The following is a 141935-nucleotide window of genomic DNA, read 5'->3' as shown; positions in this document are numbered from 1 at the left end:
GTGGGATCAGGTCAGTGGACAGGAAACTGGTTAATGCTAGAGCATATGGATGAGATTTGAGTTTCTATTCCTTTCTCTACCACAGAATTGCTTGCTTGGTACTTCCTGCTAAGTTTGTCCACTCCTCACTTTGTTGCTGTTTTTCAAACTGTTATCCTACCTCTGATGTGTGTTCCATTCTGGAAATGGGGTTACTCAGAACTTAACATTGGTGCAGATGCACCAAAGCCCTATAATGCTTGTAAAAAATCTTGAGATTCTTGCATGGCAGGCCCTATAGAAAGGAGAAATAAGCGACGAACAGTGCACTGAAGAGACTGTAAAGTGGGGGTTATGATCAGTGATGAAGCTGGTGTTAAGTTTCTCTGTGGTTTGCTTGTATTCTATATCTGAATTGTAACTCCACTCTCTGAATAAGGTATATGTAAAGAATACCAAGCTTTGGACAATGTCTCGAATGGTGGTGAACAAACTGGGAGCATTGAGAAAGAAGGGCTTAAGTAAACTACATCCCCTCTGGTAGCAGGGGGTAGCAGGCTCCTGCCTTATTTGACAATTTAGTAAGCCAAAGTCCTATTGTCCATGCAGTACCTGGAAATGTGCAAGGCACTTCATACAGATGTTTTTATCCCAGAGACATCGCATTTTAAATAGAGAAGTGGCTTGAAAAGGGGTAGCAGAGCAAGAGGGAGGAGGATGACTAACAGTAGCTCGAGTTGCTTTGGAGGTGCTGTAGTGCAATATTGGTTAGATCATAACTCTTAAGAAGAAGCTTTAGCTCTGCAATGATGGTCTTAACTGTGCCCATACATGTGGTAAAATGGCTGGGTTTTGCCCCAGGTTCTTGGAGAGCAGTTCTAAAGCAAAGCAAGGTTGGTTGAAGTAGAGATGTGAGCCCTGCTCTTGGAGTCACACTAGATCGGTCATGATGTACGAGAGATGATCTAACAAGAGGTCAAATAGCAGATGCCTGCAAGTACCCTGCTGGGAACTCAGAAACTGACTTCCCTTTACACAGCTGTAGAAGGGCTGTGGCATGCAGTGATCCTGCTTGATTTGAGTGAGCACTGAATGCTGGGGTAACTGACTGAAACATGGCCCAGCTTTGGCAAACTGGAAACATGCCAGGAGGCAAATACTAAACCTAGAGTGATCCTTAGTTGAACAAAATCTGCTCCTATAAGGGTAGCCAGTTGTGCAGCCCCAGTCAATGTAGTAGGTGGTAAGACTACATTCTTCTTGACTAGCTTCAACTCAGTTACTTGAAGCTTGTTGCTTCCCATGTGCTAGCTATAGCCTTCAAGAAGGGGTCTGTAGCACTTTCTGTTCTGTTTTAAGCTGGCTTAACAGGAACTGAAATTTAGTTAAGACAGTTCTGATGTAGGACCTGGGCTTGCTCTATCTCTTAACTTGGGGTGGGGGGGGAGTGATAGGTATGTTGTGTACTTGCCTATTTCAACAGGTGACTGCATGCAGTGGTGTAGTTGTGTTGGACCCAGGATACAAGTCAAGGTTGGTGAAGTAATCTTTTATTGGACCAACTTATGTTGGTGAGAGAGATGAAGAGCTCTTTGTAAGCTCAAAATCTCATCCAATCAACAGAAGAATGCAGGCTCTTCAAGAAGCTAGTCTATTGTAAATATGTCTATTATGGCAATGAGTCTAATGCAGTGAGAAGAGAAATAGTTAATTCAGGTACAGAATAAGGAGGAGATGGCAAGCTTAACAATCCTGTTCTCATGCAAATGATCTTAGTAACAAAAAGAGAGGAGAAATGCTGCAAATATATGGCATATTTAGATTTGGAAGGCCTTCTAAAGATCATTTATCAAAGACTTGTACAAGGTGTAGGAAGGAGCCAGCCTAGGGATCCGCAGCTCTTCACACCAGTGATTTTAGTGCAGAGAGGAGTTTATAAATAGTTTCTCTTGGCTACTACGCCCACTTAATATCTTGCATATGAATATTCATATCATTTGTTACAGGTATAATTAAAAGAAACAAAGCAGCATAGGGCAATTGGTACCAGGGGAGTGACTCTGGGGGTTTTTGGTAGGTGGGAGAGGATAGGGTGAGTTGAATAGTGCTAATGGAAAAACCTTCCCTGTGAAATGTACCAGTGAGATTAGTCCCATTTGGGTTGTGTCCTAGTAGAGCCTTGGTATTTGGATGAAAAAGCTAGTCACAGCATAGACTCCTGCATCATGGTGCCAGACAGGCAGATATATACACCCACAAAGGGGTAAATGGTTGCTAGATGAGGTCGCATGTGATTTTTCTGGGTGTCTTTGCTGTTTTGTTGTGGTTGAGGGAGTGGAAGGGAGAGCAGGTCTGTAGCTGCCTTTCTTCAGCACAGCAAACTTCCTGGGGAAGGCACTCTGAGTTGGCTAGACTAGAACTCAGGTTTATAAAGCACTCGGTGTTGCTTCCTGCTGCTCAAGGCATTTAACAAAATAATGTTTCTGGAAATGCAGTGGCTGGGAGGTAAATGGACTAGCCATTATGCACTCCGCTGTCACTCATGTTACTGGCTGTCTGGCTGAGAGTGAACATCTAGCCAGACAGTGGAGCTTTAACTCCTGTTCCCATAGAATCTCCATCCCCCTACTAGAATGTGGGAAACAAACTTATTAACACTCCACTGTAAGGGTGGCTACCCCTTGGCTGTGTCCATAATGTGAAAACAATTCCTATCTGAAACTGCATCAAATACAACCACCCGATGCCCCCTTCAACTTGTGTATCGAGTCTTGTGGAAAGTCTGGCCTCATGACATAGACAAAATCAGCTGAGCTCAACCAGGGTTGTGACAAACTTCCACTTAACTCTCATAGTCTGCTACAGCAGGTCCCTGAACTCCATTGACCCCTGCGCATAGACGAAGTTGTTTGCCTTATGCTCTTAAGCAAGGAGGGCTTGTCAATTTCCCAGTGCCCGTGCAGTAGCTGGGGCCCATGGCTTCAGGTTCAAGCAGAGGTGGCTACAGCAGTGCTGAGGTTGTGCAGCATCTTGGCAGAAAAGGTAAATTTTACATGACAATTAGTCCCCTCTTTGGCATCTTGTTTTCCATCACATCTTGGGTGAGTCTCTTCCTTCCTCATCTTCCCTGTAAGGCAATGTTCAGTGGCCCTCATTTGACTGTTATACTATTGCCCTTTAGAAAGACCGAGCAGGAGGCAGCGAATAGAACTGAGTTTCAGCATAGCAGCTAGGGAGAGTGACCTGCCCCGGAGTGGGAGGCTGAAGATGACTAGTGGAAGGCTTGCAGGTGAAGGCAGCTGCTAGCAATGGGGTTCCTTTCTTGAATGGCTCAGGAGCTCTCTGTGGCAGCTGCCTTCCCTTGCTGTGAGGGAGTCCCTTATGTCACTGCCTGCCCCCCTCTCCCCCGCCCCACTTCATTAGCTTGACTATATAGTCCAGAAAAAAGAACAGGAGTACTTGTGGCACCTTAGAGACTAACAAATTTATTAGAGCATAAGCTTTCGTGGGCTACAGCCCACAGGTGTGATCTTACTCTGTTGGAGTGCAGACCAGTAAGCTGTATTGGTTATGTAATAGGTAAAAGACTGCACTTTGAGAAACAATAAACCAACTAACACTGCAGCAGAGGGGTAGCCCTTTTAGTCTGAATCTGTAAAAAGCAACAGAAGGTCCTATGGCACCTTTAAGACTAACAGAAGTATTGGGAGCATAAGCTTTCGTGGGTAAGAACTTCACTTCTGAAGAGCTTATGCTCCCGATACTTCTGTTAGTCTTAAAGGTGCCACAGGACCCTCTGTTGCTTAACACTGCAGCGTAATCAAGTGTTGCTCTGCTCCATAAATTGCGGGGGGGGAGGGGGGGTAGACTTCCTGGGAAAGGACTTGTCACATAATGGGTCCAATGCACCATGTGATCCAAAGGGTTTTGCCTATAACACATCTGTCTTCCTACCCCCCGCCCTTAAAATAAAATTCCTGAGCATGCCAGTCCCATAACCTTGCTAGGGGTACTTATGGCTAAACTCTAGTGCTAACAGTTCTGCTGCAGATTTTGGAGGGCCTTAACAGTGCGACACCTCCCAGTACTGCACTGGCCTCACTGTGCGTGGAGTTGGAGCACCGCATGGACTGTGGTACAGCGCCACAATTGCCAACACCTGAGCTTCATGGACTAGCCTGATCTTTTTCTGGTCCAGAGACTGGATGCAGTGCTTTGGGATTCTGGAGGACGCTTTGGATGTGGGAGATAGGCAGCCTTGCAGCAGGTCATGCTCTCTGGAACAGCTTGCTGACAACAGTCTTCAAACAGTTCATTCTGTTAATTTTCCTTTGATCAGAATAATAGACATGCTGGTTCTCAGGGATGGTGAGGCCCTGGACTGATCTGTAAGTGGGCTCTGTTGCCATAGAAATGGGAATCTAAAATATTATTAAAAAGGGACTGCTCTGAACATCAAAGCAGACAAGTGGCTGGTGTTAGTCTCTCTGCCAGGGTAGCAAATGTGGCTGTTTCTCTATTCTGCACAAATAGAACACACTTTGGAGTCTTCTGTGGTTTCTAGAAATAATTACTTGGGCAGATGTGCCTGGTTTTACTTTTTTATATTTATGGAAACTGGTTATCTGTTAAAGTTCAAATAATGCATAATGTGCATCATTAACCCATAAACTCAGACACTAACCCTCAGTAATACAACTAATACTAGCAGCCAGATATGTGAGGCTCAATTCTTTTTTCATTTTCCTTTTGAAAAGGACATCCCCATTCCCAATATCAATGACATGGAGAAATAAAGTATAGAAAGTTCTTTCAATGGACAGTCTTTTAAGCAGGATCAAGTAGATCTTATGTATGGCTACTGTTTTTTGCAATTTGGTCAGCCTCTTAATCTGTCTATTTTGTTCAAACACAAATGGTCCTTCTGAAGGTAACAAATATAGGTAATGTATGCCCAATTAGATTTAAAAAATTAAAGGGGCATTTTAAAATGGCTTTAACACTGTACCAGCATCTGCAAGACTATCCTAGTGTTAATGGCTTTCATATCACTTCAACACAAGCACTTCATTTGGATCCCATTTTTCTGCTCTGACTCCTGGTTGCCCTGAATTACCATGGTGGGCGGAGAAGGCTATGTATGGAGCCTGATGCAAACTGGGTTTAGGTCTCAGTTTGAGGGCATATTGTGAGCCGCAATAGCTTTTTTCAAAGTGGTGCTCCAGAGAGGGAGAGCAGTGTTAAGCTTCCTTTCTAGAACTGCCTAGGTTGGATGAAGCTTGCCTAGATTAGTTTCTTTAGGTGTCAAACTTTATTAATCCTCTGTGGGTGGTCTCTGAAATAGCAGAGGTCACAGCAGCCAAGGGCAGTTAGCTTCCGCAATGCCACAGGCACTGTAAAACCTACTGGCAGGATCTCCAAGATAGTCTTCACATGTTCTACTTGCCGCTAGCTTGTAGAAGACACAATTTTCCGTTTCAAAGGCCTCTAATCTGCTGCTTTTTTAAGATTTAAGGTGGGGGAATATCACTTAAACAGGGCATTTTAGTAAAAGAATTCAACACTACAAGTAAAGAAATCTAAATTTAAGATTCCTACATGGACCTTAACTCTGCCTTGCATCTCAGTCCATCTTCCCTATTCTCACATGGGCCTGCCCTCCTTGAGTGTTGTACAACAGGATGTTGTCTCATGAGCACCATGTTAAGGAGGAAAAGGCAGAAATCATCTACAGACACTTGGCAATGTGGCTTTCCAAGGGATTGTAACTTCCTCAGCTGAAGCTGTAAATGTTGAGGCCTCACGTAAACCAGTGTATGACTGCCTGAGCTATATCTGCACCACATTGGTATGTGCCACTGACCCACCTTGGGAGGCTTTTAGACACTAAATTACTTGACCAAAGAAAATGGTACATCCCACTTAAAACCCACCCTTGACCACAGGTGATTGTCTTGCTACCTGAGCCATGAGGGCTGTGGACGGAATCGGTCTCTAGGACATGGTCTAATACATTACTCCTGAGCACTGAAAGGACTTCCTCCCATGCTGCAAGTATAGCATCTCCTTTCTCTCCACAAGCATTGATGGGGATTCTAGCAAGCTGCAATTTCTGTCCCCAGAGGTTTGATTGCTGTTCTAGCTGCTGTGCAGAGCCTGCTAGCCCCCTCTTCCTAACCCACATTGTTCATTCAGGCTTTCCCCAATTGAGGGGTCCCATCAGCTGTCTCACGGTCCTGTCAGAATAAGCACTAACAATGCACAGACTTTCTGCTGATCACCCAAGCCTCCAAGAGGAAACCCAACCCCTCAATGAATTATTGAGGCCCTGGAATGCAGCATGACTCTTCTCCTCCCTGGTCGAGTGAGAGTAGCACTCAGTGAAAGACTGCACTGCATTATTCATTACCATGTTGTCTGCCCTGCACAAAAACAAGCCCAGATATTTAACTGGGTCAGAGGTGCATGAGCATCCTCCTGGGGGACAGGAAAAGGAAAAATCTGGAATCGGCTGATCCTTACGTACCAATTGGCAGTGTGTGGTGCACACTGACTCCCAGGAGGTAAAGTTGAATTATTTTAGGGCTGGGACCAATTTCTCTGACAAGCAGGTTCCAGTAAATGGATATAGAGGGACCTAGCAGCTGGACTTTAGGAGTTGTGGGTTATCCCTAGACCTCACATCCTTAGATTAGGGAGCAGTGCCAGGGCAGGGGGAAAAAGGCCTTCTGCTCCATTGTAGATAATGATGTCTGTGCTGTTTTCTTCCCCACTGATTTTGTGCAGCAGTCATAGGATACTGGCATCTAGAAGCAGCTGTGCTGTTTATTTTGGGTCTTCTAGAAGTAGTCTCACATAGGAGATGCTTTGGGTAGAAACAAGCTTTAAAGCAAGGTTCAGATTTCTGGGGAAAGTGCAGTTCTAAGGTGTTCAGAATCAAGTAAGTGTAACTTGCACCTTCCTCCATTCTCCCAGGTGATACGCTACACTAGTATACATGCCAGCTCTGAATCTGGCCCCGTCAGTGTAATGGAGTCTCAGCTGGTGTAACTTACATCTTGAGGGGCCTGAAGAGAAGTGTGAGGTTTGGGTGGGGAGAGGGGGAAATGGGACACAACTAGCAGAGCCAAGAATAGGCAACTTAAAGTAGCCACTACTGCTGTATGTGAACTATAGCCTCTTGGATGCCTTTTCATCCACTTAGTGACGAATTGTGCATTGCCTCTGAACTTGCTACTGTGCGTTGCAACACTCAGGGAAGTCTGAAAGTTCACTTTTTTTACATACCCTTGAGTCACAGGCTCTTGTCAGATTCCCCGGCTGCCCTTCTCCCTCCTTCTGTAGCCTGGGTTTGCAACAGTCATCCAGGACGTGAGATACAAGCCACAGCAATAGGTGGTTCAACTTTCTCTGCATGCATGAATTGAAGGACTTGGTGTTAAGACTCAGTAGCTATTGTGTGGTATGGGGCCATGAGCAGTCCAGCTACCAAACTGTCAAATGGAGCAGACTGGGGGACAGAGATATTTACTTAAGGAAGTAGCACCTGAGCTAGGGTGACCAGATGTCCCCATTTTATAGGGACAGTCCTGATCTTTGGGACTTTTTCTTATATAGGCTCCTATTACCCCCCCATCCTGATTTGTCACATTTGCTGTCTGGTCACCATAGCTGTAAATGTGCAATGACCCTTGGAGATGATTCCTTCCCTGTGGAAGTAATGGGTGAAATCCCAAAGCTGTGGGAAGTCTAGAAGAGGCAGTGCTAAAGGGAGAGCAACAGTCATTTATCTGCAGGCTGTCTGAAGCCAGCTGTCCCTGGAAGAGGTCTGACTTTCCAGCAGGTGTGTAATCAACCTAAAAACTATAAATGGCTCCTGAGAGATCTCAATCAAACACAACAGCCATCTTGGTGCAGATGCTTGGCAGGAGTTTCTAGATTGGGGAATAAGCAGAGACTGTTTTGGAAATAGAAGGTATCTGGAGCCCTTCTGGGAATGAGAGGGGGATTGATGAGACTCTTCACATTCAGGTTCTTAAATTTGGGATAAGAAATTCTCCTGTTGGAAGGGTAGAGTGCCTCAGCAGGGGAGTGCCAAAGATTCCCCAGTGTTCTGCTCTCTAAAAGCTCTAGTAAGTAAGGAGTGCGGATATCCTAGAGCCAAATATCTGGGGAGCCCTAGTTTGCTGTTACAGTGGGTATGTCTACACTACCCACCGGATCGGTGGGTAATGATCGATTGGGGATTGATTTTTATCGTGTCTAGTGTAGACGTGATAAAATCCATTCCCCGATCGCTCTGCTGTCGACTCCAGAACTCCACCGTGGCGAGAGGCGGAAGCGGAGTCGATGGGGAGCAGCAGCGGTCGACTCGCCGCTGTCCTCAGGGCCAGGTAAATTGACCTAAGATATGCTGGAAGTTGCGTATCTTAGGTTGACACCCCCACCCCCCCAGTGTAGACCTAGCTGGTGACTCTGGCTAAGATAATGTAGCCAAGACCATCTAAATGCAGATGATATGGATTCTGCTGCCACCAGCAGGAAAAATTAGCTTAACATGTGGAAGGGTGAACTCCTTTGTGCTTGAGGCTGGACATGGTGTGGCAGCTCTCCTGTCTAGCACCCCCTACCAACAGTCGCTCTGGCCCTGGGGTGGTCTGCCTTGTATGACTTGGCTCTCCTGCCGGTCACATTTTGTTCCCACCCCTTCCAGGGTACTTCAGTTCCAAGTCCACATCAATACCCAAAGTTCCAGTCCCTTCAGCCTCTTCCTGGGGTTTACTGAGATTCCCAAGTCTTCACCCAGGATATTCAACAGGTACCACTCAAAGAAATCCCACCTCCAGTACTTCTAGTCCCAGTCAACTCCCAGCCTTTGATCAAACCTTGTCTTGGGCTCACTATGGTGAGAACCCCATGCCTCCCACTGTCTTGGAATCTTCTGTCTTATCTCCCGATTAAACTCTCTTTCAGGCCTACTACAGTGAGAATCACCATCTCCTGTAGCCTTTATCTCTTAGTTGCCCACGTTCCCTGCTTCTATCAGGTCCCAGGCACCTCTGCTTCCCAGGCTTCCTTTCCAGGTTCCATACACTCCTTCCTCAGGGCTTCTTGCTGAGGCTCAAGCTAATGCCTGCAAAATTCTTGCTTGCTTTTACTGCAGAGCACTGCCTTCTGGCTCAGGCCCCTCTAGTCTGACTCCCAGTTTCAGGCCCTCAGGCTTCTCTCTCTTTAGCCTAAGAGAGGAAGCACCTAGACACCTCACCTGAGTCTCCTCCCTGGCCTTCCTTCCCATGGCCCTATTATGAAGACCCAGCTCGGCTTGATCACCAGTTATTCTTGACATCCTTCCAGGTGCCACCCAGTGCTCACTGTAATTGGGATCAGGCTCCTGTTAACCTATGGATCACTGGTGTGGGGTTTATATTCCCCATCACACAAAGCTTTGCCAGAGAAATAATGCAAAGTTTTTGCTTCTGTTTGACTGCTTTCATTTTTTAAAATAAGACCTGATTTAATGCAAAAATCCTCTGGCTCTCAAATACTATTTCCCATCTTCCTGTTGGCCTCTCAAAGGGGAGACAGCATGACTCAGTGGTTATGGGACTAGAATACAGTCCACCCAGCTCTGCCACTGATTCCCTATGTGGCTCTGAGCAAGTCACTTAATCTTTCTGTATCTAGCTCTCCCCCTCTGTTGTAGTGCTTGCCCACTTTCATAAAGTGCTTTGAGATCTGTGGATGTAAAGAGCTGTGGAAGTGCTAGGTACTTCATTCTCAAACTCAGATAATATGAAAATCCCTGAGAAAATAGAACTGCTGTTGTGGGTGCTTAAAAGGCCAGCCACCTTGGATCACAATTCTGTCTTAAAACCTTGTAACTATGATTGCTACAATTGACCTCCAAGATTTCTAGAACTGAAAGACTTAACCCTAGTCTAAACAGTACTAGCCTGCCTTGGTAGGAGGCAATGCAAGTGATAGAGATGTGCTGAAACTGTCCCCATCCCTCAGATTTTTTTTCCCCACCCCAAACTGTTCCTGTTGCTCTTCTGCCCATGCTGATTTGGAGGGGGTAGCTTAATTGTTCCAGTGATTCAACAGATCTTGCAACACATGACAACTTCAGCAAATAGTTCTTTAAATCTAGCATGATCCAGACATAACAGGTCATTGTGTAAACAGCCCTGCTGTGGGTTTTACGTATCTCTGGCATCTAACATTTGCACATGGCTGGTAACAGGACACCAAAAAGGCTTTTCTGCCTGCGTTCCCACATCACGTGCCCATTCTGCTTTGCTATTTATCACTTTATTCCAGGCAGTGTACTGAAATGGCTCTACCTGTGTCCACATTCAGTACTTCTCTGCTGCAGTAGGGAGTGGGGCTTGCGCCAAAGACTTTCAGAAGTAACCCTGGCATCCCCTGTATATACCGGCATTCCCCTCTAGAAGGGCTGTATGGCCCCATGTAGTAGTATCCATGAAGGGGTGGGGGAATAGGGAGGATCAGGCAGGACTGTCATTGTACTCAAAAGATTCAGTGTCCTTAATCTCGTCATGTGATTGTACCAGGTATTTGCAATGTTTCAATAACACTAACGGGTTCTGATAGCATAGAAAGTGAATTAGAGGGCCAGCAACAGGGGTTCATAGTTCTCAATACTCTGAAGTGGATACGTATGTAAAGCATTACAAGCTTATAAAAGGATTAAAGGTCTCAAGGGAATGCAGCATACCTTCTGTAAACAGAGGATGGTCTCTTGAGCCATTCTTTACCATCACCCAGCTGTTCTATAGGCCTTTCTAGAGCCAATAAAAACCAGTTTCCATCAGTGCATGTTAAAATCCAGCAGACCAGCCTTTTGGGGGCTTGTTTGATCAAGCTGTGATGCAACTTTGTATCCGAATAAATACAGGAAGAAAGAGCTGGGATTATTTGAGCAGTGCATTAAACCAATAGAACACTAAGCAAAATGTTTGTGCTAGACCTGTTGACAGCGAGTGTTACCTGGCTTCCTCTTTGTCCTATAACACTTCTATAGGATCTTAAAGCACTTCATGAAGGTATTACCTATTTTATATAGGTAGCAAGAAGTGGGTAAAAAGGAAAACTGAAGCAAAGAGCTAGGACTGGAATAGTGAGTAAGAAGTTATCAGAACTTGCTTACCTCTAGACCAGGGGTGGCCAGCCTGAGCCTGAGAAGGAGCCAGACCTTACCAATGTACATTGCCAAAAAGCCACAGTAATATGACAGCAGCCCCCCATCAGTCTCTTCCTCCCCCTCCCCCCCAGAGCACCTCCCTCTCCCTCCCCACACCTCCCAATCAACTGTTTTGTGGTGGGGAGGAGTGAGGGCATGGCGGGGGGGGGAAGGGGTGGAGTGGGGGCAGGGCCTGTGGCAGGGGGCAGGGATTGAGCAGTGAGCACCCCCCGGCACATTGGAAAGTTGGTGCCTGTAGCTCCAGCCCCAGAGTCTGCGCCTATACAAGGAGCCGCATATTCACTTCTGAAGAGCCGCTTGTGGCTCTGGAACCACAGGTTGGCCACCCCGTTCTAGACTTTTATATTAAACTGGGGCTCGTGTGTCCTGTGGGTGAGGATGGGGAGAGAATAGCTCCTCAACTGTGCACACTTGATCTTTGATGGTGTTTCTGATTTGGGTGGGGAACCCTAAAGACTTGAGGAATTTAAGGGTTCAGTAGTGGCAACTTAGTCCATTGGTGCCTCTTCACTGTTTTTAATCTAGCCCTATAAAGAGATGATGGGTTAAATTTCTTTACCTCCAGCAAATATAGGGTTTAATTTACTCCCCCCCCCCCCCCCCCAAAGAGTGCTTGGCTCTTCAGACCCTTGTCTGAGTGGCACTGAGGGGCCCTACAAGCTCTGTATCCAGCTTGGGGAGGATTCCCTCTGTGCAGGCTCTGTGGTAGACAATTGTTAGTCTGCCTTCTGAGAGCCCTATTGCAAAGAGGCCTAAGTTACACCAGGGGCCTTTCCAGCTCTCCTTCCCCCTCTTTCTCCCCCCCCCCCCCCCCAAGCAGTTCTGGGTCAGGAGGGTGAAAAGATGCCTTGGCTGTGATAACTTCAGCCCCGCCCTCGCTCTAGGCTGAGAGTTCTCCCCAGGACCCTGGCCTGAAGAGTTTATTAGCTGTTCAGGATTATGTACAGGCAAAGGAGCTGGGGTGGGAGGCTGCACTGAAGCAGCATGTGGAATATGGCAAGTGAGTTCCTTGGTCATAAAATTAGACATTAAACAACTATTCCTTGCAGTAGAACCTCAGTAAGAATGTTCCCACGTCTGGGAAGGTTGGCTGGTAAGCTCTGGGAATGACTCTCTCAACTTTCTCCCCATGCTGAAAACTAAGTGCTTAATTCTGCTAGGTACTCAGTATTGTCAGTGAGAGTTGGGGGAAAGCCTGCAGAAGTGGGCCCTAAATTTGGAGGGTATTAATAATTCTACATAAAGGAATGTGACATCTGTGGCACAAACTATCTAGAGCTTGAAATGTGAACTGTGAAACAGTCTGATTAGACTCTAGCCTCCAATTAATTTGGATTTTAATAACTAACTCCCTAAAGGGAGGTAGGCTAGCCCTGAGTGCAGGTCAGACCGGGTTCTATTTTTAGCTCTTCCACCAGTCACTCGGCAATGGTAATGCTCTCTATCTTGCTGCCCATGCTGAAGGTACACAATACTTGCCCTCACCTGTAAGGTTCTTGGAGATCTACAGACAAAAAAGCATTAGAATTTGTAATGAGGATTTTACTGGACTCATTCGCTGAACATTCCTTTGAGAGGAATGTCTAACCTGCTAGACATCGCAGATTTCACAAAACCTCTTCAAATGGCTTAGTAACCTGGTTTCAGTGGAGCAGATCTTCTAATGTCTTTCCTACCCCCTCTCCCCTGCTTCTGCAGTTCACCGAGGAGAAGCTGGGTCAGGCTGAGAAGACTGAACTAGATGCCCATTTTGAAAACCTTCTGGCCAAGGCAGACTGCACCAAGAACTGGACTGAGAAGATCTTGCATCAGACTGAGGTCTTGCTGCAGCCAAACCCTAGTAAGCACTGATTCTGTGGCAAGCGTTTGCAGTGCTGGTGCTCTAACTGTGGCATAGCAGCAATGGAGTTAATAGAAATGCCCCACAGCCAGTGAACTCTGCTGAATCAGATCTACAGGGGGAAATCTGAGGGTGGTGCTTGCAAAGACACAACCATCATACCCAGGGACGGGCAGAAAGATGGAATGTGTCCGTATCTGGCTGGCATTCAGTAGCCTTGACCTGCCCTGTGGATTCTGAAGGCAGGAAATGAGAACTGACCCCCTCTTTTTCTCCCTGCACTGACACCTCTGTCTAAAGCACGGTGGCCTCCTATACTGGCTATTGTCACGTGAGGGCTCTGTGGGTGGGAGCATCTCCCTCTCTGCTCTCCCTACTTGCGTTTGTAACAGCCTGGGGCACTCTCGTTCCAGGTGTCAGAGTGGAAGAATTCCTCTATGAGAAGCTAGACCGGAAGGTGCCATCTCGTGTCACCAATGGGGAGCTGCTGGCCCAGTACATGGTGGAGGCAGCCAACGACTTTGGGCCAGGGACTCCATATGGTGAGTCATGGGGCACTGGCAAGTGGGCAACAGCTTATGTGCTTGGTTCAGTCCTTACAAATCTACTGGAGTTCCTAAAATTATTCTCTCCTCCCCCAGCCAGCCCCAAAATGAGACCTGATGCCTCCTAGTTTCCAATGCCAGTTAACACTGGCAGGCTTCTGGGGAAAGCTTATGGTGTTCACTGTGTACCATCTAATACACTTGTGCAAGCAAGACCCAAACTGGAATGTTGTCCTGCTGATAGATTCTCTGTGATAAACTCTCAAATGGAAAAATTTTGGATGCTACTAAGTTAGAACATATGCACTGTGGATAAGCTGGGTTTGCTGTAGCACTTCAGATGGTGATACAGTTGTGTGCAGCTGCTTTTATTTCTAGATTGGGAGGGGGAAGCTCTTATCCACAGAAGCTCTTGCTTCGGCTTCAGTCTTTCTATCCTCCACCTAAACACAGCTGGGTTCAAGTTTCTACATCCTAGGTGCCACAGCAGCAGTATTGGGTGAGATCAGCTGCTAATGTGCTAGTGCCTTTATAGGCAATAAGAAATGAGTGGCACAACCTCAGGAAAAGCCCAATGGTTCTAGAAATTGGAGACCTTTCCAGAGTGAATACCTTGTAACTAAAAGCATGTTCCAGCAGTTTTGCCATGCTTATTACACAGGGCCAAAGGTATCTGAAGGGCTGTGATATGCAAGTGAATCTGTTTGCAACATTCCCTTCCCTAATATTGGTCATGTGACCTAAAGGGTTGATTCCCTTATCCATAGTATTAACAACTTCATCGCCAATCTGACTCTGTTGGGCAATTACCAGACTTCTGAATTGAAGAGAGGACCAGTAACTGGTTCAAGCCATGTCTCAGTTCTCCTTGGCTCCACTGAACTGTAACTATCCTTCAGCCTTTGCTCTTCTCTTCACCTCCATATAGTTATCTGGTTATCAGTTGCTTTCTTGTTGCTCAGGGGCTTGGGAGCCAATTAACAGATGGGGCAAACACAGACAAATTGGCACAAGTTCCCCTCCATAAGGCTTAATGCTGGGAGCAAAGTCTAAGTAAATCTGCTCTCCTCTCTGGAGCAGAGATCTCCATATACTGGAAATGAGCTGCAGCTCCCTGGAGCAGCAGGAGATTACAGGTGGTGTCTAAAGACCATCTTTAAGGATGACATTTAAAACTGCAGTGAGTCCTACTCGCAATCTATTCTGATAGCTCAAATTTTATTATAGTTTCTCTCCCTCCAACCTACACCCCCGCCCCTTCACCTTCTAACTTGTGCTTTCAGTAATGTCGTCTCCTTAGTGCTGGGTTTAGACACTCCCAACATCCCCCATATTTTTAGTAAAAAAAGAGCCAAGCAGGCAACTGTGGGGCACTGCCTTCCACCTAATTGGAATAGCTCAACTGAGTATCATGGACCTTCTATTGCTAATGGAGTCTCCTTTAGTGTAAGCCTGTCCTTTTGGAGCAGGAAGATCTAATTTCAAGCTCTGCCTCAAACTTCTTTCAGAGAGGAGAATGGCTGGGAACCAGTGAGTTTTCCCTGTATTACTTTTTTTTTTTTTTAGCTGAATGGTTACCTGATAGGGTGGAGAGGGAGTGTGGAGACTTACCAGGGTAGCTACTGGAGCTGGCAGCTCTAGCAAGGCATGACCTGACCGGATGCAGTAAATGTGGGGCAGTAGTTGCAGACCGCACTACTGTGTTTGAGCAGTGAGTAGTTGGGAGGTGAAATGTCTAAGGATATGACAAAATGGCTGCGGATATCATTACTTGACTTCTGGCTTTAGAGCTGTCCCAATCAACTTGGCACAGTCTGAGTGTGGCCACCTCACATGATTCCAGGAGCAGAGGCTTTACAGAATGTTCATTTTCACATTTACCATTGAAAACCTCTTCACAACCATGAGGGCCAGAAAGCTTGAAACTGTAAACCCTAAAGGCTCAAACCCTGAAGGGAACCATGCACTATTCTTTTAATTTTTTTTTGGGGGGGGGTGCTGACTCAAACTCAGCATGTTTGTCATTTGCTGTCCTGTAGCCTTAGTCAGAAGTTCTGACAGGTTAATGTCAAAACACACAATAACATATCTTTCTGCCTCTCCAAGCCAACAGAGAACCCTAAGCCTGCTGGAGGGACCCAACTGCTTCTTAGGCGGCAGACTCTGAAATCAAACACTGACTTTCCCTTCTAACTTTCAGCTTTGTCACAGCTCTCAGTGAGCTCTGGGTTTTATTGCCCTCTAAATCAATAGCTTGCTCCATAGCACATCCTGTTGCAGCCAGAGCCATTGTAATTGTACCCATAGCTAGCTGGCATTGCCCTGATCAGACCCCAATCAGCTTGTTTTATCTGCTCTGGTGCCTCTTAATTTGATGCTCTGTTTTTGTGCATCCATGAAATATGCCCAGGGCTGTAATAATCTGTCCCATAACACCCTTACTAAAGATTGTGGGCTGCATCACATGCTCCTGGGCAGGCCTGATACTAAAGACTGCAGTGGAGTAAGTGCATCAGCAGGCAGATAACATCAAAGCTGCAGCAAGAGCCAGTGGGTAGAGAGGCTTCAAACAAAGGGTGGACTGTTAGCATAGCACTGACTGAACGTCCTGCCCCCTCCTTGGCTAGGATTGGCTTGGCTGTCAGCAAGCAGTGAGCCATAACCACCTGGTCTAAGTAAGTGCCTGCTAGCACAGCTGATCCACAATGCACACACCTGAACAATGTACTGTGTGAGAGCATCCTAACCTAAATGTGCTGGGTGACTAGGATAAGGCCAAGGCATAGTGTTAACCCGATGCCTGCTGAAGCTAATGCCTCTCCCATCTGGGCTCTGGCAACTTGCAGGGAAGACCCTACTCAAAGTTGGAGAGACCCAAAAGCGCCTGGGGGGAGCCGAACGTGATTTCATGCACTCTGCCTCCATCAACTTCCTGAATCCTCTGCGCAACTTCCTGGAAGGGGACTGGCGAACTATTACTGTGAGTAGGAGAGGAAGGGGTGAGCTGACTAATGAGATCCGCGGGGGGGGGGGGGAGGAGAGAACCAGTGTCCGCCCACCTGTGACTTGCTACCTTTGTTCTTCTTGCCTTTCAGGAAAGTGGGGAGAGGTGAAAACAAGGCTAGAGGAATCCCAACAACCCTGTCAGGGCAGGGGAATAAGCTACAAACTCTGGAGTTCTAATCCCAGTTCTCCCATTGGCTTCCCTCATTCGTGTGGGGAGGGAGGAATGGGGCTACTTGTCTCTCCCTCGCAGGGGTGATAGGACAATAAATTAATCCTTTATAGCCAGGTTGGCCAGACCAGAAGCTTCTTCTCACTCTCTAGAAGGTTGGCCCTTTATCCTTATCCAGCGCTCCTGCCAATGGTGCCAGTGCATCTTCTGTTACCCCCTTCCCTGCCACCAAACAAATCAGCTTGATTCCCAGGTGGCTTCTCTCTCACATTGGCAGGAAAGATTTCTAAGCACCTGGTTCTTATTTGTCCCCCTTCTCCTTTTCTAGAAAGAGAGGAGGATCCTGGAGAACCGCCGTCTGGATCTGGATGCCTGCAAGGCCAGATTGAAGAAAGCCAGGGCTGCTGAGGCAAAAGCATCGGTAATTTCTCCCATAATTCCTTTCCTCCTTTCTGCACACCAGGGCTTGGCTCGCATGTGAGGGAGTGCCAAGTGCTCTTGTGACCCAGAGTCGGTCTATACTGCCTGCGTTGCTGTTGGTGCTGCATCTGGTAGGGGTATGGGTGACTTCTCCACAAGGGAACAACTCAGCACGGTGTGAGAGGCACTGGCTTACAATGCCTGTTGTCTGCAGGGGAGACATGCTTGTTCATGGGCACAGCCTTGCTGGGGAGCTTTGGAAGTGGTGAGAGTCTAACCTGGTCCTTGAGAAACCCTGCTTTCTGATTAGCTGACACAGGTTCCCAGCTGTTCTGAGGGGTAGCAGCTAAGCACCCTGGTCTAATCTTGGTGAAGCTTGTGCTAGACACCAGAGACGCTGTCCTGTCAGAAGGCTTGTAAAACTCCAGTCAGAAAATAGGGACTCCAAGCTGAATCTGGGGCTTCTCCCCTAGAAAATCAACTGAAAGGACTAGGGAGGTGGGGTTAACTGTACATTTCACTGGGAGCCTGCAGGACTCCTGGAATCTCAAATGAGGGCTCAAAACTAAGAGCAGTGTTTCACCTGCAAGTTCCAGCCTGCCCTGGGCTCTGCCAATAAGGAGCATGCAGTCAAAGTCAGAAAAGTGACTCTACTTGAGCCTCTTGATAGCTGCTCCCTTGGCTTCCCAAGTCATGTCTGCTTAGCTTGCTGATGAGACTGCTGGCAGTCTGTCTTGGCGCTGCCAGTCTAGCTGCAAAAAAATGCAAGCTGGCTGCTCCATTCTGGTTTGGGAATTAGCTGGTAAATTTTCTCAGTTCAAGAATTTCTAGTTACAGAAACAGGGCAGGGGTTGACAAATGCCACTCAAACTCCAGGTCCAGTCACTGGAGCGGAGGGAGCCTTGTTCTGACTCTCGGACTCAGGAGACAGAATTATGGAAGCAGTTGGAGAGAATCTCCAACAATTGTTCTTCTGACCAGATGCCTGTGCCTGCACCTGAGTCACACGATGGCTAAAACACCAGGGTGCTGGCTACACCGATGCTGCTCACTACTGCTTGGGCTGCTCTAGCGCCGTTGGGGAAATAGGAAGGAAAAGCTAGTGCAGATGCAGCTGTGAAGGTGGGCTCCTCAGGGTATCCTGCTCAACAGGTCTGCAGTAGAGCCAAAGTAAAAGTGGACACATGGATATGCCCCACACACCACTTCAAGCCTTCAGTCTTGCAGTGAGGCTACAAGCTCTACCCAGTGAACTAGTGGCCACAGTCAGAACAAGCTGGAATCCTTGTCACCGAGTCGGGCTCTTTCCTGCTACAAAATACCAGGACCGGTGTCCTGGCCTGACCCGTCCTGCCAGCCATCATGCGGCTAGGTTTCGTTTGGCTTCTCCATGTGTCCCAGATGACTTATGTCCCAGGGACTCTTCCTTCCTTCCCCCTTTCCACATTGGTTCCTGTTGTGTGGCTGCCTCTGAGGAGCGTAGGTAGCTATGGTAACATCAAAGGCCTTCAGTCAACTGGTCTGTCCCAGTTCTAACCCCTGCAAACACACATGCTCTGTATCCCCTGGGTAAGCTGGTTTTGAACACAACCTCAGGAGAAGCCAGCTCCCCCCTTGCTCTGCTGATTGTCTAGTGGAGCCTGTGGTTCCACCCAACATGGAATAGCTGAGGTTGCACGAAAACTTGCCCTCCATATCCCCACTTCCATTTAAGGTGACTCTTGTTCTCCCCAGATATACAGCTTTCAGAAACACCAATTTCCCCATGTGTAGACATGCAGGGGGTGGGGTGGGGGCGTGATCTTGGTTTCAAGGCAGTAAATGGTGAATACTGGTCTGGGTCCAAATTCAGATAGGAGTGTGGTGGAAAGTCTGTGCCACTTCCCCATCCTCCTACCCACACCCCATCCAGCTCATGATGCCCCTTGCTATTCTGGAAATGGTACATGATTACTACAGTCAGAAAATGCTAACCCCTTCTCTTTTCCTGCCTCACTCTCTTGGAGCAGAGTTAGACCTTCCTTCCTCTCCTCTTCAGTTGCATAGGCAGCACAAGTTCTGGACAATGACTCGGTAGCTCAGTGCCCTAAAAGGCTTTGTCCAGGGCTCTGCTGGTGTGTAGCAGTAATCCAACCTCTGATAGGGGTACTTTTGGTTAGGCATCTGGCCCTTAAGTGCTACAGCTACAACAAACCATGTGACAGGAGATCATAAACCTTGTTGCTGGGGTATTGAGCTTGATTCCCAAGTACCCTCAATAACCCTAGAAATGCAGATGCCCATGCATAACCCTGCTTCCTGGAAACATAACTAGTCCTCTAATGTAGATGAGCAATCCTGACCCAAATGGCCACCTTGGATACCAGCATAGTTAAGAATCCTCTTATCCAGCCCAGTTTATGGAGACTGATTACCTGGACTCAGCTATGGGGAGGTTTCTGTGCTTTCTTATTGTGGCTTTCTTATTGTGTGCAAGGCCCTTGTAGCAGGTGGGCAGAAAGTGCCAACATGGGACATGTGGGCTCTGGATTCTAGTCAGGTTTTAAATGTATATTAACTAGCAATTGGTTCTAGTACAATCCATGTTGGTTAACTTGTTTAACACCTGACCTGAAGACGGCTGTTGGAAATGACCCCCTCCATTAGTGTCCTACCTTTCCTGGGTAACTCCTCTCCCTCCAAACTTTGTGCTCATGTCCCCCTCCGGATAGCGCAGATCTTGTGCCTTTCCACTCCTTATTCCCTTTAGCTTTTGTTTCTCTTGGGGCTGAACCTCGGAAGCTGGTATCCCCAAAATCAGTGACTTGCTGTTCTGTCTCGTGGGTTGGCTTGTGTCCCCTCTAACCTTCGTGGGGTTCTTGCTTTGTCTTTGACGTTGATGGTGTTTTTGTTCACTAACCTTTTTTGTTTTGTTTTTTTCTGTAACTTTCCTCAGTGTGAGGGAGATGTGAGTATTGACTGTGTTAATAGTGCTGTGACTTCTTTCCTTAGTGCCTCTCATTGTCCCTCTCCCATTTAAAAAATGTCAGGCAGCAACCCCAGAGCACATTCCACATGCAGTCTGGGCTTGTGGCTGCCTGACACAAGGGTGTCCAAAAACACAATGGAAACCTCCTGGTTGCCTGCAGCCCCTCTCCAGGAGTGTACAATCAGTTTCCATTAAAGCCTCTTGCAAGCAGTGCTCAAAGGAGGCTGGATCCCATGTACAAACATGACTGATTCTCTTACCTCTGGCTCGATGTTGGGTGTGGGGTTGGAGAACAAGTCTCCCTCCTTGGGGAAAGAAGGATGTGAAAGTTAGACAATGATGGGCAGTGGTTGAACTTGGTCTGCAGTGCTGTACTGTCCCTTCTTAAGCTCCAGGGCTCTGCCCTCTTTTTCCCCACTACATTGGGACTTGGGTGGGGAGTGGGGGGGAGAGGAGGTGTATTCATCCAGTCTTCATGTTCTCTTTTGATCACTGCTTGCAAATGAAACATGTTAGTGTGCAGAGGCGTGATAGCTGCTTGCCTCCTCCATACCATGTGCTACAAGACCAATTCTGGGAGTCCAAGGAAGCCATCCTGGAGACAAAGAGATGGCCATGGATGGGGAGAGATCTTTTCAACTTAGCTTCTTTACCCAGAAAACTGAGGCATAAGAATCTTGGTCTTCTGGAGTGCTCCTCCTACCTTCCACATCTGGCCAGTGGGAGTGTGGATTTGGTCAGCTGGGCCCTACTCAGGATCATCTCATCAGCTAATGCATTTCTTGGTTTTTTTTTTTTTTTTTTTTTCCCCCCTTCTTCCCCCCCCCCCCCTCCCCCTTCAGTTTAGGTTATTCTCCTCTCACGCTCATAAAACCCATGAGGTAAAGTCTCTTACTGATGAGAGGCTGGCTGCATCCTCTTGTGTATGGAATTGGGCCTGTGCATCTGCTCAGTGGTGCTGCTAATTGGAGCAAATTGGGCCAATTCGTTTTAAGTCGAGCTGGGTGTGCTGTAAAAAGATTAGCATGGGTGAGATGTACTCAGCCTAGAGGATTATAGCCATCTGGCTGGGGTTAGAAATGCTGGATCATATGACTGTCGCACACCAGCTCGCTGCATGATCAAAACTTGCCTGGCCATATTCTGATCTGTTATGCTTGTGCAAATCAGAAATTGAGGGGCTTACATTAGAGTAATTGACCTCAAACTCAATCCATTTGAGCCAACTGCCCTTGTTAAACTGAAGGCCATAGCATAGTCTTGGATACATTGTGCCTTCCACCCCAATCCAAACTACAGCTTCTCTCTCTATATGATGCTGAAGTGGCTAATGAGAACATGGTATCTATGGCATGGGAGGGGATGAATCTCACTTCACCCCATCATAAAATGGTCTTCTCTTGGCCATGTTCCACATTCCCATAAGGGAAGAATCTGCAGTTTACCCTTCCTGTCCTACTGCCTCAGTAGCAGGGGTCCAGCTATGGCCAAAGATGGCTTGGTTATTCTCCTCCCCCACTTCCATGAAGTACAGGTAGAGAGTCTGCGAATGCTACTGAATAGAGTCCTCTGCCGGCAAGGCGATGGGTTAGATATGCTCCTGTGCACAATGAAGGTGGGATTCTTAAGAGGTTTTGATGTGGTGGTGGGGGTGACTTGTATCGCCCTCCTTTTCACTAAAAGCATGGGTCTCAAGGTGCCAATACCTGAGATATGAGACTGTGAAGAGAAGTTTGGTGCCTCTGGCAGAAATAGACCCTGGAGGGAGTGGAGCTGGTAGATGAGGCCATGTCTCCACATGGTGCGTGCTAACAGCATCTTGGGTAGAGTAAGTGCACTTCCTCATGAACCTAATGCAGGATGCTAGAGCAAACTCTGCCCAGTTATGAGTTTCCTCAGCCCATTCTGTGGCTGAATTAGCTGCATATTCATCCTTACCTTGCAGGTAAGAAGGAACCTCGGAGTCAGTACGAGAGATGCTAAGGCCCTGTCTGCACTGGGCTTGGAAATGTGTTTTGAGTCTTCGCTCTGGGTCCAGCTAAGACCATTTAAAATCCTTCCACATAAGTCAGCCAGACCAGGAACAAATGGCCTTTGTGTCTAGGGCTAGGCTCAAACCACTTCAGAATGTTTCACTCAGACTCTGGTTTGACTTGCTGGTGTAAATGGATCTGCAACTGCTCACCTAGTTGACAGATGAGCCTAGTGTATGCAAGGCCCTCGGTTCAGCTGGAAGTTTTCATGATCTCTTCCTTGCAGCACACCATACTTGTCAGGCTACCTCGCCCCCCAGCCCTCTAGGAGACCAAGTGTGTCTGCCACTATTCTAGGAGCTAATGTTGGGGGCACTGCCAGCCCTTTTCTCCATTCATTGGGAGGACTGATTTCCATTGACTCTTCTGCATGACTTGTACATGAAACTCTATTCCCCCCTCCCTAGGCTGTGCCTGACTTTCAGGAGACTAGACCTCGTAATTACATTCTCTCCGCCAGTGCATCAGCGGTAAGATCACCTCATCTTCTAGACATCTACGTTCTAACCTCTGTGTCTCAACCTGATTTCAACTCAGACCCAGCATTATGCTGTTTTCAACATTTTAATGTGAAATGGGCTGCCCAGGATTCCTTCCTTCCCTCATACCTGACTGTTGCCCTTAGGTGGGAGCAGAGATGTGCTGCAGATAAACCTTGATGGCTAAGGCAGAGTGTTGTGGGTGGAGATGGTGTCAGTGATTGGCAGCTGAGTATTTACTGGCCCTCTTTGTCCTTTCCCAACCCAAACCAGGAATCCCCTGCCAGTGTTTTGGTGGTTCTTGCAGGAACTGGAGAGAGGGAGGAATATAGTCCTTTGTGAGCTGGCTTCCTCCCTCCCCCCACGGACTATTCTATCCATGTGGGGCTAATGCAGGGTTGCTGCCCTGGTGGAGTACAGTGTATGTGGCTCCCTGATCAGAGCAGGACTGCCACCAGCATACTGAAGTTCAGGAGGCTTCTAGTTTAAATTGATTAAGCAAGGGGTAATCCTACAATCCCACTCCTATTGCTTGTTTGCTACCTGTGGCATAAGTGATGTCAGGCCAACAGTACAAGGCCTTTGTCTTTGTTAGAAGTGGAAGAGAGATGGCCTCAAAACTCTCCTACTGATTTGGTTTCCCCCACATCAGGAGACCCTGGCTGGTGGGAGATCTTAGTGGCTAGATGACAACGTTGAGTTGTGCTGGGGGTGGATGAGTTGCCCACTGCCTCTCTAGCATGTTGCGTCAAGTGTGGCTGAACCGTCAGTGTCCAGCGCTTTGCTCGAGGCTCCCCATTGCACGATATCCAATCTCTTGTTAAAATGTTGAAAACTTGGTGACTGTCTCGCTTTCTGAACTACTTGTGAAACAACACTGATGCCCCTGCCAGGCTGTGTGACCTGGGACTGGGAGACTGGAAGATGGGTTGTGTAGGCACCAAATGGGGAAGCCCAATGCCACATGGGAGTGACTTTTTTAGCTGCAGTTAATTCAGCATATCTAATATGCAACACCCAAACTGGGGAGAAGTACCTGGGCTGGAACATCAGTGTTGGTTCCACAGGGAATCTGCCCTGACCCTTTTAGATCATGATGCTGGTGCAACATTGTTTTCAATAGGCCAAATTATTCAGTAACTGTCCTACTAAAAACCTGGAGGAGACTGAGCGAGCAATTGCTGCAGATCTCTCCTTTCTCCTCTAGAGTGGCACTTCCAATCCATTCACAGCTCTGGTTCCCTTGGTGAAGGGTGTGAGACTTTTAATGGCAATGGAGGTATTGCGATAACTAGTTTGGGTACTGGAGAGCAGAGGGGGAAAACAGGACTAGCTCCTTATCAGATGCCTAAAATGCTAGTAAGTCCAAAATACTGGAGCGTGCCCTGCATTTCTGCAGATCAGAGACTTGAGAAGCCAAGACTCTGGATAGGTTGTGACTTCCAGCGTCTTATGGATTTCCATGTCTTGCAGCCGCAGACTAGAAGACTGTAACTAACTGCAGATTGGGCTTGCAATACCTAATCATGGCATTGGCCCATAGAATTCTTCCCCACCTCAAAGCTCAGGTCAAACTCCTCCCTGGTGTAACTCCATTGACTTACCCACAACATGCTCAGCACTGCACAGAACTAGCTCTGCAATGAGCAGCTCAATCCCTTTAAAAGGCCAACTCTGAGACTATAGGGTGCCTGGGGAATTGAGGAAGTAATAGGCGGCTTGGTTGTAAATTCTGTACTATGTCAAATCCAAACTCCTCCTCCTACAGGATTTTTCTTTAGGATTTACCCATTAATAGTGGAATTGCACATGGGCCTTGCCCATAACCACTCCTAGCCCAGTGAGTGAGTTGGTTGGCATGTCTCTATTCCATGAAGTGCTTGTAGCAGCGATAGGGCTCTGACTGCTTGTTCTCTGTGTGTTCGCAAGTGCTTGTGGCATTTTCTTCTGCAACTAGTAGCCTCAGTTGGCAGCAACAAGAAGGTGGATGGAGAGGAAGTGCCACCTTGGCCTCTCTCTGCACTGAGCAGGGATACTGGTGGTACCTCTAGGAAGGCTTAGTCCACCCTGGCTAGCTGGAGAGATGCTAATTGAGCTTCCCTGCCCAGTGCAGACAGGGCCACCTTAGTAACTGTGGAGGTTTCTCTTGCCAGCTTGGAATCCCAGCATCCATCGCAAAGGGCCTGGCATCCCAGTGGGGAAGGAACTCTTCACGCTGTTGCTCTGCTTCTCTTCTAGGCCGAACTCCCATGTGCCTCTGCTGTTTGTGACCTGATGTTAACCCTTTCACTCCTGCAGTTGTAGCTGCTAATCTTGCTTTTGTTTCTCCCTCCTCCTCTCTGGAGGGAGGGATTGTTGTCTCCAGAAGGTAACAGGCTTGGTTTTTGTGCATGAGCGAGTGAGCAAATGAGTCAGCATGTTCCCAGCTTCTCATGACTCTAAACTGCAGACACTCTGGGCAAGCCAGATGCAACTTGGACAGAGCTGGACTCGCACTTCAAAAGTCTGTCTCTCTCCTTGTGGGAGAGAAGAGGTGTACAATGGTCCTGGATGACCTCATCCTATCTGATCCTCCGGAAAAAAGGAATGTGCCTAGGGAAAATTCTTGTTAACTCTTAGGCCACCCTGCCCCTAGTCTCTCAGCTGTGACCTGAGTGGAAGTGTGGGAGCTAAGGAGCAGCCCCCCTCCCTTGCTCTCTTGTCAGACTGCAGAATAATCTGCACTCAGATGGATCAGGTCTCCCTTCTTGGACGATGCTGGTTTGGCCACTCTCACCATGCTCTGTACTCGTAGGACAGGCTCTAAGGAAAACCTATTGCATAGCCCTAAAGAGGGTTCCTCAGGCTCCAGCTAGGCTTCTGAGAACGTCAGTTGGTGTTTTCTGCTGAAACAGCTGAGCTGTCTCTCTTGGTGTGGGAGGGAGTAGGGAGGTAAGGTAGCACTGCATTCAGCCTTTCCCAGTCTCATCAGCCCTGTGCCACTCATTGCCCATGATGGTGTTGGGGGGGATCTGGTGCCTTGCTGAAGTGTTTTAATGCATGACTGCCTACAGCCACATGGCCAGCTAGCCAGCCACACACCTGCTTGGAACTCTTACGCTCTAGAGAAGTGCAGGGTACTAATTGGATAACTTCACAAGTGCAGCCAGTTGGGCTCCCGAAAACCTTGAGCAAATGGCAGATTCTGTCTGGTAAAGGGCAGTGGTACGCTTTGATAGCATATGGGGGATGGGAAGGTCTGACCTCTTCTACTAATAAGAGCAGCATGAATCTGAGAGGTCTATCACTGCCTCTGCTGAGCAAGTAGCTGTTTCTAGCTGGACAGACCTCAGAGAATGAGCCTATTAACCCATGAATACCTGCTTAGAATAACACTTCCACAGGGTTAAAGAGATGGAGATCCCACTACGTAATGGGAAGGGAGGGTTGGTGCTTGTGGAAACATCATGAGGCAGAAGATGTGCATGTTGCTCCACAAGGCTAAACAGAGGTCATAGGCCCTGTACTGATGTATATGTGCTAGAGTGGGATTTCCATCTACTGCCTTTTGATAGAAGCCTTTTGAAGAGCATTTACTCATCTTCCCTGTGTTGCTTTAACTGCCTGTAGGAAGTCCATGCATGGACTCTTGCCCTGCTCCCACTGTCTTCTGTGGCTGCTGGGGTTGGGATGAGAGCATATGGCTTATATTGGAATTGGGCTTGATTTATTTTTTTCCAAGTGTGGGGTGTTAAGGTCTTTGTGGGCCCAGCTTAGTAGCTGAGTGTACAAAGGTTTCAAAGACAATATTAGACAAGTAGCAAGAGTCTCCAGTGCAGTCCTGGGGAAGCTCTCCAGGGCTGGTTTAGGCAGCACAAAGCTGGATTAAAGATGAACACTGGTGACTAGTGCACTAAATACATAGCTAGACAGGGTTAGACGGGAGGGAGAGCCCAATACTTAAAGCAATGGACAAACCTGTGTGCTGAGACTGGAGCCCTAGAACAGGGCACTGGAGCCCCATGGAGCTGTCAGCTTTCTGGAGTGTCTCTCCGTCACTGTCCACAAACAGCTCTGGCTTTCAATGCAGGGTATTGTGGTGAGATGGCTAGTTTGTGTGTACCACTGCCTTCTGCTGGATAGATTCAAAACTATCTTTTTATCATAGAGCCTCTACTGCTGGAGATGCCACTCTAGCCCAAGCCCTTTTGTAAAAGGGTCTTCACTCCTGCATCAGGAGGATATGGGCCTTTCTGGCCAGGAAATTCTAAGCAGTGACATCATGCAGTGTAGCTACAAAAGTAACTTACAAATTCCTCTACATCAAGGTAACACTATGGGTGGTCAAGCTTAAGCCAGTGCCAGGAGGAGTGTGCTGCATCCTAACAGGGCCAGAGGTCACTCTGCAGTGCCTGGCTACCAATTTCTCCCCTCATTAGGGCCCCTGAACTCAGTCCATGGGTAACTGCAACATTTCCCTCCTGTGGGTCCCATTTTTTGAGTCCTTTCACACTGGTCTTCCATGCCCCAGTTCAGTCGCTCTCCTGGGTCGGGAGTCCCCAGAGATGGGTCCCAGTTCAGTATCTCAGGCTTTACCAGGTTGGAGCTCAGCCCTCTGGCTTCTAGGCCACTAAACCCTTCTCCCAGTTTGCTGCAGTTCTTGTCTCGGCTCCTTTGGTATCCTCCCCTCCCCCCCCCCTTGCCCCCGTTAGTCAATAGTAATTATGTGTGTGTGGCTGTGCTGGAGGGGAAACTCCTGACCATGGGAAAGACAAGGCCAAGGACCCTCTGGGGTGGATCAATATGTTTTTCTGCCTGTTCTCCTCCCTCTCCTGTTGCTGTGTTTTTTGTTTTTGTTTTGTGTTGACTGTTATGTTTCAGACCTCCAAGCCAGATCCCAGAGAGCAGCTGACTGTGCCGCCCTACCCCGGGAGTTAGTGGGGAAGATGGGAGATGACTCCTTCTAGGAGCAGACGAGCCTCTTCCTCTGACGGAGGCCAAGCTCCAGCAGGCCTGGGAAGGGGAGCTGGGGTTCAGTGCTGCCTTCCTCCTATGAAGGACAAACTTGGCTACGAACACCCATATCTGCCCCCCACCCCATGGGATGCTTTGAACTAGCCAGAGCCTCAGAGCAGCCTGGATTCCATGTAGCTTTTCCTGTTCTCCCTGAGCTATAGATCAGTGGGTGAGGGACTCCTTTAAACTGTCACAACCACTCACTTGGCTGCACATGCCCCCCGCCAGGCCATGGTGAACTGTCCGCACTAGCCCTGTCTCTCTGCAGACCTTGCTCGGTTTTACACCCGTGCCCCCCACCAGCATTCTGGAAGAGGCTGTCCTTCAACTCCTGCCCCAACTCAGCTTGAGGGGTGCAGATCATTGCATTGTTGAGCTATTCTGATCTTGCTGTTTAGAGATCTTTACTCTATCCATCCCTCCACCTCTGCCCATCCCAGCTCTTGCATTCTGTTCTGGCCAGGGCTTATTTCATACTTGTATTGTAGAAGCCCACTCCCTGCCTAGGAGCCTTATCGTGCTAGGTGCTGTACCCTGACAACTAAGAGGATTCCTCTCTCAGGGTCACACTGAGGACTTGGCTACATGAGGAGTCACCCTGGAATAGCTATTCTTGTTAAACTGCTCTGGTTTAATGTTCTCCGTGAGATTCTCAGCAATAAGAGCATCCACACAGGAAATTAATCCAGAATAAGGCGGGGTATGAATTCAAAACACGTTGAGTCCTGACGATCCTCCATGTGTAGACATCTCCTGAGTTTGAGGATATGGGTGCAGGGAGGTAGGGAGGAGTGCAAAATGGGCTCCTTGAGGAAGGTGTCCTTTCTGGGGCAGAAGGCTGCCTGCTGCTGCTGCTGGGTGAAGGGCTGGCTTGTTCCTGGAGTTAGCCTGCTGCATCTGTGGAGTATCCCCACCAATTGCTGTTATTGCCGAGTGCTTCTTGAAGTCTCCAACACTGATCTCCTTTCCTGTTGCTCTGTGGCCCCACCAGCTCTGGAGCGACGAGGTGGAAAAAGTAAGTACACAGGTGGAAAAAGTGCTGGAAATGTTAATGAGCGGGATGGGAGGCAGAACACCCATACTGCAGACTTCTTCCTCCAAATGTGGAGCGGGTGCTTGTTAGCTCTGTCCCCTGGGAGCTTCCCACAGGTTAAGTGATGAGCAAGAGAACTGTAACTAGCTAACTCTAATGCTAGTAGGACTGGCAAGGAAGCAATTTGACCATATCTGCATATCTCCAGGACCTGCCCATTTGTCTTGCCTAATAAGGCCTCAGCATCTGAAAAAATTAGGCTCCCTGTGAATAATACAAGGCAGTCTTAGGAGCTCCCTGTGCTGCCATGCTAGCAGCAGAGCCAATGCACTGTAATGGTACATTCAGCTCCTTTCCTGCAGCACAAACTCCTCCCACCTCAATATACATGCACCATTAAGAGCCATCTCTTCTATTTGTTCTGGAGGAATTGGGCCTGACTAGGAGCTGATCTAGACCGAAGTAACAGAGGAAGGGATTCCCACTAACACCCTAGATGGTCCTTACGAGAAGTTGTGTAGCGCAGAAAAGTGAGAGGGGAAATGCTCTCTGGCTCAGAGTAAAGGTGGTTCTGTGTAGGAGACATGTCTCCATGTTGCCTGTCTTGGCTTGAGAGGGATGGGCAATAAACCAAAGTTGCTCCTTTGGAGTATTCAGCAGCATAAATTCACACTATAAAAAGGCAGAGATGTGGCCGGTATGTGACCGCACATAATTGGGTATTGACCTTCTGTATAGTAGGGTGCTGAACAGAGATTAGATACCTGCCTAGCACATCAGAAGGGCTATGACCATGCTCAAAAGTGGTGATACTTCATCTCTTGGCAAGCCAGGGTGCTCTCATATATCTCTGCATCTTTAACTTGATCCCTAGTGAATGTGTCCAGATCCCCCAAATTTCCATGGAGCCTGGCCTGCCATGATCATGTCCTCTAGAGAGCAGACTGAACGAGCTGGTTAGGGCTGAAATGCATTGGTGGAATTGTACAGGAGGAAGTGTTAATTCCTTTACACCACACTTGGTACCAATCAGGGCCACTGGCCTCTTCCATTAGATGCATGTAACTCCTCATGTTTAGCACCAAAACATGAACTAGCTACTATCCCCCTGACTTTCCCTATATTATAGAACTCTCTTAATGCTCCTCAGATCTCTAGGCAAACATGCTAGATGCCAGGTCAGGATGTCCCCAAGACATCCCCAGATCTTGGATGGGACAAGACATGCCGTTCTCTCCTTTTCTCTCTTTCCCCCCCCCCCCCCCCCCCCCCCTTCAAGCCCCAGTTGCTGGCAGCGATTGCTGGGTGTGTGAGAGCAAACTGTGGCTTGTGTGGCTGCCTGCCAATGAAATCCTTGGCTCTGCCCAATGGAATGGAGCCAGGGTTGCCCACCAGAACACTCAGCTCTGTCTGTAGCCAACTGTTTCCCAAAGGTCTCACTGCAGGTGCACAATACACCACTGCTGATGCTCCCTGAAATCTATTTTTTTTTCCCCCCTAAACAATCTCCTTTCACAGAGGATGCAAGAAACTGTTCAGTCGGGTTGGCTTAAAATAGAGGCCAATCTTCCAAGAGAGTTTGTTGGAGTACTCTTATCCACATTGTGCTAGAGTAACATTGGATCCAAGGCAGTGGGCCACAGCAATCTCTCTGCTTTAAAGCAAAGCTTGATTTGCATGTATAACCACTGGACTTCTTTTGGAGGTGATGACGCATCCTAGGAAATATACTGAGTTCCAGCCTCAAGCTATTAAAAAAACCTAAGGGCTTGACTGTGTAGGGAAACTGACCAGAATAACTGTTCTGCAATATCTCCCTGTGTGGACACTTACTCCAGGCACCCCAAAAAAGTGTCAGCACAGAGCTATTCTGGTCAACTTCCCCATGTCAACCAGCCCTAAGAGGAAACTGGCCATGGCCCAGGTAGCACTGTTGAGGTTCTCACACAAGTTCTTGGCTAGCGTGCTCCACTTATCTCCTATCAGGGTATGTCCTCCCCTCCCCACCCTGGCCCCAAAACAAATCCTCCGACTGCTCTAATTGCACTGAATGTTACTTTTGAAATATCTATTTGGGCATCGTTCCCGCATTGCAAACCACCCATTAATTTGTAAGCGTGCTGTCTGCAAGGCCAGTTATGGCTCTGATTTTGCATATTAATTACTCTGTCTGGCAGGGCTTTGGCCTTTACATTCAAAGCCCTCATCTAATTCTACAATCTCTCCTCCCACATGGGCAGCAGCGCTGGCAAGTGGGGTGTTTCCTCCCAGGGCCTCTGCTGCAGAGTTGTCTTGTGCTAACATGAGCTCAGAGCAGCTCCCTGGAAGCCTCTGGAATCTGACTAATGTTAAATTCTTAGTTACCCATTGAGAAACCCCCTACAATTGCCCAAGAACTGCTGGGGAAAAAGTAAGACACTCCTCCGAGCTGGGCTGCAGAAACCCCTCCAGCTCTGTGGTTCTCTAGGCTTAGGTGGGGGGCAGAAGGAGCAGAGCTATGTGAGAGTCTCTCAGCAGCAGCATCTGCTGCAACTCCCATGGGAATGATGAACTGCCAGGTGCCCTTCCACACAGTGACCCTCTCCATGGAGAGGCACTGGCTGTCCAATTCCAGGTGGCGCCCTCCTACCCATAGACAATGGGTTGGGGGGGGGGGTTAGTGAAGGACTGGCCCTATGAATGCTTAAAGATCCATAAGGCCTGCCCATGCTCTGACTTCAGTGGGATGGGAGAGTTACACCACCCGCTCGCTCTCCCATCATGGATTAGTCTCCATGGCCTCCAGGTTGCTGCTGTCCTGGGGAAGGCCTGATCTAGGAGGCGATGGGCTATAAATAGGCATTGCAGACATGGAGGCTTGGGACCTAGCTTTCAAGAGTGGCCACTGACTCTTGGCAGCCCAGTCCCACCACTGCCATAAGCCAGGCGCTCAGAGTTCTGAGCGCGCACGGCTCCCGGGGAGTCCAGGGGCGCTCTGCACCTCTGCATGCCAGGATCCATGCATCTGATGTTGGGCTTCACAAATGGAGGCATTCGATCAGTAGCCACCTCTGTAAATGTGTCCCTACTTCTCTCCTTCTGGTGGCGGGAGGGGTCTATAGCTGGTCTCCAGCTTGTTCCAGGAGAGAGAGGAAGCTGGACCCAGCCTTCCCCTCTGCAGCCCAGGAAACACATCATGCTCCCTTTGTCTTGCAGGCAGAACACGAGCTCCGGGTGGCCCAGACTGAGTTTGATCGGCAGGCAGAATTGACACGCCTCCTGCTGGAAGGGATAAGCAGCACACATGTGAGTTCCCATGGGGCAAGTGGTCTGAGATTAAGGACCTATAGTGTCCTTCTAGATCAGGGGTGGGCAAACTTTTTGGCCCGAGGGCCACATCTGGGTATGGAAATTGTATGGCGGGCCATAAATCCACACCTCAACCCCCAATTTCGTGAGCAAGGCGGTGAGGGCTCTAGCTGGGGGTGCAGTCTCTGGGCTGGGGCCAGAAATGAGTTCAGGGTGGAGGAGGGGGCTCTGGGCTGGGGCCGAGGGTTTTGGAGGGCGGGAGGGGAATCAGGGATGGGGCAGGGGGTTGGGGCACAGGAAGTGGTTGGGGGTGCAGGCTCTGGGTGGCACTTACTTCAAGCAGCTCCCAGAAGCAGTGGCATGTCCCCCATGCGGCTCCTGTGCAGCCAGGCAGCTCTGCGTGCTGCCCTGTCTGCAGACGCCGCCCCCATAGCTCCCATTGGTCACAGTTCCTGGCCAGTGGGAGCTGTGGTGCTTGGGGTGGGGGCAGCATGCTTAACCCCCTGGCTGCCCCTACGCATAGGAGCTGGAGGGGGGACATGCCGCTGCTTCCGGGAGCTGTGTGGATCGTGGCAAGCCCCGACCCTGCTCCCTGGCAGGAGCTCGAGGGTTGGATTAAAAAGTTTGGAGGGCTGGATGCGGCCCCCAGGCCATAGTTTGCCCACTCCTTTTCTAGAAGGATACTGGGATGATGTTGAGCCTGTCTGTAGAGGGATGGGAGGAGGAGACACACAATGTAATGCCCAAATTCATGGAGTAAACTGAGGCCTTAGTGCAAACCTCGAGTGCTCAAGGCAGGGGCATAATGAGCCATGTACATTGTGCTATAGAAATAACACAATCCTACCAAGCGCATACAGCTCTGCAGGCGTCCGTGCACTTCGCCAAGTTGGAGAAGCCTGGCTCTTCCTAGTATCTAGAGTGAGTAATGTGAGCTGTGGGGACTAACCAGCTGAGCTCCTAACCCTGTGCTCAGTCATCTAGAAAACCAGGCACAAGCTCCAGTCGAAGAGACCCCATCCACTTGTTCCTACAGAGTCCCCAAACTCCTAGATGGAAGCCTCTGGTACAAAAACACCTCTTGATCAAATCTTAAATACCATCCTGCACCTCTCTGCCCATGCACATCTCAGCTGCCACTTCCCTATACTAGAAGTGTGTCTCTGTAGGGAGGGGTTCCTCTGGGCCGCTGCACCTTAGCTCTAGGTCACAAACAGACCAGCTGACAATCTGTCTTCTCCCTTCAGGTGAATCACCTTCGCTGTCTCCATGAGTTTGTAGAAGCTCAGGCTACCTACTATGCTCAGGGCTACCAGTACATGCTGGACCTGCAGAAGCAGCTGGGCAGGTATGGGATGGGGCCTCCTTGCCTTTGAGGCATCATTTCCTGGTGTCTCGGCATTCTCCACCTCTGCAACCCCACACAAACTCGGTTAGGTTTAAAAATCAGGCCCTTAAAGCTTTATTTCTGGCAGCGCTCCTCTGAGCAACCTTTGTAATGGGGAATCATGATCATGCTGCCTAGGCCCAAAGGGATTGGGGTGGTTTTATTAAGTGTTTAATTGCAGGGTTCACCTTTCTAAATGGATCTGTAAGAGACTTGGAACCAGGCTGGATTAACAGCTCTTTGGGTCTAACGTCTGTACCCGTGCAATGAGCTTCCATGTCCTGCATGCACTGTCAGAGCAACTGCTGGAGAGCTGGCTGTGGGGGTGAGGGGTATTCCTTGGCTAATTGCCAGTGCAGTCTGACTTGACTAGGTGGGTCAGCTGCAGAATGACTGCTATTTGCTTTCCTTTCCATGCCTGCAGCTCCAAAGGAGAAATGTAAGTAAGATGCCCTAGATCAGGGGTAGGCAACCTATGGTACATGTGCCAAAGGCAACACGCGAGCTGATTTTCAGTGGCACTCACACTGCCTGGGTCCTGGCCACCAGTCTGGGGGTCTCTGCATTTTAATTTAATTTTAAATGAAGCTTCTTAAACATTTTAAAAACCTTATTTACTTTACATACAACAATAGTTTAGTTATAAATTATAGACTTATAGAAAGAGACCTTCTAAAAGCATGAATGTATTACGGGCATGCGCAACCTTAAACTAGAGTGAATAAATGAAGACTCGGCACACCACTTCTGAAAGGTGGCTGACCCCTGCCCTAGTTGAGACGATCAGGAAAGCTCTTCATCTTCTCTGGTCACATTAATCATGTATTAACTGGGGGCGGGGAGGAAGGGGGCTGGAATAGCTGTTAGTCCACACAGGCCCCAAGGAGCGTCTGACTGAAATGGTGCTGAACATGACTTGGTCTGGCACTGAGCATGAATGGAAGAGCTGCTGTACTAGGTCATACCATAGTCCGTCTTGCCGAGTATCCTGTCTGGTGGCCAATCCCAGAGCTTCAGAAGGCGCGTACAGAACAGGGCAATTATGAAATGACCTTTTCCTGACTTCTGGTAGTCGGAGGGTTAGGGCTGCCCCAAGCATGTGGCTGCATCAGTGACCCTCTTGGCTAATAGCCATTGATGGACCTAGCCTCCATGAACTTATCCATCTTATTTTTTGAACCCAGTTCTAGTCTTGACCATCACAACATCCCATGGCAATGCATTCAACAGGTTAGTTGTGCATTGTGTAGGAAAAAGTACTTTCTCTTGGTTGCATTAAATTAATTAGGTGACCCCTGGTTTTTGTATTGTGGGAAGGGGTAAATAACACTTCTCTTCTGTACCATTCATGGTTTTATCTCCATCATAATCTTCCCCCAGAGAGTTAGCCCTCTAAGATGAACAGCCCTAATATTTTTGTCTCCTCATACAGAAGCCATTCCATACCCTTGAATCACCTCTGTTGCCCTTCTCTGAACCTTTTCCAGTTCCACTACATCCTTTTTGAGATGTGGCAACCAGGACTAAACATAATAGTCAGGTGTGGGTGCACCATGAATTTTATATAGTGGTATGATATTTTCTGTCTTGTTTCCTGTTCCTTTCCTAGTAGTTCCTAACATACTTTTTAGCCTTTCTGACACATCTATATATACAGAATAATGGAATTTGCTTTCCAGTGTGCCTTTTTAAATTGTTTGCCATTTTGTTGCCTATCCATCCAGTTTTGTGAGACCCTTGCCCTCTGCTTTGGACTTGACTATCTTGAATAATTTTGTATTGTTGGCGCACACTGCCATTTCACTGTTCACACCCTTTTCCAGATCACTTAGGAATATGTTGAACAGCACAGGTCCCAGTACAGATCCTTGGGTCGGGGGAACCCCACTGTTCATCTCGCTCCATTGTGAAAACTGACCATTTATTCCTACTGTTTCCTATTGTTCAACCAGTTACTGATCCTTGAGGGGACCTTCTCTTATCCCATGGCTACTTAGGCTGTGGCTATGCTAGGGAGCTTACAGTGGCATTGATGTAGCTGCACCAGTGTAAGCTCTCTAGTGTAGCCACTCTACACTGATGGGAGAGCTCTCTCCTGTCAGTTTAATTACTCCAGCCCCCGCGAGCAGCAGTAGCTATATTGGCGGGAGAAGCTCTCCTGCTGACCAAGCGTTGTCCACACTAGCACTTATGTCAGCATAAATTGTCACTTGCGGGGTGGCTAATGCACATCACTGAGACATAATTTGTTGATTTTAAGCTGTAGTGTAGCCTTAGTTTCCTTACGAGCCTTTGAGGGACCTTGTCAAAGGCTTTCTGGAGGTCCAAGTACGCTGTATTGATTGGATCACCCATATCCCTGTGCTTGTTGACTCCCTCAAAGAATTCTAATGGATTTGTAAAGGGAAGTCATGCCTCCCCCAAGCTGTGACTCTCTTCCCTGACTAATCATGTTTCTGTGTCTGATAATTCTGCCAATTTGCTTGGTACTGAAGTTAGGCTCACCAGCCTGCAATTGCCAGGATCTCCTCTGGAGAGAGGGGGTGTGTGTGTTGCATTAGTTACCTTCCAATCATGTTGGTACAGAGGCTGATTTCAGTGATAGGTTGCTTTCTACAGTTAGTAGTTCTGCAATTTCATGTTTGAGTTCCTTGAGAACTTCTGAGTGAATACCAACCATCTGGTCCTGGTGACTTATTACTGTTTTCAATTAATCAGTTCTAAAACCTCTTCTGTTGACACATCAATTTGGGACAGTACTTCTGATTTGTTATTTATATCAGAGCTCTTCTTTTTGGGCATCTCTCCCACCCCCTCTGCAATGAGGATCAATGCAGAGAATTCATTTAGCTTCTCTGCAATGTCCTTCTTTTCCTTGAGTGCTACTTTAATGGCACGTTACACAGGACCAGCCATGGGTGCAGTTTAACTTTAATTACCGTAAGCCACTGGTGGAGCCCAGAACTCCTCTGAGTGCTGGTCCAGTGCTCTAGCTGCTTGGCCACACTGCCTCGCTTTACCCTTTCGCCACAAGAAATCAAGACTCAAATCTGTCTCGAGTTCAAACGATTGTGGCATTCTCTGTCAGTCCATCTCCAATCTACAGCACAGCTGGGGGTGGCTTCTGCTGAGCCTCCGAAGGGAGGACGGGCCATGCTGCTGCTGAGGGTTCAGGTGCATTGGCAGCGCTGTAGAGCAGCACTGCAGTGGGGACTGGAGAACCATCTGTTATGCTCTTGTAAACATTAACACTGCGCTCCAAAGTGTGACTCAGTGACAAGACCGTCCCCATAAGCTACAAACAAGCACATTTTGTGTAACGTGAACATTAGGAGAGAAACAGAGCGGCTTGATTGGACGCTCAGCAATGTTCTGCATATCCTTTCTGCATCTCTAGTTACACTAGCTGCTGGCTCAGAGCCCCCTTTGGGAGCAGTTCTCTAGTCAGAATCATGAACCGACAGGCTACTTCTCTTGTGCAATGCTGGAGCCTCGCTAACTTGCCTTTTCCTCTTTTTCCCCCTTACTAAGATTTCCAGGTACATTTGTGGGCAATGCAGAGTCCACATCGCCTCCCCCAGCTACCACCTCTCCAACCACTGTTTCTGCCACCATTCCTGTTGTGCCCGCTGTAGGCAGGGCACCTAACCCTGCCACAGCTGTTGAGGGGGCACTGAACCTGAGTGATGTCAAGCCTCCAGCCAGCGGGACCCGGAAGGCCAGAGTTCTCTATGATTATGAAGCGGCTGACAGCAGTGAGCTGGCGCTATTAGCGGATGAGGTTGGTATCTGTTCCTTGAACTCTCAGCTGCTCCCACTCCGTTTGGCACTGCTGCACAATAGTGCTGGATCAGGGCTTGGCAAGGCCCTTGGGACTAGCAACTCCTCAACCTTTTCACTAGTGGGGCTAGTAAGTGAGAGCCTGACTCTCTTCTCATTTACACCAGTGTAAATTGGGACTAACTCCTACTGCAGTTAGTAGAATGACAGCAGTGGAGAGGAGAATGGGTCCAAGTTCTGCAATGCCATAGGTCAACCCAATGGCTACACCCCTGTTGCGTCCTTCTGCTCCCACTGAAGTCTCTCTATTGCCATTAATGCACTAAGGCCTGGATACATTATCCAAAGAATTCCTTCAGCTGCCTTGTCTCACCTAACCAATCCCGGGGGTTAGATAAAAAGGCCGATCACTTGTTCTTTAACTCTCTGGTGCTGAAGGCTGAATGGTCCAGTCCTCAACCACTGGACAGGTAGAAAAGTCTTGGGATAGTTCAGAGCAGGCTGAAGTTTTAAGCAACTTCATGGCAATGCCTCTGAAATCCCTTCTGCCATCAGTGAGGGGGAATGTCTGAGCGCAGAGCTGCAGCCTGACACAAGTCTGCTTGGCAGAGACAATATGGGGTGGCTTGAAGTCCTGCCATGACTAAACAACATACAAACTTGGAAGCCTCTGAAAGGTCCTTGGGGAATTCCCAGGCAAGTCTGTCTACTAGTAGGACTAACTCAAAGGAGGCTTTGGGGAAAGAACTAGAGAGATGCTGGGAAACACTAGGGGGAACTAGGTGGGTATTGCAGGAAATAAATCACAAACCTATTTCTATTCTTGGCTCCAAATGAGGAATGAGACACTTCATCTAATTCTCTTCTCTCCCAGATGATCACAGTGTACAGCCTACCAGGGATGGATCCAGACTGGCTCATAGGCGAGCGGGGTAACCAGAAGGGCAAAGTTCCTGTCACCTACTTAGAACTGCTCAGTTAAATGCTGCCGGGAAGGAGAATCTACAAGCAAAATGCAACCCTCCATGTCCTGGCATTCTTCATGATACCATTGCTCTCTTCAGGGTCAACTCACTCACGACTAACATGGGAATTGGGAGGAAAAGACTAGGCTGATGGTGGGTGGGGGAGGAAGGGTCACTTCACCTTTCAAGGCCCCTAGAGCTGAATTCATTAACTGTCCACACAGCCTGCTTTGAGGGTTAGTTGTAAGGGTCATGTGGTGTGTTGGGGTTCCCTCTACTGATCCCTTTCCTCCTGCCTTGCTTGTGTTAACTGTGGTGGCTTTCCAGGAACCAGCCCTGTCTCTTCTTTCTCAACAGCTGCTCATGGCATTTGAGACCAAATGTATTTTCTTTTGTGTTCAGCATCTTAGCGCCTTTCTCTTGAGGCTCTTTACCAGGGTACTCTTGCTTGGGCCACATCATTGTATGCATTCCAGTGGGGGCAAAGGCGCTGGGTCTCTTTCCAAAATGCTAACACTGGCATGTTCTAACAAAAATAGAGGCCAAGGCCATGAGGAGCTGTATGGAATATAGCTGTATTTGGATAGTATGTGTCTGTAAAAACACAATTCCCCATCCACAGCACTCCTTTACCCACCGAGGGAACAATAAAGCAGGGCTACTATAATGGTGCTTGGTGGCTGCTGTCTGGCACAGAATGACTCGTTGTTAAACTTTCTTCCAGTTTCACTAATCTAATGACCCAAGGCCAGTACTGCACGAATGAAACCACCTTTCAGTGCAAAGGAACATGCATCTTGCTTGCATTTCCTCCAAGCAATGGACTGAGTTTACAAGCCTTTAAAAAAGCTTTTGCTCCCTGTTGTTGTCCAGGCTCACTACTCTTCTTGGTGTTTTTTTGTGGGGGGTGAGGTTTAGCCTGCTAGTCTGTCTTAACAAGCAGATTAACTTAAATGCTCTCTTGTCCCATCCAGCTGGTAGTGAACAGACCTGGTGCATCCTAGCACAGCATGTGGGATGGGTCCTCTTACACTTTGTATATTCACAATGAGCCTCTTACTACTTCATATGCCAAGCGGCTGTTATTTGGTTCTGCTTTCTCATCCCTCCCATTTTGCTGTCCAGGGTACCCTTGTAACTTGAACCATCACAAATACTGAGGTGAATGGATGAAGTAGTAAAGACACCTTGGTCTGAAAGCTCTCCTTATGAGGTGATGTGCTCAACAGCTAAGGGATTTAGATGGCAAAATGAAATTGCTTTGGCAGCTCGAAGCATTCAACTGCACTAAGATCTTTGTTCACTACCCCTCCCCTGGTGGGTCTAGACAGACACTGACTTGCTTGTTTATCCACTGATCTTTTGCACTCTTCTTTGACTGCTTTATGACCATCCTAATGTAATAGGGCACAGAGCACCTGTGTATATAGGGCTCTTGGTTTTCAGCATTTATTTGCCAATAAATAACCAGTCTGCCCTCCTGTCTCAGTATCTTGTGTGGGTTCCATACCGCTTCACTTTCCAGCTAGCAGTGAACAGTACAAAGTGGGGTAATGTAACTTAAGAGCCATGCAATACTGTTACAGTACTGAGATGTGTCACAAGTCTGAGATTAAAGACTCTGAATCCTCTGGCACTTCTCCTTTTTATCTCTCACCCTATTAGCTTAAACTAAAGTTCAGTGTGAAGCTTTCCACATGTGCTAGTGCTGTTTTAATGTCTGCTTGTGGGAGTAAGCTATGACCTTACTAGCAGTCAGTTCTGCATGCTGCTCTTGGAATGTGGGGTTTGGAGAAGGCAGTCTGCCCCTCCCCTTGTAGTAGAATCTGGTATAGAAGTGAACTAGGCTGGCAACTTGAATTAACAAGGAACAGCTGCTATCTCTAAGCTGTTTCCCTAGCCCAGACCACAGGTGTGGTTTATAAAGAATATAGCAGCCACACTCTGGTCTGGTAACATTTCCAATCTCACTGTTTTGGGCTTGACTATTCCTTTGCCAGTATAAGCTCTGTAGTTGTTGCTGACTTGTCCCTGATCCACATTGGGGAAGTTCCAAGAATACCCAGCTACTTGTTCACTTAGTTTCCTTACTCAAGTGTTTGGTCTGTCTTGCATTTAACAAATACAAACCCAAGCTCTTAGGCTTTAATGATCCCTGTGACCACCATGGGCTATTCCTCAGCAGTAAGCCAGGCTGTGGCCTGTAAGCTGTACTCCCTTAGAATATCTCCTAATGGTGGCAAGAGCCTCCCGCAACAGGTACTGGCCCCTGGCACAGGTAAGTCAAAAGTAGCAGCTTTATTGAAAGCACTCAATGAATGCTAAGAAAAATATTTGATCTTTTTCCTCTGAACAGCTTCAAGCACTCTTCTGCCTTGCCAATGGAGCCTTAGTTCTTTGATTGGATGTGAAAGTGACCAAGCAAACCTCAATCCAGTCAACAACCCTGCCACTGTTTAGAAAAGTACTGCCCCTAACAGGCAAACACAGGGCAAATCTGTGTGTGCCTTAAAGTTAAAGGCTGCTTTAGGAGAGGCTGAACCAATTACTGCTCAAAGCTTTCTGTGCTACATGCTGTTTGTTTAGAGAGTGATACCCCAGATAACTCCTGAGGGGGCTTCAGGGCTGTAATTCAGGATCAGATTGAGCCTGCTGCTGCTCAGGGGCCATGAAACCATCACATTTCAGGTAGCTTCACAGGAACCTACCTCTCTACATGCAGTTCAATGGAGCAAGCTGCTTTGTCTAGGACTAGCCCTAATTACAGCTAGACTAAAATTAATCATGTTAAACTTTATTTGCCTATGACTGCTGCAGGGGCTGGTTTGGCTGGCTGTGGGGCTGCAGCCAGCCGTGGGGGTCCCAGGCTGCAGCTACCCACCCCCCTTCCTCCCCAGCACCCAAGGGGATCTTGGGCCACACACTGCCCCCCAACCTAAGACTTAGTCAGGTATATAGTACAAGCCATGGGCTGTGAATTTTTGTTTACTGCCAGTGACCTGTCCATGACTTTTATTAAAAGTACCCATGACACTTATGTAGCCTTAGCTATAAGCTACACCATTCATGGCTGCAAATATTGTTAAGCACAGAATCAATCCTCAACTAAGATTTAATAATGGGACAACATTTAACCATTTTTATTGGGTTTCCCACTTAATGTTGACCAGAACATTTGTCAACACTGCAAGTAGAAGCTGTAATTGCAGGACTGTCTAGACAGACCTGAGTTAGCCAGCATTCTGGACTGACAGGACTAGTCCATGCTGTAGCTTCACTGCTGTTACTCAAGCAACTGAAGTATGTCTACACATGCTGTAATCACATTTCCTGACAGCAGTGTACACATAGCTGAAGGAGCAGCTTCCTGTCACTGCTCCCCCAATGCAGTTGTAGGGAGAAGTTGTCTTTTAAAAGGTGCTAATGAAACTAGATTCCTGCTCAGTTGTATTAAACATCCCCCACCTTTCTGCAGCAGCCTGGGGTTAAATTAAGGGGTGATAAAACAAAAAACATACAGTACACAGCAGTAGCTTCACACACCAGGCTTTTTCTCTACTTCCTAACTTAACTAGCACTTATGCTACAGCTATCTGAACTGCCTTGTGAAAGTGTAGGTGGGTGAGGTAATCTTTTATGTGACCAGCCTGGGGGTGAGGCAAGCTTACACAGCCGCTCTTCACGGCTCTGTTGGTGAAAGAGGCAAGCTTGGACATTGTCCAGTAATGATATTACCTCAGCCACTGAGTGACTCTGCTATCCTGACACACCCACACCTACGCTGCATACACCCTTGTGAGAGTCTTAAGTCAACAGACAGCACTAGTCTTCTGCAGGGAAGCCCCACAAGTCCAACTGCTGTTTATAAATGTTTTAATATCAGTATAAATAGGGCACAGTTACAAAAAATGCAAGATCCGAGCAATGGAATTTTGACTTAAAAACCTTTTGGAGGAGGCTGTCTTCTAGTCTTCAGAAATGTACATATCACACAAATCAACAGCAGGAGGGACATGGGTGCGCACCTACACCATTTTACCTTGCTCTGCCAACCCAGCAGCAGTGACTGGCACCCCTTGGATACAAAAATAGCAATAGAAAGCTGGTCTCTGAATTGCTGGCTGCTCCCTCGCCTGTGCCTCACCAGACTCTTACTGATGGGGAGAGGAAGATTGCACCTTGTACTAAGAGCTGAGTTAATGCCCAAAGGAAAATAGTTAAAAACCTGCCTCCTCTCCCCACCCAACTGCTGTGTACAAGCTATAAAAATAAAGGTTTTGACTGGTCGCTCTAGCAGGTGGAGCAGCAGGCATGGAGCATGCATGGACTGAGCAGTTCTTTGGACAGGGCGGCATTCTTGGACCTTCTTACGTTCACTCCTACTCAGGTACAAGCATTCAACAGGATCTATCTCCCCAGCAGATGTTACAACTCAGTTATGAGCCCAGCCGAGCATGATGCCTTCTGTTGTGGAAATGAATAGTTCTGGTGCAATCCTGAAATAGCAGCAATAGCACACAACCTATCTCTGCACATGTCTGACAAAGGCTTGTACCAGCTGGATCAAAGGCTCCTGCCCCTCAGGGCCAATCTTGGAGGCAGACTTTCCCTGGGGGGAGGGAAGAATCCCACTGGCTGGAGAAGAGGGGCCGCCCCGGCGAAAGTAACGAGACAGGCTTGAGAGCAGTGTACTCTGAAATGAGAAGCACACAATGAGTTAGCTTCCCCAGCACACGCGCTCTCCCTCCCCTCCCCAGGGCAGGAATCCTGGGAGACTGTGCCACCTGACTTTGTGACCCAAAGGGGGAGGTCTTGAGGCAGTCTACTCTAGACAGCAACTGGCTGCCATTTACCAGTCAAGAACTAATGGTCCTCTGCCTATACTGCATTTTCACTGGATCATTCACAGCCAAAGGGGCAAACCAAGATGGAAGTAGGCACTGCAGAAGCACATAAATCCCTGTCCCATTCTCACTGCACCTCCAATTTGAGGCCCGCAATGTGCTTTATGCACCATGATTTAAGCCTCTTGATACTTGTGAGGCAGGTCAATATTACCCCTTTATGCCTGGGGAAACCAGCATATTTAACCAGCTTGCCCCTGCTCAAAGAGAGTTCTATTATGTGGCAAATCCAGGAATAGAGTTTGTTATCCAGTTCTGGGTTTTAGTCACATCTGTTCTGCAGATTCTAGGCAGCTCTGTGTATTCAGCCTCCAAAGTATCACATGGCCTTGACAGCCACGGTAGAAAGGTCTGAATACTTTAATTGCACTAAATCTAATGGGATTGTGTGCACAGCTGTTTCCATTAGACTGGCCAGGCTATCGCTGAGAAGGGATGGCCTTTGGGCACCACAACAGACAAGTCTACATGAGCTAAAAGGAGAAAGAGGAATGTAGCACAAGGCAGGAAACCAGCTCCACAATGCTCACCAGCTCAGAGCTGAGTTCCTGCTTCATCCGCTGCTTGTCTCGTGGATGCACCGCTGGGTCCCTCAAATACCGAACAGCCTGGGAGATGAGCAGGTAGAAACAGTTTTCCATTGTAAACATGAGCAAAGACCTGTGCAAGGAAACACCACAAATTAGCAGGAGCAAGACATGCCACTGCACTACAGCAAGGATATTGTACTCCAGCGCAGACATACCCATGAGCTACTGTCTGCTAACTGGTTACATGCTGGGGCAATAGAAAAGTCACCCTAAAGCACAGGTAAGTTAGGCTAGAGTGGACTGGGTACCGAGTAACCACCACCTCTTCTCCTGTTCCCACCAACAGCTGAATCAGTATGGAATGATCTTGGACATCAGCCTTCCAAGAGCCCTGGCCTGCTTTCCGCGTTGTGTGTTTGGGGGGGAGCAGGGGGAAAGCTGAACTGCTTGACATGAAATTGGAAGGTGGGTAGAAGCTACACTTATACCTACAGCTCACGCTCTGGGTCAGGCGAAGAGCACTAGGCCTCTGCTCCTCAGCCACGGGGAAGGAAAGGAACCCAGAGACTTACTTAAGAGTTTTAGTCTCCTCTTGTGTATTCAGCCCTGCAGCTTGAGCAAAGGGCTCTTTCTTCTTATCCAGCTGGAGAGGGAAGAGGAAAGTTGTATTAGAGCCTGGAGATGCGGAAGGGGAGGAGAGCTACCTGGGTCAGCCCCCACTCCTCCTTAAAACAGCTGAACAGAGCTCAGAACAGAGCTCAAAACACAGCACAACTGCTATGCCTCTTCTCAGCCCCTTCGGCTTTCACAGACTGAATTAGGAGAACGTGGACTCCTACCTCTCCCAGCATGTTAAGGGCTACGTTGACAGTGGCCAGGAGGGTCCCAAAGGAGGGAGCGACATCTGAATCGAAGGCAGGTGTTGTAAAACTCAGAACAAAGAGAAGGTTGTACTCAGCCAGGTCCAGTGACTGGAGGGAAGAGGAGACAGGAGTGAATCCAAACAGCAGGAATGCGTTGTACCCACCACCTAGCTCCTGTACAGCACTTTTCATCTATAGATCTCAAAGCACTTTACAAAGCAGGGTCAGTCTCATCATCTCCTCCAGTTCACAGCTTGAAAAAGAGGCCTTGTCTACACTACCGTGGTAAGTCGACCTAAGTTACATGAATAACGTAGCTGGACTCGACGTAACTTAGGTTGACTTACTATGGTGTCTACACCATGCTGCGTCAATGGGAGACGCTCTCCCGTCAATTTACCTTAATCTTCTCGTTCCGCTGGAGTACTGAAGTCGACAGGAGAGCGCTCTGCGGTCGATTTAGCAGGTCTTCACTAGACCCACTAAATCGACCCCCGTTGCATCGTAGACATGGCCAGAGGCACAAAGAAGGAAGTAATTTGCCCAAGGTCACAATAAACCGGAGGCAGAATCAGGAACAGAACCCAGATCTCCTGGGTCCCAGTCCAGTGCTCTGCCCTCTAGGCTATGCTGTGTTAGTATGGAGCCCCACTCTGCTAGCAAAGTGGATGTTGGGAGGATGCCTTTTCATAAAGTAAAAAGCAACAGAAGTGTGAGGCATGTGTAACTGCAAGAGTAGGATGTAAGACTAGTTGGAGCATTAGTCTGCTCTGGTAAATTGGGTGGGATGTGTGTGGGTGTCTCTCTCTCACACACATGGTTGTGCTAAACAATCCCAGTGAAAGCTCTGAAAATATCTGCACCTCCACCTCTCAATCCCCTGATAGGAGAGTGCAGACAGGACTTCCTTTCCAACTGATCCGTGTCTGATTCCTTAGGGTTCGTGGACCTTGACCTCCTGCTTTGGGCTCCACCTTTCAAAGAACAGCTGGCAGATACAGACGTTGACAGCCAGGGACAGCATTTTGTTTGCATTAATGTGAGTGCTAAAGGTTTGGGTGTGGCCACCACCCCTGCTTAAGGTATTAGGGATGAAAAGGGTGTTAAAGGGGCAATAAGAAAAGAGTCTCAACCTCCAGTTTATCCTGCACACTGAGACAAGACAAGTGTCTGAGGAGGGGACATCATCATATCATCTGCATAGCACAGTAGTTTTTCTCCATGCCAAAGAGCTATCTGGCTACTAGGCTCTTCAGAATCAAAAGACTAATGTGGTAAATAGAGGTGCAAACGTCCTGTGTCACTGCCTAAGATGGAATCAACACACAAACATTGATGAATAGCAATAAAATGCTCATTCTGGTTGCCTAAAATCTAGGATGTACCTTGCAATTCAGTTTAGGTGGTCTGGGGTGCAGGTATGGACTCCTGTGTGTTTTAGGGGGAGGGATTAGTCTCCTGTATGAATGGGACAGGCTGTGGCTCCCTTGAGACCCACAATATCAGTTAGGGTGCTTCAAACTCCCTCCCCCGCAGACATCACTCTCCTGTTCCTGTACCTGATCGAGGAGGATCTGGCAGACGTCGGGGGTGAAGTGGCGTAGGGCAGCTAGAGATTTGCTGAGGATTTTCAAGAGACCATACTGCACTGTACGCAGCGCCTTCTGCTCGGCTGCCTCTGACTCAGGGCTTGGATGCTTGGAGGAGGTCTGGGGGGTGCGTTGCACTCGAGGTGTCACAGCTGATGGGAGGGAGTCACCATTTTTTGTCTGTGGAGAAGGAAGTCAAATGAAGACACACACACACATACAATCCCTTGCAGTTTAAGGCCAAGCTTTGCAGAAAAACAAGTTACCAGTAACAGGAATCCCTAAAGCAAGATACTCACGCTTTGCCAAACTAAGGGCCACACTGGCAACCTACTAGAAGCCTGAGGTCTATGCTTAGCTTGCATCATAAGGAGCAGCCTTGTCTTTATTGCAAGGGTACAGTGTGCATATGTGTTGTGACCACGCTCTGGAAAGGGCTTTTCTAATCAAAATGTTGACAGAAAGAACCTTAGCCCCAACACAAGTGGTGCCTGAAGTGCATCACCTTCCCACCCAAAATCCATCTAGAGATACTACAAGAGCCATATTTCACCCCCACTTTAAATCAAGCCAAGGACACGAAGTCCTTGCTGTCTCCCCATTCTTAGGAGGCAGGGTTGTACAATAACCACTGGGGGACAGTTTCCACCTTGCACAGCTGGTAGTTCGGAAGTAGCTAATAAAAGAGTTCAGGCAGTGGCTACGGTTTCCATGTCAGATACATTCTGCTTAATATGACTGGCCCACAAAACATCCCCTATTTCAGAGTGTCACAGAGTGTGGGGGAGTCAGGGCCCTGCACCCCCCACTTCCTGCGATTCACCATGACTCTCAGCCAGCCAGTAAAACAGAAGGTTTATTAGACGACAGGAACATAGTCCAAAACAGAGCTTGTAGGTACAGACAACAGGACCCCTCAGTCAGGTCCCTCTTGTGGGGCAGGGAGCTTAGACCCCAGCCCTGGGGCTTCCTCCGTTTCCCCAGCCAGCTCCAAACTGAAACTCTCCAGCCCCTCCTCTGGCCTTTGTCTCTTTCCCGGGCCAGGAGGCCACCTGATCTCTTTGTTTTCCAACACCTTCAGTTGGCAGCTTTGCAGGGGAGGGGCCCAGGCCATTGGTTGCCAGAAGACAGGGTGTCCATCATTCTCATTCATCACATTGGCCCTCTAGGGCTCTGCACCAATCACACCCCCTTATCCCACCACCTAGATACTTAAGAAATGCATAGGGGAAACTGAGGCACCCACACAGTATTCAGAGAAAACATTAAGAACATTCCCACTTCGTCACACAGAGCTGTTCTTCCTAGGTTTTGGTTGTGGAGGGGTATAATTAACTAAACCTTGGCTCCTGGGCTGGTCTTGGTCAGCAGTTGTCACTGGAAACAGTGACTAGATATTGATCGATCTTTTGCTTAGTTATGGGTGAGAGACCCAGGGCCAGAACTCCCCCCTTCAGTTTTCCCGGGACCCCCATCCTCACCTGCAGGTAGTGCTGAAGCATTTTGCGGCTATGCAGGAGGGAGGTACAAGCCTGGCAGAGGTAACACAAGTTCACCTGAAACAAGAGGGGGGGGGGGAAAATGATCCATCCATAGCTAACACTCTCCATAGCTGCAACCTAAACAAGCATCCAAATTCTCCATTACTGAGTCCCCTCACAAGACTAAATTATACTATTATACCCTAACAATTTAAAAATCCAGTCTGAACAGAACCTTTCACCCCAGAGAATGGGCAACAACGGCGTTTTCAGATTTTACCAATGTTTTCCTTAAGATCTTGACCCTGAGGTTCCAACCCACATGCACTAAGACAGTCAATCCTCCAAAAGTTGTCACCTCCAAGTCCCAGTCAATTTCTCCCCCTCAACTAAATATACCTCGCTGTGTGACTGTAAGGTCCAGAAACCCTTAATGATAAACAGCTGCCTTCCTTTAATGGCCTGTTATGATCCCCATTAAAACAGCTTCAATGAAAGAGCTATTTACAAGCTCTCTCCCTTAGCCACATTCTCTGTCCTGCTGTGCTGGGCAATGTGTGGGAAAACGTAGTACGCAAGGGAATGCTTCGGTTCCTACCTGTATGTCCCTCAAGAGCTGCGGAAGGTGGAAATGCCACTCTTTCATAAAGTTGGAGAGCTGAAGAATGAAGCCAACAGTGTGGTCAGCTTCTTCCAGACAGGCCAGGCTCTGCACTGTCCGTACTGCATTCAGGCACTGGAGAGAGAGAAATGATGCAGACCATGATGGACAGAGCACAAAAATATTTATCTCCTACTTAGAAGGAAGAGCTGAATACACATAAGGAGAAAGCAGTGGGAGAATTACCAGCTCCAATACAGACTGGAGACACCAGTGACATTCTGAACTCATTGAGGTTTACAAGTTAGCCAGTTCCAGTCAGCAGGTGCTCCTGCTCCAAAACAAGAGAGCTATTTATCAAAGAAGTCTGCTAACACAGAGACAATTCAGCACCTACCTAGGAACAGGGCTATTCAGCAAATTTGCCCTGACAAAGTTCAGCTGTAACAGGGATTTAAATATTAGATCAGGGGTAGGCAACCTATGACATGTGTGCCGAAGGCGGCACGCGAGCTGATTTTCAGTGGCACTCACACTGCCCGGGTCCTGGCCACCGGTCCGGGGGGCTCTGCGTTTTATTTAATTTTAAATGAAGCTTCTTAAACATTTTAAAAACCTTATTTACTTTACATACAACAATAGTTTAATTCTAAATTATAGACTTAAAGAAAGAGACCTTCTAAAAACGTTAAAATGTATTACGCGAAACCTTAAATTAGAGTGATTAAATGAAGACTCGGCGCACCACTTCTGAAAGGTTGCCGACCCCTGTATTAGATATTCGACCTGCCCACCTAAGTGGACACTGGGTCTTGACTGCAGCATTTTCATTACCTGATGGAGTCCGAGCGAGGTCACCTCTAAGAACAGTTTTCAGTTTCTCCTTTTCCAACCAGATGGTTACAGTCTTTAGGCTCTCACCCAGCACCCACAACTGTTATTGCGTTGAGTGAGTGCATGAAACAGCTGTAGCAGAATTAGGACCCCCAAGAGTAAGAGTGATGGATGAGTGCTAACAACTCAGGATCTAATAGCTACCAAGACATGTATCCATCACTTGTCTGACCCCTTTGCTTGTGAATCCCTTTCCCCGACTCTTCACCTATTTTTTGAAGAATGTAAGCTATTTGAGGGAGGGACTGTGTCTTCTGTGTCTAGCTGCGCACATTCTGGCTGCTACTGTTACATACATGACAACTGAGCTATTACAGGGGAAGGGGTGGACATACCTGAAGAATCCTCTCCTGATGGACACCCACAAAGTCCAGTGCCTCTGTCAGGAAGTTGTACCTTAGTGTCTTAAGAAGGCGCTCCATCAATGATATGGAGAGACGATAGACCCCAGGCCAGGATGGGGCATCCAGAGACTTCCGAGATGAAGCAGGTGTCTGAACAGACCAGCCACAACAACAAGACACATGGTTTATTTGTTTTTCTGCTCCCTCAAATACACCCCACACTTCTCACAATGGCATCTGAGTTCTCCAGGGCACATGTGACAGTGCTCATCTCTTCTATTCCCATGACTGCTCCAGTACAGAGCCAGCAGAGGGTGAGCAGGACAGTTTTCCCAATGAGTTTCAAATCCACATCAAGAGGAAGCAGCACTCACCTGAATTGTTCCATTAGTGCTGAGCTGGTATACGCTCAAGAGGGACAAACAGATGCTCTGTGTGACACCAGCACTAGCCACAGCTGCTGCACCCTGCACAACACAGAAAAGTCACTGTCAGAGGTACCACCATTGTCTCTGAGCTGGGGGAGATGCCCCTAGCACTTCTGTTTTCTACACATCCACCCTTCTCTTTCAGACACTTCTTCCCTGCACCCCAGAAACCTGAATTCCATCACCCCAGACAGTGCTACTTTTCTTTCATTAAAATGAAAAACAACATCTCCCTCCCCCGACATGGCTGTGTGATGAACACACCTCCTCATCTGCTGGTACCCTGTGTGTCCCCTCTGTCTTTGACTGAAAGTTCCTGTAAGAAAGGAACCTTACATACTCCTCCCCCTGTACAGTGCTGAGGTCTCAATAAAAAAGTATTGCTTTATATTATGGCTACAGGGAGAGCAGATTCTTGCATTTCAGAGCGGTCTTAGCTGTACTGGCTACATTTGGATGGGGCGGGGGGTGTTTGCAGGGAAAGCACTTGCTTTGAATTATAGGTTTACACTAGGGCAGGATTGGTTCTGTTCTTCCAGCACAGACATTCCATTATCCAGAAAAGCAAGGAAAGGAAATACTAAGCAGTTCTTTGTACAAGACCTACAACTAACTCCTCCCCCTTGGCAGGGCTTTAATGGTGCCACTGCTCAGCTGTACAGTTTGATGCTGCCAACACACAGTGCAGTGAGATGAACTGCATTTTAAATATAGAGCCAACAATCCAGCAAGAAGCTCTCATTTGTGTGTCTCTCTCACCTGTTGCGTCCTGGCTAAGGTCAGCAGTAGATGCAATGAGGCTTCTGTGAAGTGAAGGTTTTGTTTAACTCTCAGGCTGATCTCTAGGGCAGTGAAGATAGTAGGCAGCATAGGGACCTTCCTAGTAACCTGCAGCCAGTAATCTCCATCTTCATCTACTTCACAGAGTTCCTTTGCCAGATGCAGCCCTAGAACACACACCTGCGGCACCAGGGAAGGAGGGAGAAAGGGACATGAGAGATCCCAGAGTGCGGGATAGGGAGGAAAGACAGACATTAAAAGGCTGTCCAAAAACAAATGGGTAGATGGGATCTAAATTGTAACTGTTCTCACATACATGAATTATGGCATCAGTAAACACTATGTACACTTACTGGGCTGCATAGTAGCAAAATTCCTTAAAACAGATTTCGGAGAGAAGCAGTAACAATCCATTTCCTGCAGTAAGGTACTCAGAGGAGACCTGACACCACTAGACTCACAGCTACAATAGTCCTTCACAGTCAGGACCAACTCACAGTCTCTTTAGAGGTAATGGGTCAAAAAGGAGTGAAGTGTGAAACATACACAGAGGCCACTGAAGACTTTCGCACATTTGAGCCCACAATTTCAAGGGTTCACTCTTCCCCCTTTGAGGTGGGAGTATCCTAACTGCTCGTATGACAACCACCACATTGCTCTTATAAAACCTTTCATGATCATTTCCAAGCAAATTTTAAGTATTAATAGTTTCAGTGCCCTGGGAGGTAGTAAACATAATACTAATTTTACAGAGAGGTTAAATAACTCAGGCAAGGTTACAGAGCTTGTCAATAGCAGAGACGGTACCCAGGCGTCCTGACCCCAAGTCCCCAGCTCCAACAAAGAGACCACAATCCTCCTTGGTATCCCACTTACTGTAGTCTATAGGGCAGTTCAGACCTATCTGCTACTTGGCAAATGTACATTCAGCATACAGGACGGACACAATCAGACTTCCAGACTTGCTCTCCTGGGGTTGTTATCTCAAGAGGTATATATATTGCCACTAGTAACTGACCTGCTTGATGTATAGGAGACGCAAGGTGCTGGAGGCAAAGTCTTTGACTTACATCATAGAGAAACAAGCCAGCCATGTACACTGTCAGCAGACACATGGTAGGGAATATTTTTAGACACCTCTGTAGATACCAGAGAAATCAGAGGGTGTTAACTAAATATTTTGGAAGAGACGCCTGCTAAGAACAGGCTCCGTGTGTTTTCAGGAACCTCGTATTAAAGTTCAAACAGCCTTGCACACAAGAAGGAGCAGATTTCTGAAGAGCACCTTCCCAGAACTTTTAGTATAGCAAGAGAAGCATGTCTCAATAACCTATCCCCTATGTCTGGGCATAAGCACAGGGGCTCTGCCACCAGGAAGCGAATAACCCTGCAAATCCTATCTGGCAAAATAAAGCATCAAGACACTCCATTTTCTACCTAGTGATATGATGCAGATGGGGCATTTTATGGTGCAGCGGACACAGCAAGTAACTTTGTTTACAGAAAGAGAACATGGCTGCAGAGCAGGCGAATGATTCCTTTACCCCATCTCGCTGGTCCTTGTGTTTACCCCGGCAGGCATCATCTGTTTCCATGCTGTCCTTGTCATCTGCAAAGTCTCCAGACGTGAGGCTGTGTCGTGTCTGATCAAAGAGCACAATTACTTCATCTTGGAGGGTCTCGCACACGCTCATCACCAGCTGGGAGTACTGAGGGATCTCGCTCACTATGGGACACACACACAGAGCACACAATGGATTAACTCAGCATCCTCGCTCTTCTGTTTTCAGTTTAACTACTGCACTGCTGGGGCCTCCACCTCTCAGAGACAGGACTTATTCGCTTTGCATTTCATTATTCTACAGATATCTATTTATAACCTACACGCGACTGTGAGGAACTCTAAAGGGACCTAACAAAGCCAGCCGAATGAGCCAAGAGCTTAGGAGGACTCAAAAAGGGATTAGACATTCATCTGGATAATGACAATATGTACAATCATAATAAACAGGATCTGGGGGGGGGGGGGAATGGCTACAAACCTCTTATGCTTCAGAGCATAAACCAGCCATTAGCAGGGGCAGTTATTCTATACTTATCCATTACAGGGTTTTTTGCACTTTTCTCTGAAGCAGCTGGTACTGGCCATTGTCAGAGACAGGATATTGGACTTGAAGGACCATGGAACCATGGATGTGGTCTAGTCCAGCAATTCCTACATTTCTCTCATTCAACAAACACCCAGCTCATGTTTGAGACCCCTTAAAATATTCAATTCCCATCATATACATAGTCCAACTTTATGAACTGCACCACCCTTCCCTATCATTATAGCTGACAATAACCCATCGGCGGGCACAAGTGCTAATACAACTAAAATTAAGCCCTCTCGTGCTCAACCTAAATTCTTCTCAAAAAGTGCATGGAGACAGGCCTTGCAGCATTCAGATCGTGGGGACGAGGGCCATATAAAAAGATTAAGCGATAAAACTGTAAGCTCTTTGGAGCAGGGAGTGCCTTTGACTCTGTGCTGTACAGCGCCAAGCAAAACAGGACTTGGATGCTGACTGGGGCCTCTGGGAGCTACCATAATACAAATAATAAACAAGATAAATTAAACAGAAAAATCCCACTGGCTACCAACTATAGTCACTGTCCTGCACTGGCAGCCAACAATGTGGGCATTCCTGACTCGAAAATGTTTGAATGGGACACAAGTGTTTCCAGTGGTGGCAGCTCTGATCTTCATAACCTCTGCCAGGCCCTCTCACCTTTCATCTCCTTCATCTGCAGAACAGTGATGAGAGCAGAGAACACCTTGGCCTTGGTCTTCTCCATCATCTGCTGATCTGCCTGCAGCACTCCCTCCAGAATCTGCGTCAAGGAGTTTATGATTTTATCCACAGAACCCAACTCGCTGACAACAAAAAAGGTAGAGCTCGTCAGATGAGACAAGATTCCCCACTTATCATCTTGGCTGTGACTGATCTGTGCAAATCACGTCTAGGGGATGTGTGTGTAGGGGCACAGATACAGTTTGCTTAATTTAAGTCATCAGTAGGGCCTCATCATGGATATTTCAGAAATGTGTGGCGGAAATACAGTGAGATTGCAGGCTCGTTATAATTTAAGTTTCCTTGTCCCACTTCTCCTCAGTGAAAGTAAACTCTCAAAAGCATAAAATCACTATTTAACAATAAAGTTCAGCAGCAGCACCCATCATCAATTCCACCCTCAATGTGAATCCCGCGATCGCACAGTCCCCAAAGCCATGGCCTGGCAAGATAAAGAGTATTGTGCAACAATAAGGTATTGCTTTATTTCCCAGATCACCATCACAATTCAGTCTATACAGCAACTCAAACATCTTCTTCCAAGTTCTTACATTCATCAGTGACTATTAGCTTACTTATGAAGAGTTATCCAAATAGCGCACCTACCTCTTCCACTGTCTCAGCAGGATCAGCAGAAGGGTGCACAGCATGGACCCCAGCTGCAGGCACAACACCGACATGGGGACCAGCAGCTAAGGAGAGATGTCCCAAAAGTTACAGTTGCAACATTCACAGATGAGAAAGATGAAGAGGCTCAACACGGACATTGAGAGCACTAAGAGCTTGCTTCCCCATCCCACCCCTGCCCAGCTGCTATATTCCAAGCAGATTTGTGTACAGAGCAGGTAGTCAACAGAGTATGTGGAGAAACAGCCATGTTGTAGCTAAAGAGGTTTATGGTACTATCGATTATAAAAAGATGATGCGACTCAATATGTCCTTCCACAGAGCTATGGGAGCAGAGATCCATCCCCACGACTGATAAGAAAAGCGTGTGGAGTCCTGGATATTAACAGCACATTTTAAGTGCTAGCCCATTTGGTCAACAGAACTTAACTCTCAGCAGTGAGGTTACTATGTTCCAAGGATCCATTGCAAGATCCTGTTTATAAATTCTACATCTCAACTTGCAACCTACGTGGAATGGAAAGTGTGGCACACTTGTTTTTTATTGGCGTAAAGCCATACACCACAGTTCCCTCTTGCTATCTCAAGAGGAAAGAGAGGAAATTATCCCCAGGTGAAACATCCACCTAAAAGAAACATCTATTATAGTCATCATCAGCCGGTGCAGAAACAGTGCAGCAACTGAAGATCTAGCAGGTAATCGACCTTGTCTTCAACAGCAAGCGACACTGCAGGTAGCTGGAATGAGTACACAGGGTCCAGCCAATGACCATGCCTGCCTTTCAACAGCTGGCAGGGGAGATACCATGATCACAAAGGTGGTTTTCCCAGGGTGAGGCTCATCCATTGCACTGTGGGTGTGCTGACCCCTGCGATTTCCCCAAATGCGGGAAACTCGACTGCATAATTTGTGGTAGTGGGGGACTGCGTTTGTGCTAAAAAAAACCCAAAACACACACACACACCCAGCTGGCAACGCTGCAGGATCACTAGATAGCACTAATTGCAGTGTCACCTGCTGGCCAAGAAAATCAAATATAATTTGGAGAATAAAGACTTATGGAGAGCAAAGTAATTCTGAGAGAGACCTTTTTGTTTCAGTCTAATCTCACAGAATCAGGGAAAATCTGAACCACAAATAGATACAAGACTAGAGCTCCACCAAGGAGTTGGACAATTGTGCTCCCATTCTTGAAACAGATTCCTTGAAGAGCTACAAATTGAAATGCAAACACTTACTAAAGCTTTGGTCCCACTTAGCACCTCCAGAAACAGTTGCTGCCGGACTGCAGATTCAGTCAGATGCATTATATCTGCCTAGAGACAGATCAGAGACAAAGAGAGAGCTCAGACTAATTATACACGATAGTGAAAGTTACATCAACAAAACACACATCCTCATCTTTCCAATCCAACATCAACCCCCCCCCCCCTTTTTTTTGTATTTGTTATTAATTTATAAGGTGGCATAGGCTTTTGCATCTGCTGGATGATTTAAATTATAGAGAAAAATTAAGAATTACTAGTTTTAGAAAAGCATGGGGCAAAAAGTTAACACTGAGTGACTGGTAATTGGGGACAGGGTATACACTGTGCATCTTCACCACACTTTACTATAAAGACAATGAGGAGTCCTTGTGGCACCTTAGAGACTAACAAATTTATTTGGGCATAAGCTTTCGTGGGCTAGAACCCACTTCATCAGATGCATGGAGTGGAAAATGCAGTAGAAAATAATTACCTATTGCATCTCTCTGGGTATAGACAGTGTTATTGGCTTTCTTTACACTTATTATAGAAATGATGCAACATCCCCTCACTCCCATGCCACACACATACAGTATGCTAGTTTTGATCACTTGGCAAAACAAAACTCACTGAGGTAATTCTGCTGTACGGTATTGGTGTCCATTCGGATTGTGAGTACACATACAAGATAATGGAAACAAAAGCCAACAGCCTGATCCCTTACTGCGCCACATGTGGCCTGAATAACAGGTCCCGTATCTATTCAAATCATTATTAGTCAAGATGGCTCTTACGTGACTGGTGGAGATAATCAGCAGCATTCGCCAGGCCGAGATCAGCATCTGATACTCCGTCAAGGAGGTGCAGCTGCTACCCTCTGTTTCTGCCATATGTAATGCCAATGACTTCACATATCCTGACCAGTAAGCAAAGCGCTTTTCTGTGGAGAACTTCTTCAGGGTGTCTTTCAGGGACTGGTCCAGTGAGCCCCTGACAAAGCCAAGAAGAGAAATCAGATAATTCATTTATTCTTTGATCAGAGAAGACGCTCCTCCTAAGATTCAGATTGAAAAGTTATGGGCACAGCTTGTGGGGCAAGACTGTCCCACACAGAGTGAATTCAGAAGGGGACCCCACTTATTGCATCAAATGGTATGGAAGAAGAGTGACCCCTGGAGAGAACCAACTCATCTTTTTAAACATGTGATTTTTATTTATTCCTAACTTTTCGGAACAGTAGTTACATTCAGGAAAGTGAGTATGTAATCAGCTCCCTGTCTGTGTATTCTGCTGACTTTAGGGATAAAAGTAAGTTACTGCTTCCTATTAGCCCTGCAGAACAGCGCAGGTCTGGGAGAAGAAGCTGGAATCCATTCTGGATCATGTTTCAGACTTAATTTTAAATCTTACTGAGAATTTTATTTCTGGTGGGACAGAGAGAGAGAGAGAACACACTTCTGGACTTCTAAACCTCAGGATATGTTTTGCAAGTCTGGGAACTAGAAAATCATCCATTCATTTGTAAGCTGAGGAAGTTTGATTTAGAAGTCAGAGACACAAACTTGAACGCCCTCAGTGTTATTTTACAGAGTTGATACACACTTCAAACAAAACTAAGCTTATCAAAGGAAATATGTTTAATAGAGACTATTCTATGTAGTATTACCTCAATACCATAAAATACCATATCTGGCAATGCTAGACCAACAGAAGAATGTCCTTGCCCCACCCTCCAAAAAGACACACCCAACATTACAAGAAGCTAAAGTAGTAAATGAATGTCATGCCATAATTATAAATATTAAAATGGTGAAACTTTTTTATAAAACACGATTACCCCACTCTATCCAAAGAATCCTACTGAAGCAAAGTAAAATTTTCTGGCATAAACATCATGGACACAAACTTAATACTGTGCACTGCTACAGAGTTGGAGAAAAGCTAGATTGTCCTAATTTTAGTCCTAGCATCCAGTGTGTGATGGGAACATTTCACTGTATTACATGTGGCTAGCATAGTCCCATAATGAGTTTACAAATATTTAAAGTCTCATTATTCCAGGACAGATATTCCTCTTTTGTGATCCATACCCAGAATGTCACATTTACAGGCCACAGAAACTCTTCTCATGACATCTATTCCTCTAATAGATGGCTGCATGAAATTCAAATCAAATGAGGCAGGCTTGTGCTCTTCTCTTCTGAGCCCCAGCGGCCACAGGTAAACTACTGACTGTCCCTCCAGCATTTCCATAGAACTGTTAGCTTCAACTTGCCTCTCCCTCAAACATGGATAATCTCTTAGTATGTACTCCACACACAGCGCAGGACTTTGCCCTCACTTTCAGGTGCCCCAAGCATCATTGAAAACTCTAGAGCAGGACAGATTATCAATGACTCACTTGACCACATAGTAGATCTCCAGGCAGATGATTTTCATGATTAAGGCACAAGTGTCCAAGACACTGAGCTACAAAGAGGGAATAAAAGCAGAGCATAAGCAAGTTATCTGTTGCTCCAGGTCAGATCTGGCAGCACGGTGTCCCAAGCTCTGTCCTACAAAGAGAGTTGAGGACCATAGTCTAAAAAGTCCAGGGCACCCACACTGTCAATCAAGCCCCCTTATGCTATTCAAGTGGCCCCAGTTTTCCTGTTACCCTTGGATTCCTGAGCATTATGCCAACAGGGCCTAGGGAGTAGCACAAAGGCAACCGTCTGGGCCTCCCTGGGGCTGACAGGGATGGAAGCAAGACTTGTGCCTGCTCATCACCTAGAGGCAGAGTGAATGGTACTATACTTTCCTGTGAGAACTGTCCCACCCATGAGAGTGCCACAGCCATCTTCTCTAGTTAGGGCGGGAGTAAGGATCAAATGGCCTTATGTAAGAGCAGCTGCCTTAGTAGACAGTGCTCATCTACTCTGCCAACAAGGGAAGAGCACCATATTCAAATCTGTATGACAGCTGGATGGAGGGGGATTAAGATATTCACAGGGAAGATAGAAGTTTTCAAAGCAGAAGAATGGCAAAATCCTCAGGAGCCCAAGTCAGTCTGAGGTAGGCCCAGTAAGGAGGAGAGATTGTTCAGCTGTCTGGGAACAGGAGCAAACTATCCTGTACACGTATGTATATAAACAAATACACACACACTTGCACATCTAGTGTACTAGTTCTTTACAAACATTAAGGAGGTAAGCCTCATCGTCCCTGTTAGGTAGAGGTTATCTCTGTTTTACAGATGGTGAAACAGAGGCAGTGAGAGTTCAGGAGACTAATCCAAGTTACACAGCTAATCCGTGCAAGCGTTGGAAATAAAACCCACTCTCAGAACTCCTCCTTGTGCTTTACCCAACCATATTTCCTCTGAGATGGCAACAAGCAAAAGGAAGGAAGTTGAACGCACCACTCACTTCTCAGAAAAACACAGCTATTTTCAGTCCTTATTAACAACTCACCTCTGATGTTTCTGAGGGGGGAGAAAGGGTCCCAAAGAGGGGGTTGGTTAAGTTTTCCCAAAACTTTGGCCTAAAAACACACACAAAATACTGTAAGTTACCATACTTCTCCTATTGCTCTCAACCTTTCCAGACTACTGTACCCCTTTTAGGGCTCTGATTTGTCTTGCGTACCCCCAAGTTACATCTCACTTAGAAATTACTTGCTTACAAAATCAGACATAAAAATACAAAAAAGTGTCACAGCACACTATTACTGAAAAATTGCTTATTTTCTCATTTTTACCATATATTTATAAAATAAATCAATTGGAATATAAATATTATACTTCCATTTCAGTGTATAGTACATAGAGCAGTATAAACAAATCACTGTCTGTAGGAAATTTTAGCTTGCATTGACTGTGTTAGTACTTTTTATGTAGCCTGTTGTAAAACTAGGCAAATATCTAGATGAGTTGATGTATCCCCGGGAAAACCTCTACGTACCCCTGGTTGAGAGCCACAGACCTAAACAGCACACCTGACAAGAACAGCCTGATCCTGCCAGCCTTTCACTGCAAACTCCACTGTCTGAGATATTTCACACACCATACCTGTAGTAACACTACTCACCTGGCAGTGCAGAGCACACTGAAAGAGGAGGGTTACTTCAACAGAATTGTGCATATGTGCTTCACAACAGAAAGTTTAATTTTTCCCTAACATAAACGTCCCTAACTATTGAAATTTTCCCCAATGTTTTGCATGCAAAGCAGGTTACCAGGAGACTGGAGGAGGAGATCTAACCAGCTATTAGCTGAGAAGCCTCTGAGTCTGACCACCAAGTATCTAAGTTACAATTAAAAGGCATTCTCCAACCGGTCAGAACTGGTGGGATATGTTCATTTCTATTCACTGAAATAGAGTTTAAAACAGCCCATTCTCAATCAGCCTGTGAATGGTACTAGGCCCAATGCTATTCAACATTTTCATCAATGAACTGGAAATAAATATGAAATCACTGCTGATAAAATTTGCCAATGACACAAAGTTTGGCGGTATAGTAAATGCTGAGGACAGGGCAGTCACACAGAGTGATCTGGAGAGCTTGGTAAACTGAGCCCATTCAAACAAAATATATTTTGAAAACAGCCAAAGTTATACATCTAGAAACAAGGAATATAGGCCACATCTAAAGACAGCATAGAAAAGCAATGACTCACTTGGTCCTCAGGACCAGCATGGCACTATCCCGACGGTCCTGCCACAGAGCATGAAGGAATGCAATGGCAGCCCGGTGCAAGAGGGGAGGGCACCAGTATCTTTCCTGCTGTTTGGAGTCTATCAGTTCCAAGACCACTTGGAGGCAACTCCATTCCCCTAAGCTGAATTCCTAAAGCAAGAGGGAGAAAATGAGAGACATCTACATCCAACCACTTCCTGTTTCAGTATGCTATTTAATTCCACCTACAAAATACACAGGGAAATAAAGCTTGAGCACATGGTATAGGTGTGTATTTCATATACACATACATTTAATATAGAACACTTATGAAGAATATCTAAAAAGACAGTGAAAAGCGGAATAAATTATTTGTATAAGTCAGATTACTTCAAGGGGCAGGAAAAAAGTTTTACTTCCCTGTGTATTTTGCAGGTGCAATGAAATAGCATACTGAAACAGGAGGTGCTTGCATAGTGGTTGGAGAACACAGGAAGATTTCTCTTTGGTCGAAGGGAACCTTGTTGCCAATTGATCAGAAGGTTCTCATCCCAGAATCAGACTACACAGCATTAAAACCAAGGTTCAATATCTTGTCAGGCACCTCGGGGTGTATGACAAAGACACTCATACTGAGGACAAAGTAAAGCCTTAGAGATCTTTACTAAAATAAGGAACAAAGCCAGGAAAGCTCCAAGCCATATGTAAAGATAGGAATATCCTGTTACTCCAGTAAATGCTTATGTAGACACTTGCTGTTTTACCTTTGACCCATCACTCCCATCTTTCACTTCCAGGTTCAGGAACAGCTCAATGAGCCCAGGCTGTGTCTCTACAGCAACAGTGAGGAACTCCAGGATCATGACTTTAATGCGCATGTCCTCAATCTTACTCTGCAGGCGGGTCAAAAAGGCATCACGAATGGCAGCAGCATCACTCCCAAGGCAGGCGTAAACAGACATTGGCGCCACCTGCAAAAGGGAAGAAACACACTAAAAAAATGTAGATAAACGCTATGATGCTTCCTCGCAATATATAAATGGGGCTTGTGATATTTGTTTTAAACTGAAATTCCAGAAAATTCTCACCCTTGAGCGCAGGGACGTGGGAGAGGGGAAATCAAGAAATAATTTTGATTTTAATGGAACATGTAGAAAATTGCCAAATCATTCTGAGTTTTGGTTGCCTCTTTAGGAATTATGCTCCATTCCTCATCTATTTCACAAGGAAAGGGGTAAAACTGAAGAAGACAGACCGACAGCTACATAGATTTGGGCTGAGACATGTTAAAATTAATACCCCTGAAATTGCACCATTTAAATGCCTAAATAAAACCCAGAGGAGCTTTCAGATTTTAACAATCAAAAAGTGTTAGTCTAATAGGTAAAGAATAAGTCTTAATACAGGGTCCCTGGATAAGTCTTAATATAGGTTCCTTTTTGACAAGGTTGGAAATCTCAAAGCAAGGACATTCACAGGTTGTATCTTGGAGGGTCACTGGAGACAGTTTAAGTGGTGGAATCAACAAAAAGGGAAAGCATGGGAAAGCACTTGTGAGAAACTAGTTTTACCGTAGCGAGTCGTTTGAGCAGCTGGATGGCAAGGCGTGGCAGTGCTGGGTCATGTTTGTGGTAGATATATTTGGCTAAGACAGCAATCAGATTGTTCCCATGAGCACCTGGTGAGAACACAATTAAATCACAGGCGAGAAGCTGGAATAGTCTCCTATGAGGGCTCTTCGAGATAGACTATTCACCAAGTATTTAGTAGGCAGTCATACTACTCTATACTAGAGTGGAAAGGGAGTGAGAGGGAATGAATTCTGCTTTCCAAGAGGACAACGGATGGGTCTAGCAGTAGGTACTACTGGCAGCTGCTTTACCATACCGTTCAGCACTGTCTCATGTTGGAAAGCAGTAAACAAAACAAGTGAAAATAACAGTAGGTGGCTATTAGAAAGCAGTCCTGGTGAGCCAACAATGAGAATATAGTTCAAAGCTTCCACACTGCTCCCAGAGCTGCAAAGAACCAGAAGCATTAGTGCCACCAAGATCCTAGTGGGTGAAGAGCAAGAGAAAAACAATTCTGCTACCCTCCCAAAAGTGGGCCCAGTGTCACATACCCAGGGTCATTGTATAAGAGGGTTCCGTAAAGGTTATAATGCAAGGGGAAAACTTGTTAGCCTAGTCCACATTATAGGGAATTTACTAAATGTCCATTGGCTAATCCCTTGGAGAAGGAGAATGCCCTCTGGCACCCTCCCATCACTAGTACGCTGGATGAGAACTGCACTGTTCAGAGAAGTCATACCTCAATCCAATGTTAGCAAGTTACACATTATCTGTGTGCGAGGGACAGACACTACTGCCTGGGCTGACCAACAAAGAGGTACATACCATGCTGAGTAAGTGCCTGTTCTAGTGGGGATACCACGCTAGAAGGGGATTTCAATCGGATGACGTTATTGGTGACTGAGAATGCCAGCTTTACTGTCTGGATCAGCAGCTGGCCCTGGCCCAGTGACTCATCGCTGTGTTGCCAAACAGAAACCAAAAGGAATGCATTAAAATCAACTCAAATGATGCTCATTAGCTGTACAGTATTCAAATAGCAAATTCAGTATTCTGTGGTCCTATCAAGCAAGAGCAAAGGTTGTAAGAGAACTCTATTCACTCTCACTTATCATGCAAGTATAGCAATATAATGCAAAAAAACTACTGCATAACTAATCTTGAGTTTATAATAGTAGCACAAGGGTCTGAATGTGTTTCTATTCTCAACCCTTGTCTTTGGGGTGCGTAACTGTTCTGTGATTTTCCTTCTTCCCTAGGTTGGAGTTAAATTGGCTCATAAGTTTTTAAGTTCGAGGAGTGCAAAAAGCAGTTTTCAGACAGACCCAATAACCCCAAAAAACTGTAATTTTTTTTTTAAACTCTTGTATCGTCCATTATTGCCAAGGAGTAGGAGGAGGGAGATTAAAACCAACAAAAAATAAGCTAAAAACTTAATTACCAGGCAAAAAAAAGTTGTTGAAATACAGTTAAGTTTGAGACATAATTCACTTAAACATTAGAAAGCAAAGACATCTGAAGTTAAGATTCCTCCACCCACGGTAACTCTTTCCCCATATCTTGCTCACCCTCCCATGAGAGTTTCACCTGCTTCTGCATGGAACATAAATCCACCCTTTAGAGTACATATATTGTTCAATGAGCACCATATGGGAAATACTTTCTTTTGGCAATGTACCATGGGTCATAGAGCTCTCCATTCTATGCATCCGAAGAAGTGGGATGTAGCCCACGAAAGCTTATGCTCAAATAAATTTGTTAGTCTCTAAGGTGCCACAAGTACTCCTGTTCTTTTTGCGGATACAGACTAACACAGCTGCTACTCTGAAATCTGCAGAAGGTGTAACTGTTTAGCGGCATCTCTCTTTTCAGTGTGTTGGGTGGTCTACAGTCTGATAGTACTCCCTACAGTCTGATAGTAGATCAGAAGGTGATGTGTATGTGGAAAAAGACATAAGATACTGTAGTCTATTCTTTAATGGGGAGAGGTCTCACTTCCATGTGTTAGCTGTTTAGCATTTCATAGGCTAGTATACATTTTTAGTGCGAGTCAGTGATCTGTACTGGAGGAAAGGGATTGAAGAATGGGAAGGCAAATGTTAAAAAGGGAGCTTCTAGGCTACAAGTGGGAGTTGGACAGGTATCTGGGGCAGAGTTCAAGCTAGTGCAGAGAATTTAACTTTGAATTTTCTTAATTTTGAATGCATAATTATTTTCTCCTATGATGGCTTTTTAAAAGCAGAAACCTCCACTGGCTGTTAGCACATCTTATCCTGGTTAGTGCAAAATGAGAAGTCTCTTGCAAATGATGCACTCATGAAGGTTCTAAACTCTGCTGTCTATATCAGCGGATGTTAGAGGATCCACATGGCCTTTGGTTTCACAGTAGATTGTCAAATCGGTAAGGGGCTGTTTTTACCATTAGTCTCACTTATAAAGAGTCCAAACCGGTCAGACAAAGAAAAAACTGGTTCTGAATTGTATTAACCTTTTTAACCCTTATTAAAGTTTAGGGACAATTTTTTAGAGATTAATGCCACAACCTCCCAACAGATCTCACCTCCCCCTAACAAGTCCAGGCTCCCCCTTCCCTTTTGTTCTGGAACAAAGCAGAGGTGGAAGGGGTGAGCCTTAAGGCCTCCTAACCCCTTTTCATCACAATACATCTTTAGGGGCGGGCAGGCGTGTTAAGATGAGAATGGTCATGGCAAGGAAATAGGAAGATGAGGCGAGGCAAATTGCTATACCTGGGGCAGAGGGTCACTCAGTGTCTCAGAGTGAAACTGGAAGTCGGGTCACACAGTTTTGGGTGGTGGCTAGATGGGGCCTCAGTATGAAGACCAATATTTCCCCTTAACTGGACAGCTGCTTTAGGAGCTGCTTAGTCTGGGACAAAGAGGGGGCAAAGGTACCCTGCTGTAAGCAGGACCCAACTCCTCCGCTGTCTGTGGTGATTACTTGAGATCTCCCTCAGGCAACAGGCAGAGTTTATAACCTCTTCAAATCCCCAACTAGTTCCTCTTATGAAACTCTGCAGATACATGCACAACTGTCACAGAAACAATCTTATACTTAAAACCTTAAAATCTGACCCTTTGTAATTACAAGCTTTTCCACTTCAGCTTGTTAGTAACAGTCCTGTGTGTCAGTTCTAACTGAGAATTAGCATGTAAAACAAATGTGAAGTTTTCAGACCAAGCCATTTTTCAGTTATGAAAAGACAAAACAAGTTGTAACAATTTTGAGTCCCCTTCTTTATTTCTTCAGACTCCCATAACTAAGAAACTAACCTCAAAACTTTGCAAAAAGATTCTACTATGCACAGAGACTATGGAGAAGAAAATACAGGCAGAAAGGAAAATTTACAGAAAGTTACACAGAGGAGAGCCAAGTTCAAGATCAGACTTATAATGTCAGCTGTTACAATCTGAACGATAGAGTTATTACTGTGTTTAGATAATTCCATGAAAACAAAGAGGCAATTCAGAATTGAAACTGATGCTTTATCCTTATCCCATCCCGCCATGCCAACGTCATGTATGTTTCCAAATTATGGGTGATTTTACGTATTACAAAGGCTATAATACAGAGGGACAAGAGGATGAGATAAAGCTAGTCTTCACCATAAGTCAGACACAGCATGTTATCTGAACATAAGGGTTTTTTGGAAGGGTGGGGTGGTTCTGGCTTGCATAATATTACACTTACTTCCACAAATCTGCAATGCGTGCAATTCCCTTGAAATTCTCCAGTGAGTGAGTATAACTGTTGGACCAAACAAGTAAAATAAATCTAAAATTTCTAAGATCATGCTACTTCATTTTTATAGAAGCAAGTCACAGGAAGCATGGAAAGGGGTAAGTACAGAGGCAAGGCCAGAACAATTCAAGGACTAATGTATAAAAGCAAGAGTATCAAAAAGATTAAAATGTCCTTGGCATAGATGGGTAAACAAGGCCCTGGAGCACACATAGTATCATAACTGCTGATGCATGCTACCTTTGATACAGATGTAAGGTAACTGTCCAAATAGCTGTGTGTAAGCTCAAAAGCTTGTCTCTCTAAACCAACAGAAGTTGGTCCAATAAAAGCTTAGTTCACCCACCTTGTCCCCCTAATATCCTGGGACCAACACGACTACAACAATGCTGCATATAAATAAGTGATGGTCATTTTAAGGAGAGGAAAGGGAGCACACTATTGGGACACTATTGTTAAGGAACTATTTTTGACTAAACCAAACTTGGCTAAGGAACAACAGCCAACTGTATAAACAGGGTGATGAGACAGCATCCAACAGCTACTGTAAAATAACCAAATATAGCAGTGTCATGTGTCTCTATGACAGATCAAAGAGTTGAAAACCCCTGACCTCTGTATACCACTGGTGGTCTGGGAAGCAGTTGCTAGTGATCCGTGAAGAGACAGCAAGCCATACAGTGCTGGCTCTCTTCCTTGCTTCCTGAATGTGCAGGGGAGAGGAGGACTACGTGGTAAAGCAGTATGTGCAGGTGGGGGGAGGAGCAGAACAGATAGGAGGGTAGATGAAATGAAGAGCCAAAGTAAGCAGCTTGATTAACTTTCTTCACAAAGGGCAACCCACATTAAAGGCAGCTAAAATGCTTAGGTACTTTCCTAATGTTACTTTTCCACATAAGCAACTGCTACATTCATGAGAGATTTTATGCTATCATGAATGGGAGAGGACGGGGTCCACATGGTCACAACTGGAAGGGCAGGTGTACTCCGTGCGCGCGCACGCACACTCATACTTAAGGTCCAGACTAAGAAGTCTGAAAACTTCTACTACAGATTATCTGTACTGCAGTCATGTGGCATCAGTCTGTGAAAAATCTCTAATTCAATATTTCTATTTGTTTTCACTGTATTCTAGGTTCCCTCTTTCCCCACCAGATTTGTTAAAGTATCTGAAGAGTTAATGCTCCCGAGCCAGAAAGGCTGGGTGGGTCCCCTGAGCACACTATTAAGGGACAGAGAGAGTTTTTCAAAGCACAGAAGGACCTTTAGTTACACACTAATAAATAAAGGGATTTAACCATTGTTGAAGTGTCCAAAAGTAACTGTCCTGATAACTGGTTGGGGAGGAGGTTTAAGTTGTGAAGCAGCCCCCAGTACTGCCTTCAGGAATCCACCTTTAAGAAACTGATTAATCAAGAAACCACAAGGACTTTCTAACACTGCAACTCAAGCTTTGTAATGGTTTACTCATGCTAGCAGATTGTACTGGACTCAAGGCATGATTTGGAGGCAATAAAATTGGAACTTTTGCCATAATTTTCCTGCCTTTTACTTAATTTGGTACTTTTATATGCTGAATCTAGTGAGCTCTTTATAATAGCATTACTACAAGCAAGTGTGAAACAATCAAGCATACCCACATCTCATTTCCATAGTGCAATACTCAGTTAGGCTAAGCAAAATCAGAAATGAAAAGCAACTGCAGGAATCAGGGAATGTCTATGAAGAGAATAAGCAAAGCGACAGAAAGCTGTGAATAAGCAGCAGGTTCTTGGTAATTTTTTCAGAATTTTGATCAGAGACAGTTGCCCTGACTGGCAGCTCCATTGACTCCCAGCAACATGTAACCCAGTTAAACCACATTTCAAGTATGATTTGTTGCTGCTTTTTCCATGCCACAAGAGTGGAACATGTGACTCACCTACAGGACTGTGAGGCCATTACCATATCAATGGTGTCCACACCGATGCCCATGATGTTAATGACAGCCTGTCCTGCTTCCGTGTTGGCCAGGCTGAAGATGCACAAGGACTGCAGGCTTGGAGCATTGCTGCAAGACAAGGATACACACATTGGAAAGCAAGCAATCAAAGGAAAGGTCCTCTGCCTGATCTGATACACTCAACATGTATCAGTGTCAGCATCAACCCAGACACTACAGGGATGAGCACATTAGAAATGTGCAAGATAGAAGGGTCCTACTGATCCACCATGCACCATGAAAGTTAACACAAAGTAACGTCTTTCAATTTCTATACCACCCCCTCACTTCATCTCTCCCCCATTCCCCAATATGTTAGGTGCAAATCCTCAGAGTGGGCACACCAACCACAGAGAAGTGGATGGCAGTCTGGAATGTGCACATCTGCAGCAGTATAAAATTAAGTCTGTCCACTGGTTTCCTTCCCTTCATCAGCAGCTTTGCATAACCATCTGGGTTTGCCCTCTCTCCCACCCCTTTCCACATTTCCCTGGGATCAACGTAAGCAAGATGGACCAAGGCTACAAAGCAGCACACTATACTGTTGCCAGTTTAGTATTTCACATTCCAAGTTACGAACAAAAGAACAGTGACTGAGGTCTTCTGCACTGTAAATGGGGCTGTTGCATACACAGTGATGTATGAAATTCACTTCCCCCTTACCTGCTGTGAGGATCCATTTCAGGGCAAAGATTCAGAATAGCATGGATGAGCTGCAGGATTAGGCACCCTGAAAAGCAAGAAGAATGGATTCAGTCTTCAGAGAGAGCAGTTGTTGAGTTCAGAAGCAATAGGTACCATTACATTATAAAGTATAAATCCAAGTGCTCACTGAGCCATTTATAATGAAAGGGGGGGAGGGAGGGGGCAACAGAGAAAGACACATTCTCTCTAGACAGAGTTCAACTTTGCTCCCCTTGAAGAGCTATCCTTACCAATTCGTTCTCTCACTCCATGGGAGTTATAGCGCCATTTGTGGTAGTTTGGTAACATTTCCTTCAGCACAAATACAATGCAGGGCATCAGCCCTTGGCTCTGGGTGCTGCCAAGTTGCCCCTAGAAAAAGCAGCAACATTACAATTTCGATTCTAGTTCAAAGGTGTGACATCTTTGGTTGGAAGACATTTAATCCTCACACTCCAAAGACAGAAATAGGGGCCAGAACAGTTCTGCCAGCAGTGCTGCGCAATGCAGCACAGGGACAGAGGTTTATGAGCAATTTCTATTCTCTTGCACTCAAGGCAAGTGAAGATCAGATGTGTTATGGAGGTAAATACACCTGGATCTCTCGAAGAGGAAAAGCAGCAGACAAAGAGCTTTCCTTTCCTGCTTACCCAGAGCAATGTTAATGGGACTTTGAAGAGACTGAGCCCTCCTGCCACCCTGATCAGGGAGTGAGTGCAATTTGCAACTTGAAGATGATTGTTGGAAAGACCGAATCATGGGAAAAGCAGGAGCCCCAGCACAAAAGGTGGGTATGTTGTCAAATGGATACCAGAGGCGGCCCCACCCAAGGGAACCTCATACATTCAGTACACACCTTTACCTCATCTTCACCCTCACCAGCTAGTAGTAACCTATTGCTGCCTGAAAATGTAGGAGCACGGCAGAAACACTTACACGGACAAGAGTTGTGACCAAGTGTAGGAAGGAGATGGTGACACCATACTCGCCCTGAGGCTGTTCCACGCTCATCAACAGGTTTCCATAGCCCCCAGCATTCATTCCCTCAGCACTGTGGAAGGAGCGAAAGCATGCATTGTATGTACAATAGGAACCAAGCATGACGGAGAAGTGTGCGCATATGTGCAGTGGGGAGGGGAATCACATTAACTAATACACATGGGGGAATGATCCTGAGTAGAGAAAAGGTGACTCACCGAGCTCAGGACAAATCACCCTTGCACTTAAGAAGTATTACACTTCTTAAGGGCAGTATCTTGTATTTTATATGTCTGATTAATTTTGCTTCTGCTGCAAAGCTAAGCACGTTTATGATCAGAGGGTATGTCTAAATGTAGTATTTTCTCCTTATAGAAAATATAAGGAGCTCAAACACTTTACAGTCACATGTGATTCAGTGGAACTGAATTTACAATAAGGATTTTGCCAGTTTACTATGTAAGAATGGAACATTAGGTGTCTGGATTTTAGAAAGTCTGGAATTCACACTAGTGAAACACTTACACCTCATATGGGAAGCAAAGGCACAAGAGAAAACTGAATTACCTAATCATGTGACTCATACTGGAAACTGGATTGGCAATAAATGGTAAGAACCCTGTGTGGTGAAGATCAGTCCAGACCTAGAAGAGGAGAGAGCAGTATAAATATACCTCCTTATATATACACACGCGCAGACTATTCCATTTCAGGAAAATCAGAAGGTATCCCCTCACCTTAGCTGGCATGCGGGCAGCCAATACAGTCAAACAATTGACACAAGAAGCAATAACATCCACTGGGGGAGAGATCACACTTGTTAACCTAGGAAAAACCCAGAGTATTATATATAAAATCTTTACAACTTAGGCCAGGTCTACACAGTTTTTTGACTGGTATAGAGAGGTTGTGATTTCTCTGCTGAAATAGTTAACTCTGTACAACCCATAGTGTAGACACAGTTATATAAGTGCCTTATACTGGTAAAGCGTATTCTCCTTCCTTCAGGGATAGTTATACCAGGTGCATTTATACAGATACAATTGCATTCACATTAGAGAGAGCTGTACTGTTATATCATAATAGTTAAAGCAATACAACGGTTGTGTGTAGGCAAGGTGGTCTAGTGGTCTAAGCACAGGACATGAAGGCAGGAACTCCAGAATTCTAATCCCAGCTCTGCGACAGACTTCCTAAATAGTCTTTGGTAAAATTTGTTGTTGACCATTTTCCCCATTTCTGGCAACTTCAGGGGTGCCTTAACTGTCACTGCTAGTCAGCTACTTACCTCTGTAACAGCATGTAGATCCGTGATGTGATTGGCAGAAGACAATCTGCTATTGACACATCGGTGCTGATGACCTTGTGAACCAGGTCAATGACTGGCTTCACCCTCTGGCAGTGCTGAATCACATCTGGATAAAGAAAACTAGTATTACAATCTGGAGAGATGCATAAGCAGCATCACTCTCTCTCTCCACTCCTTGGATGATCTACTACGCTCTCTACAAGAGAGGTCCTAACCTTCAGTAAGTTACTTCTCAGATTACTCCACATCTCTAATGAAGGGAACATCTACTTTCCAGGTGCAATACAGAATATGATTAAACTGGGACCATGTCCCTCAAATGACCAAAGACAGAAATATGAGGGTGGGCGGGATATTTTAAAAGGCTCCTGCTCATATTTTCTCTCATCTTAAATTTTGCCCAGCTCCCTATAAGCACTTACCACCTCCTGATCTTTTATGGAGGCAGCATAATACAAAAAACGAAACCTTTCCACCTCCTGCTGTATTTGACTCTCTCCTCTCTCTCCTACTTTCTTTCTCTCCTTTCTTCCACCTCACTCCTCTTCTCTAGTATTTGCTTCCTTCCCCTTGTCACAATCCCCAATATGGTGCTAGACTCAGCCACAATGCCCTTCTGGAACAGCGACAGGCTGTTCCAATGGAAGTGGAGAATGTGCCTAGGACCTGTCCCAATCCCACTGAAATTACTCTTGATTTTTTTCATCTTATGTTAATGTTACTAATACGTCACACTCCTCTCTCCCCGACAACATCCACCCCAATTCCCCTCTTGCCTCACCTGCAGTCGATACAACATGGAGCAGCATCTCAATTTCACAGGTGAACAATGTCCAGCTGCTGTAGGAATATTCCCATCGTACTAAATATGCCCGGTCATCCAGCATCACCTGGCCCACTGTTCCCTGAGGTATTCGTAGGTTTGTCTGGCCCAGCCCTAAGGGAGGGGGAGGAAAAGGTGAAAAAAACAAAGTCAGAAGCTTCAGAATGTGATCAGAATCCAGTCTTCACAATTAAAACCTGTAAGCAATTTGGTTCATAAAAAACTAGATCTGAAAGTGTTCCAAGGGTGAACGACCCCACCAGAATTCCTTACCCAGGGGATAGAGAAGCTTTGGCACCTGCCTTCTCCAAAGGGTGCCATCTTCATGAGAGATCACATCTGGCGGCTTGTGTTTGTACAACTCAATGTAGAAGGACATTTTATCCAGGAAACTGTACACCTGCAAACGGACAGAGCTACAGAATACAGCCAGAGAACTAGAGCTTTCTAAGGAACTATATTAAGCCAGGCCATTTTTAGGGATAGGTAAGGTTACTTGAAATGCATAGTCTGCTTCCAACATGCCAACTCCTACTGAAGCAGAAATACCACCATCCTGTCCCCATGGAATTGCCCAAATAATGCCTCTCTGAACTAGTTAATCAGGAAGACAGGAACTAATTATGAGTAAAGCACTAAAAGTTAGCATCCTGACACAAGGCAATTGTCACAAGCTATGAGTAGTGCTTCAGCTCTGGGTTCTGGCAAAGTGGCTCCCATAAAGTTGCAATGAAATCTGTGCTTCCCCCGTTTATTATTTGATGTCTAAATTACTTGGAACTCTTGTCTACTGATTGCACATCATAAAACAGCAACTGAGTTATACTCAGAACTTTGTTTTTCGCGTTAGCCTCCCTGAACATCATATCAATCATTAGAGCAGGAAGTAGTTCCAAAGCATAAAATACATTTGAGGCCCAAGCAACATTACTCTACAGTGCCACATGGGAGACCTGGGTTCAGTTCCTATTATCTTGATCCTTAGGATTGTCCGTGCTATGAAGGCAGCAAGTTCAGTACTAGAGAGAGTGTGTGCCCTATATCATGCAACAGCAACCCTTCTGGCAGGCTCGGAAGGAAGTCTTGTCCAGACCTCTTTGGCCAAAAGGTTGATGGTTGTTACCCAAGGCATCAAGGATGGGATGTGTGTACAAAGCAAGGGGAGAGGGTCTGACACAATGTTCCTTTTCTGTCCAGATATAAACTGTCTTCCAGATTTCTGGCCAGGTTCCATACCTTTTTTGCAGTAGATTTATCTGATACAAGGGCTTTGAGCAGCTGCAGAAGAGGAGAGAGAAGATGTGGGAACATCCCACACACACTGTCCAGGATAATACCCAGACCTGCGGTTGGCTCCTGGCCGTGGAGACACAAAAGAAAAACTGTTACTAAACAAAAAATGATCAACATGATTCTTCTGCTGGGGGGGGTCAATGCAGCAAAGCAACTTTAGCGAGGAATGTGCTTAGGGCTCCTGCTGCTGGAACATTCGTGTTGCATCTACAAATCCTAGCATCCAAAGGTTTAGAGAAAAAACAACACAACTATTTGTATCATTCATTGACCCTTAGTGGAAAGTTAAACTTCTCAAATTAACAAAGCAAATATCATTACCAGTAAATCTGATCAGAGCCAGGTGGTGATGAGAGATGCCTGGGTTCCGCTATTTCCTGCTTCGTTTGTTAAATGTTAAGCAAATGGCTCCATTCAAAAGACCACTAATTTCATCTCTATGGAACATACACCTACTATTAATCATGAACAAAAGCATCACTCCAGCCCTTAGTTTTGCTGTGATGGGCAACTAGTGTTAATGTCCCTGGGTGAGTGTGCCTGGTATAATGTAGGAAGGTGAAATGGAAATGGATGAGCAAATCTGTAATGAAGCATAATTAGAGGTTTTATGCAAGGGAAGGTGACTTTTAATCTCTGACACCACATCTCAGCCATTTATGTGACAAGAGCAGTATCAGCACACAATGTTGTTCTAGCATTTAAACAATCCCAGCCATGGTTTAAGTTACCATGTAAATTACTACTTGTTTCAGTATCAACAATGCAACCACAGACCGTACCTTAACAGGATGGGGGGGAGGGGCTAAGGGCAAACCATATAAGAGACGCAAATGGAAACTAGCTCTGCAAGCCCTGCTAGAAACTACAACCAGGGGAATGTGACGTTGCACCCCATGATGCTTTGTGGAGGTATGCTTGTGAATGTAAATATGACATAACTGGAGTGTGTTTTGTGCTGCATATGCCATGTAACATATCTCTGCAAAGGTTATGATCTACTGAATATATTCATGCTATTTATATGCATGTATCATTTTTGTATTCAAAGTTATGAATATTGGCTGTGTACTTGTTTGATTTTAAGTAGCCTTAGTAAGGCATTTGGGCAGCTTCTTTAGAAAGGAATTTGCAAGTTAAGTGCCCAATCAAGAAACACTCAACGGACAATGGATCTTGGAAGGCTCCAATCCACACAAGAAGTCTACCTGAGGACATTCAAGGTAGCATGAGAACAATGGCTGCTACCTGTAAGTTCTGAGTCACGCATGGACATGCGACTTGCCCATGTGACTCCAAAACTCCATCTTGTAGCTGGGATTCTACACAGGGGGAGGGAGGGGTGTCCACCCACAAGAGAAAGTCTATTTAAACCCCTGGGAGACCCCTCCATTTGGTCTTCAGCTGGCTCAAGAGATAGCCTCTCCACCCCCAAAGGATACCTGAAAGAACCTGGAACAAAGGACAGTAACCACAGGGGTGTAAGTGATTGCTGGACACAGACTAGAAGGAGGCTAGTCTGTAAAAGAAGCTTACTGGAACATCTCTGAGGGTGAGCTTTCATCTGTAATCACTTTCTTACTGTATTAGAAGTAGGCTTGCATGTTTTATTTTATTTTGCTTGGTAATTCACTTTGTTCTGTCTTATCACCTGGAACCACTTAAATCCTACTTTTTGTATTTAATAAAATCACTTTTTACTTATTAACCCAGAGTATGTATTAATACCTGGGGGGGCAAACAGCTGTGCATCTCTCTCTATCAGTGGTATAGAGGGCGAACAATTTATGAGTTTATCCTGTATAAGCTTTATACAGGGTAAAACAGATTTATTTGGGGTTTGGACTCCATTGGGAACTGAGCATCTGGGTGTTGGAGACAGGAACACTTCTTAAGCTGTTTTCAGCTAAACCTGCAGCTTTTGGGGGATGTGGTTCAGACTTGGGTCTGGGTTTATAGCAGGCTAGTGGGTCTGGCTCAAACCAGGCAGGGCACTGAACCCCCAAGCTGGCAGAGAAAGCGGGCTCAGGGGTAGTCTCAGCACACCAGGTGGCAGTCCCAAAGGGGGTTTCTGTGATCCAACCCGTCACAGGGAATATGAACACCCCATTTCTTTCTTAAAAGAGCATATTTCAGCAAGGTATGACAGCAAGCAGGAAAGGCCAAAGAAGTCCCAAAGTACTCACCGTCCTCCAGAAGAGCTGTGGAATGCTGGAAGCTGCTAGAACTTCACAGGCTGCATCAATGATGTCCTTCAAAGGAAAGGGCGTTGGGAGAAATGAAAATTACTTTAGGATAGTTTCCTTCCAAATCAAGTCTTGTCACCTCCCTTGGAATCCAGGGTTCAATACAGTAACATTTGTGACGCTGGCAGACCAAGTGCTATCTCATGCCAAACTCCCAGGCCAATTCACTTGTGTATTAGTGCAGATTAAAGTGATTGGTGTTTACACTTCATGAAAACTATGGGATGTTACATGTATTGTTTTCACTTATCTGTATCCCGTTATAATGTAATAGCAAACATTTAAATTTACATTGTAATTACTCCTGTAATTAAATAACCCATTAAAGGAGAAAGAAGCCTTGTGTAATGCAAATGAAGAACTTTAGCAGGAAAGTACTAATTCGTGTGCATTTGAAGGCAAGTGGTCATTGTGTGTGATGATCAGAGATCAAAGACTCTAAATGCACTTGTCTCTCTCCCACAGTTAAAGAAAGAGCCCACTGTCAGCTTCTTTTCTGTGAGAAGAAGCTATAAGTATGGATTCAAGGAAAGAGCCGGGATCTCCGGACTGTTTGGACTATGAAAGGGAATGGTACCTGATGCAAAGCAGAGATCCAAAGACAATCTGGGTACCCTGAAAAGACTTTTGGGAAACTAGCAGTTTATTACATCTCAATGACCATTTAGAATTATAGACTGTGGCTCACCTAAACATATATTTAACCTTCTTTAACCTCTCAATAATGCATTTCCTTTTCTTAGCTAATAAACATATAGTTAGTTTACTACAGAATTAGCTACCAGCATTGTCTTTGGTGTGAGAACTAGAATGCAACTTGACCTGAGTGAGTGACTGGTCTCTTGGGACTGGGAGTAACTTGGATATTTGTGATTTTTGACGTAAGTGACCATATATCACTAGGTCGTTTGTCTGGGTGGCAAGATAGATTGTCTGTGACTCCATTGTAAGACTGTTATAGTGATCCAAGAGTTCACATTTGGTACTGAGCTGGTGCAATTTAATTCAGAACATACCACCAGTTTGGTGTCTCTGCCCTGCTTTGACATTCAGCCCTGAGGTAGGCACTCATGGTTGTGAGCCACTCCAAACAGTGTGGCAACAGTCATTCCCTGAATTGGAACTACACACCCTAAGCTAAATAGGAGGAAATACACAAGCCCATTTTAACCCTAATATACACCAACTCTCTCTAAAACCAAACTCACTGCCAATGAACTGACTGGCATGGGATATGGTAAATCTGCTATGGAAGTAATAGAGTATACTGTCCTCCATACCCTAGGAGCTCAGTGCCATTATGATATATCTTATCCCCATTTCTTTCTGACCAATACTCCAGTATTTGCTCTGAAACCATTGGCCCATCAAAATGTAAGAAATACTACTCTGTATCTTTAATTAGTACCCAGCAGAGATGTTGACAGTTTTCAGAGTTGGAAGAACCGTAAAGTTTGTGTTACGCATTTGGAGTAAAACACAGTGGGCCCCACTTTCAGAACTGTCTACCTAAATCGTGCAGTGGATACAATCCCAAACACAGAATTTGCACCCAGAGTACAGGTGGCCAGTTTTGAATGTTAGGTTATGGTAGGTTATAATAAATAAGATAACGGACACAATGAGCCTTTGACACTTACCTGCTGATTGCCTAACGTATGTAATTCCAGCGAGGTCAGAACAAAGGAAAGCAGCCCATAAATACACATGCAAGCTGTGCTGGCAGTACACTGTAATGCAAAACACAGGTCAGTGAGTGACAGTGGAGACTATAAACCCTATTCAAGAACCAGGGCATAGTTCATTACAGAACATATGTAACAGCCCTCAGTTTCCTTAGCACATCATAGACATGTGTCTCTGAGCCACTGCCCCTTTCTGCAGGTATATAAGAGAGGGGATCACCACCTCGGGCTAGCCAATGTATCTATTGGAAGACAATAGAAATGGGAGCAGCAGTTAGTGAAGTGCCACATAAAACCACCTAAATTCTTATGAGTCAATGTGTCTAAAAGCCACCCTCCTCCCTCAGCCCAGAATCCTCTTCAAAACAATCATATCAAGAAACACTCAATGGTCAGAAAAATGAGAGGGCTCTTCTTCCACCAATGTCTGGCTGACTGACAGCTACTGGAGCTTTGGAATAGTTTGTTCTTGTAAACGACACTGTCTAGTGAAACTGTTTGTGGGAAATGGTGGCAGAAGCCAAAAGCTGCAATTGCTGGTGCATCCATGGAGTCAACTTAATAAACAAGATAAGTATGATAGTAATAAACGTTCACAAAGTCATAGAGTTTAGAGCCAGAAGGGACCACAAGATCATCATCTTTGATCTTCCATCTCTCACAGTCCACTAAACACTACACAGCTACCTCCAAACTAACCCCAACAAACAGAATCAGACCAAAATATTACACAGCCCTTAGGAGACTAGGCAAAATTATTGTGTGCCACAGGCACAGAACAGAAGGGACTCAAGATGCATCAATGCACAAGGCTCTTGAAAGGCTGAGATATACATCTCTCTCTTTTATATATATCTATATATATATATAGATATATATAAAGAGCAGATTTTCCAATCACTGGCCAGATCTGGACCTTCTCCAGCCAAATCTAGTCCCTAACAGAATAACTTGGGGAAATACATTTTTAATTTGCCTTCTAAACCTACAAACACTTCATTTAACTTCCACCCTACACAGAAAGGAGCTGAAACAACAACACTGATGTCACTTACTGGCCAACACTTCACTATGCACTCTATTCAGGACTAGAATTAGACTTACAAAAACAATGGCCTAACCTACCTACCTTCCCCCACATCTTCACACTACCAATACCATAGAGCCCCCTCGCCCTGAAGAGCCTACAAACATGACAACTAGAAACTTACATTCTTCCCCCCACTGCTGAGTGATCGTAGCAGCTTTGTCAGGTACTGGAATATATTCAGCTGGATAGCAGTACTTCCCATTCGCCTGATCGCATTGGTCGACTCCTCTGGGGTTACTGTGTGACGGAGCAAAGCCCAGGCCAAGAGCACAGGGGCATGATGAGAGATGTCCCCTAAAGTCAGCAGCAGATGGTCCATTTCCTGCTCAGAAGACAGGATACAAGCAAAGAAATCAAGACAGGCTGAAAGAAGCCCTGACCCAGCAAGCATTCAGCTGACTGAGGTGTAGCTCTAATAATCTCCTAATTCATGCAGATAAATGTCTTGTATAAAAACAAGAATCTATAGAGTTGACCAAGTTGTACTTTCAGGAAGAAACTGCTTAGCATGTTTTTTCTGTCATGCTGATTCATACCCTTTGGGGAAGGAGGTGAGAGGGTCACAAAAATAAAGGACACGCAATTCTAATTAAAATAATGGATAGCCCCTTGTTTAACTTGAAGTTTGTTGTTTTGATACAAGTGTCACAGTGAAATTATAACAAATGTGAAATTCCAGGTCAGGTATGCAAAGATCAGTCAGAGCACAAGCAACACCAGTGTTTCCTCCATAACTTAATGACCTCACTGTGCTTTTCTAGCTCCCACGTATTTTCTTCCCTGAAAACCTTTGAAATATACGACACCACAGATGTTTAATTTCTCCCCATTTTGATTTCCATGTTAAGACCATTTCTTAGCTCCTCCCTACCCTTCCCTAAAACCTTCAGGGAAACCCTGAAGATAAACCACTTTCTTATGAGATAAATAGAAATTAATAATTCATTTCCTTCTTACTTGCCCCATATTGTAATGTAGATGTTAGTTCAGTCGATCTGCAAGCCCAGAATCTCACAGACAAGTTCTGCCCACAGAGCTCCAGCAGCTCTACCTTGGGCAACCACAACCATCTCTAATTACAGAGGAACTACAAATGTCAAGAGACTTATTGAAGGTTTACCTGGTGCATACGCCCATTACTGGCAAATTTATGTTCCTCCGTCCTATCATCCAACACACGCTCATGCAGGGAGTCAATTTCCATGCCCTCCACCAGGATAAGAGCACTGAAGTAGCTGGAGCAGGGGTCAGGGGAAGGAAGCAAGAAAAAGAAACTCAATTTAAAGATTCAGTAGGAAAGAGGGAAGTAAAGGCTGGATAATGGAACAGTCCATCAGCTTTACATTTATCTACTACTCCCTTGATGAAGGAAAAAAATATGTGAAATTAAGAGCAATAATCCAAAGAACATAAATTCTTGGATCTTGATGTGCCAACAGATGACAAGTTAGGTCTTCAAAATTATCTACTGCTGGCTGAACAGTCACAAAATAGGAAAGCCATTTATTCTGATTTGAAGATGGCCTCTCTTCCTCAGCCTATTTCTACCACGGTACATTCCACATGGCAGGTTTTTCACTGGCTGTGTCTCAGTCAAATCTGAAGAAATCTTTTATAAACTAAACCAAAGGTCATAAGGATAAACATTGTTTACACAAATAGTGATTTTGGAGGGCACCATCACAAAATACACCTATATTCTGTATTGAACAAGAGATTTGTTCAATTGCACACTAATCCCATATATACACACAAGACTTACCCAATACGATCCACCAGGTGATCCATGCTTTCATCCACCAAATGCCTGTTGGTCTGTCTAGAGCCAAATCCCTGTTCTTTGAAAAGCCTGGCAAAGGTCAGCAGCTCATCAGGTGCCATCTCAAAGTATGCATAGTAAAGGAAGATGACTTCTAGAAGCATGGATTGCTCGCGGAGGCACTGCACAAACCAGCGGGATACCTGGCGCTCTGTCTGTACAAGGAGGAGAGTCCTACCGTTATACGTTTAAACTAGCATGTCAGTTGAAGCAACCTGAAATGGAGAGTGGCTGGGGCAAATCGGTCTGCTCCAATGGTGAGGGAACCTGCTCTTACGTCACACCGGAAACGCTGTTTAAAAGTCATCCCCTCAATGGCAGTGGGTGCATCCCACAACATATAGCATTAAGGGATTAAGGTAAAAATCAATGATATTGGGATTATGTGATCCTTATGCAGCCCACAGAGCTGAAGACAGGAAAAACACCTACCCTATCCCAGGAGACACTACCCAAGTTGCCAGGATGCCAGATGATTCAGATTCACAATTCTGCAGGTTTTATTTAAAAATTAAACAAAACACTACTAAGAGTAAACAGAGTTGGCTGCTTAAAACAGATTATGTACCACTCCAAAACCCTGCTGGTCTAGTGACAGCTCAATGGGCTTTTTACAAAGGGGATCAGAGGTCAGATCTCAAGATCAGAGCCTAGCTGCTGAAACAAGATGTGTTCAGAGTATTACCAAAGGGAAACAATTCCCTTAAATTCCTTAGAAGGCTGGAAATGTCCTTGTTAATTGCATTTAAGCATATTCACTTTGTACTAATTAGTCAACAATGTAGTGAAGAAAAAACGTACAACTCTGATAAAGGATAATTTTTGATAATTTTCAAAATACCATGAGATTTCCATGCGTTTCCCATGTAGGAGCTTCTGCTTTGTATAGATCTTCAAACTGTTTCCGGTAATTAGGAACCAGTTCCTTGTCCAGCTTCTCAACACACTGTGAGTATTGTGCCTTTCAAAAAATAACCCAAACATTACACATACACATGTATAAGCTTTTTAGATGCAGAGACAGACAAACGGTGTGTCATTTAACAGTGAGATCAGATTCAGGAAAAGGTTCAAGTATTCACCATGTAGGGGTGCCTCTCATCCTGAAAATAAGTGAGTAGGTTGAGGACACAGCGCAGAATGCACATTCTTTCTTCATAGTAATAGTCAGCAAGCTGTGAAAACACAACGTCATCAGCATCACTTGCTGCTGTGTCTAACTCTCTCTTCCCTCTCCTGATCTCATCTCCGATGCCTCCCACCAAACTGCAGTGATTATGCTCATAAACTTACATTGCCCATGCACTACCTACAATGGACGCTTCAACGTAATGGCATGACTCAGTTAGATAGTTTAAGTCATCTGACAAAAGCATCCAGTTCACTCTTATGCATGTGCGCGCACACCCCCTTCATATATTAGAACAGGTTCTGTCATTCCATTGCTAACTCAGAAAGAAAGGAACAAGGCAGAGCAAAGAAGGAGAGATGAGATTTCAATCTCTTTCTCCTCTTGGATCCATAACTACATAGGTGTGATCTTCAGTCCCCTTTCCAAAGACATCTCTTAGGATGACAACTGCGCACATAAATGCAAAGCTGTGGCTATCCTAGGAGTGCTTATTCCTGCATGGCCCAATTTCAATCAGCACAGCCAAAAGGTCCCTGTACAGAGTAACTGCTCATGCTGTTCTAGTCTATGGCCAGCCACTCTTCTGTAAAGCATTTTGAGATCTGCTGATGAAAATTGCTACATAAAGAGCAAGGTATTACTACTACTTCACAAATGAATTAGAAAAATCCCCCCAGATTTGCTCTTCAACCATTCCCAGCTTTTCCTGACCAATAGCAAACAAAATTAGTTCATTGCCAACACCTCTTTTTAAAATGAAAATAAGAATGAAAACTACTGACCTTCAACATCAGAGCCTGACTCTGCCTTTCATCCTGCAGGACAGTCTGCAATCAAAACACAACAGAATAAGGAAGTGGCCTTAATGCACCTACACTAGTCGCATATAAGACATCATTTCTTGTGAGAGGCCAGATTTCAGCGTTACAGAGCACAGATTCTCACTTGCAAGCATGAGTTTACCTCTGACTCCTTTCATCCCTACCCCTCTCTCTCAGACACCTGTCAGTACATTCCTATGGCTAAGAGTTCAGATAAATCTCAGACTCACACCAGGCAGGATATACTAGAAGATTGGACCTGGACCCCAGATACCTCATTTTCTGTAATGTACTTGAATATCAGAAATTCAGGGGGGGAAAGTTCCAAAATAATTTCCAAATCTGGATTTCAGCATCATGCACAACCATGTCAATGAACCACTGGGGTTAAGGAGGAAAAGAGACAGTAGCATGATGCAGGCACATACTACAGACCTTAAGTGAGTCCCGGGTCCCTCTGTAATCCTCTTGAAGATAACACTGCAATAACTGCACACTTTGCTCTTCATCCAGCCCCTGAAACAAGAGAGAGACACACAGACACAGAGAGGAATAAGACAAGGCAGCTAAGTTTATCAAAAGGTTCAAAGTCACTCCAAATATTCAGGCATCTCTTCCCTTTGGAATAAATTATTCCAAAAAGTGTCAATAAATTGGTTTCCTCTGAGGCTCTTAACAGTTATGGTCAGTAGAGTTTGTTTGTTTGTTTGTTAAAGGAAAGCAGAACATGTACATTTTAAAATAATGTAGATGTGGCTAGTTCAGCTCCAGCAGGAGTATAATGGATCAATTAAATAAGGGTCCTATCATAAACTGATCACCTTGTTCTATTTCTGATTGGAAGGAATCCAATTCTGCGGGTAACTAGTCAAGATTTTCCAACATGACAAGGGATTTTGAGTGTCCAGTTTGAGATGCCTTAAAAAAAGCACGATTTTCAGATGGCAAGCGCTAAGCACTTCCTGAAAAAAAACAGCCTTTTAGGTAGTCTCAATTTAGGCACCAAAAATTAAGGAACCCAAAAGTCACTAGTCACTTTGGAAAATTTTAGCTTACTGCCTCAGTTCTTGCTTATAACTTAGTTTAGAATAATCAGGATCAAAAATAGTCTTAAATTCACTTCTACTGAACATTAAAACAGCTTATTAAACTTAACTGAGCTTCAGAATTTGATCCTCTTATTGTTTTAGTTAAATACCTGTGAGAAATGACTTGACCTGACAAACTCACTGCAGAAAAAAGTATGTGTCCAGTAGGGAACTGGAGAAGAAAAACTGTAGGCAAAAGTCTCAGCATAGAGAAAGTAACTCTTTATCCAGGTAGCAGGTGATAAATTAGAAAAGATTACACTTCAGTTATCTTCTTCAGAGATAAGATACACTACATTAAGAACAGAAAGCACAAACCCAGGTCTCTGGCTGTGCATTCCAAGTGTGAGGGCAAGAATTAAACTGCCTAGGACCTCTGCTCACCAAAAACTTGCTGATCCTCAGGCCCAGTTCCTTCAGTGGAGCAGCCACATCTTTATCAGCTTTTACTTTTTCGGCTGAACTTGCACTAAAGAAAGAAGAAAACCCTTTTAGTCATGAAAATGCACTAAAGACACAAAGAGGCAAAACAAAAAGGCTTAATTCCAAAATCCCTGGCTTTTGTCGGTTTAAAAATCAGACTTTTCAGTGATTGTTCTGGCTTTTCTATATTTAATATACATACTGTAACTTCAATGCAGGACTTGTTTGGCACAGTTCACTTCATGTGCAATGCAAGGTACAGTTAGACCTTAGACCACCCCATGCTTTGCTGCACATTGGGCTACCCGCATTTGCCATCCTTGTCTGTCAACTGCCCTTCTCTCCAAATCGTCCCATTTCATGTTGAGGTGCTTGATGTCGTTCAGAACTGTTACTTTCCATGTTACTCACCCTCTTCCTCTCTTTCTTCTTGCATTTTCTGGTTTCCATTCAAGGGCAGTATTTGGCAAGCGTTCTTTTTCCATTCTCAGCACATGTCCCAGCCACTGATGTCTTCTTTTGTAGATTATTTGTGAGAGGGTGCCTTGTCCAGTAATTTTTTTCACTTCTTCATTCATCTTCCTATCTCTCTATGTTATTCCCAATATTCTTCTCAGACATTTGTGATGAAAAACATCCAGCTTTTGCATATCTTTCTTGGTAAGTTGCCATGTTTCACTGCTATATGTTGTGATGGTGATAACAATTGCTTTGTACACATTCAGTTTTGTCTTGAGGGAGATGTTTATGAGTTGCCAGATGTTTTTGAGTCTTCCAAATGCAGGGTTTGCCTTCCCGATTCTTCTTCTTCCTTCCTCGGAAAAAGTACCATCTTGGCTGATGGTACTTCCAAGATACATAAAATTGTTCACCTTCTCCAGTTTCTCTTCTTCAATTTTGATTTCTATCCCGGTAGTCCCCATAAACATGACTTTACATTTCTTTGCATTGTATCTCAAACCTATCTGCTCCATTACTAAAAAAAGCATTGCAGAAGCTGAAAAACAACAAGGCACCTGGGTTGGACAGCATTCATCCTGAAATGCTTAAATATGGAGGCGAAGACGTGGAATCAGTCATCTGTTTGCTGTGCAACAAAATATGGACAGAGGAGAAACTGCTGGAAGAATGGACCCTCAGTATCCTAATCAAGTTACCAAAGAAAGGTGATCTAAACAATTGTTCAAATTGGAGGGGAGTAACACTTCTATCTGTCATAGGAAAAGTATTAGCAGCAGTCCTCCTGAACATAATGAAAGGAAAGATGGATACCATCCTACGTGAACAACAATCTGGATTTAGACAAGAGAGCTCATGCACAGACACTATTTTCACCCTGAGATGGATTATTGAGAACACAATTGAATTCCAAGGCAGTCTTGCCATCAATTTTGTGGACTTTCAAAAGGCATTTGATAGTGTGAACAGAGAAACAATGTGGAAAATTGTGGAACAATATGGAATTCCAACAAAATTAATAAACATTATGAAGACATTCTATGCTAACTCAAAATGCTGAATTAAAATGGAAAATGGATTGAGTAAGCCATTCAGCATCAAGACAGGTGTAAGGCAGGGGTGCATCCTGTCTTCATTTTTGTTTATGCTAGCCATTGACTATGGATTAAAACAATGCAACAGTGATACATATGGCCTAAAATGGAACAATACAAGGCTATCTGATCTAGACTTTGCTGACGACATCGCTCTTATCAATGAAGATGCCAACGGGCTACAAAAAATGCACAAACCAAGGCACGGTTATAGCTATAATAAACATAGATAGATAATTATTCTCACTCTTTCAGTGTGAGAATCTGGATCTCATTTTGAGAAGATCAAGTGTCAAGAGGAGTCGTTCCTCTGCATCGAAGCTTCATCTTTAGGTAACCTATAGAGGCACTCTAGATTCTGGTACATGATTACTGTAACTCTCAGCAAGAGACTGGGATGAACAGGTATCTAACATAGGCTGGGAGAAGACAAGAACTTGTGTTATTTCTACACATGGTATTTTCATGCCAAAATAATATTAACTGCATTGAGGCACCCCTTCTAAACCTCTCCGCTCCATGTGAATAGTGAACCCCCTGCAACCTGGAGGTAATTGGCATATGAAGGGGGTAGAATCTATTTTTGCTGCATCACTGGGAAATATTCAGCACGTTCTTCTACTATCCAGTGCCTGTTTATCTAACGCACCTATCACAGTAGTATCTAGGCGCCTATTATCAGATGCTAGCATCAACGAATTACTGTACCTGGGAGGTTTGTAGTATGAAAGCCCCTCTAGTAGCCTCTGCCAATGCTTGTTCAACTCTGCTGCAATCTGAGCCTAGAAGAGAATAAAATAATACTGAATGGACAAATCTCCTTATTCTGCCCAATATCAGATTTGTTCAATTTAAACTAAGCAATGAAATTCCAACACCACACACAGAATAGGACAGCAACAACACAAGCCCAACATGAAGAACATCTGTGATTCAGACTCTGATTCAAGGTGTAGAATGTCTGAGAAAGAACAGCTTGCTGCTTTGCCTAACTGTGGGAAGGAGAGGGGAAGGAGGAGACAGCAGGCTAGGCTCAGAAATGGATTTGGATTTCCAACCTCTGGGAACATTCTTGAAATCATGGACTCCATCCCGGGGAGTAAGGAAGCAGGCTGCTCCACTCATGAATACCCCAAGCCAGCCAGTCTGGAAAGCAGCACTTGTGTCCGCTCCAGAAAGGGAAGCACCTTTGCACATATACCATTCCAGTGCTGCAGCAGCTAACGAGAGAGAATAAACAAGGAGTGGAAGTAGAGGAACAAAAAACTCCCAGTAAGAATATTTTGGGGGTGAAAAGGGGTAGAGCAGCAAAACATGATTCACTAGCATTCAGCCACTTATGCATAGCACAGCAGGGTTATCAGGCCACATGTCTATTTAGTAACGAGAAAAGCTGCCTAGCAAGACCTCTACTTACAGGTTCCCTCAAAGCCGATCTGCCTAGCAGAATGGTCCACAGTTCTCTGCTGCTCCTATAAATAAAGAGAAAAAAAAAACAAAGTTCTCTCTCTAATTTAAACATGGCTCAAGGCTGATGTTCAGCCTACAAGCTTTTAAACTTGGTTTTCACTTAGAGCAGATAAAGTGGTAAGACATATTGAACAAACCTAAACCAAAGGGAAAGCACATTTATATTAGCTACTGTAATTGGTTCAATCCAGTTTTGCTACCTGGATGCCTACAGTTAATTAGTATAAGGAAACCAAACTAAGCATGTAGAGATCTTTCATTCAGTTTTGTTCACAGCTTCCTCCTTGGGTGGAACAATATCAAAGTAAGGTGAGAAATTCCACCAGTTTCCCAAAAGGCACAAACTTTGCCAGAACTACTCAGCATAGCTTAGCTAAACTAAGCCTCTTGTTTGTATCTGTTTCCCACTCACTCACTAAGAACACAGAAGAAAAGGCAATCAGTCTGTGTTAGGAAGTATTTCAGATCAAATCCTTATCCTACCAGATCTCAGAAAGGAAGGTGCAACTCTGCAAAATGTAATGAACAAAATCTAGCTATTTAAAATAGCTGTGCAAACAGCAACTTCCAAAATACCGCTTTCTGGAGTTTAAGAAATTGATGTTCTGGCGGCAATGTAATCCAAGTCAGGAGTAAAACTAAACCATAAAGCCTGCCATGCAAGGTCTGTCTAGAGATGAACAGACAGGTTATGTGAAATATGCTCATCTGACAGTTTCTCAGATTACATCTAGAGAACCTAATCAGCAAATGAGCTCCCGGGGATAGCTAGAATAACAGAGAATGAAAGTGGCAGCTCTGAAGTCGTCTACACCTCCAGAGAAAGTACCAAAAGCCACCAGAGGCATTATTTTGTAAGACTTAAAGAATGAAATATCTGCAGCCTGATTTGCTGCCATTCAAAATAGACCTGGGAAGTTAGAATCCTATTTTGAGTAAATTCTTCTAGAGATGGAGATATCCTACCTACCTCCTAGAACTGGAAGGGACCTTGAAAGGTCATCGAGTCCAGCCCCCTGCCTTCACTAGCAGGACCAAGTACTGATTTTTGCCCCAGATCCCTAAGTGGCCCCCTCAAGGATTGAACTCACAACCCTGGTTTTAGCAGGCCAATGCTCAAACCACTGAGCTATCCCTCCCCCCATCAGAGATGTGCAACTCTGATGTAAATCGAGATTTCAATTTGGCCGCAAAACCCCTTTAAACAGTAGCTCTAGTTTTGTTAAATCACACTCGCCACTTAGCCTTCTAAAAAAGACAGAGAACAAAAGGAACACAAAGAAAATGTTAATTCACCACTAGTCCCTGTGCCACCCTTCCCAAATAGTTCCTGTCACTTCTAAAGAACATATTACCTTTCCAAACATTTAAATTAGGAGGGACAGAGGCAGATCTACACTTCATCAGCATCATTCATTATTAAAGTGTTTGCTCTCCTATCCAGCTCACATCATAGTTGGATTGCAGTTCATTTGGGATTTTAATGTTAGGTGTTTACAAAAACTTGGTGATTGGGACCATCAGGCTCCCCCATACTCCATTCAGACAACTTAATCTTCAGCCCCCGGGCCAGGCTCTCTTATGCCACCACTTCCACCTTCCATTCAGCTATACATGCTCTAACTCACCAGACTAGGATCCAAGACTACGATTTAGGGGAGCCCAAGCTCCAGAGAGTAAGTGTCCACAGCCAAATGGGAGGTCTTGCTGGTATGGTTGGGGTATTAAGTGTCTAATAAATTGCTGCAGTGGCCCTAAGAGATCGGGAACCACTTGTTTTATTACAGAGAGGAGGAAGGTGGAGAGGATTGCATGAAAACTGATATTCAACTTGGCCATGATCAGTTGTGGTAAAATGCTGAAATAGATCTGATGTTATTTTGTAAAAATAGATGGTTTCTTGGGGCTCTGCAACAGCACCCCACCAATTCCCCTTCACACACTCACTAAGCAGGAAAAGGTCTCAAACAGGGATGCGTTCATTACATCCTGAGGGGGCAAATAAGAACCAAATGGAAGTAGAATATACCCTAATTACCCCTGGGGTCTACAGTCCTCCTCAGCCCCCATACACCACTATTTCCAAGAGCTCTTCAATGGAATAAGTTCTTAAAATGCATCTAGATTTCATGACCACATGGTGAACCCTCTGTTCTGATGTTTGCAAACAGGCCCAGAGGACGGCATTAGGTCAGCTCATCTAGACAGGTGAGAAACAGAGCAGAGATTTCCACTAGCAGAGCAGCCCTGCGTGTGGGCCCCATTAGAGCCCAGTGGAACGCAGTAACAGGACCAACCACGCAGCAGGCTGGGCAAAGGGACCCTGGTGCCAGGACAGACTCCATCCCAATGGGGCAGAGAGCAGAGTCTGTGCCAATCGGGGGGCACCAGAGAGGCCATTCAGTCAGCGACCCCAGCTTCTTAGAAATGGCCAGCAAGTGAGCCGATCCGCTACCTGGGGCTTGTGTGCAGAGGCCCTGGGTGCGTTTGCAGCAGGGGGTGAGCTCTGCTCCAGGGCAGGATGCGCCTCAGGTGAGAGGCGGTCACTGGGAGGGGGACTCTCTCGGAAGAGATGGGAGCTCACTGGAAGTGGCTGCTAAAGCGGGTAGCGGCCTCTCCTGAGGAGGGCAGCTTGGGGGAGCAGTTGAAAGGGGTCAGGGTGGGGGGGTCACGGGGAGGAGCCTCTCGGATATGCCGGGGGTCACGGGGAGGAGCCTCTTTTGGGGGGAAAACACCAGAACGGGGCACTGGGGAGGGGGCAGGACCTGCTCCCTCCCCCCCCCCACCCCGTTTGCCGTTTAATGACGAGCTCCCCGGCCCGGCCGCTATCCCCGGTGTGGGTGGGTGGCGGGGAGTGGGGAGTTCCCTCAGCGGCACCCGCGTTCCCATACCTCGCGCACAGCCCGCCGGCCGCCATCTTCGCTCCCCTCTCACGTGACCCGTTGCCCGCCGCACCGGCCTGGCGCCTGCATCACGTGACGGGGACCCGCTCTTCCCTCGCCCCCGAGGGTCCCCCATCATGTGACAGACACGGGCCGCAAGATGGCGCCGTCCAGTGAGGTGAGTTAGTGAGGGAGGAGGGGCGGTGCATAGCGAGAACCCCAACAAGGGTCCCCTATAGAGTTATATAGGAGCCAAGGGAAGTGTAGCGTGGAGGTGGCTATGGGGGCGCTGCTGTACACGAATGTGCAAGAGCCGAGATGGTTGCTGTAGAGTCCTATAGGTGCCAAGCCCAGGGTAACGTAGGGCTACCGTGGAGTGATAGGGGCTAGGGGCGCTGCGGGGCTCCGTGGCAGGGGTAAGGGTAAGAGGAGTGCGCTGTGGGGTAGCGTGTCTGATACAGGGGCAGGTTGGGGGTGTTGTTTTATATAAGGGCCCATATAGGGTGACCAGATGTCCTGATTTTATAGGGACGGTCTTGATTTTTGGGTCTTTTTCTTATATAGGCTCCTATTACCCCCGACCCCCTGTCCTGATTTTTCACATTTGCTGTCTGGTCACCCTAGGGGTGAAGCTGAACACGAGAAGTATTATAGCGGGAAGGTGAGCCTGTTACGTGCAAGCTCCTGAAGGGGAGGGGGTCACTTTGTCTCTCCTGCACCAAGTCTTCTCCCTGACCCGTAGTTTGCTACTCACTTGGATTTTAATTTGGGTGAGCATCTCGAGTTCAACCCCAAACTCCCTTGTAGGCTTGAACTCGACCTGCTTACCCGAGCGAAAATCTGAGCTGTTGTGCCTCCACTGCTATTTTAACTGGAGGTAGTTAGCCAACCTGAGTAAAGAACATCCCTCTTTTTGCGGGGAAGACATAGCCCTAGTGAAGCCCTATATAAGCCAGTGAGAAAAGACATACTATGGACTTTCCAACAGATGGGAAAGCTGAGTCTTGGGAGCTCAGTGATACTTTGTTTTATACCAGGTGGCTGCACCTTCCAGGTGGAGTGGATTATTTTTTATGCTGTTAGTCGCTTCATTGAACACATAAAATACACTTCTGTCTTCCACAGTGTCTTCACTATAGTGTCCCAAAATACCATAGTGGAAGTTGAATAACAAAGTAGAAAGTGGAGAGAGAAAGAAATTAAGTAGTATAGCTAAGAATGAAATTACGTTTTCTATTTTAGCTGAGATGTGACGTGAGATGAATATCAGAGGTGGAGAGAGAAATTAAATCTGCTCTAGCTGTCAGGAACTGGAAAGAAGAAGTCGTGCAACTAAATGAAAGAACAGGAGGCTTGTACTAACTGAAACAAATATAAAGAGGCAGGACCCATGAGGCAAATAGGGACAAGTCCATGGAGGGCTTTAAAACAAAAAGTGGATCCTGAAATGAGCAAAGAGCATGTGAAGATGTTTGAGTATGAGAATAACATGGTCTGTTCCATATGTGAGCAAGTGGGACCCGCCCTGGCATTTTGGAGTTTGAAGAGCTCATATTTGGAGAAATCATAGAGAAGGGAAAGGCAACAGTTGAGGCAAGAGGAGATAATGATAAAATAGCCCTCATTACACATCTACAGGTCAGTAGTTTTCAAATTACGCTGTAGCTGCATTAAAATAGCAGACATATGTAAATTCATACTTGGGATTTCAGCCTTCTCAAGGTGCTTCACCATCAGAACTGGTTACTTTCCCATTTGGGTGCGGTAGTTAGGTGTCGTTGCTGTAGGGGCTGGAGCTCTTAAATGTCCATGTTGGCCAATAACTGTTCCTCCGCCTCTGGTTTGCATATAGGGGTTTCCCTGCACTCTCCTACTGACAGGTCCTTGCCCCATTTTCTATATCTAGAAACAGACAGAAGTGGGCTGCTCAAAGCCAGTATTGGCCCTGTGTGAAGGAGAATTGTCCCAGATTACTTCTAACCTCAATCAACTCTATGAAATTAATTTTCCTCCCATTGTTTCAAAACTGAAAAATGATTTGTTGGATTGGGGAAAAAATATATTTAGTTTGGCTTGGTTGTATAGCAACAATAAAAATGTATTTGGTTGCCAAAAAATAAATTCATATTTCAGCCCCTGTCAATATAAATTCCAAAAACCTCTAGAGGAAATTCAGACAAGGATTATTAAATGTATAATACTAAGAACAAAACTCTGCATAAACCCACTCTGAAAGGGGGGATTGTCAGTCATCAACATCATCACTTCCATAACCGCAATGGTCGTTGGGGCACCATCACTGATGAGCAATCAACCAATTGTCTTCACCCATGACGATTGTGTGTCAGTGCTTGAGTCTCCGCGAAGTCCATTCCTGTCCACTCTTTTATGTTGTCAATCCATCTCTTCTTCTGTCTACCTCTTCTCTTCCCCTGTACTGTCCCATGGAGGATGATCTTGGATAGGCCAGATGATCTTGTTACATGGCCATACCAGTTCCGTTTACGCTTCTTCACGGTTGTCAGGAGGTCTTCATATGACCCAGCACGTTGGGTGATGACGTCGCAGACCTCTTCATTAGTGACGTGGTCGAAGTAGGATATGCCCAGGATTTTACGGAAGCATCTCATCTCTATTACCTGTATTTTCCGTTCAAGTCCTGCCGTAAGGGTCCATGACTTGCACACATACAGAAAAATGGAGATGACCAGTGCGTGCAGCAGTTTCAGTTTGGATTCCAGGGAGATGTTCTTGTTCCCCAAATTGGCTTTAGCTTTGCCACTGTTGCTGTTGTTTGCGAAGTTCTTGCCAGAATTTCTGCCTTTGATCCTTCATCAGTGATGATTGCCCCCAAATACTTGAACTGTTTCACTGTCTCCAGCTCTCGTCCACTGACAGTGATATGTGAGCTGATCCCATCACATTTGTTTGTCATCAGCTTAGTTTTCTCTGCACTGATTTCCATGCCGTATTCTGCGGCGGTGTCATCCAATAGTTTCACAAGGTTGGCAAGTTCATCTTCGCTACCTGCCAGGCTGTCAATGTCATCAGCAAACCAAAGTTTTGAGATTGTTCACCCCCCCCAATGCTGACACTGCATACGTGATCTTCTAGGGCATCAGTCATTATGCGCTCCAAGTAGATGTTGAACAGTGTGGGTGAAAGAAGGCAGCCTTGCCAGACTCCAACAGTGGTGCGAAACCACTCTCCTGTTGTGCCATTGATGAGAACTGCACTGCTGGCCTTGGCATACAGTTGTTTAATGGTAATAATAAGCTTATGACCAACACTGTACTTCTTTGTGGTTGCCCAGAGAGCTTCATGCCATACTTTGTCAAAAGCCTTCTTGAAGTCAACAAAGACGCGGTGGATGTCCTGCTGGTGTTGTAAGTACTTCTCAAATAGAACATGAAGATTGAAAATCTGTTCTGTGGTACTTCTTCCAGAAGGAAAGCCAGCCTGTTCTTCAGTGATGATATTCTCCGCTTGTGGTTTCAATCTGTTCAATATGACTTTCAACATCACTTTGCTGGGATGGCTCATTAAGCTTAAGGTCCGGTAATTTTGACACAATTGCAGGTTGCCTTTCTTTGGCAGAGTGATGATTAGCGACTGTGTCCATGTGGAGGGCCACTCACTGGTCTGCCAGATCTTGTTGCAGATCTTGGTGAGTACATCTATTACTATTTTTCCTCTGAATTTCATCAGTTCGGCTGGGATGTTGTCAGGGCCGGCTTTAAGCCGATTCCCCAGAATGGGGCCCCGCGCCTAAGAGGGCTCCGCAACGTCCGGGGCTGCCAGCGGAGCGAAAAAAAAAAAAAAAAGCCGCGTCCTGCTTCTTCCCCCTCCCTCCAGGGCTTGCGCCGCCATACTGCTGATCAGCGCAAGCCTGGGAGGGAGGGGTGAGGAGGAGGAATGCGGCGTGCTTGGGGAAGACGCCGGGCCAGGGCTGGGATTTGGGGAGGGATCCAATGGGGCAGTGAGGGGGTGGGGCTGAGGGCGGGGCCAGGGCGGGGATTTGGGGAGGGATCCAATGGGGCAGGGAGGGGGTGGAGTCGGGGCAGAGTTGGGGGGGGCGCGAGACAATTTGCGTCCCGGCGTGGGGCCCCGCACCTGCTAAAGCCGGCCCTGGATGTTGTCAATACCTGTAGCCTTTCCGTTCTTGAGTGATTTCACAGCTGTCTCCACTTCTTCAGTATTGGAAAGTCATCCTCCTCTGTTGAATCTGAGCTATCTAGGACACTAGGATCTCCATTTGTCTGTTGGTTGTATAGATCAGAGCAGTAATTCGTCCACCTATTGATGATGTCCTTTTCTTCTGTAAGACTGTTCCCTTCTTTGTCTTGAATTGCGTTAGCTTTGGTCCATTTCCTTCGTCAGATCTTTTACAATCTGGAAGGCTTGTTTGCTATTTTTATTATTGCTATACTTTTCAATTTTAGAGCATTATTTTTCAATCCATATCTCATTGGCCACCATAATTCCTTTCTTGATATTTCTGCCAATTGCTCTGTATTTATCAGCTCCCTCAGTGCTGTTCTTGTCTCTTTATGTTCTCTTCTAATATCACACATTTGTAGTATTTCGTTTGTGACCCAAGGTTTTGTCTTACGGTGTTTTCCAAGGATGCCCATTGCTGCTTCATTCATTACAGCATTGAGATTGTTGGTCATTGATTGTCAGTACCAAATGTAATAAAATATTATTGGATGGCTCAATTAAGATCACTTTCAGACTGGTACCATGGTGACACCCATAAATACTAGATAAAAATCAGATGGAAAAACAGGATTGTAAATATAAATTTAGTGCATTGATTTTTTTTTTTTTTTTTTGTTACCTCCCTGCTTAAACTCCTCAGAAACAATCTAGAGTTTCAACTCAGGTTATCTAATCCAGTGTATAATGTATGGGAGCGAAAAGGTCAACCCTTGGTCAGCTATTCCATAATAAAAATATGGAAATTAATACCATCAAAGAACTCAAGAGGAATATTAATAGATCAGTCTTGACTTATTTGCAGCCATTATAGCATATCCCATGCAGGAAGCCCATTTTAGGAAACTGTTAAAGAGGGAGAAACATGAATTACCACTTTAAAGGGCCTGATCTTCACATGGTATAACAAAATGTTACTGATGGATCTAGGAGATAAGCCTACCTTTATGGAAAAATGGGAGAAGGATCTAAAAACATATATTCCTTTGGAACAGTAGAAATAGAAAAGCAAAAACCTCAACTACTTGATGTAACCACTAAGGGAAACTACTACAAAATATTTTTTCAGTGGTACCTCACTCCATTTAAGCTCAAGAAAATATATATGTAAAAGTCAAATGCTGGAAAGAATGTGAAGGAGTAGGAACCCATGTCTAACCCCAAAACATCTTCCAGGGCTGGCCCAACATCATCATCTCCATCTCTGGAGATATTTAAGAGTAGGTTAGATAAATGTCTATCAGGGATGGTCTAGACAGTATTTGGTCCTGCCATGAGGGCAGGGGACTGGACTCGATGACCTCTCGAGGTCCCTTCCAGTCCTAGAAACTATGAATCTATAAACTATGAATCTATGAACCTTTCTGCATAGATGGTGGGAATGCCCTAAAATAATGGTATTTTGGAGGAAAGTAGCATATAGAATTTTCAAAATAACTAAAGTTAGGCTACCCACAGAACCTATAGTGATTCTATTAGGTTACAGTCCAAAGGATGCTATTGAGTCAGGAAAGGCCCTATTGAGAACACATTTGCTACTAGCAGCCAAATGCACGATAGCTGGTTCCTGAAAAAGGACAGATCGCCTAATGCTAGTGACATGGAGAAATAAAGTATTGGAAAGCCTTTCACTGCCAAAAAATGACAGAAAGCCTTATATAAGTAGAGTTTATAATGTGTGGTTACCATGTTTGGAATCTGAACAGACTTAAACACAGAGAAAGATATTAGCCAAATACAAATAGGTCTTTTAAAGGTAACAATTGCGGGTTATGAATAAGATTTGTTAATGCTTGGATGAAAAATCCATGTATGTTGTTAATGACAAAATAACTTGTTTGTTTGTTTGTTAATAATGGCACAGATCTGTGCAGAAGAGACTGACTAGCTAAGGCTGTGAAATGGGCAGGGAAGGCTAGGAAGGGTTCCTTTCAGCAATTGGGAAAGAGGCTGAGGCAAAGTGTAGGGAGAGGATGAGCTGGATAGGAGCAAATGCCTCACCTCAGAATTGTAATGATGCGTAAACCACTCCTTAAGTATCTAAATGTAAATTTACTCAGACTGACTTGGGAGAATATGTATGAACTGTATCTCCAGAACATTTTCTAAAGTAAAATAGAACACTGTGGCCAGTTTTCAGGTTGAGTTTGAGCTGTGTTTTTAGGGTACATGCAAGCTGTCCCTCTGTAACAAACGTAGCCCAGCAGTTCTTCTCTTAGAAACAAACAAACAATTTATTAAGCAGCTTAATACAAAGGTACAGTGGACACTGTGTAGTCCCTTTGTAGGCAGAAATATGTTGTATTTGGTCCCTAGCTACCACTAGAACTGCCAAGATCAACCAAGTTCCAAAAAACAGTGGAATCTGTCCAGTTTAGACCCATGTGACCACTTCTTTTTCTTTATGACTTTGATGTTTTCTCTTGTACTCATATAATGTAAGCCTTATTGCTTATTTGAGAGAACAAACAGTGAGGTAAAGAAGGTGATGCAATAAGTAAAGTCAGTCATAAAACTAATAGCAGATGGAAGGAGAGACACTCTGAGGCAAAGGTGGACAGATGTACATTAAGATGAGTGGAAGTTTGCACAGTAGTCTGGAGTATTTAATGTCCTGTTCCATCACAGAGGCTTTTTCCTCCGAAGTTTTGAGTTTTCTCCATTTGTTTAGAATCTTTTGCCAATACTTATAACTGAATAGAAAGGATCAGCTTGGACAGAAATTCCAAGTTATTTAGTACTACTAAATACTCTAATTAACCAGGGGAGAAAGGTCAGATGGGTTAAAATGCTGGAGAACTGCTATTTTAAAGGGACACTATAGATTTGTCACATTTATGTCTGAATAATTTTACTTACCAAAATTAGAAATAACCCCTAAAATTACTATAACTTGAAAGATTTTGGAGAAAGAAAATACTCTCTCTCTTCGGTTTGTTTATATTATATATATGACAGTGCTTTGTGTAGCGTCAGTTTTCCCTTTTACACAGCAACACTGGAGAGAAAATATTTTTAAAAATAGGACAATGTGACTGTAAATCCACAGAAAATCAGAAGAAAGGAGTTAAAGGCAAGGGGAAGACCTGAAACGACCTTTAACTCTTTTTATTTTAATTGACCAATTTTCAAGTTGACGGTGTCAATTCCTTTTTTTAAAACACGAGTAGCCATTCTACATAATTTTGCTTCTGATTTGTTTTGTGTTTCGGTTAATTTGTACCTTGTGTTTTTTTTTGTTTTTTTTTTTAATTTAATTGGTATGTTTTAAAAGATCAGATGTTGCTTATGGTAGAAACAGTATTGTCGGTTCTATCAATAAAATGATTGCCTATGTAAGATGCATATTTTCATCTCTTCTTTAATATTTATTTTATATAGCACCATGGCATGTGGGTGCATTAATTTCACTTCATTCTGTAACAAACTCATCACCAAGCTCTTCTGTCTTTGTCTAACTTAACAGAGATGTCCAAGTGCCCTTTCCAGTGCAGTTCTTGTGAGTGCTGCTATTTAGTACTTGCATACACTCCTTGCAGAATATAAAGCATTCCCTCTATACTTTTAGGAGAGAGAGGAAAAATCTGGCACTGCAATAGAAGTATTTAGTATTTGCATGTGAATAAAAGTACTGTGAGATTTGGCTATGGCATTGCAAGCTGAGTTTTCTGATTCTTGAAAGCAGTAGAAAATGCTGGTTGACTTATTTCCATCCTGATTTTATTTTTCTCGTGACAGGAATCAAAGCTTTCAGCTGAGCTTCAGAAAATAAATAATGAGGAGGAGGCCTCAGGTATACTAGTAGTCTCTTTAATTTTATTATTTTGTTTATTTTTATAGGCGTTGCAGTAGGATGAAAGTGAACTTTTACTAATGGACCAAGGACTGTATTGAAAATTTTGGAATCTGACAGTTGTAAAGATTCTGAAACCACAGGATGCCGCTGACTGGAACCATGTTAAACAAACCAGTGCTTTTGGAATCCCTGATTGTGTTCATCATTGTGTTGTGTGTGCACATGGTAGTTGGGGACCGGTATTCCTGGTGTGCTATTGCTCTTGCTGTTCAGGCTTTTTATGTCCAATTTAAATGGGACCGTCTACTCCGACTGGGTGGGGCCGTATTCCAATTTCGAACGACAGCTAACAGTGGCCTCCTACCAGCTAGTATGGTCATCCCACTCCTGGGGATTGTGATGAAGGAGAGATGCAAGGCTGCCGGCATTGTGTACTTTGAACGTTTGGGCATAGTTGTGGCCTCCATGGGCATGGTGCTAGCCCTCTTCCTATCTGTAATAGCAGTTGGCATCACAAGGCCTGTGCCAACTAACACCTGCATACTTTCAGGCATTGCTGGCAGTATAATCCTCTATACCATGAAGTATTCTTTAACTGTTTCTGAAGTGATAGAGGTTCTGGAAGTGCTGCTTATTTTTGTCTACCTCAGTATGATCTTGCTCTATCTGTTGCCTCGATGTTTTACTCCTGGGGAAGCATTACTAGTCCTTGGGGGTATAAGTTTCATCCTCAAACAGCTCATTAAACGCTCACTGAACGTGATAGAGGGCAGAGCGGATCCTGTAGACTTCATCCTTCTAGTGGCAGTGGCTGGGGTGGTCCTTCTGGGGATTTTCTTCACTGCTCTCTTCTTCTTCATGGATTCAGGAACCTGGACATCCTCTATGTTTTTCCACATGATGACAGCAGTGCTGGGACTGGGGGTCCTCATGCCTTGGCTTTACCATCTGATCCGAAGAAATCCCTTGCTCTGGCTGCTCCGGTTTCTGGTTCAGACACAGACAAGAGTTTACCTCCTTGTGTACTGGACCCTGTTGGCTGCCTCTGCGTGCATGGTGGTTCTTTACCAGAATTCCAAGAGATCATCTGAATCTAAAAAGCACCAAGCTTCAACCATCACCAGAAAATACTTTCACTTCATCGTGGTGGCTACTTACATCCCTGGGCTAATTTATGACCACCAGCTTCTCTACATTGCTGCAGTGCTGTGTCTGGTAGTGTTTATCCTTTTAGAGTACGTACGATACTTCAGGATCAAGCCATTTGGCCAAACACTCAGGCACTTGCTCACTCTCTTTTTGGATGAACGAGATAGTGGACCTCTGATCTTGACTCACATTTACCTACTTGTTGGGATGTCCCTGCCAGTGTGGTTGTTCCCCAGGCCTTGTGCTCCGAAAGGTACCCTATCTGGGGCAGGAGCATTGGTTCCCTACTCTGGGGTACTGGCAGTAGGGGTGGGAGACACAATAGCCTCAATTTTTGGCAGTACAATAGGGGAAATCAAATGGCCTGGGACAAAGAAGACATTTGAAGGGACAATGACTGCCATCTTTGCTCAGATCATTGCTGTGGCTCTTATTCTGATCTTTGATGGCAGGGTGAACCTGAACACCAGCTATGCCTGGATTTTGGGGTCCATCAGCTTAGTTTCCCTTTTGGAAGCCTACACTACCCAAATAGACAATCTGCTCTTACCTCTCTACCTCCAGATACTGCTCATGGCTTAGAGACATTGCCAGGAACAGACACTTCCTTTCTAGCTAGGGGTGGTAATGAGCCATGCATCCCTGCTGAGAGCTCAGTAGAGCCAGTTTGGTACGAAATGCTATATTTGGTATAGCGGGTAGAACAGCTAATGACAGAAAGGAAATAGTTCTTCAACTCTTAATTTACAATAAAAGTAAAGGCTTCTGTTTGTTTTTTGTTTGTTATTTAATAGCTAAAGCAGCACTAACTGTTGCATCCTCTCAGAGGAGTAACAGGAAACCATCCACATGATACTGTGATTCGTAGACCTGGTGATGCTGAATTAGATATACAGTCATAGTGATTTTGTTTCCAGGTCTCTCCTGGATGCACTGAAGCAGAAGGGGTGGGAAAGGTGAGTTCACTAGAAGGGAACAGATGGGGTCATTACATTTTCCTGGTTTTGCTACCTTAGAAGTTTGAAATAGACACGGTTCACCAGATGTATGTAGTGGTATTGTAGCCATATTGGTCCCAGGATGTTAGTGAGACAAGGTGGGTGAGGTAATATCATTTATTGGACCAACTTCTGTTGGTGAGAGAGACAAACTTTCGAGCTACACAGAGCTCTTCTTCTGGTGACCTCAAGAAGAGTTCCATGTAGCTCCAAAGCTTGTCTCTCTCACCAACAGAAGTTGGTCCAATAAATGATATTACCTCACCTACCTTGTCTCTCTGTTCATCAGCGCAGGCTCCTACAAAGCTTGTGCACTGTATTGGCTTGCCACCGGGTTGAGTCCTGGTATCTTGTATTATTGCCCATGTGAATTCTGCCTCTTTCAATAAAAGCATGCTGTTGCAGTGAGGGTGTGCACCACCTGCAGCATAGGATCAAGTTGTATGAAGACTGCCACGTCATCTCTCATTTCCTGTTACAAAATTAGAAGACCTCTGCCAACTAGAGTGAAAACAGCACTAATGCTTATTCTGTTTAAAGTAATTTCAAATACCGAGAATGTCAAACTTAGTTTATTGGAAGAGCATGGATAGATGGGATTGCAGGGTGAAAACAATAGCCTTTGTGGCTAAAATTTTGATTTACTTGCCAGTTCTCTGGAATAAACCAAGTTCTACCTTTTTCATGCTCTTGATCTCTTGAACAAAACTTGCTTTACATGTGAATTTTTTTTTAAAGCTACGTTAAAAAATTAATCTCCATTGAAAAGAGTCCCATTTCCAGATACAATTTTAAAGAGAGATTAGGTTAAAACTCCTTTAAAATCCTTTCCTGTATTACTCGTAACACATTAGATTATTAAAACAAAGTATTTTAACAATCCAGTGTGTTTCTCTGCTACTCATACAGTTTGATTTACTTCTTGCATTTCTCTCAGATTGAACAAAGAAAATCACTGAAGTCAGTTTCACAGCTGTTTATAATAAGTAATGTTCTGGTTTTCATATAGGCACTAGTACAGGCTGCAGTGTTTGGTTTGTAAATCATTAGGAGGGTTGAGGGGGGGACATTTAAATCTGGACAAATGGTTTTCATTAAAAATCATCCATAAAAGTATTTCTATTAAAATGTAAATTCAGGAGCAAAACTACCTGCTGCTGCCCCTTTAATTAGGATCAGAACTCAGTACAATTGAAACAATTCAGTTTATAGCCAAAAAACCTTTCCATTTCTGTATATTTAATCCTTTGAAACATTTCTACTTCTAGGAATCCTCTCTCATTGGCATGCAAAACTGCCATTAGGACCAGATTAAGCTGATTTGTATCCTGCCTCTTCCACCCTCCCATGGAGTACCTGGTTAGGATATTTGCTTGCAAGAACTCTTGTCCAGGGAAGTTGATTCTGGTCCCTGCTACAGCATCTTTATGACATTTCTGCTGTGTAAAGGGGCCACAGCGGTTCCCTGGGGCAGAACCCCGTCCCCAGCCCTAGAGCAACATAGGGGCAAACTAGGCAGCTTAGCACCATCCTGTGCAGCCCCAAGTTTGGGACTGGGAGTGTACTGGTGTGAGCAGGAGGACTGGCCAGAGAGCATTGTGTGCTCTGGTTATTCTCTGCTGCCGCGTCAGACCACCTCCAATCATTCTGGGATGCACTGGCCCCTGGAACAACCGAGAGAGTATCACATTTGCCCACCCTCCTCCAACCCTCTTGGCCTTCTCTTTCTGGACCATGCCTCCTGAGACACACAGCACAGAATCTGTCCTCGGACTTTAAGAACGGTCAGAAAATGACTGCGATTAACAGAGCAATAGGCTGTGAGGCACTGCTCCAAGGAAACAGCCCTGGAGAGATGGATGGTGCAAGAGTACAGTGACCCTTAGCAACAGTGAATCCAACATGCTGCACAGCTTAGTAATTCTCACGTTCTAGCGAGACCGAGTAGGACATTCTTTCTACATCAGTCTTCAAATCACATTGAACAGAGCACAGAAGGGAAAGGAGAGATGAACCAACTTTCTTACCAGGAAAATGCTACTTTAAAAAAAAAATTAATTAGAAAGGTGGGGTCTTTTTCCCACAGTAACTAAGAAAAAGCTTTAGCTACCACCCATCCTGTGTTCTGCACTTGGTAACAGAGCATTCAGCTGAAGGTTGATATAACATTAAAGCCATAAAACAAAGCACCAGAACTGAAGGTTGCTCTGTCCCCTGCTTATTGACATCAAAACAAGGTCTGAAAAAGGTAGGAAAGATCAGACTCTTGTTTCTAATAGAAGCCTTGATGAATCTGAGCAAGATTACCACTGTTATCCCTACCCAGCCTAATCATTCCTGCTACTGCAGTGATTTCAGATGCATCAAGAAATCCTGTTTGACCTACAGAACCTATTTTAGCTGCTCAGTTTAAAACTGGCACTCTTGTTCCACCAGCAAAGTCCCAGCCCTTACTTAAGAGCCATTTTTACCATAAATAAACACAATTTAATCTATTTCTTCATTGCAATTGGCATTTGAGACAAATACCAGAGGGAGGCATCATGCTTAAAAAGTAATGTAGCAATAAGGCTTGACGCCATGTGTCGCAAAAATCCATTTCTAACCTGCTTTAATCTGATACAGAGCCTGAGACAATAGGATGTCTTGGGTCATTCAGTCCATTGCTCCTGCAACAATGCAAGATCATCTGCACTATTTTGTTTTCATCTAGTCTATGAATACCATTGAGGGTGTCTGTTCTGTTGGCAGATTATTCTATTCAAGTGACCTCTTAGAAACTGTCTAAAGTTCTTCTGTGTATTATTTTCCCAAGTGTATTAAATATCAGTCCATTGATATATTTTGCATAGGAACCCCATATAGTCAGGTACAGCTGTCTGTCTCTCTCTTTTTAAGGTAGATGGCTTTCACCAACTGGAAATGATAATGCTAGTGCTATTTAAAATAAGCAAAACATCTAGTTTTCATTTAAGATAAAGGCTTAACATTAATTTCTATAGATGACTTTAAAACGTTTAAATCAAGTTGAAATGCTGAAGGGCTCTATGCATTAATTTTAGCAATAAAACCCTGCCTTGATACTAAGGGTTTAAACTGATCCACAATACATGCTCTTGCAATTTCTCTGAACACAAAATTCACCCATGGAGACTAATTATTAATAAAACTTACTACTGCTACTCAATCTTTTTTCCTGTTTTTGTTATATTTCCATATATGTTTCTAGAGCTTCTGCTGCCTACATAATCCCATTTGTAATGTTGCCACCACAGTTTTATCCACCTTCCAATCCCCCCTTCCTCTAGTCTGCATGTTGCTTATATTGTCTCAATGTTTGATAGCTCAGCTTTAAAATATAAAACTGATATTACGCATTCAAAGGATAATAAATAGGAGGGAATGTTGTTTAGAGGGTAGAGCATGAGAATCAGGACTCCGGGGGTTTTGTTCCCAAGACTGCTATGTGATCTGGGTAAGTCATTTAGAACTAAATGGTGAAGCCCTTGTACATGTTAGTGAGCACTTACTCAAGTAATTGGGACTGCTCCCATGAGTAAGGGCTCCACAATCAGACCTACTCCTGCTTTGTGCCTCAGTTTACCCATCTGTAAAACTAGATTAATACCTCCTAGAGGTGTTGTAAAGCTTCATTATTTGGTGTCTGTAAAGCATTCAGATCTGTGGTGGGAAAGTACTGGATAAGTGTGAAGTACTATTGTTCCCTGTCACAGTGAATTCAATAACTGTGAACTAAATTACTTGAGCATCCCTGTAATGAGCTGGGAAGTTGGCTTTTGTGGGTGTGTCAATTATATAATATACTGGTGACGTGAAAATTTATGAAGCGTATTTCCAGTCTTGTGTATGGATACTTCAAAGAGTAGCTGTTCTCTCTGTATATATTAAAAAAAAAAAACCACGTAAATCCTTCATTTGTTATAAAATATATTCCACTGAAACTGTGAAGAAAAGTCCTGTCTCTCTTCATTTAATAAGTCTTCATAGATTTGCTGAAAAAAGTTAAAGTTTGACTATTCAGTGATAGTAATAGAAGGGTACGTAGGAACATAAAATGGACTTTGTCACTTTATTTAAATGAGGTTATTTAGAATATTCAGATATGTGGGCTGCATTACATCAATGATACTTCCTAGAAGGGTGAAGTTATGTGCTCTTTGCTAGCATCCGTTCTGCATGCTGGGAGTTAAAAGCATAATCACTGTATGTCTTTACCCTTATGTGTTGTAGTCTAACACTTTTTGGAGGTTTCAGAGACTGTCATCTTCAGACAACAGAGAAATTATGTTTGCATTATTTTTATTCTTGATATTCCCACCTCTCATTAACTTCAATAGGCATCAAAAGTTACTCAGTTCTCCTATAAAATGTATGCAGTAAAGGTTTACAAGTCTAGGGATTGTCTTATCTCCTCACATACCACTCCCCAGTAACTCTTACTTAGCATTTTAAAAGGAGAAATAAGAAATTTAGGCTCCCTGCTTTGGTCTGCCTATTCTAGACTTTTCTTTTACTCTATTGCTGTTTCAGCAGGGTAGGTTTTAACTTTTTTGTGGTACAACAAACCCCTCTACATAACCTCCAAAAGACTCTGTACACCTGAGGGTAATACAACAGAGATGGAATAAACATAATAAAAATTTTCCTGGCTTGGGTTGTACAAGGGGAAAATACTGAGATTTTGAGTATCCTGAAAAGGAGGTGCCTCTCAGCGGGTCCCACAATTGAGGTACAGTGGCCTCTTAATAGTCAGTTCATATGACTAAAGAGATTTCCCCATCAAAAGGAGTCTTTAGGTGACTGTTCTCACTATGAGTAGAGTACACGTAACACAGATGCTCTGAGCAAGGCCAGCGCTGGACGAGTGTGGATGAAGATTCTTCTGTCATGCACACCAGCTGAAGCTACTCCTGGGCAGAGGACACACGAATATTGGGAGATGAGAGCAGGGGGTGAAGTTGTATCTGAAGAGAACAGCAGCAGGTGGCTTAGAAAGATGAATGGAGTCTACTCACTGGATCAACCATTTGACTCCAATGGCTAATGTTAGCTTTAGGTGTAGAGAGGAGGAAAAGGCAGTTCAGGAGTTGGCTGAAGCCTGAAAAGAGAAGAGAAAACACTTAAGTAAAAACTGAATTCCAGAATCAGCCCCAGATCTACCTGACACAGAATCAGTTCTGGCTTAGGTACCACTGATGCAGAAATGAACAGTTCTGATGGGAAGCCTTTAACAGGAACTTCCTCAGATCCAATCCAGTATGTCCAATCTCTTGCTACAAGAGGAAACTCTACAAAACTCTTCACGTCCCTAAGCAGAGATTCACATCTTGGTTTTCCACCTGCATTCATACCTTTTACTCTTTCCCCAGTGCGTTTTACCTCTTTCCCCAGTGCGTTTAATTACTTTCTTCTAATCTAACTCTGTACCCAGAGGGTGCTTCAGACATAGGTTGCATACTTCTGTAAGGAGAAGGGGTTTTGTGATCAAAACACAGGACCAGAACCTATTCTATTCCCGACTGTGCTACAGATACCATGTATGACCCTGAGTAAGTCATTTAACCTCTGTCAGATGTATGCATTTTATGCTTTCATCAGTATAATCATTATGAAAGCTTCAGTTTAGGCTGGGAGGATCATATTCTTCATTGTTTATGGTACTTTCTTAAAAGGGATTGTTCTCCTATGCTGGCCTCCAGGAGATCCTTGCCTGTCATTCTGCAACTCTATTACTGAAGGAAGACTTGCACAAAGAGACAGTCTCTGTATGTGGCAGGAATCAAGCTGATCCTGTTCTGTGGCAGTAGGGAATTAACATCCCTCCAGGAGAGAGAAATACTATGAGCTTAATGAATGGTTGTAAGGCTCTCTGCTGCACCTTTGCTGGAGGACCTTACAGCGCTGTTATAATATGGCTAGCAGAAAAACAATCCTTTGCTTCACAGGCCAGGGAAATTGTCCTGGGAAACTACTATTGACACTGGTGTTCAAAGCTGGAGCTAGCACAGTTCTGAGCCATGTAGAGGGAACCTAGTTGTGTGTATCACTCTGTAGGTGTAACACAAAAATGGGGTGATAAGAGCTGGGGTTGCTGGGTGAAAAAAAGCTTCTTAAATGGTTACAGCTTTAAAAAGCCTCCAGTTTCCAGCAGGTTTTTTTTTTTTTTTTGCTACTGAATGATCTCTGTATACCAGTTCTCTTTGTTCCAGCTGGTGTCTTTGGTCTCCATCAGATGGAAAGTGTACACATGGCGGGACCACTCTGAGCTGTTCAACTCACTCTTATGGACAACTTCTCCATGGATAAGAATGAGGCCACCTGTTTGAAATAAACACACATCTGTCTTTCCTTTTGAACATCTCCTTCCTCTGTGCCATACAAGAGGAGCTGGTGCTGTCTTTGAAAGGTTTGTCATGATAACGAGACAAAAGTCAGACTTGGGAAATACAGCCCATTGATTCCTATGGTAAGAATTTGTTTGGAAAAACTCCAGGAACATATCATACTGTTGCTTTGGTTCTACAAGATCCATTTCTTTCATTGTGGACTCTTCCCTTTGGGAGCAGCTGGGGCATCAGGCCTGCATTGGCAATACATCATTGCATTCCCTCTGGACCTGTGGTTTAAACTGAACATGTGTCACTGCGTCTATCTCTCTTGCATTTTCACTGGTTCTACAGATGAATCTTTACCTTTGCGGATGGGCACAGGAATAAACTGGCTATCTTGATAAGTTCGCTCAGAGCCGATGAACTGTGTGCATGGTATGGTTCCTGGCGGGGCTCGGACCATTCTACGTGTGAGGCCATCTGCAATCCCACAGTAGACAAAACTTTTTTTAAAAAAATTAATAAATCATTTAACCGGGCAGTAAATAAACCCCTGTGTTAAGTTTCAATTTTAGACTATTTAATCCATCAAATAACAAAAGCTTGATCAAGTTTAATAATCAAAGATTAATCAGCACAATACAAAAAGGAAAGAGTTAATACTTTACCAGTCTGGAAATAATGCTTTACAGAAAGGACATCTTCACTCTGTTCCAAAGCATTAACTCACTTCTCCTTATATTTATACCCCGTTTCTCATGCACAGGAAACTCTTTAAATGTCTTTATTTCATGATGAACCCTACTTTTCCTTTCCTATGCATTTTGCACCTACTGTCCAAGATTCTTGGGTACCTGCACCTAATTAGTTTAACAATCTTGCATCAATTATAATAGTTGCTTATTCCTTTAACAAAGCTCAGCATAATATTTTGTGCTTAATAATCTCTACATATGCCAATCATAGCCTCTGCACTGACTGGAAAACTTAAACCCCTCATTACATTATCTATGCCCTCCATCGTTTCATTAATGAAAATTCTTTCCTTGCTCATTTTCTCTTTTCCTTGGGAAAAGATGAAGGTTTACCTGGTGGTACAGAAACTCACACTGCCTTTTGTCTGCTTTCTCATCTGTGCCCTGGCACATATTAACAAGTGCTACCCTTATCTGCAAAAACATGCAGTGCTTTCTGAGCAGAGTCCTCCACTCACGCAAAACACATCTTTGGCACTGTTCTCCTTTCTGTAACAGTACAGATGTTTAACTGCAGCTACAGAGCCATATGCTGAGTTTAGATACAAATTGTGATTACAACAAAGTGCAAAGCTTTATGATTTCTCAGGGAAGAATGTCTTTTGCTTGATTTTTTTTTTTAATTAATTTATTTTTAAGAGAGACCTGAGGATCGTACCTGTTTTAAGGCACATTAAAGTTTGAGATGAAATGGATAAACAGTTCCCCTGGAGCTAATTAGTTCCCATGCTAGACATATACAAAATATACTAAGTGTAAAATGTGCACCAATAGTTAGAGGCCCATGGCAACTTCCATCTGTCGAGAAAAAGAGGATACACACATTTTATTTTGATTTGGCCTGATCTATGTGTTGCCATAGTCCACTGGTCGCTCTCTGATCTCTTGGACGCTATCCAGTTCATTCTTGTTTTCCATGTTTGCTGAATTTTAGACCAGTGTTGGGGGGTTGGGGGGGGGGGTGTGTAAGTGCAAGATTTTTATTCTTCCTCCCCTTACACAGAGCAAGCTGGGGTAGCAATATTCTTAGTCTTGACCCAGGACAACAGAAAAGGTTAATGGGTATATATCCTGAAGGGATCTGTGTTTAAAGCTGGGCGATGGGGGTGTCAATATAAATAATATAGTGCAGCATCAAAGTTTTATTAAAGAAACAAAAATGAGCAAAGTGGTTTCACTGTGCTTATCCCTAACCTGAGGGAACCTGGAGAAACTGCTCCTTCCAGCCCAGGTCAGGGTGGAGAAGCATTTTCAAAGCTGCTGTAGGAAGCTCTGGAATGAAGTAAGGGTCTGTAGCACTGCAAAGAAGACACTCTTTGGAAGGATCAAAGAGTAGTTGTAAAGGACTCAAATCTTGTTGAACAAGGAAGGGTCAGATACTTGCTGAAGGAAGTTACTCAGTAATAGTAAATTGAAAGGATTTCAGGAACACCAGCAGTGGATCCTAATATTGCAAGGTCTGGATTTAATAAGTAAAAATTCAATAAGATTGTGGGTACCACTATCTCTGTACTTTAAGCAGATTGTATGGGTATAGTACAGCATTAAACTTGGGCATTTGGTGTCAGAGTCAGAAATAATGTCAAGTTTTGATTTCCAGGAATGTTTTTGGATTAAAATCACAGAACCTTGGTCTAGTGACCAGCAGCAAAGGAAATGAGTCATTTGAGCCAGCCTGCTAAAAGTGGGATTATGAATTTGGCCCCTAAAAGTACAAAGGGAATGATGTTGCTTTAAACAAAGGTTCCCTAAAGCATGATGGTATCTCCACTAGCTGGATGCGGCCATGTAACCACTGTATGATTCAGAGGACACAGTACAATCTGTGCTACTTTCCACCCATAACCAGGAGAAGAGGGTACATTTTAGTGTATGGCAGAATAATATGAACCTTACTGGTGTGAGAGCCAGGGATGAACCATAGACAGCTGTTCTCCTGTGTGGCGTTCTCCAGAGCTATCCAGAGGCCCAGAACCCTGCCCAGCGGCTCTGTGTACAGAAATGTGGCATCCTGGTGTGGTCTCACTGAAACCAACAGACACCTGGTTACCTTACATTTTAAAGATTGTTGAATTAAGAGTAATGGAGGATCTATGGGGCTTTCCCGCCTTTCCTTTCTCTGCCCTCTTGTGACTGCAGTATGAATCCTACTAGAAGTGACAACAGTGAGTATGCATGCTCCTGACAGCGCTGGCTTCCATTTCAGCCAAGTCACAGGGACGCAGAAGTTCACTGGCTGCGTGCATGCTACTACCACCAGCTTCCACAGACAGACAGACAAACACCATCACCTGGAGAATCTCACCTCAGTAGAGGTGGGGGTGGGTGAGTATATCTATTGATAGTGTGTGGGGAGAGACTGATACTGTCCCCTTCCTAATAAGTTCTCAGCTCATGGTCCCATTTATTCTAGGGGGAGTACAGCAAGGATAACTTATTCCAAGTCACATTTGAGGCTTATGGGAATTACTTTGGTTTACAGCAATCCCTGAAAGACAAGGAAACTTGACGTAGAGTTAGGAAATTCCCCCAATCACTTGTCCTTTCCCATCTCCCTGACATCTTACTTCTTTGGAAATCTCAAGTGTGTTGTGAGAGTCGGCCCCTGTTGCAATCATAACACATGGGACTGGGTCACCCTTCAACCTGGTGAGGATGTAAGTTAGCCCTTTGCCTGCCCATACAGAAACAGAAAAGAACCCTGGGTGAGATTTTCACTCTCCATCCCCAGTAATTTCTAACGGGAACTGGGCATCCAAACCTTTAGGTAGTGTTGAAAAATCTCACTGAATGACCAGTTTGTGCCACCTCTCCTGTTACTTGAATTCCCTTCCTCCAAACCTTGGTATCTGTACATAGTATCTGCAGCCTAGTACAGACGTAGTATGAATTTTACCTTCACCACCAATGCCAGGTTGCTGGAAGAGGAAAAAGAGAGAGAAAAGGAGAATGTTAAACTGGAAAATAGGAAAATGGCTTCTTTCATGAGTAAATAGGAGATTGGGGTTACTGTACCTTGAAGATATACATGCTCTGGACAACCACTGGTTTCTCAAAGCCCAGTTTTCTTCCCAACTCCTGTGGAACATCCCAAAGTTATAACACTGCAGTTCTTTGCTCAGTATTTAGTGAATGCTTGCTGAGAATTTTTATAAATCCTTTCATGAGGAGAGGGCTCATCCTTCTGAGCATACAGTTTTGAAACTAAACGATCACATAGTTGAGTTCTTTCAAGTGACTTAAGCTACTGCTCACCTGCACTTTGGAGGAGTGAGTGATTTGCTTGAAGATGGGATCATAAGCATGCAAAGCTGAGGGAAAGAAATTGTCACTTAGTGAAAATTCTAGAACTCCTTTCCAGAAGGGACCCTTTAAACTCTGAGGAAACACAATGATGGGTATTACATTCTGAAGGGAAAGACTGCAGTCTGTCAGGCTCAAACTGCATCCCTCTCAGGAATCAGTTTAGTGTACACAGTGCCCATCATCATGTCTGCCCTGTTCCTTTTGCTAAAATGGCTGGGTTAGACAAATTCCTTTTGTTTCAAGCTTTTTGTATGGATTTAAATTAGGCAAAATGTTTCATCAGATGGTGATAACACAAGTACTGTTGACATTTGCAAATCATATAATGAATTTCTTTAGAGGACAAAGATATAATCAGACTCCTTTACAACAAACTGCGGCTCTATGAAAATAATGGTCTATGACCAAAAAATAGCTTGGAAGAGATTTCTGGCATATGTTCTGAAGGAAAACCAAATAGATTATACAGAGCTCCAGATACTAAGTGCTTAGATATTAGTATGGGGAGCACTATACACAACCCTAAGATAGATAAATACTACGAAGGGGTCGCACAATTTGTTGCTTCTATAGGCTGAACTCAGTGCACGCTCCAGGCATCTCTCCATTCCACTTGCAAGCTCCTTGTGTGATGTTCTCCCGTCCCCTTCTATTTCAGGCCCTCCCTGCAACACCCCTCCAATCTCCCTCCTGCCAGGGTTTCTGAGTGGCCCCCATTTCCCTCCTCCTCCCATACCAGGGTCCTCCATTCTCCCCACATGCCATCAGTTATTTTTGCAATCCCAGTCCCACTTACAACATGCCAGTGGCTCTGTGCGCTCTAATTCCCACCTTCCCCTCCACGCCAGGATCCCGCAATCTCCCACACCAGGAGTTATATGCCCCCCACTCCTCTTCCCACCCATGGCAGTGGCTGTGAGCCCTCTATCTCCCCTTCCTTCCATACGAAGTTCCCCCAATTTTCTCTCCAGCAGGGGTTCTGTGAGCCCCCTATACCAGGATCTCCCATTATTCCTCCCATGCCAACCACTGTGTTCTTGCTCCCCTTTCCCTTCCACACATTATTATTTGTCTGGGAGAGAAGTCTGTCAGGTTGTCAGCATGTTGAACTATAGGGAGAATGGGCACAGTGACAGATGAAACAGACTTGTTATGGCAGAAAGCATTAGTGGGTGCCAACAATCCATTGTTTGATCTATAGACAATACCAGAAGTGCTTGAAGTTGTAATTATGCTAAAGAGATGGCAGGGGCTCCATGTATGCATTTTCCCCCTTTGTTTTCCGATTGTCCTCCAAATCAGTAGGGTTCTGGCAGTGAAAGCCTAGAACGTTCCTGAAAACTTTGTAATTGATCAGTTGTTGCATTCAAAAGTTGTCACATTACAGACAGACAGAAATGCCATCAAGGTGAGCATTGGGCCTCACAAGCGCAGTAAATTATCTGAACATGTCCTTCAGAGTACTACAGTTCTTAGAATTTGAATACAGCATGATGAGAAAATTCTGTACAGATGAAACATGGAGCATCAAATTTTTATCATATGTAAAATTAAGAACTGGGAGCACAAATTCAATGCTCTTTGAATGCCTTAACTTGCTCTAGTGTTTAACTTGGAAGCAAATGCTTTGGATTCAGGATCACTCTTAAAGAGGACAGAAGTTGCTGTTCAGTCAGCTTACTCAACCCAGCAGAGACTGCTATAGAGCAAGAAAGTGGCTAGACAGAAAATAAGTGGATAAATTGCAGAAGAATAGGTCAAAATGAATCCTCCTCTTAGAATTGCAGTTAAGCCTGAGTGAGGAGGATGCTATCTCTGTTTTCTGTTCCCTCTTGAAGGAGCACTTGCAGTACAGCAGAGGACAAAGAGAGGGTGGGAAGAGTTGGGTTTGGTTTTTTTGCGGGGAGGACATTGTTTTCCCTATAGAGACTGCAGGACTGTGAGATCAGATACTGGATTTTCAAGTTTTAATGGAGAAAGAGCTAGGCAAGGTTCCTGCGTTTGTGAGATAAAAATGCTGAACCCTGTTTTCTCTGGGTATTGTTTGAAAACAAAAGGGATACAGCTAGTTCTTTAGCAGCTGGAAGAGGGGAAATAGGACACATTGGAAACCTGTAAGATTGAGAAGCTGCTGGCAATGTCACAGTGAAGAATCCCAGCTTGTTGAGCGCTAGCAGTGTGCTCAGAACAGAGAAGCTAAGATCCTTAGGACAGACTAACAACCTAGATTGGACACAAACAATACAGCTCCAACAATCTGTTGCATAAGAGATACACAAGTTTGAACTTCAGCCAATATAGGTCAATGATTCTTTTTTAAAACTATAAAAGCCTTGTGGTACAAGTGCTTTTGAAAGAGATTTAAATGGGAAATGTGAGGCCTTTTGGCAAAGGACAGGGAGGTTTCCTAGCATGGGGTAACACAGAAGGAAGCACAAATACGAGAGTGGAAGGATTCAAAGGGGGCACAGGAAGAAGCAAACTGGTATGTCCGCAGGGTGAAGCTGAGCAGAGGCTTAGAGTTAAATCTGATGAACTTGAACCTGATGCTGGTGAGGGAAGAGACAGAGCAAGGTTGCAAAGAAGGGAGGCCACAGTGGGAGGAGAGGAGGATTTTTGCAATAATGTTCAGTGGACTGGGGCATGGCAAAAGCAACAGAACAGAGAGGAGGAGGCTATAGTCAAGGCAAGAGAATTTAAATCTATGCGTCTTGTTTTAGTGGTAACAATACCATAGGCAGAGTCCGTGTTTAGCTAGAACATTAACTCAGGAGAGCAGTTTCTTTGTAATGTGCTGGCATTATTCACAATAGCCAACTCTGAAGGAATGCTTAGTTCTGGAAAATACACCCCATATTTTCTCTCCAAAAGCATCACAGCTCAGACATACCATGGCCAATCTTGTTTATAGATTTCTCCTTTGGAACAAGAAAGTCACCTAAGAAACAAAGTGCTGAATTAAAGAGGATGCAACAAAACAAAGAGTAAACAATAGCGCCTAGAACTCCCCTCTCTCCCAAATAATTATTCAGCCACTTTGTCCCTTTAAGAAAGTTCCTGGCTCACTAGCAGATTGCTTATATTTTTTCCCATCCACCCCAAGCCCATTACAGCCGATGGTACATAACTTTTACCTTTTTCATCAAAAACTCCTTTCTCAAAGAAGAATCTGATCTTGTCTCCACTGGTTAGAAAATAATCCGCACTGCCCTGTCAGAGATGAGAGAGACCCAGCAATGATAATATCCTAGAGAGTATATCTCGGTGAACACTTCCAGCAAGGAGATCGTACTTTCCTGCATCTTCTCCCCATCAAGAGAGCAGGAAGAATAAAGTAGAATGAAGACATCAGTAGTTCACACAGAGGCTTTTCACTGTGCTAAACTTCTTGGGCTCCAGCTTGCCCTTTGCAGACAGAAGGGTTTTGGTTTGTGAGAAGTGTTGATTTGACAGCCCTGGAGACTGAGATATTCATTATCCATGGAACCAGTATAGTATAGGTAATAACAATAGAGGCTCTCACAAATTCAGCCCTTTTCTGCAGGGACTCTTCACATTCAGCCTCTGTGACCCATTCCTCTCTGGCCTTTCCTGAGACCACCAACAAAATGTTGCCCAGGGCTGCATCAGAGGCAAGATTGCCGTTCAGCAGTACCTAGCTCTCAGCCTCCTGCTCAGACATGCCTCCTTGCAAGAACAAAACCCTTTTCCCTGAACTGCCTAGTGTTACAAACTAGCCCTTTGCTAGCCACCTCAGGAGTAATTTGAGATTTAGATTGCCCCTTCTCGCCTCTAACTGAAGCACCTATCTGTACCTGTGCCTGGAGCTGTTCCTCTTCGTCGGTGGAGAACTCTGTACGGCAGTGGGGTGGCACATCCATCTTGGCTATAATCTTGTGTATTTGCTCCCTCATGGCATCACATTCTTCTGTGGTGAAAAACTCTTCCAAAACAAGGAAACCATCTTCATGGAACTAGAAGAGAGCACTAGAGTTCAGATGGGGACAGAGTGGCTGGCATTCTATGGTACACTTAAGAGACAGCAGTTATAGTCAATAAAGGTGCACCTCCTGGCTGTCAGTCTTCTTCAGTTAGTGTAATGCACCTTTTCTTGGGCTCTGCATCCAGATGCTAGATCAGACATACATCCTTGGAGATCCTCTCCGCTAGTAGAGATGCAGTAGAGCAAGGTGCATTTTTCATACACTGTACTTCGTATCATGGACTTCTTTTAATGTGCATCTAATAATCTGCATTATTGCCTGACCCTCCAAACACACACAAACCAGCCTCTCTCATTATACAAGTTTTTTATGGATTCATTTAAATAATTTCCTTAATGAGTAATGTTTGTATTCTCACTTTTTTAAAAAGGGAGATTTCTACTGGAAAAAAAATAATAATTCAGTAAGAGATTCACAGGGTGTGGTCAGGGAGAAAGTGATTACAGCTCCTACATGCAGCAGGCTCTAAGAACCAAATGAAATATGCATTTGTTACTGTCCTCATGGCTTAAAACTTTCTTCCCCAAAGGAGGAAACTAACTACTAAGCACAAATTTTACCAAAATGAACAAAGCAGTTTTGTTCTGTTTTAGGATTAGAACAAGATTACTGAGAGGTTGGAAAAAGTACTTGTTCTAAACTTAACTGAGAATGTGTGCTGATTTCTCAGGGGTGATTGATCAATCCCTTATGAAATGAAATTAGCTCTCTGGACATTGCAGACTTGAACCGTTTCCCCTTTATAAAAAAAAACATACAGCAGAAAGGCAGATTTCCAACTTCAAGGATAAGGCTGATAGTTGAGAGAGAGAGACAGAAGGGTGAGAGAGAAGAAAAGAACTCTTCCGATTGGAACTCTGTAGGACAAACCACGTTTCTGGAGCCACTTATAGTCCTAATAAAGTGCTCAGATAATACCGTATACAAAATGGGGTAGACTATCACGTGTTTACAAAACAAATCTCTGCTAAACACAAGTGCTGGTTAACTGGACAGGAATGTGGGTTAGTGAGATCTGTTCCCTTCTCACAAGTAGAGCACTATCAGCTTGTATCTCTCTCTCTCACTCACACACACACACTCTCTCTCTCTCTCTCTCTCTCTCTCTCTCAGCTCGCTGGATGCAGTACTTCCTTGCTCCCTTACCTGTTGGATCTGTTCTTCCGTTACAAACGCCATTGCAGAGTCACACTCACGGTGATCACGTCAGTGCACTGGAATTCCTCCAGAGCCCTGCACAGCTAACGCCCCCGCTCCATGTGATCTTTTCAACACCACGTGATAAAGCAGGGGCGGGCAAACTTTTTGGCCTGAGGGTCACATCGAGTTTCTGAAATTGTCTGGAGGGCCAGCTAGCGGAGGCTGTTCCTCCCCAAACAGCCAGGTGTGACCTGGCCCCCGCCCCCATCCGACCCCCCTGCTTCTCACCCCCTGGGACTCCTGCCCCATCCAACCCTCCCTGTTCCCTATCCCCTGACAGCCCCCCCAGAACCCCGTCCCCTGACTGCCCCCTGCCACCCCGTCCAACCCCTCCTCTCATTCCTGACTACCTCCCCAGGACCCCTGCCCCATCCAACCACCCCTTCTCACTGCCCCCCGCCACCCCATCCAACCCCCCTTCTCCCTGTCCCCTGACTGCCCCCCGCCACCCCATCCAACCCCCCCTCCTTCCTGACTGCCCCCCGTTCCCTGCCCTCTGACCACCACCCCAAACTCCCCAGCCCTCTATCCAGCCCCCCTGCCCTCTCCCCCCTTACCGGTGGCTGGCGGCGTTACAGCTGCACCGCCCAGAGCACTAGGCTAGGCAGACGCACCACCCTGTTGGAGCCAGCCACTCCACCACGCAGCACAGAGCACCCGGCCGTGGCTCTGTAGCCCGCTGCCCAGAGCATTGCGCGGGTGGCGCAGTGAGCTGAGGCTGCGGAGGAGGGGGAACAGCAGGGGAGAGGCCAGTAGCTACCCTCCTGGGCCAGGAGCTCAGGGGCTGGGCAGGAGGGTCCCGTGGCCCGGATGTGGCCCGCGGGCCGTAGTCCACCCACCTCTTTAAAAAGAAATACTTGGGAACCAGATTGCTATCCAAACAATCAGGGATTTACCTCCCTTCTTCCCCCCTCTCTTGTTTAGATTCAATTATTTGCCCAGATCTGCTCCTAGTTTTCATTTAAATCAATATTTGCTGAGGTGACATCGCCGTGTTGGTCCCAGGATATGAGAGACAAGGTGGGTGAAGTAATATCTTTTATTGGACCAACTTCTGTTGGTGAAAGAGACAAGCTTCTTCAGGCCTAAAGAAGAGCTCTGAGAAAGGCTATGTCTATACTAGAGACCTTACAGTGGCACAGCTGTACCGATGCAGCTGCACTGCTGTAAGATCTCTCGTGTGCTGTCTATGCCGACAGGAGAGAAGAGCTCTCCTTTTGACATAATTAAAGCCCCCCCATTAAGAGGCGGTAGCTATACACCGACATAGCATTGTGCACACTGCCACTTATGCTGCCGAAACTTATGTCGCTCAGAGGGGTGGTTTTTTAACACCCCCAAACGACAGAAGTTTTGCCAACATAAATGATAATGTAGACATAGCCTTTCAAGTCTCTTTAACCAACAGAAGTTGGCCTACTAAAAGATATTACCCTCACCTATCTTGTCTCTTTGAACTCAAGGGAAATTAGTAGCCTAAATACCTGTGTGGATCTATCTGGGCTTTTGTGCAGCTCAGAAATAAGGCATGCACAAAAAAGTTTGTTTTTCAATGGGGGGGGGAAAGGATTTAATGAGAAACTCAATTCAACTCTTAGTTCCAGGGAAAGTCACAGAGCTTTAATGATTCAAACAGAAACTACAGCAGTTGGGAGGCGACAAATGCAGATTCAGTTCTAGGTGCAACGAACATTGATGGGGAACGGGATGAAGAGAACTAAAGTCCACTGAAGAGCTGGATAGTGGATTTAAATGAGTGGAAATCCAAGCCCTCTGAAGAGTTTTCTTTCCTCCTAGTGTAGTGCACATAGCACTAAAATGCACTTAGGCAGTGAAGTTCAACACTACAAAGCCTAAACTGAGGGGCTAATGCTGAAGGGCTGTTACTGAAGATTCAACAGGCTTCTTGGTGGATAAGTGTGGCATTTTCATTCACAGCTGCTCTTTGGCTGTTTTAGTTTCAGTTGCTTGATGCACAGCCCTTCGGTGCCAGCTGTATAGGAGTAGTCATTTTAGGCAGGCCACAGAGGCTGAAACAAAGTGTGAGAGAAAAATTAACTACTTCTGAGAGATATGAGACACCCAGCATGGGCACTCACCATCAGTGCATCCTTCACTATGTAATGGGTGTCCTTGGGGTGCAGAAGGGGAGATCTTAAGCCTTTTATCTAGAGAAAAATACATTTGACTCTTCTAGAAAACTTTCAAGACTTTCACTGAAAGAACCTGTAACTCACCCCCTCAAACCGACGCTTGCATCACCATATAATAAAGGACAAAATACAGGGACGGGTGAACTAGAAAATGAGGGATTGTGAAAAGCTAATAGGAAGATGGACCTTTGCCTTCAATTTTTTTTTCCTGTTCTTAAAAGACTGTCTTAAAGGGACATGGTCAATATGAATGTTTTAAAACTAATTTAGAAGGGAAGTACTTTCTGATAGAGGGGGCCTTTAAGGAATATGCCTTTTTAAAATTCCTTTTAAAAAGAATGCAGGGAGAGGGGTTAGTTTTTCTTTTCTTCCCTTTTGATGTTTATAAAGGACTCTTCAGGTAGGGGGAAGCTGCCTGTACCAGTGCACAAAGTACATAAGCTGAAAAAGAAGAATGTCTTCTTTGCTGACTCCTTTCAGTTAAGTTTAGTTGTTAACTTAAACTAGGGGGAGAAACAAAAAAAGTTACAGGTAGAAATTATTGTTTTTTTTTTTTTTCTCTTTTCAAGTTGTCAGTGTCCCTTTCATTCTTTTAGCAGATGTGAGGGCAAAGGGGACACCAGGAGCAGGGGGCGGGGAGGGACGACATTCTGCATTCCTTAAATCTCTCCGGGACCCTCATGTGCTTAAAAGTTACTAACAGCAGATCTATCCCAGAGAATTAACCATAAATGTTGATTTTACACTGATTAAGAGGACAGTTTCCTCTCCCAGCAGTCTAACACTCAAGGCAGTGGCTGATGGAAGCTGGATGGCCTCATTAAGCCCCCAATCCTGCAATTGATGTGTGTGGGCAGACCCCTAGCCTCATGACCCAGGGGCAATTGGATCCAGTTGCTCCCTTGGATCCAATTGCAGAACCTTGCACCATTTCCTCTCACTATACCCCCACACCCATGAAAAGAAATAACACTTTGCACTAATATTGTCCCCCTCCATCTGAGGCTTTTAAAGCACTTTAAGTAAGGCTCACAGCACCCCTGGGAGGGCGGGATGATCCCTTTTCTACAGCTGGGGGAGGCCCAGTGACTCTTGGAGTATGAACCATCCAGCAGTAGATCAGGTATGAACATTTCAAATGCCTTTTTGACTGGAGTGATTATACTAATTTCCTCTCTAATGTTACAATAATAATTCCTCTTGATACCACTGGGAGGAAAGCCGATTAAACTGGCTGAGGGGAGCTTGCTAAGCTGCTCAGAGCTCTGGCAGACATTGCTTTTGTTTGGACTGCCAGGAGTCTTGGGGTAAGCAGAGTGAAAACTACAGAAATAGGCTACTAGACTTTAACGTCAGAAGGGACCATCCTGATCATCTAGTCTGACCTTCTGCACATCTCAGGCCACAGACCCTCACCCACCCACTCCTGTAATAGACCGCTAACCTCTGGATGAGTTACTGAAGTCCTCAAATCATGATTTAAAGACTTCAAGGGACAGAAAATCCACCATTTACTCCAGTTCAAACCAGCAAGTGACCTATGCCCCACAATGCAGAGGAAGGCAGGAAAAAAACAACAACCACCAGGGTCTCTGCCCATTTGACCTGAGAAAATTCCTTCCCAACCCCAAATATGGAGATCAGTCAGACCTGGAGCAGGTCAGCGACACCCACCAGCCTGACACATGGGAAAGAATTCACTGTAGTAACTCAGAGATCCCCATCTAGCAGCTGATCTCTGGCTGTTGGAGATATTTGCTACTAGCATTCGCAGATGGGCCACATGCCATTGTAGGTAGTGTCATCATACCATCCCTTTCATAAACTCATCAACCTCAGTCTTGAAGCCAGTTAGGTTTTTGACCCCTACTGCTCCCCTTGGAAGGCTATTCCAGAACTTCACTCCTCTGATATTTAGAAACCTATGTCTAATTTCAAGCCTAAACTTGTTGATGGCCAGTTTATATCCATTTGTTTTTGTGCCAGCATTGGCACTTAACTTAAAGAACTCCTCTTCCTCCCTGGTGTTTATCCCTCTGATGTATTTATAGAGAGTAATATCTCCCCTCAACCTTTATTTGGTTAGGCTAAATAAGCCAAGCTCCATCTGTCTCCTCTGGTAAGGTAGGTCCTCCATTCCTCTGATCACCCTACTTACCCTCCTCTGCCACCTGTTCCATTTTGAATTCATCTTTCTTAAACATGAGACACCAGAACTGCACATAGTATTCTGGATGAGATCTCACCAGGACCTTTTAGAATGGTAATAACACTTTCCTACTTCTACTGGAAATACCTCACCTGATGAATCCTAGGATTTTATTATTAGCCTTTTCCATGGCCCACATCACAGTGATGGCTCATGGTCATCCTGTGGTTGACCAGTCCATCCAGCTCTTTCTCCTCTGGCACTTCTAAATGACATGTGTCCAACTTATAGCAAAAATTCTTGTTGTTAGTCCTTAAGTGCATGACCTTGCACTATTAAATTTCATCCTATTCCTATTACTCCAGTTTTCAAAATCATCCAGATCTTCTTGTATCATATTCCAGCCCTCCTCCACATTGGCAATTCCTCCCAACTTTGTCTCATCCACAAGTTTTATTAGCACACTCCCACTTTGTGCCAAGGTCATTAATGAAAATGTTAAATGAGATTGGTCCCAAGGCCATTCTCTGAGGAACTCCACTAGTAACCACCCTCGAGCCTGATGATTCACCTTTCAGTATAGCCCATTGCTTTAACCAGTTCCTTACCCACCTTTTAATTCTTGTATTAATCCCCATCTTCTCCAATTTAACTTTAATTTCCCCTGTGGAACTGTATCAAAAGTCTTACTGAAATCTAGGTAGATTAGAGCTACTGCATTTCTTTGTCTAGAAAATTGGTTACAGTCTCAAAGAAAGATATCACGTTGGTGTAGCACAATCTACCTTTTGTAAAACCATGTTATAATTTATCTCAATTACTATTTCTTACCCACGAAAGCTTATGCTCCCAATACTTCTGTTAGTCTCAAAGGTGCCACAGGACCCTCTGTTGCTTTTTACAGATTCAGACTAACACGGCTACCCCTCTGATACTATTCACCCCATGTCCTTAACTACTTCCTCTTTCAAAATTTGTCCCAAGACCTTGCATACACTTGGGGTCACTAGCAACCCAAGGAGGCAGGAGCATAGAATCTGGATGTGATCACAAACATGTTATGGGGAGAGGGGATAATGGTGAGAAGAACAATAGGGGGGAGATGGTAATAGGGGTCTGGAAATGTGCAAAGTTACAAAGAATTGAGTTTGAATTTTGTTTTTAAACAAGTGTAACTATTTGGATAGGTATATTTGCAAGCTTCAATAACTGCGCAGCCTATGCTGTCTTCACTGCAACAAAGGTGATTTTATACTGAGAACTGTCTTAATGTAAAATCGTAGTGGAGACAAGGCACAAGTCATTTTTACCTCCTCATAGCTAGCTGATGTAAACCTCAGCTGGTGCAGGTATTGGGTTGACCTTGACTAGCTACAGTAAGATTAAAACCTGCCTGTGGCCTTGCCTCCACTAGGGTTTTTACAATGAGATAGTTATCTGGAGGTAAAAACAAAATGCTTTTTTTGCTGTGAAAATATTATTTCAGGTTTCCCTAGAACTCCCCACCTCACTTCAGTGCAACCCTCCTACACTCCTGCTAGCAGAAGTTGTTTTCTTACCTGGCATGTTTTGTTTTATTCCTTTTCCTCCCCCCCCCCCCCCCCCCCCATCATTCAGAGTTGTAGAGACCTAGTGAATAAAGATAATCCCTGCCAAAGGGGTGCTTAAGCCCCATTGAGCTTTATATGACAAAGAGCCATCTTTGTTTTTCCCTTTCTCAGCTCAGTTCTGCTACTAAAAGCATTTGGTTAAAACCCAGCCATGCTGCTGAATAAGACGAGTTTTCATTCCAACACATTTCCCAAACTATGTACATCCGCCCCTGAAATGGGGCCAGTAGCATGCTAGTCAACAATTTCCCTTGCTTGTAAAAATGCAACAGGGCAAAACCCATTACTTTTACAAACCTAACAGAAGGGGATATTTATTACACACACCCAGTACCCACTTTAACTCTCAGAAAGATATGGAGTGAATTTATTGTCTAGCTGTAATGTACTCCAAAATATGTTCAGCTGTTAAAGTGAAGTCTATTGCTTTTGAAGCCATCAGAAAGAGTGGAAGATTGTATCCAGTAGTGCTGGAACAATTTTTATACAGGGTATGCGGAGAGCCATTGAACCAAACTGTAAACCCTGTATATAATGGAAACCACTTCAAGCCAGGGAGTGCAGCAGCACCCCCAGTTCCAGCACCTGTGTGTGTATCAGTTTAGGCAGGTAGATATGAGGCATGCTGAGGTATACAGTTAATTGGCTGGGAGCAATATTTTGATGGTGACTGGCAGAAGTTTTTTATTTGTTCTGCAGACCTTTCTGCTGAAAGGGATAGGGAATGAAATCAATGGGAAAAGAACAAAGTTCTTTTAGAAATCCTCTCCCTAAAAAATTCAAGTCAGCGCTATAGGACGCCACTAATAGATTGCACTCACCCATTCTACATTCACTGCACTATCAGTGATCCAGCTATTTATATTCCTTTCAGTCTATCATTTAGAAACAAAGGGAAAGTATGTAAAGGACTGCGAAGTCATCCCACTCCAACCATTCATTGTATAGTCATGTGAAGTCTGCTCTTAGATTTTCTTTTTCCTCTTCCTGGACTGAGTCCCCCAACCCACAAGGGCTCATCTACTGCAGGGGGAAGTAGGGAACAATCACTCCTAAACAATAGCAGGAGTCATGAACATCTTTCCCCAAGGAGCCATATCTTGGAACATTAAATGCTGTATTAGCCAAAGTACTTTAGAGGAACAAAAATAAAGGGAAAATGGAAATAAAAAGTTAAAATTTTTATTTTGTTAAAGTGTTCTGTCTTACAAGTCTTTCAGAGAAAGCATAGCAGCTTTCAGCACTTGAGGTGCTGTTACCTGCCTAAACATAATCCAACATACAAGGCTTAACTCAGTTTCACGATTCTGAAGTGTCATACCAGGGTGGGGGGGACACACCAAGCCACAACTATGAGAGTATTTTTATAAGCCATGTGAAGTGTTTAAGCCATGAGTTATGCCCTGAGGAAGGGGACATATCAGCTGTACAGACACTCTTAATGTGAGGCCCTGTCAGTTCTTTTCACACAGCCCACACTAGTTTGCTCCAGACGAGCAAATAGCACAGCTCCCCATTTGTTCACAGGACTTCCTGAAAGAGCAGAACAGGGGAGAATGTGGGATTTCTAGAAATCCCACATTCAGCTTTTCTTGCCAGGCAGCTTTACTCCATCTTGACTTGCTAGACCCCACTTTCAGCTAGGGCTATACATAGCTACCTGCTATTTTTAAACAGTAAGTTAATGGGTCAGATTTCAGAAGTGTTTCAAAGCAATATATATTAGTCTCCAGCTACTGCAGGAGAAAGTGGGGAGAGAATGTGCACTTCCCCCTGATATTACTTGCCAGATTGGTGCTCAACTCCATGCAGATGGGATAGACAGAACCCATTTTCTTTTGTCAGATCTAGCTTTGTTTTTTTTAAACTGGATGGTTGCCAGAAAGATTGCAGCATCCAGTGTGTAGCCAAAGGTTTCAGAACAGTACTGCTAAATAAGATTAAAACCTATGTTAGTACTGGAAGTTTTCAACCTCTTGCAAATGCTGAGTAACATCTCAACACAGGTGATGTTACAATTTAAGACATATGACCATTTTGTTCTTCGGTGAAGAGAATAGAAATCATACCAACATTTTAAAGATCATTGTTGGATAAGGACAGAGCCAACAGGAACAGCTGGCCACATGAATGACACTAGTATGAGTCAGCTCATCACTAGAGTAATCACCCTACTGCATCTCTAAAGCAGGCACCCCACTTATTCAAAAGATCCATCCTACCTCAGAAGAGCTGGAAGAGAATGGAAATCAGAGACTAAATGAGGTTTCAAAATATTTATTCACTCAAGTCCCTTTCACAAAAGGAAGTGGCTGAAATGGAAAAGGCTTAAATAATAAATTGCATGAAATGGAAACAGCTTAACATCTCACCACTGTTCAATCCAATAAGATTTTGGAGCCCATTTTCCCCATACCTCATCTGCTGAAAAACATGAATATGTCTTCCAGTTTCCTACTCTCATCTCTTAGAACAAAAACTGAGGACCTAAGTGTGGTTCAGAGACTGAAAGTGACCTTAAAATGATATCCATGCTGATAAACATCAAGAGTTTAGTTTTGTTAAAATTAAGACATGAAAGTGAGCACAGAACAAGTGGCGGAGAAAAAGGTTCTGAGGTAGGATGCTCTAGGGGAGTGACAAAGTAGTTAATACAAAGTAGAAATAAAAATAATGAAGAATACCTGCAACACCCATGAAACAGTTTAGAGTGGCACAGTAACTTAGTTCCACCTGTGGGTTAACAGTGGACCAATAGGTAAGTTCAGCAGAAGAAAAAAAAAAACAAAAAAAACCCCACAACTGACATTCCAGTGCATTGTTTCAAAGCACAGCAAGATTTAACACATTTAACAGATTCAGCTTCTGCTACCTTGGTTGGTTCAAATTAATTAGTTGCAACTTAAACATCAGGCCACTTACCAAAACAGCTAGAATTCAGTTTACCAAAAAGCTTAGAACTGTCGTTCCTATTGTGACACAAGTGTACCTGGGATAAATAGTTCAACTCAGTAGTGCTGCTAGGAGACATTTGGCTTTAATTCAAGTTCTGTTTTTAGTTTAGCAGCTAACACAGATGATCCTGGTTATTACTATTAGAATCCTTTGAGAAGACTGCCAGGAAGAAGAGACACCAACCAGACCCTCACTGGTCTGTTTAACCTGAACAGGTTTCCTAGGATAGTACACAGGTCAGTCTCAGCCCAACTCAGCTTCTACCTGACAACCCACTTTAAAAAAAAAAAAAAAGAATGGAGCATTGATTGACGTGCCTATAATTGGGAAAGTGTGTGTTAGCTATGTCACTCAAGGGTTGAGTGACCAGGGAACTGTACTGGAAATGAGAACTTGTCCTATGGGCCAAGTTCTGGAGAAGTATTGAGCAACCGTGGGTGCACAGCAGCTCAGGTTTTAACCCTATACTTAAAATTCTCAAGCTTTCTCCACCTCATGCCTCTGAGATCTGCTAGTGTAGGTCCAACATCTGCTTGAAGGAAGAGGAAAAGTGCATCTCAGCCAGTTCAATTCATGGTGAGGCATTTCAGTATAACCTTGGTTTCCATTATGACAAGTTTTCCAAAACTCTTTATTCATTCTGATTTTGTCCCATGGGGGGAGCTATCTAGACCTCTTGTAACAATCCTGGTTGAAATATTTAAAGAGCAGCAAGCAGCTCATGTTTCCATGCATGATCAATACTGGTCTTACATTTGCTTTGTGGAGCTGGATCAAACATAGGCAGATACTTATTTTTCAAACAGTAGAAAATAAAACTCTAAAAAGAGGAAGTCTCCCCTCTTTAGCAGGATGGTGGTTTGTCCTAAGGATGAGCTATACAGCAGTTCAGGAGGCCTGCATATTACTATGCAGATTTCTACACTTTACAGCATACTTTCTGGAGTTCAGTATGACTATTTATACAAACACTTCAGGACCTAAATTAAATGCAGTTTTATATAACTAAGAGCCCACCTTCACTACAACCAGAAGAGTCAGGCGAGCCAGGTGCAGAACCTTAGCTCACTTTCCATAAGCAATGTTATAACTCTGCATAGTCCAAGGACCAGTTAGGTCTGTGTAAGCTACAACTAGTAAGTTGTTTTGTAACCAGGTACCCTGACTGCTGTAGGGTAGATGGGTCCTAATCATACAGTCCCAGAACTGGTTCAGGGCTCAGTAAAGAAGAATTGCAAAACACCAGATTTCATCTGACAGAGTAGGAAAGACAGACTCCCTCCCCCATCTGAAAGGTCCTTACTCTGACCATGGAGAGTTAGTTCAAAGCAGCATTTGTACTGTATCTTGAAACAGATCAATTTTCTGAGTAAGCAGTCTCATGTCCCCACAGCAGGTTCGCTGCCCTCCACGTTAATACAAAACCCTAGCATGATTGGTAAATCCCACTCTGCAAATTATCAGCATCACACTTCTAAATCCCAGTTTGATCTCTGATATAGTGCATTTTGAAATAGCTAAAACTCTTCCTTTCACCAATAGCCCCATCTCTGTTGTAATTTCAACACACACTAATCCTGTTAGAAATGTGAACCTGTCATCCAGAAGAGTTTTTACAGCACCTTTTTCTCTGGAAAGAGTCATTGCTGGGAAAACATGCAAACAAGAGTTGATTGTGTTATCCCTTTGGATTGTTTGACTTTTCATGATGAATGAACTAAGGGAGGCAGACTTTATACCCTTCTTAGAAGCATTTCTATAAACAAACTAAGTTTTCCTAGCTTTCAATGTAGCTTTATTTAAACAGCTGAGCATCAACAAATCCAGAGCCTAGTTAACAGATTGTTTCAGCATTTCTAGTGTGCGTATCTTGTATATTACATCTGATGCAGAAAGATAAGCTGTAGTGTTCCTTATTGCCCAGAATATCTGAGACAGAGGGTGTCTATGCTTTGCCCAACTCAGGGCTTCAGTGGCAGCTTGCCAGGAACCCAGGGTGCACCCCCCCCCCCCCCCCCCCCCGCTCCTTTTAGTATGTAGGTAATACCTGCAAATACTACATATTCCAGCAGGCAGTGCTCCAGTCTTGGAGGATCCAAACAGCTGGGCAAGGTGGAGCACTGCATACTGGAGCTGTAGGGTCCATAGGCTTCCCCTTCTAACAAGGTGGCTTTGGGGTGACTGGTGGAAATGTAAGCCACACTTTAACCACCCTGGTTTGAGGACATGATTATGAGTAGCTATCACTAACCTATGTCTGCCTCTGCAAATGCAGAAGGGGATTTGTTGAACAGTCACAAGTTAGCCTTGTTTCAACACAGATTCCTCTCCTCTCACTATGGGGCCTCCCCTCCGAGGGGGCTGGAGAAGCCCAGTCCAGGGAGGATTCTTATACTCTTCCCTAACAGTGGGGCAGAGAGAAGAACAGGGTTACCATCCCAAGCACCAAGTTCAATCATGTAGGCCAAGAGGAGCAGCAAGAATGACAGCTGCTAAAATCAAGAGCTGAACGGACTGGAACAAAACAAGCAGCTTTGTAGATTGTATTGATAAAAGATGCTGGCAAAACCTCAAAAAAATTATCCACAGCAAGGGTAGGGAAGAAGCTTGTTGAACATTCCTCTCTGCTACAGGCAGCATCTCCCCTATTTTGAGTTATATTTAACACTGGCTAATAGTGTGTTTGTATTTTTAACGCCCCAGACAAAATGCTGAGGGGAAAAAGAAGTTTAAAAAGTAGTTAAAACACTTTTTAAAATTCAAAGTCTTGAAGTACCTCAGTGCTTCTGGCAGAAACAGTCTTACTGCTTTCCACCCAAGTCTTATCTCATGCATTGAGCTGCATCCTTCCTGTCCCATTTACTAAACATAACTGGAATTCAGCCTACTGACAGCCCAATCTAGGTAATGTTCTGGAACAGCTAATTTAGGCAATACCTCCAGCAATACCAGACAGGGAAGCAGGCCATGTGATCTACTAGTCAGCACAAAGGATTGGAATCTGAAAAGACTGTGCAACCTCAAGTCAGCAGATGGAAACTGGGTTAAAAAAAAAAATTAAACAAAAAAACCAGTCCTGAATCCAAGTTGATATTTGAGGTAAAATTACCAAAAAATGCCAGCATCTTTAAAAATAAAAAATAAAATTAATAAATAAAAAAGCTGTGCCATCCCCCCTGCCCTCAAAGAGAAGCCCCAACTGATTACATCAGCAAGTAGCATGGAACTATACAAGTGTCACAGCCAAGTAGAGTTGGAGTTTAAAGAGGCTCCCTGGACTTTTGTCCTTTGACTCTAAGACATCCTCAGTCCCTGATGCATGCAAGAGCCCTATCTAGGGCGATGCAGCAGTGTAACTGGATCAGCACATTTCTCTCCCCTATATTCAGAGGCAGTTACCCTGAACTAAGTTGGCTCTACCAGCGGTTCTGGTTAACTCCATGGCAGCTTTGGCATCATCCCACTTCTCGTCTTGCAGAACAGCAGCACCTCTTTTGTTCCCGCTGTCTGTTGTAGAGGAGCCACCCACTCTGCCTTGGTCCTCACCCTGACCCCGAACCTCCCCCATCCTGCATCCAAGGGAGCAAGCAGCCTTGTTCCCAGTCGTGTTGGTTATTCAAGGATCTCTTTAGCTAGTCTGGTGTTGGCTGGGGTGGTTGGGAGATGGAATTGGAATGGAATGGCCTTTTGTTTCCTGTCTAGTTGATCAGGGGTTTCCCTGCCTTCTTGTCAGCAGCTCAAGCTTGCTCTTTGTCTGCCCTCCACAGCCGCTCCTTGACCTCCAGGGGCAGGGTGTTGAACAGGTCCTCCTCCACCACCAGCCCACTGCGTTTCAGCAGAGGACACTCCCCCAGCTCCACCGGCAGGCACTCCAGGCGGTTCCCCCGCAGCTCTATCTGGGACAGGTTGGTCAGCTCGCCCACCCGAGATGGCAGTGATTGCAGCACATTGTTTCCCAGGTTCAAGGTCCGCAGCTTCCTGCACTGGAAGAGCTCAGGTGGGAGACTCTCAATCTGAAAAGAGAAATCAGAAAGATACAAATGTGACATGTGCTCACCTAAAGCAAGGCAAGCAGACGAGATGTAGTCAGACAAAAGCACCAGCCTCCAAATACTAATTTCTCCCTTAAATGCATTTCTGCTTTCTTCTAGGCTGACCTTTATGCATGGAACGCTTTCCCTAAGATACAGTAAAACTACTACCTTGTCCTCACGCAGATCTTCTTTTACCGTACTATTTACAGTCAACTGCCACATGAAAATGGCTAGCCCAGAGCCAAATAGAGATTACTGACAGAAGCAGGGAATATCCGAAACCCACTCACATCTAGTCTGTACAGCCATGTGTTCCCATCGGTGTTTCCTTTGTCCCCTCCCAGAATCCATCCATTATCTGTTCTCCCACTTGGAGTTTAAGCTTTTCACATTGACAGCCCTTCCCTGTTTGTATGGCACCTAGCACCGTAAGGCTCTGATCCTGATCAGGGCCGCAGGGTGCTAGAATAATAAAAGTAAAATGACAGGGAGATTCCATTTTTAAAGTTCAGTGATTAGCCACCTGCCAAACAATAAATCAAACACAAAAAAACCACTATTCCCAACACAAGTCAGGCTATTCCCTACATGGTTCAGTTCTGATCTGCAGCACACACATCCCTCCATACCCTGGTTATAATCCAGTTTTGCAGCCATATCTCAGTGCTTTCCATGGTACCCCTAACTACTGCAATTACTGATCATGCCAAGTATTTGAACAGCTCATCACTCTGTAGTTCTCCTACAGAATTAGAGACCAATGTATTATTTCTCTCTCTCAAATGGAGGACTCTTGCTCTCCCAGCTTTCCCCCGTTCCCTGCCACCAGGGCTTCTTAATTGGCACAGCTCTGTCTGTTCCTAAGACTGACCCAACTTTCACCTTGAAACAGCTGAGGTAGAGTTTGAGCCTGCCAGTTCTTTCCTCCACAGAAGGAAATGTAAATGACCTCTTCTCTTCCTAGCTGCTCCAAAGTAAACAGCCTGCAGTAACCCAGGGGAGCCCTGCCTTACACCCATGTTATTTGGACAGTTGTAATACATGGGAGGCTCCCTCCCCACCGCTCATTTTCTATCTGCAGGATCAGAGACCAGCAAAAAGGCACCAAGTATACTATATGGACACACATTGCTAGGGTCCTCCTCCTAGCCTCTCTCTCATTGTAGCCCCTACCCTGCAAGAATAGAGATCATTTGCATTGTAACTGAGGCAGAGACCAGGTCTTATTCTTCTGTGTAGCACATAGGTCCAAACAATAATTCAGGTGGCCAGTGAGCTTCTCCTACAAACATCTGCTCCCTCAGGGCATGGAAGCATTAGTACTCCAATCCCATTGCTATTGTGGAAGGCAACATTCTGCTTCTTCCTTGAGCTGCCCTGCTCTAATCCTGAGGATGGCATGCAAACAAACATCTCCTCCCCTTAAAAGCCTGGCAGAAACAGGGAGACAGCGTTTTTGTTTTCCTCTGAAGCATCAAGTATTGTCCCTGGATGGAAGTGAGGAACTTGACTAAATGGAATGGGGGCAAATCTGATATAGTGAGTTGTGTTCCTAGGAGTGATTTACTAATGAGAACAGCAGGCTAGTGGTTTGTGAGCATTTAAGTGGATATCGAGCCATTAAAAGAAATGGATGATGGGAATTCAGTGTAATATTTGATCTTGACCAGTACAGCCCATTTTTGATCCAGTGTGCTGGGGAAGGAGGGGGAGAAGCCATGCAGGTTTCCAGTCGTATACATGTTCTAGTGTCTATTCGAATGCTAGATTTTTGTGCTTCCCAATCTGTTGTATCCCCCCTTCCTTCATTTTACTTAGAAAGTAAGCTCATGGGCAGGCACGATCCTTTCATTGTGCGCACGGGCGGCACTGAACACAATGGGTCCCTGATCAGGGACCTTCTAGGCACTACCACGATGCTCAATTTTTTGACAGTGTCAAAATGCACCGAGAGAAATTAAATACCCAGCACCATTGGCTCCCCCCGCCCCATGCACCAATAGCCAAGTGTCAGACAGGGAGATTACTAGTCCAATCAGACTGTCATGGTATCATAGTCTGACAACAACACTATAGTTGAAATTTTTATTTCGTTTATTTTATTTTTTTGCCAGCCATGCCTTCTTCCAGCAATACAAATATAAAAGCTTATGGGGTTGGGTTCAATAGATTCAGGCATCACTTCATGACCTTCTCCTTAACTCAGTGAAAGTCTCAGCCTATCCTTTGTTTAAAACATAATTGCACCCTATTTTAACTTTAATTATGCGCACAAGATCTGCCTGGAGCAGCCATTGGCTACAGAGAGTCTTTAACAAACAGCCAAAGTTCTGAATAAGCTAGAGCCAGTGGAACAGCAACAGCAACAAACAGCAGCTTTATTCAGCCATCGTTATTTGGAACCGTCGTTCTGCACAAGCTGCAAAATTCAGCCTGGTAGTCATATAACTAATAAGACCAATCACTTGTTTTCAAGTGGCAGGAGTGGACTTTATCAAAGAAGAAAGTTGTGTGTTACAACAGGGCCTGATTCCCAGAAAGACTGGGTTGTACTAGCCAGCTCCAGAAGTAGCTATTTACTAGGGCTGCTGGGCTAGCAGGGGAGCTTTGAGATAGAATTCTTAGGGTCAGGAAATGCCAGTCTATCAGCACTTGCATTTTCTGCTGCTGCTGACTGTAAATAACCAGGCTTCCTGAGCCCAAGGGTAATTGTGGCCTTGCCTACATCTCTGCAGGGAACAAGAGCTGATTAGCTGTTTCACTGGATCTCCAGGAGACAGGGGGCTAGGCAGGAAAGAGAATACTGCTTCTAGCCTTCATGGTGCATTAGTGTCTTTGGAAGAACAAGATGGGTGGTTCCACATTTTATTGCAAAAATAGAGCTGCCTCAAGCTTCTTTTCATCCAGAAGAGAAACTCCACCCACAGCTTGCAGAGGATGCACGTCTTGTCTTAACCCTGTGTAACCTGGACTGTTGAACAATTGCCAAAAAAAGGGTACTGTTCAAAACCTGTATAGTTCTGCACCTTAAAATAGAGCCTTAAAAGCTTCCTTCACTTTGCTTAGTGCGGCATCCAGCAAGAGCCAGATGACGGATGCTACATTGAAGACTCCTCCTACTCAGGGAGGAAAATGATTTTAGTTTTAAACCTATTGCTGAAATGTGACTGGCTATACAATACCACATGCCTTCCCCAATGCCAGGGATGGTAGGTTAGCCACAGCTTAATCGGGTGTTAAGGGTGGTTTAAACAGACAGAATGGCTTCTTAAACACTAGCTGTTTAGCTTAATTTTTCTGAAGGTTATAGATCAAAGTTAATGCAGAATGGGCACCACTTCTCTGGCTCCTGGGCTGCCACTTCACTTTTAGAAGCAAGGTGGCTACTGAAAAACAACCAAAAGCTGGTTAGAATTTTAGAAGCCTCCTTGACAATTTATAATACAATTGTTAAGTTGTTTTGCCTCTAGAGTTTTCCCTATAAAAGGCAGCAATACTGAAGAAGTTTTTTGGTAACATCACTTAGACAGTATCGACTTGTCAAGATGTATCTAAAGCATTAGGGGCCTTATTGCAGACTGAAAAATATGGGTATCCTCATAAGAGGCAGGATTTTGCTGCATATTTCCACCTGAATTCATAATCCCTTGTCATGGCTGGTTGCTCTTTGTGCAATTATGTTACCAGACTTCTTTGAGACTTCCGGTGGGAATAAGTAATCAGATGGACTTTTAAAGCAGCAAAATATTTTGTTCTCATGTCTCTAGCAACAAAGCCTCCTGGGTTTTGTGGACAGAAAGAAACAAGTAGAATTCTAACCAGAGTATTTTTAGTTTCTATGAGGCATCAGTGGATCTTCAAATATAAATAGGCCAAATGCAGCCTTTAGTTCAACATACTTTATAAGCAATTTACAGTATTTTATGTAACCCAGGTTCAGAACTGCAGGACAATCCACTGGGAGGAGTTATTGAAGTGAAAGTATGTCATAGCAACATCAGGCACCATGTCACAATCGGGTCATCTCTTCCACATTTTGCTGCTCCTAAGCAATTAAATGGAAGCTCATTAGGACCAAAGTAACTGCCTGATCCAATATTGCAATACCTTCTCTGCTTGTAAGTTACAAAGAAAAACTGCAACTGTGTTAAACCAGAGCCTGATTTACATGTGGAGAGGACCTTACATTTGCTGTAGTCTGAAGGTACATGTGCACTTGTATCAGTCAGTGATTAGTCACGTTAAAGGCCCAAGGGCAGGTCAAATCTTAAAACGCTGCAGTGCCACTGTAGGGCTTCAGTGAAGATGCTACTATGCTGATGAGAGAGCTTCTCCTGTCAGCATAGCTACCGCCTCTTGCGGAGGTGGATTAACTATGTTGACAGGAAAAGCCCCCCTATCAACATATACTGACCTAAGCCCTGGTGTAGATAGCACTACAGCGGGTCCCAGATATACATCGGGGTTGTGTTCTTGAAAAGGGTGACGGATACCGAAACGACACATACCGGGGACCTGCTGGTACAGTAGTGGCGTAGGTAGGTGGGCGATGACGGGGGCAGAAGAGTAGGAGCGATCTGACTGCCTCTCCCGCTGGCCTTGCGATGGGGGGCAGGGCACATAGCTCCTGGCCAGAGCATCTCCCGTAAAAATGTGTGCACCACCACCACCCCCTGCTCCGCCGGGTGCTCCTGCCAGGGTGCAGAGGTTCACCCCGCTGGGATACGGGGGCTTGCCCCGACCCCCTGAGCGATGTAGTTATACTGATGTAAGTTTGTAGTGTAGACCTGGCCTGATTTAGCTCACTATATAGGCTAAGGACAGTGCACCAACCCAGATATTTCAGCTCAGAGTTTGCTTCTGGTACTACTCACAAAAGGTCTTTTAAAGTGGTAGTTAGAAAAAGGCCTCACAGAATAAGTGTCTCTAATTGTACAAGACACTAGAAAGACTCCTTCAGAGGCCGACTACTTGTCAACAGGTGGTTCTAGACAGCGTGCTGCATGGACAGGAGCAGCCATAATCCAACATGTATAAAACAGCATCTACTGGGTTTGTAATTTACAAAGAAACTGCTGCATGTCTACTGCCGTTTTTTTTTTTTTAAGATCATGTAGATACCAGTTTCCAAAATGCTGTTACCTGCCCAGTGAGCAACTAATGAGTAACAGTTACCTACATTTCTAGGACATTCTTATGGGATTAATATTGGAGAATTACATAAGAAGTGGATCAAGGTCTTTGTAGCATACCACACCTTTAATTCTCTGCACAGCTCCACCTTTACCTATTTTCTTCTGCAAAATATAGGCAGCTAGTTACATCCCACATCCCCTTGTTTCCTATGCTGCTCTTTCACATTAACTCTTCCTTTTGCATTGTCCTCCCACTCTCCGCTTTCCACCTGGATTCATGTTGCCCCCTATGCTAGCAACAGTCACTTCCTGGGCACTAGGTAGCCCAGTGCTGTGTGACAAGCCACTTTTCACAAAGCCTCCTATATGCGGATCTCCTTAGCAAGCTTCTCATGGAGGAAGTATTTGATATTAGATTGTGAACTCTTCAAGGCAGGTCCTGTCTCAAGGTGTTCTGTAAAGCATTGTGTACACTTATAGCACCAAACACCCTGACAGCAGTCCTATGCAGACACACATGGGTGGCTAATGGCCTCAGTTTATATTGCAAATGGTTTAAGTATATAGTGCTGCATTCTTAAGTGTAATTTCTCAGTTCTCTAGTCTAAGAAACTACTGAAGAGCAGCCAAAACAGCTATGTTTGCAATCTACCCATTAGCCAAAAAGAATTTAATTGAAGATTTGGGTTTGTTTTTGCAAAGTTTCATCCTAAGAAAGTTGTACAGACAAGGAACAAAGTTAAGTATAAATTGTAGTGCCAAGATATTGCACACCCCACTGTAGCAGTTAAATGCTTCTAATACACTTCATAGCAGGCAGCAGGAATCTTAGAATGCAGCTTTATCCAATCCATGCATCTCCGCCACACTCCCTCCTCACTTACCCTGTTGGCTGTCACAGCTAGGTTCTGCAGGTTCTGCAGTAGCCCAATGTCTGCCGGTATAGAAGTCAAGTTATTGTGGCTGAGATCCAAGTACCGCAGCTTCCGGCAATAGAAAAGCTGGGTGGGTATCTTCTCTATCTTGTTGCGGTTAAGGTAAAGGCGCTCCAAGTTGGTGAGGTTGCCGATCTGCACGGGGATGTAGGCTATATGGTTGTACCACAACTTAAGGCAAGTGAGACGGTGTAGGTGCTGGAAGCTGATGATCTCCTCAATGGTCTTGAGGTTATTGTCCTTCAGGTCGATCTCTTGGAGGTTGTGGAGGCTGAAGATAGAGTGTGGGATGCGTTCCAGGTCACAGCGGATCAGCTCCAGCTCTGTCAGGTTGACCATCTTCTTAAGGCTGTTGAGGACAATGAGCTTGGTACCCTCGTTGTTGATGGAGAGCTTCTGGAGGTGCACACCAACGTCCGTCACCACCTGCGGCAGCTTGGTGAGGTTGCTCTTCAGCCGAAGTACCTTGAGCCGCTTCAGTTCCCTCAGTCCGTCAATCACAATGTAACGGTTGTTCTCTGCACTCAGGTTCCCTGTCAAGTGGAGCTCCTCCAAGGTCTTTAGGCTATAAATCCACAGAGGGATTTCCTTGATGTCTGTGAACTTAATGTGCAAAGATTTCAGGTTCTCCCTCAGGAAGGCAAGGGCTGGGGCCTCGATCTTGGCAGCCGTGTGGTAGAGCCACAGCTCCTTCAGGCTGGTGAGCTGGGCAATGCTTGGCGGGATAGTAACATCGGGGATGAGCTCCAGCTTCAACACCTCCAACTCGATAAGGTCAAAGACGGTGTCGGGGATGCCACTCAGCATGAAGAGATGCAGCTCCAGCTTGTCCTGGGAGTTCTTGGTGATCCTCTGCCGCAGCTTCTCCAAGGTCCACTCATTGTTGAGGTTCAGCTGCCGCAGCTTGTTCTCACTCACTTCAGACAGAAAGACAGCGAATCGCTTGGAGTAGAGGGGGTCGTACTGGTCGATCAGGTGCAGCATGAAAGCAAAGTCGTTCTTGACGTCAGGGATGTCACTATAGCTGCTCTCCTCCCGGATGGACTCAAAGGAGTATTTTTTGAGGGATCGCCTCAGCATCCACCAGAGTGTGTACATGCAGATCAGTCCATAGAAGATCACCAGGCTAATGTAGAAAGAGGCTAGGATTTTGAAGAGAGTGGCAAGAGGGTGAGCACAGCGGTACATGCGATAACCGGTCAGGCTCTCGATGTCCACCTTGCAGTCAATGTCAAACCTGATGTTGTTGACATAGTAGACAGTGTAGCAGATGATCAAGATGAATTTGATCACCTTGATGATGGTTTGTCTCATGTAGAGGCGATAGACTATGTCTCCCTCCTCCACGTGCGTGCGGAACTTTTTAACTTTCTCAAAAAGCGCTTTGGCCTGTTCCCCTTCTTTCTTGTCCAAGACGCCTGTCTCAGAGCGATCGACAATCCCTTGCTCAATCCGCGACTTTGTTCTCTGTAGCATGGGGACTGTGGCTTCCACATCCTCACTGATTGTGGAAGATTTCTTCTCCATGGAGCCATTCATCTTCCCAAAGGCAGGCTTGGGATCACTCTCCTCCACCACGGTCTCAGACAGTGCTCGTGTTGTCCACGGAGAGTCAAAACACTTCAGCAGAATAGATACAAAATGCTCCAGCTTGGAGCTGGTCCTTGGGAATTTGAACCAGAAATTGCTGCAAGCCAAGAAGATCAGTGTGTGTAGCAGCACCAGGTAAGGGAAATACTTGGCAAACCAGTGAAGGCGATTCTCATAGCACACTGCATCCACATAGTTATACTGGTGCCGGTCTAGGTCATATTGGATCCCTGTAGGCCCAGTGTCCTGAGATGGGACAAGACTAGAGTTATAGTAAGTGGGGTCTGGAGTTGCAGCTGTCCAACCTCTGAAAGAGTCATTGCAGGAGTCTTTGGTAACCCATTTGCAGGGCAAGCAGATCATTTTGTCCTGGGTGACCTGAAGTGTCCCTCCAAACACTGCAATCATCAGCATGACTATGGAAATGTAGTCCGTGAAGACATCCCACCATGGTTTCAGGATGCGGTATGCTGGCTGGGTATCAGCAAAATAACGCAGTTCAGTGACAGGAATCATGGTTCACCTAAAAGGAAGCCACAGGCAGATGTTACTGGAAGAGAACAGTTTGTTTTGTTTTTAAGTGAAGACAAGGAAAGCAGGGAGGTCAGATTATATAAAGAAGGTATCTGCTGGCTCAGTCAAAAAAACCCCACACAATTTCAAGTCCAATTTTGAGATAAATAAATGAAGTTCCATAATGAGCAAAAGCAGTTAGCTGCTTAGAGGTTTGTGTGAAGTTAGTATGTGGTCTTAATTCCTGACAAATTGGTATCCATCACAAGCCACCACAACTGCATCCTTAATTAACAGTCTGGGGGACCAAGGACTCTCACCTCTAGAGATAGTCACCAGGACCATGTTTGGCTATGTTGATAGGCTGGCATGTAGAGGCTTGCCCTACTATTGCACCAATTCCATGGCTAAGAAATTCAGTTTCTAGTATGGTGAGCCTGCCACCTTTCAGAAGCATTATGTTCACACAAAGCAAGCAGCTACTCGTTCTAAGTGCACAAACATGCTGAAAAATTAGAAAAATCAATTCTGCATTATTGCTGCTGTCCCACAAGCTTGGAAAGGTGTGTTGTCTGAAACTGCATGGAAAATAGAGAACTATTTGCCAGTGTTGCCTCACTAAGGAAGTTCACTATCATCTTTGAGAAAACAAACTGAGGAGAGAGAAAATAGGGACAGTGGGAAAGGCTGGATATCATGCCTTTCCCCTCCAGTTAGCAGGACTTTGCTCTTTTCTATGCACTAACCCCTGCAAGAGGACTGAGTAATTTGTTCTGTGTAGGATGCAGTTACAAGATTCCAACGTATATGTTCTCTACATTTTCTTGTACTGCCATTATCTTGATAAGTGAGGAAGGGAGGAGGATTAACAGAGAATTAAATTAAGTTCTCCAGTCAGCCACTCCTACCTGACAGCATACATCTCGACAGGGGTTTAAGCATCACAAGGGAACACAAGTTCTGGGAAGCAGAGACATTAGTACACAGCTTACACTGCAGTTCAGTGATGTAGAGGTTTTTTGATTGAGTTTTAAGCCTGTAAACCACACACACAAGATGCCCTGGGACCAGCCTGGGTAATATGGCACTCACTGTAATGCCTCCTTGTCCGTCACTCAGGAGCTTTCATTGGGCTCCTAGCATCAGGCTCAGTTCTAGGTGTAAGGGGAAAGCAGTGGTACAGCCACAAAATAGCTGGGAACAAGCAAAGATCAGGAGTGAAAAAGCACCAATCTTTCAGCCACTTTGAGGGAAGCAACTAAATAGTAAAGAGATGTGGGAGGCAGGGACCCAGCCCCTTCACTCCTCCCCCCAGTGAAGGCACCTTTAAGAGAAGAATATTTTCTCAGAGGGTCTTTATCACAGGTGCTAGGGGAGTGCTAGTAGAGCTCTACTAACTCAGTTTACCTCATCCATCCAAGTAATCCATTTCTCCATCCCTACCCCATAAACATCAGAGCAGGATACTTACTTTCTGCTTTAGGATTCCTGCTGCAGTAGGCTGGAAAAGACTGTGAAACAATTCCATAGTGATGAGCCAAAACTTAATGGCAGGCTGCACTCCCAGGGGATGAAAAGACAAGAGGTTTCACACAGACCCCTCTCCCTCATCCTGATCCCAGGGAACAGAATAGAACTCACATGGAGAGTCCCCTCGGCCCTAATCCCACTGATGCCTCACTCAAAGGAAGAGGAGTTCTTTGCTCAAATGGCTGAGATAAGACTAAAACATCTGGAGAAAGGGGAAAGCCTATATTAGCCGCACACATCTGCAGGAATGTAGCTAGCTCTCTAACAGGGCTGGGCTTCCTAAACCCGCCTACACTTGTGGGAAACCACTGCTTCATTTCTGGGTGATTCATATAACAGAAGAGAGATTTTATAAGGTCAGTTCCCCACCGCTACCATTCAGGCTTCACCCCAGGCTTCTAGCCTTCCCATGAGTTTCTAAAGGCGATCTGCTAAGTAGTACAATATCCTCCCAATACTTTCCTAGCAGACAGCATTTAGAGATTGCATCGTGTTGATCTGCAATCATTCATGCTTAGCGCTAGTAGCAAAAGGGGTTAAAAGCAAAGATTGTAATTCATTCATGTTTCTGTTAGAGTGCAGTGTAGGATCCTATTTCATTTTCCCCTCTTCCCTGCAGTCATATGTAATTAAAACTCAGATGTTATTCATTTGTGTTAAGAAGGGGTTGCACCCTGTCTCAATAACTCCTTACAGTCCAAAGGAGAAGTAATAAAGCTATTGGTCAGCCCCCACAGTAGGGTGACCGGACAGCAAGTGTGAAAAAATCAGGACAGGGGTGGGGGAGTAATAAGCGCCTATATAAGACAAAGACCCACATATCTGGACTGTCCCTATAAAATCAGGACATCTGGTCACCCTACCTCCCAGCACCTGAAGATTTTCACCCCCAGAATGTCCAGTTACAGGGTAGAGTTCACCATGTGGAGCAGGAAGTGTTAACTGCCTGGTACTTCCATTTAGTAGATTTTTAAGAAAGCCAGAAGGGGAAGAGCTCATCTCAGGAATTTGTGATCCAGCTCTTAAGGCTGGGATTTGGTTCCGGGATTCCAGACCCTGTCAGGCTGGAACTGTCAGACTCAGCTAATGTCACCAAGACAGGAATTTTATCATCTCTTACAGCAGCAAGCCAGCCACACCAGAGTCGTCACTCTGGCCTGCTTTTGGGGGGTAGGGGGTAGAGGAAGAGACACACTGAATCCACGAGAAAAAAGCATGACAGGCTTACTGCAATAACTACCTCTGCCAGCTGCATGGGGTAGAAAAATCTCCATTTATATCCTGCAATTCCTGATAGGCTAAGGAATTATTTGATTGAAAGTCTGTTGAGTTTGGCTCAGGTTATGGTCTATTTATACTTTGTCAACAAGTGAATCCTCAATAAGGTGGAGGCAGGAAATATTCTGTCTTCTAGTAATAATCATAGGACTGGAGAGGACCTCGAGAGGTCATCTAGTCCAGTCCTCTGCACTCATGGCAGGACTAAGTATTATCTAGACCATTCCTGACAGAGGTGTCTAACCTGCTCTTAAAAATCTCCAATGATGGAGATTCCACAACCTCCCTAGGCAATTTATTCCAGTACTTAACCACCCTGACAGTTAGGAAGTTTTTCCTAATGTCCAACCTAAACCACCCTTGCTGCAATTTAAGCCCATTCCTTCTTGTCCTATCCTCAGAGGTTAAGAACAATTTTTCTTCCTTCTCCTTGTAACAACCTTTTATGTACTTGAAAACTTATGTCCCCTCTCAGTCTTCCCTTCTCCAGACTAAACAAACCCAGTTTTTTCAATCTTCCCTCATACGTCACGTTTTCTAGACCTTTAATCATTTTTGTTGCTCTTCTCTGGACTTTCTCCAATTTGTCCACATCTTTCCTGAAATGTGGCACCCAGAACTGGACACAATAGGACCTCCAGTTGAGGCCTAATCAGCGCAGAGTAGAGTGAAGAATTACTTCTCATGTCTTGCTTACAACAGTCCTACTAATACATCCCAGAATGATGTTTGCTTTTTTTTGCAACAGTGTTACACTGTTGACTCATATTTAGCTTGTGGTCCACTATGACCCCCAGACCCCTTTCCACAGTACTCCTTCCTAGGCAGTCATTTCCCATTTTGCATGTGTGCAACTGATTGTTCCTTCTAAGTGGAGCACTTTGCATTTGTCCTTATTGAATTTCATCCTATTTACTTCAGACCATTTCTCCAGTTTGTCTAGATCATTCTGAATTTTAATCCTATCCTCCAAAGCATATGCTTTATAAGTGCACTCTCTATGCCATTATCTAAATCACTGATTAAGATATTGAACAGAACCAGACCCAGAACTGATCCCTGTGGGACCCCACTCAATATGCCCTTCCAGCTTGATTGTGAACCACTGGTAACTACTCTGGGAATGGTTTTCCAACCAGTTATGCACCCACCTTATAGTAGTAGAATTTCCCTAGTTTGTTTATAATGATGCAGGATAACTGAAGACTAGAAGTCACACTCTCCTCATCCAACACTCATTCCCCTCGGAGGCAGGGCAGGTTCCACAGGTGCTAGACAAAGCAGTGGAATTAAGGTCATTTTATAGCAGCCAGTATCTGCTGTGTCCCACTGTCCCGTTCCCAACATCTGGAATTAGAAGCATATGGGCAAAAAAGGGACAGTTTTAAAACAGGGGTGCTTTTCTAAGCCAAGTCAGTTCACTTTCTCATGTCCGAACAGGGTTGGAGGAGAGGGAAGCCAGGAAGAGCTGCCTAGTCTAAGGATGCTGATCAAGCTCAGGACTGAAGGGAGGGATGAGATCAGCCCTAGGGGCTGCATTCAGGACTTATTTTCCAAATATCTGTAGCTCTATGGCATGCGGTTAGAAGTAATCCCTTTGCTAAGCCAGTGTTCTGTGATTTCCTGCCACATTGTCCCTAAAGGGGTTAACTGAGAAACCAGAGCTCCCAGAGCCAGTGGGAACTCTATGGGAATTTGTCTAAGCAACGGGGGCTCAGGAGAGCTGGAGCACTGGTTTCAGGGTCTAAGGCAGGGGTGGCCAACCTGTGGCTCCGGAGCCACATGCGGCTCTTGAGCCACATGCGGCTCTTCAGAAGTTAATATGCAGCTCCTTGTATAGGCACAGACTCCGGGGCTGGAGCTACAGGCGCCAACTTTCCAATGTGCCGGGGGGTGCTCACTGCTCAAGCCCTGGCTCTGCCACTGGCCCTACCCCCATTCCACCCCTTCCTGCCCACTTCCCTGAGGCTGCAGTGCCCTTGCTCCTTCCCCCTCCCCCCAGACTCCTTGCAGGGCAGGAAACAGCTGATCGGGAGGTGGGGGGAGAGGTGCTAATCGGTGGGTGGGAGGCGCTGGGAAAGGGGCAAGGGAGCTGCTGACTTATTACTGACTATATGCATCCGAAGAAGTGGGTTGTAGCCCACGAAAGCTTATGCTCTAATAAATTTGTTAGTCTCTAAGGTGCCACAAGTACTCCTGTTCTTTTTGCGGATACAGACTAACACGGCTGCTACTCTGAAACCTGACTTATTACTGTGGCTCTTTGGCAATATACATTGGTAAATTCTGGCTCCTTCTCAGGCTCAGGTTAACCACCCTTGGTCTAAGGTAACTGGACTGTGGGGTGCCACTGCCCAAGAAGGGTGTCAGACGACATGGGGATTTCACCTAGGAGTGTGCCTGAGAGACCCAGAGCTAGGACCAGTGACTAGTCATTATCCAAACCCAGGGGGTTTAGAAGCAGATGGGATCCAGCATTTGGGTCCACTCAGACTGGCATCTGCCCAGAGAGGGAAAGTGGGGCATTCAGGATATAGCTAGAGGGGGTCTGAGTGTTAATGGCACTGAACAGCCTCTCATCTCATGCACTTAAAGACTGGATGTGAATGCTCCAGGCCACTCCAGACTCCATGTGACAGAGCCCTGACAGCCTCGGCAGGGGAAGAGATTATTAAGGATTTAAGGACAGGTTTTAGTTGTCTCATTAGAGATGAGGGAGAAGTAAATACCAGTGGCAAGTCTACTGATGCAAGACAAGTGTCCCCTCCCTATACATCTCCCGTTGCAGAAGCTTCTCAGTCTGAGAACCCAGAAACAGGGGCACTCACACCATTGTGAGCTCTGCTGATGGAGGCTAAGGAAAGCAGTACAGTGATCTCTAGAAAGTGAGTTTAATTCACGTTTAAAGTCAAATTAGTCTTCACCGTGCTTGCATACTCACAGCTGGTTTGGACCCACTAGACGTCTGGTCCTTCACTTATCAGAAATAAAGGAAAGAGACCTTTTGGCTAAAGGAATATATGCAAGGCAGGCTGTGGAAACAGCCTACACTGGAGGGGGAAATAAAAATCCTACAAGGGTAATCTGCCTTGTTTTGATTCTTCATAGTACTGCTGCATTCCCCTTGTCCCCCCAGTAACCTTTTCCAAAGGAACGGACTATTTCTTTGAAGGCTCCAACCGTACGTTGAATGCTGCTATTGCTCACTCAATGCCACCTCACAGATTGTTTCCAGGATACGCAGCTCTCCTGCTTCTACCAGGGTAGGGGAAAGGCTGCAGACTGCATCCTCACTCAAGTGTAAGTACACAAGACTAATGATACACATGCCAGCTCACTCCATAAATACACCCCCTCCTAGGGTCCCTACATCACCATCAGCCTCCAAATTTAGATGAAAGAGCACCTTTTGCAGTGTCCTGTTCCATCATACTCACCTCTCTAACCAGTCAGCTGTGGGAACAAGGGAACCTTTCATTTACTAAAAGATTTAAAATTATTATTGTAACAACTTACAGTGCACCAGCCAAGAGATGTAGCAGATTCACAGAGCTGTATGGATAGTTTTACACAGGCTACTATGACAGAAGTTACAGCAAAGATGGATTTTCACAACTGGTTTGCCATACCACAGTGATCACTGCAGACACAAGTGTCACTAAATGCCATTGCCATCTCTTATCCAGAGACACACAGCAAGGCATTTTATAATGGAGCACAAGAGCTGGGATGCCCTGGGCATGACTACCACACATGGAAAGTAGAATCAGTCAGTATCAA

General features: G+C 45.0%; 5 protein-coding genes and 1 non-coding gene across 13 annotated transcripts in view; 3 read left to right on the top strand and 3 right to left on the bottom strand.

Annotated features, from left to right (window-relative positions):
* The window catches only part of SH3GLB2 (SH3 domain containing GRB2 like, endophilin B2), a 41328-nt gene extending 1586 nt beyond the window's left edge, over positions 1 to 39742 (top strand). Inside the window, exons 2-11 of one of the 3 annotated variants that reach the window (XM_024192996.2) lie at positions 12902 to 13043; positions 13457 to 13585; positions 16435 to 16568; positions 17092 to 17184; positions 22592 to 22654; positions 28650 to 28673; positions 31887 to 31976; positions 33227 to 33327; positions 36898 to 37147; positions 38021 to 39742. In XM_024192996.2, coding sequence (XP_024048764.1) covers positions 12902 to 13043; positions 13457 to 13585; positions 16435 to 16568; positions 17092 to 17184; positions 22592 to 22654; positions 28650 to 28673; positions 31887 to 31976; positions 33227 to 33327; positions 36898 to 37147; positions 38021 to 38128 — 1134 coding nt within the window. In that variant the 3' untranslated portion in view covers positions 38129 to 39742. The remainder of the gene's footprint in view (positions 1 to 12901; positions 13044 to 13456; positions 13586 to 16434; positions 16569 to 17091; positions 17185 to 22591; positions 22655 to 28649; positions 28674 to 31886; positions 31977 to 33226; positions 33328 to 36897; positions 37148 to 38020) is intronic. The other 2 variants (XM_024192997.2, XM_024192998.2) reach the window with 2 other exon arrangements.
* A 2891-nt stretch (positions 39743 to 42633) lies between these two features.
* Positions 42634 to 88554, bottom strand: NUP188 (nucleoporin 188). Of its 2 annotated transcripts, XM_024192993.1 has the most exons (45): positions 88507 to 88554; positions 85563 to 85617; positions 84854 to 84927; positions 82554 to 82638; positions 81517 to 81597; positions 81043 to 81087; positions 80211 to 80303; positions 79970 to 80089; positions 79072 to 79283; positions 78430 to 78544; positions 77431 to 77631; positions 76175 to 76264; positions 74475 to 74540; positions 72232 to 72351; positions 71269 to 71395; positions 70954 to 71109; positions 70152 to 70278; positions 69601 to 69688; positions 69431 to 69507; positions 68822 to 68936; positions 68137 to 68257; positions 67865 to 67931; positions 67142 to 67270; positions 65170 to 65226; positions 62287 to 62420; positions 61462 to 61568; positions 60655 to 60861; positions 59892 to 60061; positions 58687 to 58756; positions 57636 to 57703; positions 56029 to 56224; positions 55226 to 55303; positions 53966 to 54051; positions 53297 to 53442; positions 52070 to 52251; positions 50505 to 50705; positions 49692 to 49784; positions 49309 to 49467; positions 48077 to 48214; positions 47479 to 47553; positions 45968 to 46177; positions 44385 to 44516; positions 44118 to 44188; positions 43546 to 43675; positions 42634 to 42804 (listed from the first exon to the last, which is right to left on the bottom strand). In XM_024192993.1, exons 1-45 carry the CDS (start codon positions 88530 to 88532, stop codon positions 42634 to 42636), a joined length of 5271 nt encoding a protein of 1756 aa, XP_024048761.1. In that variant the 5' UTR covers positions 88533 to 88554. The 2 variants fall into 2 exon arrangements, with proteins under 2 accessions (XP_024048761.1, XP_024048763.1); XM_024192995.1 differs by lacking the exon at positions 65170 to 65226 and having other exon boundaries at positions 88507 to 88532.
* LOC112102052 lies at positions 54770 to 54937 on the top strand. The gene has a single exon (XR_002907714.1). It is a non-coding gene; the product is annotated as a U1 spliceosomal RNA (small nuclear RNA).
* Positions 88555 to 88643: 89 nt separating the features above from the next.
* Positions 88644 to 98772, top strand: DOLK (dolichol kinase). Of its 2 annotated transcripts, XM_024192903.1 has the most exons (3): positions 88647 to 88675; positions 89740 to 90135; positions 96556 to 98772. In XM_024192903.1, the coding sequence occupies exon 3, from the start codon at positions 96653 to 96655 to the stop codon at positions 98240 to 98242; it is 1590 nt and encodes a 529-aa protein (XP_024048671.1). In that variant the 5' UTR covers positions 88647 to 88675; positions 89740 to 90135; positions 96556 to 96652; the 3' UTR covers positions 98243 to 98772. The 2 variants fall into 2 exon arrangements, with proteins under 2 accessions (XP_024048672.1, XP_024048671.1); XM_024192904.1 differs by lacking the exon at positions 89740 to 90135 and having other exon boundaries at positions 88644 to 88675.
* Positions 98773 to 102729: 3957 nt separating this feature from the next.
* Positions 102730 to 114323, bottom strand: PHYHD1 (phytanoyl-CoA dioxygenase domain containing 1). Of its 3 annotated transcripts, XM_024192990.1 has the most exons (11): positions 114220 to 114323; positions 112885 to 113043; positions 112204 to 112279; positions 111960 to 112007; positions 109019 to 109074; positions 108779 to 108841; positions 108660 to 108681; positions 107660 to 107788; positions 105372 to 105488; positions 104871 to 104997; positions 102730 to 103777 (listed from the first exon to the last, which is right to left on the bottom strand). In XM_024192990.1, exons 1-11 carry the CDS (start codon positions 114250 to 114252, stop codon positions 103732 to 103734), a joined length of 876 nt encoding a protein of 291 aa, XP_024048758.1. In that variant the 5' UTR covers positions 114253 to 114323; the 3' UTR covers positions 102730 to 103731. The 3 variants fall into 3 exon arrangements, with proteins under 3 accessions (XP_024048758.1, XP_024048760.1, XP_024048759.1); XM_024192992.2 differs by lacking the exon at positions 104871 to 104997; XM_024192991.1 differs by lacking the exon at positions 111960 to 112007.
* Positions 114324 to 125165: 10842 nt separating this feature from the next.
* LRRC8A (leucine rich repeat containing 8 VRAC subunit A) overlaps positions 125166 to 141935 on the bottom strand; it is a 26049-nt gene continuing 9279 nt past the window's right edge. Inside the window, exons 1-3 of one of the 2 annotated variants that reach the window (XM_024192988.2) lie at positions 136819 to 137098; positions 133194 to 135357; positions 125166 to 127153 (exon numbers count right to left, since the gene is read on the bottom strand). In XM_024192988.2, coding sequence (XP_024048756.1) covers positions 126878 to 127153; positions 133194 to 135350 — 2433 coding nt within the window. In that variant the 5' untranslated portion in view covers positions 135351 to 135357; positions 136819 to 137098 and the 3' untranslated portion in view covers positions 125166 to 126877. Of the gene's footprint in view, positions 127154 to 133193; positions 135358 to 136818; positions 137099 to 141935 lie in introns of those variants that run through there. The other variant, XM_024192987.3, reaches the window with a different exon arrangement.

The sequence above is a fragment of the Terrapene carolina genome, unplaced genomic scaffold (genome assembly GCF_002925995.2).
Source record: "Terrapene carolina triunguis isolate 2854851 unplaced genomic scaffold, T_m_triunguis-2.0 Scaffold238, whole genome shotgun sequence".
Classification (NCBI taxonomy): domain Eukaryota; kingdom Metazoa; phylum Chordata; order Testudines; family Emydidae; genus Terrapene; species Terrapene triunguis.
This window is presented reverse-complemented; position numbering and strand designations above follow the sequence as displayed.

Bases quoted from the DNA above. Each gene is read 5' to 3' on its own strand.
- NUP188 (XM_024192993.1), bottom strand. From the start codon at position 88,532: ATGGCGGCCGGCGGGCTGTGCGCGAG. The intron at 76,265-77,430 runs GTAAGTTTCTAG...TTTGCATTACAG, and splicing joins TCAGCAGTGGGGGGAAGAAT to TGTACTGCCAGCACAGCTTG. The intron at 67,932-68,136 runs GTAAGGATAGCT...CTTGCTTTTCAG, and splicing joins TGGAGTGAGAGAACGAATTG to GGTGCCTAATCCTGCAGCTC.
- DOLK (XM_024192904.1), top strand. From the start codon at position 96,653: ATGCCGCTGACTGGAACCATGTTAAACAAACCAGTGCTTTTGGAATCC.
- PHYHD1 (XM_024192990.1), bottom strand. From the start codon at position 114,252: ATGGCGTTTGTAACGGAAGAACAGATCCAACAG. The intron at 108,682-108,778 runs GTACAGTAACCC...TTCCTCTTCCAG, and splicing joins AGAGCATGTATATCTTCAAG to CAACCTGGCATTGGTGGTGA. The intron at 105,489-107,659 runs GTAAGGTTCATA...GTGGGATTGCAG, and splicing joins CATCCCTGGCTCTCACACCA to ATGGCCTCACACGTAGAATG.